This window comes from Megalops cyprinoides, chromosome 14 (genome assembly GCF_013368585.1).
Source record: "Megalops cyprinoides isolate fMegCyp1 chromosome 14, fMegCyp1.pri, whole genome shotgun sequence".
NCBI classification, from domain to species: domain Eukaryota; kingdom Metazoa; phylum Chordata; class Actinopteri; order Elopiformes; family Megalopidae; genus Megalops; species Megalops cyprinoides.
Window position 1 is genome coordinate 14,726,570 of NC_050596.1, and position 144,179 is coordinate 14,870,748.

The 144,179-nt window shown below is 38.6% G+C and overlaps 1 protein-coding gene across 2 annotated transcripts; it reads right to left on the reverse strand.

Moving 5' to 3' along the window:
* Nucleotides 1–38,820: 38,820 nt before the first annotated feature.
* LOC118788957 (neuroligin-4, X-linked-like) lies at nucleotides 38,821–92,107 on the reverse strand. 2 transcript variants are annotated; one of them, XM_036545182.1, is made up of 7 exons: nucleotides 91,752–92,107; nucleotides 84,213–84,937; nucleotides 77,228–77,287; nucleotides 72,523–72,675; nucleotides 48,772–48,957; nucleotides 45,328–46,117; nucleotides 38,821–39,736 (listed from the first exon to the last, which is right to left on the reverse strand). In XM_036545182.1, the coding sequence occupies exons 2-7, from the start codon at nucleotides 84,685–84,687 to the stop codon at nucleotides 38,887–38,889; spliced, it is 2,514 nt and encodes an 837-aa protein (XP_036401075.1). In that variant the 5' UTR covers nucleotides 84,688–84,937; nucleotides 91,752–92,107; the 3' UTR covers nucleotides 38,821–38,886. The 2 variants fall into 2 exon arrangements, with proteins under 2 accessions (XP_036401075.1, XP_036401076.1); XM_036545183.1 differs by lacking the exon at nucleotides 77,228–77,287.
* Between the last annotated feature and the right edge of the window lie 52,072 nt (nucleotides 92,108–144,179).

Sequence of the window (144,179 nt, forward strand, 5' to 3'; positions counted from 1 at the left end):
CCACTTATGTTATATGATAAGGTACATAAGTGTAGTGTAGCTGCATCTTTGCTGACTTGTTTTCTTGAGACAGAAGCTGGCTGGCAGGTGTGTTGAACAATCAAACTTTCTTAGGTGTATATACACACACACACACACACACACACACACACACACACGATGAGTCTGTAATATACCAAAATGAATGTACAACTGTCTGTGATAATGCACCTGATGAATTAATGTACCATGTCTCTTATAACATAACAAAAATAAATGATGCACCATGTCTGTCATAATGCAACAACATGCATTGTTTCATCCTGATGTGGAAATCACTGCATGTGGCAAACAGCAGGGCTCAATCACATACAGGGCATATAGCAGGGCATATGAATGTTTACTGTTAGTTCTTTTTACTTTCTTTCCCTGAAAAATCACACTTCCCTGCCCAGAGCTTGGTGGCCGATAGATTTCCAAACGGGGTTATTAGTCCTTCCTGCAGAATGCAACCGCAAACTGTAATTTTAAGAATAAGTGTCTTTGCTAACAGTAATGGCAAAGAGATTACTTGGGCTTCACACTTGTTGGCAGTGATGTGTGGAACAACTGCACCAAAACCTGTAATCAATCGGTAAGGAGCTATTTCTCCCCCAAATGCCTTTGAGAGTCAATCAAAGATGAGTGCAGAAGTTGTTTAGTCTTGGGCACATAACTGACAGATTAGTATACCCTGTTCCGTTTTATGCTTCTCACATGTAGATGGAATAGCAGGGAGCATTGAATGTAGCAAAGCCCGTGGGTAGTGGATCCTGTGTACAACCTTAAGTTGGATTGATGAGTGCTGATTGAGGAGAAATGTATTTTCTGATAAGCAGAACTTACACTAACCACTGAAATGTGTTTAAGGGAGTTACGGAATGTTCTCCATGTGGAGAAGACTCACCATACAATTGGCAACAGAATGAAATTTGATTAAAAGATTTGATCATCCATTCTTAGCATGTAGACTGATTGGAACTAACCTGCCAAAAAATTGCATACATCACATAATTACTGTGTATGTCTCTATGTACCCTCACATCGCAATGAACTGTAAATCATGTGGTTCTTTATTATAACTATCTGCTGTTTTTTTATTCTCTGTTGATATTCATTTACATCATGTACTGTTACTTCTTTACATTGACTTAATGGTACCACCGTTAATGTACCGTTCTGCAATTTGTAAAGAAAGCAGAATTATAGCTTTATTGAAAATTTTGTAATGTTATAATATGTACTATTATTTAAATATGAAGTGAATTTCCTCTGTGTATTTTCACAGCAGATTGCATTTCTAATTACCAAAATGTTTACATATGATTGCCACTTTTGTGCTCATATATATAGCTGAACTTTTTTCTTTTCTTTTTCAGACTTTTGTACATTTTCAAGGAGAGTGCATTCAATTTATTTAATGCATTTGTGTTATAATAGAGCCAAACATGACAAGGTGTTACCACCTTCCTAAATAAGGCCTCTCATTCTTATTTTGTTTAAAACAAAGGCTTTTGTCATTTTAAAATATGTCATTAAAATGTTTCTTTGCCTGAGCTGTACAGCTCTGTGTTTTTGTATTGCGAACAAATTTGTTATTCCGTTTGTATTTCAGACAACAAGGGCAACTCATGGGTTCACAAGTGTTGAATAAATGAATACTTCAGAAAAAATCAAAGCAAACTACAATCATGCTCCCTGTATTAGGCCCAGCCAGATGACCTTAAGCCATAACTGCAGTACTGAATACTTTCAATGCAGAGTTGTTTTTGAGGAAGGAAGCACAATTTCTAAAAAAAGTATCCACATAAATTTTTAGAAGAAACCTAAAACCGCCCATGCAAATATTGCTGCTTCATCTCCTCCCTCTGAAGGGCGTCATTTACATTTAAATTTAGTCATTTGGCCGATGCACTCATCCAGAGCCTCTTCCAAAACAAAATGCACAAAAGTGCTTATAATAAGGTCACATGAACAACACATAAAAACAGAGATAATTCTAATTCTCCTGATTTTAGGAATACGTTCCTTGTCTGTAAAGAGAATACATACCCTTTTGTGTTGATCCATTTATTTTCACACACTAATGGTGAAGGATACATATTAAAACAGCAAAGACATTTACACTGAGCGACAGTCTAATTCAAAGACTGTGGCCTCTTTGTATGGTAATGACTGAAGACACGAAGGCCTGCCATTAATTCATGCGATTCCAGTCACGGAACAAGGAGATATAGCCAAGGAATCGAGAAAGTCTGCGTCTAATGAGATCAAACGGCAGTGTTTTAAGAGCCATTCTCTTTCAAGGCAAGATAAGGACAGAGTCGACACTGATGTCGTCGATGAGCAGAATGAGTTTTGGCATCTTCTTGGCTGACATTCAGATCTAAGCACACACGTCATATGTCATAGCATGATCATGAAAAAGACAGAAGACACCAGATGTTAAATGCTTAAAGCATATGTGCTTAAAGGCCCACAGGAATGACACTTTGTCTGGACCATCTAATCACTGAATTATTTCAGTCACTTAATCAATATCTTACTTTGGATATACCAGCCATCAGATGGAAATCGAAATTTGCACATCTTTTTGCTATGTGTCCAATCTGAATGGCATTATACATGTTTGTGTTTCCACCTACGTTACACTGGAAGAAACCTGGAACAGATGACCTTCCATCAGTCAGTGTAAGGATGTAAAGCCTTGACTTATAAGTCAGAGTAAGACGAGTAGAATAGAGGCCAGTAATATTTTGATGTATAATTGCATATATTTTCAAAATAAACTCAAATGCATTTGACTGGTTTAGATCCGACACTGATGTTTGCCCTTTGAAAAGAAACTATTTTGCTGATGAAACAATAAAGATGGTGATCATCATTCAGACACCTTATTAAAAATAATGAGCTGGTGACATACACATCACCTGTTCTTTATTCTGAGTTCTGACAGTTTGGATCTTTCAGACATGTTTCCTAAAGGTTAAAGGGGATAATGACAATGAGTTTTAGGGGGGCCCTTTATTATCAGTGATGAAGGATTCCTCTTCTTGCTGACAGTAGAAATGAACAGATATGCTGATTTTTTTGACCACCAGGGAAAAAAAAATGTCCATCAAAAAATGAAGAATTGAGGCAATGGAGAGAATGGGATTATGTGGCCCGAGCTGTCATGTGATTTTTTTCATGGGCTTCTCAAAACTTTGAATTTGTGACAGGTAAGGTACAGCCTAATGGACTGGTATAGTTTGAAGTGGTACTGCAATGCCAACTCATGTGATCCTCTGTGATTGTCAAAGATAGTGCCTATCCTGTCAAGTCAGTGCAATTTTTTTCTTTTTTTTCTTTTTTACCTCTCACCTTATTTATTAAATCTGCCAAAACATTCTTTAATACTGTCAGACCATGCCTGAAGATTGTGTTTTTGTTTCATGTCCATGAAATGGTTATGCGCTGTACTTTGTACACTACTTAGGGGTAATTAATTGGAAAATAAAATAAGAATTGTTTGGAACAAAAGTGTCTTACCCACAGTCCTCGAGTGTATTGAGCCTTTGGGGGGATGTGTGAGTAATGTGAGTAGCCCCTGGGTCAGAGATAGTATTACAGAGACAGGAAGCAAGTGAATAAAAAGGCTCATTCCCCCACTAACTACAATCAGGTTCTGGGGACAAGCAAACACCTGTAGCAGTCTGAGTGTGGGGATTCCTTTCAGAAGAGCAGATATTCCAAATAAAGAAGGCCAGTGCCATTTATGGTTTTAAATATTACAAGTTCAAACTTCAACATTGTTTGTGATTTTATGGGCAGATTTTATGAGAAATGCCAAGAGGAAACTTCTACTTTTTAGTTGCAAGTTGTACCTGTTCAATAGGTTTTGTAGGAAATCTACCACACTGTAAATTGCACCAGGCCATCCTTGAGGAAATAAAAGCACAGACAAGCTTTCCTTTTTGGGTACGTCTAGGGATGGTTTTAACCTAGAAATGTTTTTTTTTTTTTCTTTTGAATGATTTATTGCAGATGGACCGTTTGTGTGCACTGAAGGATAGGGAAGGGTCAGACACACACCAAGGTTGGTTATCACAGAGGACAAGGGTATATCTTGTCCCTTCAAATGGTTACTGTTATTAATTTGGTGGGAAGTACCTATGGCTGCTGTTTTTTATTGCCTCTAGCTATTAAAGTACTCCTTTTACTTCAAACAGAGTTGCTTGTTGTTGAGCTGAACACAGTACTGCCTATCAGTTATCAAAATGCATTGATTATATGCTGATATGCTTTTACTAAAAGGCATACCTGGCAAACATTTTATGGTCTTTCAGGGTCAGATTTACAGAGGTACTAAAGTGCATGTGGACTGTGGGATGTAAAGGTCTACAACAATGTGGACAGCATTTAATTAACCAGTTGTAAGGGATGGAATTCACAAATAAGGACTTTTTGTCCACATTAGCAGACATAATAGCTTCAGTTTGGATGTCTAACATTACTGTTATGTGCTTTCTTTCAAGCTATCTATAAAAACATTAAAAACTCAAGTTATGTCATATTTCCCCCTGAGTAGTTACATTGCACCTGTAACAAAATGAAATGTGTCATCCCTGTACATTTTAATGAGTTAAACCATAGTCCACAAGTAGATGACAATATGTTTGACATGAATGTCAGTTGTTTTATTTGCATTACTGGTATTTGGACATTGCTTGAATTCAGCTACATCAGATAAGCAAGAAAGTCTTTATTATTTCAATTGACTCAATTCAATTCAATGGAACAATTTGCTTACATTGGAGCATTGCCTTTGCTGGCAAGCGAAGACAACTTGTAAATCAAACATAAAATGAAATATGGGATTAAAAGAGATAGAACCATCCTCTACTGCTGATTCACAGATGAGAAACATTCACTCACAATCCAATATGGGATAAGCATGCCTCTTTCTCTTCAGATGAGAAAGGTTGTATCTGTAGGTTACATCTGTTTCTCTACAGGGAGAAACAGATGCAGCCTACTGTATACCTATAGCCTCTCCCACGCTAACACCAATCTGCTCAATCCCTTGTATTAACTTCTTAACTCCACTAGTCTTGATTCCAATTTAAATGTGCTGAGCCTTTTTTCTTTTTTGTGCACTTCACATACCTTTTTCTCTTTTTTTTTTTTTTTTTTTTATTTAGGCTTGGGTGGTATACTGCTGTGTGGAGTGAATAAATAGAAATTGTCCTGGAAAACTACACCTCCCTCCCCAGAGCTTGCTGGCCAATAGATTTTCTCATAGAGCTTGTCAGATGAGCTATTGCAGAATGCAGCCACAAAACATTTATAACTTTACTTATGAATGCTGCGCTGATACTTCAGAGAAATTAAAGCATTTCTAGGACAGAGATGCCATTTCAATACATCTGCACAAAATGGCAAAACTACAAAAAAGTTAATATCAAATATTCTTTATTTTAAAAAGGAAAATAAACACCAAGCGTGCTTAGTTCAGAGTGTTTTCAATGTGTAAATGATAAACCAAAATGTTCGGTTTAAAAGTGAGTGTGGAGGAATTTTATGAAAGCATCTGTATGCCGTAGCATTCCATGCAGGAAGTGGGTGAAGCACCTGGACACTAATGGAAAGGAGGTGGTAACATACTGTAGTCTGTGATCTCAACTAGCTTGTGGCTCAGACTTTTAGCTAGCTACCAAAAGTGGTCCAATAGAAGGACTATTCTGGGACAACTGTATCAGTTCCTAACAGCCCTGTATGTTGTATGTAAATAAGTAAGTAAGTAAGCAAGTAAATAAATTAAATATAAATAAATAAGAAAACATTCCCATTATTCTCAGGGAAATGAGAATATTCCCCTCTGAGGAGCTACTGAGTTCTGGTGTTTCTGGCACCTACAGAGCATAGATTGTGGCTCTGTAGTACGCCATCCCAGCATCTATCTCTGTAACAGAGATAGATGCTATTCATGGAGTTCCATTGCAAGTGAGATGGATGCTGGCCATGGGGCTAGAGAACCTCTGAATTCTATCACAGGGAGGCTAAAGCTTTAGTTGTGGCACTTCCTGGGCACTGGCGTGCTTTATATAAATTAGTGAAAGAGCTGGTTACCACAGCACTACTGAAAAATGTGCTGTTAATACAGTATCAATAAGATACCCCATAGCATTGTCAGTACATTACATAATTGAGTGAAGAATACATGGGCTCAAACTCAAATGGGCCAGCTGATGAAGTGAAAATCGGGAGTTGTAAGTCACAATATGATGTCCATTATTACAAAAGTATATTAATATGACTTCCTTACGCAGATACATGGACAACACATACATGCCTTTAAAATTTGGTTTTCTACAAACAGGGAAAGAAAACGTTATTCTTTAACAGCCATTTAAAGCAGTACACTGTGCATGGTTTGCTTGCAGCAGCAGCACATAATCAAAGGCACTAAACTGTCCTGAAATCCAATTCCAAACTAAGCCAGCCTGTCCGATTTCACTGGAGGTGAAATGACAAGTTTCCTGCTAAATCACCCCACAGAGGCCCACTATGTGTTTTTAACATGAGAGATAGCTTCTTCTGAATCAATGCTTCCATTACTGAGCTAAAGTCATGCAGAAAGAAATAAATACTTAAAAAATACATTCAGGGGCAAAACAAAATTCCCCACAGCAGCTTGGCTTAGAGCGTGTGGCCACTGTTGCACAGATACTCAAAATGCTTACATAAATATCTCACCACTGGTATACATAGCAAATGAGAAACCTTTCTTTAAATCCCAGTTATATCCAAACACAAAACCCCCCCACACACATTTATAGATTTCCTATTTCTTTAAATGTCCAGTTCTTTAAAATGGTAGTTTGGATGATAGTATGTTTGCCTGTGTAATTGGATATGTACTTTAAGCCATGTACAAACATATCTGTAACAACAGTTAAATGGGTAAAGTGTTAGGAAGATCTATGACTACGCAAAACTGCAATACAGAACAGTTCCAGAGATGAGCGTAAAAATACTACAGAGTGCCCTGTGGACACAGTTGAACTCACACCACAGTCCAATAATTCAGAAAATTTCTTGCACTTATGAGGTCAAGCTGGAAATTTCTGTGCTTATCCTTTATCAAAAACAAATGATTCGCTCATAGAGGAGGGAGAAGGAGAACAGAGCAACATATGGCAGAAAGGAAGAAGACAATGAGAAGACAATATTGTAACTCATATATGATTCTGTGATCTTAAACAGAATCACAAGCATACATTTTTTGTTTTTGTGTTATCAACTATCAGCGACTTAAAATTAGATCATTTGCACTAACAAACATTTACTTTACTTTTTCACATAACAAGCACATCAGCAATTTCAAGAAATAACATGTAGGAAGATATATTTTTCTTTTTGTGCTTGGATGATGACAAGAAAATGGATTTGCTGCAGAGTGGATTCTCTTCTCATTTTGTGGTCACAATGCTCATGGCAAACTACCTAGTCTGTTGGTGACATAAATAACAATGTTGACTGTGTGACAAAACATTTGAATCCTTTAGCTTCATCTGTATGAAAAAAAAATGTTGTGTGTGGATCTAATAGTGGCAAGAAGCAGGGCTTGTAACCTAAAAGTTTCTGGTTTGATTCCCCGATCACTGGTATATGTGGGCAAGGTGTTTAACCCAAATGCTTAGCCTGCACCATCCAGCTGTACATACATGGATAACATTTAAAATGTAAGCCAAGTCCCTGTTGAGATGAGCATTTGCTAAACAAATGTAATGATTATACAACATAGAATGTGACCGCTAAAAGACAGCATTCTACAGAAAATGCAATCCGTGCTGTAATTGTAGCTGTGGAACATAATCGCTTTCTCTCCACCTTGCTGAGTGCTCAAGAGCACCATGGAGAGATGGCTGAATTAGGCGACTGAATGAAAGCTTGTTATCCATGCTGGGTAAATATGTGGCATGCACTGATCTCCCGTGGGGACCAATTTGCTGTTCCAGCATTTATAGATGTTGCTCCTCCAGATTACACACAACCAGCAGTGCAGAATCCGCCTACCTGGTCAGAGAAAATGCATAGCAACAAAGGGTGATTGATTCCTGTGCTGGTTGATGTGAGTTTTTCATTTTGACTCATCCATAATGCTTTGCAGATCATGGTAGCTGTTATTTTTAAGAGAATGTCACATTTAAAGTAATTGGAAATTTTAAGATGCAGCATACATCTTCGACATTTTGCTAATATCATGATTGCTGCATAATCATAGGATAGTTAGGTTAAAAAACAAACAAAAAAACCTTTTCAGATTATTTGCTAAAAGTTATTAAAGCTCTGATCCCTCTGAGATTTTTTTTTTTTATGGAAGGGAAACAATTACTGGTAGGGAAAGTGCCTTTCATAAGCATTCCACAGGAGTGACCAACCTTGAATTTAATTAAAGAGCTATCAGTATGCTACACCAATACTCCATACTGCTGAAACTCATGTCACAAAGGACAGTGGAAGATGACTGAGCACACCTTCCATAAATACATTTGGGATTTTTTGATCAACAGAGCTCTCACTGAGGGAGTTCCTTGCACTGAGGGAGTTCCTTGCACTGAGGGAGTTCCTTGCACAACACTATTGGGCACAGGGCCCAGCACCAATTTGGCCATGGTATGTCTTTAAAATATTTGTTAAGGGACTAAAAAAGCTAAATGGAACTCACCACTCTTTATCTGAAGATGACAGACATATCAGCTCTGGATGGAAATGGGTTACTGTCAGGGTAGGCTCTGTTTCTCAGGTGCATATTATGGGTTAGTCTGAAGAACATGACTGTTGGGCTCTAGAGATATATGAACCATATGAATCCTGCCCTATTTTTGACACTTTGGACTCCGCTCAGTTTCAAGCAGATTACTTTTAAGATGTGTAATAGTTACCTACATATGCCATATATAATTTTGTTCAGAACTCATTTGTCTAGATGAAACCCTGATCATGACATGAGGAATTTGATATTCCCTTTTATATGAGGCAAAAAAAAAAATTTATTGCTTGTTGAAATAAATGTGTTTACTTGAATGACCCTCCCAAAAGCGAATGTGTCAGCTCAGTTATCTCTGCAGAGACTGATAATATAGATTGGTGGCATTGTATACATATAAACCATGTCAGAAGGACATTTATCTGTAATGTGAAAATATATCAGGCAGAAATGTGTCCAAAAATTTGAATGCTAGATGCTATTGTTGTCTTATTTAAGACTGTAAACAATAAATAATTATTAATATAAATACTGATTAAAATGCAAACCAACTATAGATCACAATAGTAAGCAACTACTCCCACATACAGAACAAAAATACATGGCTACATACATTTTAAGTGTCTGTAATCACATAGATCTCATAATAAATAAGATCATATTTAGTAGTTATACTAGTAGTAGTTATACTACTGACAAAACGAAAAACCGCTTTCAAAAATCAACTGAATTTGGTCTTGTCGTCTGTGCGGTCAACAGACTGGAGAGCCAAGAGCATCTGAATACACTGCAGTTATTAGTAGGTAGAGATTATGTCTTTTTAGACATGCTATTTTGTTGAGATCTGATTGACCATCATGTAAGACCAACATTTCCAGTACATGACAAAAAAGAAGAAAATAATCTATATCCTCAAATGACCAAAATGTTGAACAGAGATGAAACTGAGTTATTTTTGAAGTAAATGAAAGAACTGTTGGTGTTGCAAAAATATAGGCAGACTTTTTACAGCAACTGAGGAGCAAATTTTAGATTTACTGATGATATATTCAACATATTACAAGTGACAAACCTCAGTACACAGCATAAACTGAATGTTTGAATGTGGAAAAATGACAAAGTCATTCAGCAGTGAATGAAGTAAGCTCATATTGCCACAGTATGCAGCTTTCAGGCTCTAGAGGGTAGCGCTGGACCTACTCTGTGAGTGCAAGGACCTAATCAGCCTTTTGTTAACGCTGGTCAATGTTAACGCACCTGTGAAAGGGATTCATGGCTCTAGAAACACAAGATGTGGAGCTGCACACAGAGCACACACGTAACACAACATAGTCCAAGATAGTGCAAACCTAACCTGAGACCAGCAACACAACACTTGGACACAGTCAAAAGAAACATTAGGAGTGGCTCAGTGAGGATACCTGAAAAGCCACCCAGGAGACAGGCAAAAGGATAACTTCTACAAGCCAAGTCTCTGACTGGAAAAGGGGCATCATTAGCACAATTCCAAAGAAGGGGGGCCTTGCCAACTGGTGTGGCATTACCTTGTTAGTGTCAAGCAAGGTTTTTGTAAAATCATAGTTGGAAGGATCTCATCTGCAATGGATAGAATCCTAAGAAATGAGCAAGCTGGGTTCAGGAAGGGAAAGAGTGCACCAACCATATTTATACTGTGGAACATCATTAGCCACTGAATGACAAAGGGAACTATATATAAACTTCATAAAGTATGGGAAAGCTTTCAATAGCATACATAGAAATAGACTATGGAGAAATTTACAAGTGTATGGAATCTTCAGTACAGTGGAGCTCATCATTATTCTGTGACGAATACTCATACAGCTAAGTAAAGCAGCACCAAAAACAGTTCGCCACTGCAGTTGTGAAGGAATCAACCCACAGCAGAAAACACAACCAAGGCCGTTACTGGAGGACTTCAGCATTATTGGTATGTATTTTTGAGATTTAATGTAGAGAGCAGCATCATGTAATTGAATCCATGAAGTTAGAGCCTGTAGAACCACCCCAGGTGTCTGTCCCTTGCCAGGCAATTAGTTGCTGACAATTATTATTACAGAGATCATAAAACCAACAGTCATTGAGTCTTCTGACAGCCTGAAGGCATCCTGCTATCTGAGCAGAATGGTGGATGGTAGCTCTATTTAAATTCTGAGAGTCAGTGAATAAAAAAAAAAAACCTTACCTACCATTCCCTATCTCAATGATACCTGTTATTGACTCATAAAAGTTGAGCTCACTTGACTTTTGGTGTGGGTATTAACAAGTGGAGTTCCTGGAAGACCACTTTTTTTTAGCTGGCTAGATGCCATGGTAATTTACACTAATGCTATTTGGGCTCTGAAATGCCCCAAATAAGTTCAAGCAATTAATGGTCTAAAAGCAGGATGGAGTGCCATCACTTTGGACTTGCCTACCTTGACAAACTGTTGGTACATGGAATGAGAAGTACTATTTTGCTCGTCTAGTGGATCCTCTCTCATTCCATGTACCTTTCCCTAAAAAAGGTTTTCTGTCCTCTCTTTTTCCCACTCCAGACCACCTGTCAGAGCTTCAGATACAATAAATGATCATACAGCCCACCTTAGCTCCCCTGGTCCCTCTTCAGATTCCTCACCTGCTTTCCTGCCTGACCGTGGCCAGCCACCTGGTCCAGCTAGCCAGTAGTCTCACCAACCTGACCATCCCCTCCTCCTCAGACTTCTCCCTCTTTACCATTCTCCTACTTCAATTACCTGATGCCAGCCAGAGGCAGATGGGTTCCCCCTTTTAGCTGTTTTTTTTTTTCTTTTGGTAAGGGAATTTTTCCTTGCCACTGTTGCCATAGGCTTACTCTTGGGTGCTCAGGCCCGGGATCTCTGTAAAATTGTTTTGTGACAAATGGTCTTGTGAAAAGTGCTATACAAATAAAATTGAACTGAATTTAAGTGCTTTATCGATTTGGCAGCTTTGGAGCCAGATGAACCAAAACCCTTTGTCTATAAATCCCACTGTCAATTGGTGAGAATCCACCACTGGGCTGAAAATCTATTTGTTTAGTATGTTCAGTGTACCATTGATTGATTTAAGATCATTTATTTCATCTGAACTCATTTTGCATCTATTTTTTCAAATGACTTCCTGTCATTTGATACTACTGTATGCATGTCTTAAGATAATGAACTTACAGCTACAGAGTCAAACAGAGCTGCACATGATATGCATATAGGTTGTTGTACATGAAGTATCATATCACACCAAGTGTATTGCTAAAGGGATAATAAAAGTAATACTCACATATTTTAGTCAATTATACCAGTGAAATAATGCTGTTGCACTGCCTGTAAACACCTAAGTCAATTATGTAGTACAAACCTTTAAAAATGACTAATGCAGAGATGGGTGAAATTGCCTTGATCATAAGTTGAGCTCTATAGGTTCGTTTTGATCCCAGCTGTGTGATCAGCCCACGGCAGCAGAACAAATTGGCTTTGTTGCTGGGGTTGCTCGTCTCACTGCTCTCAGGCACCCCGCAATTCATCATGTGCCTGAAAGTTACTATAATGAAGTGCTCTGCGTGACCTGCAGTGTGAAAAACATACAAGTGTATCAAGGGATGTATTGGCACTCTTGTGTGAATGCAGAGGTTGTTGTGATATGATGAGCCAAATATTTTATACAGGCAATTCCAAAATAGGGTCACAGAAAAGGCAAACATCAAAAAAAATATAGCTCAGGCTGCTACTTTTTCATTTGTGCTTGTCAGTACAGTAATGCAAATTAAGAAAGCAACATTAAAACATAAAAATACCCCACAGTCCCAAAACAGGGGGTAGAAAAGTCAGATAGTGATGACCTATTGCAAATTCCTGCTTGGACGAAACATTTTTTAGCTTTTGGATGAGTTTTCAGATTGCTACTGTGGCCAAAAGTTAAGATTCATTCTTCAATGCATAAAGGGTGTACATTATCACTAGTAGTACTTTTGTCTCTACATGATTTGATTATTTTTCAGCTGGACTAGAGAGTGATTGTTCTGTTTCGTTATGCACAGTTTCACAATCTGATTCAGTCTTTTTTTCCCCTTTGTTAGTTAGGTTTCCAGATAACTTTTTCATTGATCTGCTTAAGACCTAAAAAGACTCGCTAAGTGATTTTCAGATTTAGAATGGTTAAATTTCCCAATCATTGCCAACCCTTCATGTAAATGGAACCCAGACACTTGTAATTGTGTACTATTTTTCTGTCATCAACTGATCTCCAATCAAGATGGCTGGCAAGATGGCTAACTCAGCATAGGAGTGGCCTGAAATTATAATCTAGGATGTCAGCAAAAGCAGTGTTGACTGAAATTAGAGAGGTTGTAATGAAAATGGTTAGGTCACAGGTTTAGGGGCATGTTTTCACATCTGTGGGCATCATATGGATTACGACTGGGTAAGAGAGATCTCCCTCCATTATCTTTAATTGTATAATGATGATGCATACGTCTTATTCACAAGTAGAAATCACTTGACATTGCCAAATAAAAAAAACATGCAATGTCAAAACATCAACCAAAGGAATATAAAATTCTCTGAATACACCAAAGCATTTTTACAATGCTGAAGATATCTGTCCGTAATCTTTGCAAGACAGATTTTCACATTATGATTTGAGCATCCAGCAATATTATTATTATTTTGAAATTGCCTGAGGTCACTGGAAGATGCCTTTCTGTTTTTTCAAGATTATGAAAAAATACAATCCCAAGAGGCTTTTAAGCACAGAGATGCAACCACAAAAAAAATGTTCATGTTTTTTGTAATTTCAACATAATAGTAATAATAATATGAGTGTGTCTATATTTGGTTCAGTTCATGATAAAATGCATAACCTAGCATTCACAGGCAAACTAAGAGTTTTACACAGCCCAATCGATGAAAGGGCTGTTTGGTTTTCAGTGGAATACATCCAAGAGTGTAAGCGTATCCTGCAGCAGTTCACATTTATAAGCAAAACCACAGACGTGAGCTGTTTGCTACATTATATATTACCCTAATTCTCCACCCTTCACGGCAAACAACAACACACTGAAATTCAAGCCACACAAGGGGGGTTGGTCACAACATGTAGGCTGCGGGCACACATGATTTTCACTGCGCTTACAGCGTTACTGTTTGGATTGCGATTTCAGACCACAATTTTTTAACCACAGTGGCCTTAGAGACTAAGGTCTTGTCTTTCTCATTTAATTTTTACATTTAAATGGAAATTGTGATGCCAGTTTTTTCCCCCCATAGCCTTTTTACCTTACCTACTGTGTGAAATTTTCATTGAGAATTTCATTGTCTGTCCAGGAGTAGGCTTAATCTGGGTTTGGAAAATTAGTCCAGTATGTTTCTGTGTGGTGCCGCAAGACATTACTTTCTAGAAAGTAACAATTACACATAACTGATGAATTTCATGTAGCAGCTAATGTCCAAGTCCATACAGTAGGCAAATACTTATAGTGGATCAAGAAAATCCATACACCCTATCAAAAAATTTGAAATTTTCTTGTTCTGGTGTCTTAATGGCTGAAATGAAAACAAGTAAAGTCAGACTTTTTGGGTTCATTTAAACATTGCAGCCAGCAATATCTAAGTGAAAAGCAAATGCCCCAGTTTTTCATTAGAGTATTAAAAATCAAAAAACTTTGAATGTCTTGGTTGCAAAAGTCTGCACACTCTTAAACTAATACTTGGTGGAAGCACCTTTTGCTTCAATAACTGCAATGAGACTGTTTGAATAAGCCTCTATCAACTTCTCACATTTATATTTTGCAATTTTCTCCCATTCTTCTTTGCATTAGATTTGAGTTCACTTAAATTGCGAGGGGACAGCTTATGAATGGCTCACTTCAGGTCAGTCCAAAGAGTTTCAGTGAGTTTGAGGTCTGGGCCATTCCAGGACATTGATCTTCCTTTTTTTAGCCATTCACAGTGGATTTAGCTGTATGCTGTGGGTCATTGTCTTGCTGAAAGGTGAAATTCTTCCACATCTTCATCTTTTTTGCAGAGGGTAGCAGAATTTTCTCTGAAATCTTTTGCTATTTAGCACTATTCATTTTCCCCTCTGTCCTCACCAGAGCTCCTGTCCCTGCCGAAGAGAAACAGCTCAATATCGTGATGCTGCCAACGCCACCACAGTAGGGATTGTGTTCTTAGGCTGATGGGCTGTGTCGGCTTTGTGTCAAACATTATTTGGAACTAAGGCCAAACAGTTCTACCTTAGTCTTGTAAGGCCACAAGACCCTCTTCCACATGGCAACAGGAGATCCAGAGTTTCTTTTTGCCTCATTCAGACTGGATGCTCTTCTTTGTGAGAAATGGCTTCTGTCTTGCCACCCAACCCCCAGCTCAAAATTGTGCAGAACACATGAAATTGTTGCTATGTGCATACGGTTTAATGTTGTCTCTTGGTGGCCTCCCTGATAAGTTTTCCTCTCGCATGGCCATCCACCTTGGAGGCACAGCCTGATCTAGACAAGGTCCTGGTGTTGCAAAATTTAACACATGCAATATTTATTGTGTTCCATGACATATTTAAGGCCTTTGATAAAAGGTATAAAGGGTTAATAAAAGTTAACAGCTTCATCTTGTAGATGTTTTGGTAGCTCTTCATGGATGTGTCAATTATGCTAATAGGGGTAGTTTTGGAAAACCAATGTGTGTTTTTGTTTTGTTTTCCGCAAGTAGCCTAGCTTATGTTGTTTTAATTTATTATTAATTTTATTGTGCAAACCATTACGTATAACCTAAGCAATGTGTTCAATCTGGCAATACAACTACAACAGCATCTACTACTACTACTAATAATAATAATACAGTAGTCCCCCCTTATCCGTGGGGGATATGTTCCAAGACCCCCAGCGGATGCCTTAAACCACGGATAGTACCGAACCCTATATATACTATGTTTTTTCCTATACATAAGTGACTAACAGACGGGTAGCATATACAGCATGGATACGCTGGACAAAGGGATGATTCACGTTCTGGGCGGGACGGCTCAAGATTTCATCACTCTACTCAGAATGGCGTGCAATTTAAAACTTATGAATTGTTTATTACTGGAATTTTCCATTTACTATTTTTGACCGTGGTGGATTGCGGGTAACTGAAACCGCGGAAAGCAGACGACATGTTGGCGTTAATAGATTTCCGAATGCCTGCAGTACTCCAACATTGCCACAAGGAAATGTGCATACACAAGTTGGAACCTGATGTGGAGCTAAGTACTTTTCCATGTCAAAGACCGTTTTTATAAAATCTGAACTTTGGCGTGGATTTGAGCATACGCACATTCTAAGATCAAATCTATGCGTAAGAACATTTTATAAATGAGGCCCCTGGTCTACAACAAGGTTGAGGCTATTTAACATAATTAGAGGTGGGGAGTTTCACAAAATTTGCAAGCTTTATTGGCTCAAGCCAATCTCCCCAAAGCAGACTTGTTTTATGTCAGATAATGCCGATGAAAAATAAATTGCAAGTCAGACAGCTGTCATATTTTGCTGGCCAGCTAGCTAGCTCACTGTTAGTCAACATCTTCAGGAATTTAGGAATTCAGGAAGAGCAGCCACCCCTGAGCCTATTTTGTAGTGGAGAAGCATGTGTACCATGTGTGTTGTTGAGAGGAAGGAATTACATGCCGATAATATAATGCATTATCATTATAAAGTCATCGATTGATTTTACTTTCCCAACACATCTTTTTGCTAGCATGGACAGTTAGGCAACTCTATTGTTATCTTCATGCAATTTACAATGGATGAAGTTTATCAAAATTATTTTCATTGGAAACAAACTATAAGATCTGCCTACGGTATGGTGTAGTAATCCTTTTAGCTTAGTTATTTTCATGGTCTTTTTTGGTTATTAGTCACTATTAGTCACATTAGTCACATCATGTTTAGAAATCCCAGGCAATCAGAGTCATTTATTTCAGACTACAAAGTGGAACACAACATCATCCAAACCTCATTTTGGAGTTGTGTCAAGACAAAAGACAATGTCCCATATTGTTATTTTTATTGTGAATAAAACCAGGTGGATAGTATAAATGGAAGTAGCTTCCACTTCCATTCCTGTTCAGTTATATTCCTGCTTGCCAGTGGTGATGTCTATACCTGGTCATTTGTTTGATACTGCAGTGCCTCAGGCTGTTATCACGTCACTATATGAATGCATGTACAAGGGAGAGTAAATTGCACAGTTCATTGATTTGAATAAAATCTACACCCGCTACCAGTATTCAGTCCGGAAAATGCATGGGTACTTGTGTTATCTTTTTTTATGAAAACTACTGCATGAATTTTCTCCAGTGGTGGTTGCAATTTCTCGCTGGTCATGGTCAGAGTTGGTGTTTAAAATGTCGGCAGAACCGAAGGTGAAATGGTTGGGATATCTGATGTTGAATTTCACAGATCAAACGCAAAGCTGATTTGTAAACTATAACATGACAATTGTTGCACTGTAATAAATAGAGACTCTCAACCATTTCTTGTTTAAAGGCAATTTAAAAGATGTTTATTTATTACTCAGAGGAAACTGTCTACTAGTCTTAGATTTTTCATCAAGTACTTATTTTTCTATGTCATTTATGGTTTGTTTCACAGAAAATCCAGTGAGACTTCACTCTTGATTTACAATTCATGCATTCTCTAAAATTCCCTTACTTGCAAGTTAATATCCCAATGTTTTTGTTTGTTTTGGTATGTGTACCATGTCAACTATATTTAAATTACAAATGAATCTGACAAGACGGTACAAAAGAATGCAAATCAATTTGCTGAACTGAATTGATCGATGTGAAATCATGCTGAATCTAAACATAGAACCTGACCAGACTTATTATACACCGACAAAAAGGAAGCGATAAGGCAAAGAAATAAGACATTGTTAGTGTCTTGCCACTTCTAGACAACATCAGATTGTACTATGTGCATATGATGCTCAAGTACAAAGGAAATGCTAATGTAGAGAAAATAAGGATTTAATCACTATAGTTTGTCCCTAACACAGTTCACAGTTCATTACAGTACATACATAACACAATAACTTATCATATCTTCATTATTTTTTTAATGTCTGTGATATTTGCTGCTGTATAGACCGCAATGCCATAGTACAGTCAATCTTTATTTTGTCCAAAATGTTCAACTCTGCCTCAGTGTTTTGTTTCTTTTTTCCAGTCAAATCAAGATGGAATACTGAAAATACTTACATTGCAGATTCAAAGAAGACCAAAGGCAGAATGCTGTATTTTGACCAAAGACCGACTTGAATTGACATTTTAATTGGAACAGTACAATTTGTAACAAGCCAGTTAACATGTTGGGAGCAAGTCATGCATCAAGTCCTAGCAGCTGAAAGAAGCATCAGCTTGGTTCTCCCCCTGGACAGTGCCTGAATTTACGTCTTGGATTTCCAATGTCTCAGCTGCCAGTTTGACGTGACCTTCACAATAACCTCAATCCACACTCTAATAGATTCTGTGAACAGCTCTTTGCCTCCCTTTGCCAGTAAAGACTTGAACAGGCCTTTGACTATACAACTGATCTTTGTGTCAGACAGCATTCAGTGCCCCATGGCTGGATACCATGAAATTGTAATTTTATTGGAAATGCTCTCTTTAAATACTGGGGTATGACAAAGTAATGCTTTATGTGCAGTCAGGCAAGCATGCACCCTTCAAAGTAGTATGATGGTGTGATATGTTAAATTACTGAACCAGGTTTTTAGACCTTTTATTCAACTTTAGCTATACTATGTAGGCTGATGTTCTATCTGCTTTTAATTGATTTTATTGAGGCTTGATTGAGCTATTAAGTCAACATTGACTGGTTTTTAACATCTCTTGAGAGATAACATATTTCATAAATGATTTACAGCAGGTTAAGTTTGAGTTGTTTTTCCATGAATCTACCCATTTCTGTCCATTCAATGAATTTCTCAGAAGGAAAATGTGTTACTCTGTGCTCGATTTATTTCTCTCATTTATGAATCACAGAAAGATCTTCATTGTTTGAATATTTTCTCATAATTTTTAAGTGTTTATTTATACAATTGGCATAGATTTAGTTGGATATTAAATTTTAATTCCTATGCCAGACATGAATCTTGTCTGATGAATACTTCAAACACTTGAAACAACTCCCTGATAGGCCTACTCCCACATCAGACATTGATATGGTCATTTAAACCAGAAAACAAAGACTGGTGTTCTCATCAGTCACAGAAGAACAATCCATCTTTTGAAATTCACAACAATGTGGTCAATCCCATTGACAATATTCAGTTCTTTAGTTCTTCTGGAATTGATTGCAAATACAGCCAGGTTGCTGGTTCATCCCTGCTGCTGTTTTTGGTGTCACAGAAGAGACGCAGTTTGTGTTTTCCAAATGCGTAGTGGTAGGGCACTAGCCAGCTACTTCCTAAAAACTCAAATAAGCAAAAACTTCTAAGCAGCCAATTGTGTCATAATTACACTTCCAATATACGCAGTAAGCGGCCTGTAGAATCACACAAAGTGTGGCAGTGGTCAACCACATGAGTTTAGTATTAATCATGTACATGAAATATTAATTTATAGCCATGCTAGCCATATGCATTTATAGCCTTTTATAGGGGTAACTATAGCACAATGCACAATTTGCAAGTTAACAGGGGAAGTGAGTCCATACTTCAAGTGATATTACACAAGTATATAGCTGGGGAGGGAGGGGTAGGGTGTTAATTGGGAGTGCAGTACTAACTCACTCTTCTCCCATCATTCCAGGTCTGTGGTTCATGATAAAACAAGCGCAACTAATAATAGATGTGTCCCTACATACAGTAAATCTGTGGAAACAGCAGAAGTGGTAACATATGGAAGTCATGTCATCTTGGGATCATAACCCTAACATTCAATACAAGTCTGAAATGGTGTAATCGAAAATGCATGTTCTCCTTTGCAACAATCTTTCCTATTATTTCCCATTATTTTCCCAAATTAGAAATCTAAAATTGAGGGACAACACAAAGGTGAAACCAAAAGAATCTTATTGAAAAAAAGCTCTCATTAAGGGCATAATGCGCGACTTTACTTAAATATAAGACTTCAGCTCCCATTAATCTGCCAGTGTATGGAATTTAACATTGTATAATGTACAATTGATTTCAGCAGACTAACCACATTGCAGCCAAAGCAGTTGCTTGTAAATCCAGCTTTATAGCACAAAAGGCTGGTGATGGGTATGAAATGCTTTGTTTTGTTAACTTTTGGCAATTGCTGCTTGATAAATAAACAAATATCATGGACATTCACATTAGTTGGAGCCTTGAAATCCAGCCACAAACATTTTTTAAATTTCTCGGTAACAGCATCTACCAAACACATAAAGGTAAATGCAAATTTGTCACAGTTTCTGTTCACTCCTAATGAACATACAATGGAATCATTTGGTCCAGTGTTGCCACTGTTTCATGACAGTGTGTGCGAAACAATCATTCATACGGCAATATTCAGTACCATCTGTGGAAATTTTTTCAGTGTTTTTGTGGATGCACAGTAACTCCTCAAACTCCTTTACTCAAACGCATACCCTATAAGATGTAGAACAAAAGGGATCCTTGTATTTACACCAAAAGTGATGACTACAAGCATGAAGACTCACTGAAAGCGAGCAACCGATGGAAAGGAAAAATTCCTTTCACAGGCTGGAGTGCCCTCGGTCACGTGACTTTGTCCCATTTTGAGGGAAATTGAGTGAGCAGAAATGTGGATTGGTATGCTGCCAACCAGATAGTGAGCAGACTGTGGTGATCTCTGTGGGATCAATATGTGGTGATGCTAGGTGTGTGTTATAGTAATTTGCTCTCATTTAAGTGTCAATAATAATAATAATAAATAATAATAATAATAATAATGCATTAATATGATATGAACATGCAAAAAACACAAAGTCAATGTCAACATCTGTCCTAGTTTATTGGGAGCAGATGGGTAGTGTGTACCAACCCTTAAATCTCACAAGCTCCCATTCATAAGAGACAAACCTTCAGAGGAATGTTTGCCCCAGGGCTGAAACTGCCTTTTCCTTTCATTGGTGAAAGCCATACAATTTGCACTGAAAATCCTTACAATTGAGAGCAAGCATAGTGTAAACCACCGAAACCCATCTACATCACATTATTCATGCTTTAATTTACAGATTAGGCATTCTTCTTGTAGATGGCAGATGTCGAATGAGTTCATCTTAATCTATTCAGTCTCTGACAGCCACAGAGGGACTGTTTTAACGATTTAAATAATCCCTCACCCATTCAGCACAATGTTCAATAATGACATTATGCATTTCAAGCATCAAACACAGATTCCACATAAGGGATCTGTGGAGAAAGCACAATATTATCTACATTAAAGAACTAACATTTTCGATCAAAAAGATTGTGCTGTAATTCAACCGGGAAAAATGACAAATTTATATCAACGTTATGCCTATCTATTGTACAATGTTTGATGTGTAGGAGTTCTTTAGTTTTGGTTGGCCCTTTAAAGTACTGTGATACACCTTGGCATGTCATTTTCATTTACTCTCAGCCAGATAACTTTGTGTGGCCAGTAAGTGCACAGAACTGATCATGGCAATTGTTACCATTCCAGCAGGGTGGACCTTCATCAGTGCAAATAAACTGTATAAATAAAGTGTTGGCTAGTAGATTGTACATAGTACACTCACTTAATTCTATTCACACTTATACTCATAAATAAGAGTATCATGTATTTTGAATGGCCCATAATCACTGTTAAATCACAATCTTTTCCCCACTTTTCTGTGGCAGACTGATGGACTTTTTCTGATGTATGTTATGTTATGACTTAATGCTTATACAGCATATTACTGCATTTTCACTGTCAAAGTTCTGAACAGAGAACACTTTCTAGAGGCAAACAAAAACTAAAAAGATAAGAGTCAAAAACCGGAGAATAATTCCAAAAATACGTATCCAAAAGAATTCTGGAAACTCCAGAAGAACAGAGAAAAACTAATGCTTGGACACAGAGGTGCCCTCAAAAGTATCATAGAACTGAGCACATTCACCAAGTGAATGTGTTTGAGATGTCTCCAGGAATCATTTCAATGCAATGTGGCATGCTGTCAAAACCAAATCTAACCACCCTTGAAAAAAAAACAAACAAACAAAAAAAAAAATGCTCTCACTTTTGTACCATTCTATTGTATTGATTGCAATTACAGACACAGTAATTATACATCTATTAAGTAAGTCAATGTTGGATCTGAGAGCTACATGGAGATTTTGCCTCTTTACTTGCAATATTCAGGTAGCCTACAAAAATATACCACAATTAATGGCCTAGCTACGGTAAGTTAGTACTGGTTAGTTTGCAGCTTACTTTGTGTCAAGGCTCATGCAAGGACTCAGGCGCGGACCACGGCAGCTTCGGGTTCCAAGCGTCTTTAACGAAATCGTCAGGCAGATCGCTAATCAGAAACGGGCAGGGTCGAAAACCGGAAGGCAGTCCGTGGACAGAATGAGGATCGGAAACCGGAGCAGGCAGGGTCGGGAACCGGACAGGCAGGCAATCAGGCGAACGTGGCAAGGCGGCAGGCAAAAACGAGGTCAGGATACGAGCAGGGTCAAAAACGAGGAATAACGCAGACAGAAGCAAGAAGCAAAAAGCAAACGGCGGGGACGAAACAGGAGAAACACACTGTGACGATCTAGCAACAGGACAGGGAAAAGCAGGGAAGATATAGGGCAGGGCTGACGAGGGGATGGGAAGCAGGTGTGCAGGCATTCAGGCGGGCGGAGACCGGGCAGGGAGCGGGGCAGGACTAAAACACAAGGAAAACAAAAGCACATGGGCAAGGAAAACAAAAACACAACAGCTAAGGAGGCGGAGCACTGACACTTTGTGGCCAGGCATTTTTTCGTAGTAACCAATAAAAATATCAACTGATAAAGCTTTGATTGCTGATTCTGTCCACGTGTATAAGAAAACAATGCAAACCCAAGCATTTGCAATCGTGAAAGGCAATATGGTTAAGCTTTTCAATATGGTTTTGAGCACTACACAAGGTTTTTTGTACTACACAACTCTTGCCTTTGGGTTTAAATACAAAACTCAGTCACAGCATGTGATTCTCAAAACAACCTGGCTTTGGTTTTGGGAGAACAAAATTCGTTAATGAGAACAAAGTTTTCCAATAACGAAGGAATCAGCCCCAGTTTCTTCCATTATCTTTGCGATGCATGCTCCTGTGAATGTATACTGTTAATTTTGCAATGTAGCAAAAGTCTATTGATATCATTTAGATATGTTTGTTCATAAATTGCAGGGGCCTTGTTACAGTAGTCTATATGTAACCACAATAGTGCCTCATTGGGAAAACCCATTACCGTATCAGTACCATGGAGACAAATTTTAATGCTGCCATAATGTGGTGGTATTGCTGTTGTGCAAAATGTGTCAAATTAAACTGGGGCATCTGTAGCTATTATATATAACTAGCTAGTGTGACTAGCAAGCAACTAGTAAGGGAAGCATTTGTGTTTTCTAATTACTTACCAAACTTTCCAGCAATCTAACATTTTTTCATTGACATATTGATTGATTAACATATTGTAGTTGTACTGGTTGTATGCAGTATGCAGCCAAACAAACAAATTACTCCTGACATGTAGTGAGAGAATTTACTATAGACCTTGACAGAGTTGAGAGCTATTCATATCACATTAGGTGCTACAATTTTGACAGTCTGGCTCATCTGTGTTGCCTCCATACTGAAACATGCACACACGAAACACACTGAAACATGTTGCTGCATGCTGATCTTATGAGAATTTTTGTGGATGCTTGATATTTCCTGCCACCTAAAAGCGAAAATGGTATGGTGTTGGCCATGCTTGGGAATGAATACATCCATCAGTTGAATTGAGTGAATGGAGGATTTTAAGTCACTGGAGGGTAGTCTCCATCAGCAGCAAGGCCCAGCTTAAACAGGACAAGACCTACTATTAGTATCTGTCTGCAGGACAGATAGCTTTTAATACCTGGATAGTCCATGGCCACAATGTACCCGCTCTCTCAGCACCCATGCTGACTTTGAGACACACTAAGTAGATATAAGTCTCAGCTTACTGAGGTTCTGTCAGACTCCTGGACAAAACCTGGTAGGTTATTCTGTGGTGGTGATCACAGATGTAAGGTCTATGTAGAAACAGGGGTCTTAAATTTACTCTCGTTCACATGGTCTGCATTGGAGTTCCCCAGTATTGCTTTTTCTGTCCCTCTAACAGGTCTAGTGTCTCATATTGGTTTTCTTCGCAACTCTTAGCTGCTCAGCAGCAACACTTACAAATATGACTATAACTACAATAAGCACACAATAAGAGTTAAGTCACAGAGCAAACACGAGTTTCAATGATTTAGTCTGTTTTGTAATGAGGATAAAAAAAAAAAAATCTACCAGCAGCCTATATGCAGCTAATTTGTTATACATATACATGTAGTTCTCACATGGGAAATCATATTAATGTAAAAGGGTGAAAATAAACAAAGAAGTAATGCAAATATCCACTCATTATTGTGTGTTGCAGCACAGAAGTGTTGATTAAAATAACTCAGGTCTGCAGTGTTTCAATTAACACTTAATATGGTACACTAATTAGACATGTTCTTTTTGTTCTTTCTTTGTGTGGAATTGCCTTTATGTGGGAGCCAAGGCATGCCTTATAACCTCCCAATACATAACCTTATGGGAGCATGAACATACGTAATGAATACAAAGAGGGGGTTATTACATTTTTGCCTGTCACTGTGGTAGAAGGTAAATTGGTCTATTATGTGTGTTGTAATGAAGAAACATACATATGGAACAATACTGTGGTTACCTGCGCCACATTCTTTGAACAGCAACGGAATCAATATGCAATTAACATTGCCGTGAAATAAACTACCTGTTATTTTCCTTCTTACAATTAGCTTGATGTTGCACCCATTCTGTACTCCTTCTGTTTTCCCCTTATCCGTCTTTTGTGTCTTTTGCGGTTCCATACCCAGTGCTCACAAAATCCTTATGGTTAAGACCCCACCCTCAGAAAAGGGGTCTTATGGTTACGTATAATTGCAAATACCTGGGCATAAGTATTACATGTAATTGGTTTTGTAGAGTAACTGCATGTTAGTGTTTTTGTTTATCTGTAGCAAACTTAAAATCTCTCTCTGCTCACAGCTCATTCTTCTATCTATTTTATCTATTTTAAAATGTTGTATTCAAACTGTCATGTTCATAAGACACACAGATTTACTATCACAGAACTGCACTATCCTTGTATATTTTCTGTTATAATTTCTAAGGTACTTAAGAAACTATTTTTAATAATGAGGTAGCAGTCAACCACATCCTGACAGCTTAATGGCAACATTCAGCATCTTATACCACACCTCTAATGAGTTACTCCCCCAGTAGTGTGATGATGATGGAATTTTACACAAATCGCAAACATGCCTAAGGATTTCTTATTCGAGTCAGTGTGTGAAAGGCAGCCCTTCAGAATTCAGTTTTAAACTATCATTTATCTGCCCCTCTGTGGGCCTGTCTTTATTTATCTTTCAGCCGGTGATTCTGACATAAAATTGAGATCCTGGAAGATTTTTTTGAGTTTGCTCTTCTGAATGTGTGCACTGGCCTGCATTCCAATCAAGACTTTTCAAATCCTTTCCTCTAAAATAACCACCTGCAAGTGTGACATTTTCCAACAGTTTCCTTGTTACTGACAAAAATGGACAAAACAGAAAGCATAACATTTCAGTCATTTTGGTAGCAAGATTCATATTTCTAAGAAAGGAACCAGACAGAAAAGATTGTTTGCGCTATATGCGCAGAGAAGATGACAGAAGGTGATAATGGCACAAATATCCAGCATGAATTATGTTGCATTAGGGCCCATTTGCATTTAGGTAAGTAAATAATATGTGGGGGTTCATCAGCAAAAACCAACTAAATTATATGACCTGAAATGAGTGCCATTCACTCTTCACTGTGAAACATTGAGTATCTGCAATCCATCACCATCACCCACATTTTTGAGAGCTCTAAAATGGATGTGATTATGTATTTATTTATGTTTTTTTTATTTCAGTTTAATAGAGTTTCTAATTATGTCTGAAGTAAACAGAGCTTTATTTTGAGGGTTCCATGGTTGATATCCAATGTGCCAACTGTAATTATAGGTATTAAAAGTAAATCTCACTAGATTCTGCAGGTTTTTGTTGTCCTTAAAAGCTTTTCATAATTTAATGATTCTATCATCCCAACAGCTGACATTTGTGAAGTTCATTGATTCAGGTTTTCAGGACGCTTGGCCAGGCAGGAGTTAGAAAGAAACATAATGAACAATCCAGTTCAGAGACTGGCAGTGTCTCCACAGACAGCTTCGCTAGGGCAGGCAATGATAATAGGAGCAGCCTTTTCCCAAAGGAACGACCCAGGAGTCCATGCCTGTGTTTGTGACTCAGATCTAAGATACGGAGGAGTAGGACCATGTTTATTAGAAATCACAGATGTGGGGAATCAGGATGTCAGAGCTTCCTACTGGCAGAGAATAGTATTTGTTTAAAAGTGCAATTTCTTATTTACTGTGTGTAAATAGTCTTCTGTCAGTTGACATTATCGTTTATGTATGTGTGTATATGTATATTTATATACAGTGGATAGATAAAATAATAGAAATAGCAAATGAAAAAGGATTTCCATTGTGAAGTGATTAAGTCACAATAAAAAAAAGTCTAAACATATTTCATATTAATGTCAATGCATATTACCAATATGTGACCACAAAAGAGATTTAAATCCAGCACTTTAATATTTTAGTTTTTAAAGCAATATGAGAGCTTTGACACATTTTTAAAGACCTGATCCTGATCCTGATTATGTTGCCATGCTATATTACATTTACATTGCATGCATTTAGCAGACACTCTCATCCAGAGTGAATTTGCAGCACAATAGAACACAAGTGTATTCATTCAAGTTAAAAGAGCAACAGTATCAGATCAGGCTAAAGACATTCATAGACCAGTGAGTGTGAGCATAACGCCATTCGAGCCCTACCACAAGTTAACCTGTGCAAACTGACCAGGCAACGGAAGCCAAGTAAACTATGATACATCAGTCACTAGAACACTGACTCCAAAATACATCACAATACTACAAGTAAAAAAAACATCAATCCCAGATGTAATCGAGATGCAGTCTGAAGAGGTGGGTCTTCAGTCTGCGAAAGAGGATGGCCAGGTATTCCACTGTCTGAACCCCCGTGGGGAGTTCCTTCCACCACTGAAGGACCAGTACAGACAGGGATCATGGGAACTGATTGTCCCCACCCCATTGGGATGGGACAGTCAGTTACCCTGTAGATGCAGAGCGTCGTGATCTTGACAGAACAGAGGGTTAATTTAAACTAAGAGTGAGAAGAGCTGCTCTGCATATTGTCTCCAAGGCTGCAGAAAGAAAGACGTGGTTGCAAAACTACACTCATCATATTTTAAGTGTGTTGGTTCATTTTAGATTGTAGATGGGGCTTAACTGTACTGAAGACTGCTATTGTATTTCTCGACCCTTCAGATTAATTACTAAGCTACTCCTGGGGCCCCAGCCCAACTCTGTTTCAAACATAATTAGCTAATTAGAGGAAAAATAAATTGGTAACAGGAAGGGCGTTAAAATCTTGAGTCTGCCTCCAGGATATTTAAATAGCAACTACAAACCATTATATTCCTACACATTTAACATCCTCTCATTTATCCAAAAAGTCATATTACAATGATAGAAACAACTTTATGGGGTGGGCTGGGGAATCAGACTCACAATCCTCATTTGAGTTAGCAATTTTTTACCGTTAATGGCTAATTAATACTTCCCATTGTTGGACACACTGTTTATGAGGTTTAATGCAGGGCCTTATGTACACTAAATGCCTAATGGGGGTAGTGATTTGAAAAGCATTGTGGTCTCCTGCTGTCAGCATCCCCTTCAGCCTTGTTCCAATATGATATATGATCATATGAGGATGAATATGAATGAAGATTAATATCTTTAAAGCCCCTCCGCTGTGTCCCTTAGTATTAGTATTTTTAACTTCATTTAGAGGGATTTCAGGAAATTTAATATGACTCACGAAAGGCTCATTTTGAAAATCAATCATCAATTTTGAAAATCAATCTATTAACTTTCAATGTAGGATATGTGGACCCCAACCCATCTGGTAAAGATCTGGTTGTGCTCTACATGACTATTGTGCTTAACTTAAGAAAACGTAGACGTCCTGCTGCCCAGCCATCCATGTAAGATACTTACGGCCACTGTTGCTCCTGTTACTTCAATGGAAGTAACTCCAGCAATGGCCACCCAGAGCCTACTGGAAAGGGAGACATTCCCAAATAACTCATGCACCCCACATTCTGATCTTACTTTGTAGCGCGAAAAAAACTGTTGTGGTAAGCATCTCACCTTACCCTCCTACATGGGTTCGGTGATTGTCTTTTTGGTGGTGATACGCTCAAAATGCATAATTAACAACTTCTAAAGAGCGGGTGAAAAAAGAAAAAAAGATACAGTTAATAACAGTAATAACAAAGTAATATGGGCGCACTGGTGCCATTTTATGTTTGAAAGGAATGTATGTCAGCATATGGTCTTTTGCATTAGTTTGAAAATGAATTCTGGTCCATCATCTGAACCTCAACTTCAATCAGCATGTTTATAGGCACACTAAAATGCTGTAGTTAATCACAATCATATCATTTTACTTAACTTTTCCAAATATGTATTGTGTAAATGTCTTATTTGGACTGTGGTATCCAATTTTCTCTGGAAACAGTAACTTGCTAGCTAACTAGCAAATGCAAAAGGAAATAATTTCATTGCAGCACATTCTGATTGTCTGACATTGACTTGTTGATTCAGTGATCTATTTGAAAAGCTAGCTAGCTTCAGACAGGGCTGTGAAAGAGTTGGCACCCAATCTCTGGAACAGTTATAAGTGTCTCAGACCATTTTTTCTAGCCAGCTACCCACCTATCTAGCTAGAGGTCCAGAACGCAAAATATTAACTTCTCTCTGAGGCAATGGCAAAGGTGGTTGAGAGAAGACACAGCCCTCAGATAGCGAAGGTGAGTCATCAATGAATCCCAGGTCCTGACTTAGATGGTATGAGGTTCACCTTTTGGATGCACAAAACAGCAATTTATCATTTATGCTGACTGGTCACCAAAGTCAGAAAATTTTGTTTGCAATTATTTGTTTGCAATCATTACATATTATATTATTTAGTGTTGTGATTTTATGTCATTATTTTTGTTGTAATCAATGGAATATCCTTCTCACTATGAGCTGATACATTTGCTTTTGCATTTAAGTAAACACATTTTGAAAATTAGTTCTGAACAAAACAATATATAGCATTCATGGGTAACTATTAAAGATCCTCAGTAAAGTTGACAGGAGTCCAAAATGTCAAAAAAAAAAAAAACAGGGAAGAGTACATAGGGTTAAAATTGTGAATGTGCTGTAGCTGAAGTGCAATGCTCTGACAAAATCTGTCCCCACCATGCTCATGGTTTTCCAGGCCAATGTACTTTCATTGGAGCATGCAGCTTCATATGTTTTAAGAGATATATGTATGAATAAAGTCTGAACCCCGAAAACTGATAGACATGTAAGTGAGCTGCACAAAAAACGCTCAGTACTTGAAATAAGCTGGAATCACCCAGTATTTCCTGAGGATGTTAATCAAGTTGCATAATAAACTGAATATCCCAGAGGAAACAGAGGTCAGGTGACAGTTAGGCCTATTATTAGCAACTGTAGTAGTAGTCAAATTAATATATTTTCTATTATAATTATGTTTTAATTTATTGAGAATTGTACATTGCATATCATAAATGCATATTATAAATATAGATTGCGTATGATGAATTCAGGCAATACAAAAGTTAATTACCTGTCAGTTATTTTTCCCTAAACATTGCATTATTGATATTACTTGTGTAAAACACACTGAAATTATTTTTGCCCTTTTGGGGAGACACATCAGTCATGTTTTTCTTGATATAATTCCCCTCAATTTCGACATGAGATTATAAACAAGCTATGCTAAAATTACATTTAGTATTCCCAAAATAATAATATGAAGATTGCACTCCGTTTGGCAAGAGAGAGAGCCCTCTGTCATCCAGTGTTATGAGGATGACCTCCAGGGAAGGGATGACTGATAGAATTTGTATGCAGGAGACAGAACCTTGCATTTTGTGACTAACCCAATTTCCGTTGCATCTGTTCAGCCACAGAGATGCTTGCTGCATACTGTCAACCTGCGGCCTTCCATAAATCATGACTACTGTTTCATCCCACGGAGGAACGGATTAGGTAAAAAGAATGCAATAACTGTTGACCCTTTCTCCTACACGGTAAATTGTTAATATGATCTATTATGACTTTGATGTAAACATATAAATCCTTACATATATGTTTTATGTTTTGATTGCATATTCAAATGCATTTGAAGAGAAAGTAATATGGGGTGTTATTATTCAAAAGTGTCCATATTTCTATATGAAAATCAGTGTTTAAAATGTTACAATGCACTTGAGGGAAAGGTTAGGGGAACTGTGGATCTCACAACTATGGCTCTTAGTCTTTATCTGTGAGTATCCCCAAACCCATTCACAGCAGCTGCCAAAACAATAGGCTTGTCACACTCACAGATCTATGACAACAGCCCTCATGGTCATGCCCATAAAAGGTGGCAGCTTTACCTTTGAAACTCTTTCAAATACTGTCACAAAAAAGTTACAATTTCATTTATATGCCACTCAGTGAAAAGAAAATTATACAATGACACACTTTTAAATGTCAGGCGTAGTGGGGTGATTTAAGCAGAGCAAGCTGTGAAGGCATGCATTTCACCTGAATTTGGAAACATTTTAAGGGCATATTTGCATATGGTTTCCTCATTCCCTTTGTATTCTATCGATCTAATAGTTATTTTCAGTGAAGATGATATCTATTCTGACACTTTTTGTCTGTGAAGAGGAGTCAAGATGTAAAAGAGAAGTCTGAATGGAGGATTGGAGATAGCAGGCACCTCCCACCACTGTAGTTTTAGTGGACATGCAAGACATGGTCCATGGTACATGAAATACAGGCAACATACTGCAATTTCACGTAAGGGAAAAAACTACAGTATTGTTGGATTTGATATCATAAAGTGCAGAAGCAGTAAGCCACTGTTACTTAATTGAAATGTGTAGTGTTTTGCTATGCTTACATATTATCTCAGTGACTTTGAATGCATGCTATGCACACTGTTTATTCAGTGAGTCACTGAAAATGCAACATATGATTTTAACTTCACTACATTCCCAGGGGGTCTTTTCATAAAATCTATTAAAAAAAAACTTCATCCACGCAAAACAATAAATTACCCAACCTTGAAAATTGATTTTTTTTACATACAATATATAGCAGGATTATTTGCAGAACCGCACACGTGGTTGTGATCTTAGCAAGTACATGTATGCTGAAGTTGGAAAAGTGAGATGGGCAGACTTGACTGTGTAATTATGAATTATATGAAGCTACATTGTTTGAAGTCCCAAATCATTATCTTTCAATCATTATCATTATCATATACCTTTTGATAGTCTTCCAAGCATCCACAAACATAAATATGATAGTAACATAAAACAGGGCAGCAACAATAATATAATAAATTTCAATCCTACTATCATTTTTGTCATTTGATGACAGTTTCAGTAAACCATGAGGAAGCTAAGGAAATGCATTCACTTCTGAAAAAAAATGGTGGTCTTATCTGTATACCAAATCAGCACCATTATGAGACCACTGAGACTTGTATTCAACCCTTGCATCATAAGAAGAAGTTTGCAGGGTGAAAAATTTCTTAAATTACTTCTAATGATACCTCTAGTGTAATGGAGTAGTAATTATTCAGGGTTTTATGAATAAATGGAAATCCAATGGAATGTGAGGTTGTTTTTGCACTTGAGAAACTTTCACTTTCATTACTAATCAAAGTTATCCGATATGTATATCTGAAGACCTTAATAGGAAAAATATTGATAATAAATGTTATCAGATATGAATTCCTATTCATTTTGCTGATAGACAAAGCCAATACAAGCTGCAAGGTGACCTGACTTTGCATTCGTACAGACAACTACAAGCAGGAATTTACACACATTTTATGTTTGTCGCTGTACTGTTACGTAAAGCACGTAAATTCTGTCCATAATCTTTTCCCCATAGCAGCTTTCATTGATTACCCTATAGTGCATGGATTATAATTGTGGTTTTAATTATACTGTAACATGAATGTTGACTGAACTGCAGGGTGTGAACAAACCCTCATTCTGTCACATGAAATGCAAATCCATTATTCTACTAGCAACTTTGTGCTTTTCTGGCACGGAGGCTAAGGACTTCACTGCTCTTATTTTGATGGGGATAACATCCCATATTCATCCCCTTCCCTGTCTCATTTGTAAATAGAGACATCAATGGATAGGCTTCAATCCAAGGAAGGTCATGGCTTCTATCTGAGGGAGACTGATTAACGAGCCACCCAATGTCACACAGCAATAACTTGTCCATGATGTTGCTTGTGTTGTTGCCACCCCGTTTTAATGAAACGACATATAAACACTGGACTTGTGGTCTCATGCAACTGTGTGAGAGGATCTAACGTGTTGTTAAAAGATTTAATTTAATTACATTTAATTCAACATTTAATCTATTACACTTTCACAGATGCCCTGTGTTTTTGATGAGATGTACATAAGCGTGACAGAACTGAATCCAATTGCATATGCTTTTTCCTTTGAGTAACAAACACATTAATGATGCTTCTTATAGGCGCAAAACATTATGACGTAAGTTGTCACTGAAATTAGTGAAAAATAAATTTAAACACTGTACTACCTGTGTGCTCACATCACTACTTATTTTTGTTGATTAAGGGAAAAGAGCAATATTGTTAAACTGAGCCAGTGACTATGAAAATGTTACAATTATAATTATAAGCCACTCTACACACCTAAATGTAGTTGACAGTCTTGTGTCTGTCTAAAGAGTAATTATTTGACTAGTTTGTCCAGAAAATAAGATATTATGTTACTAATTAGGTTCTCTTTTGAAAGGAAAGGAAAATGCATTTGGGAAAAAAACAGGCATGGTTTTCTGGTAATGTAACTGTCCTGAGAACCTATTACTGGTGTGATTGTAGTAGCACACTTGTGAAGAATCTCTTTACCATGGGCAGTCTTCTTTCCTATTTGTATTTGTGCCTTACCTGTCTGGTTTAACCTGTCTTATTTATTTATAACAAATTATGCATCATTTTGGACAACTCCATTACTGTGTTTTTAAACAATTTTTTTTTTTTTATGTGGGAAGTATCAGTCAGCATCTTCACACCACTATGTGCTGGCATATTAAGTAACGTGACTTGGCACAAAATGCATCCTCTCTAGTCTCAAAATCACCTGATGGATAATTCTCAGCTTGGAAGACAGCGCTGAAACAGATGTGTTCCATTTAAGGCAGGAATGTATTTACGAGAAGATGGCAAGTGTGTTGCCCACCTCTAACTAGGGAGTAACATCGGATGTGATCCATAATAAAACCTGCTTCAGATGCAACATGGTGAAACAGCCACATGACCACTACATTCTAGTCTGCAAGTTAGACAAAAAGTTAAAATGTATCCAGTGTGCTTCAACTGAATATATATGTCCATGTAATAATGAATATTAAAAAACACTTTGAAAAGATCAGCTGATGACAGCTTAGTTCATTTTTTACACTCAGCAGTCCACCTGTGTTGTTATTTTTATCACTTTAAGTTGCAAATGCTTAACTTTATTGCGCTCAGCTAAACAATCAATGCAGTATCGATTCAGGAAAAATGAGATGTCAGGGATATTGTATTCACTATACTGTTACAATTGATTTTTTCATTCCGAGAGTGATTGCAAAAGACTTGTAAAACTCAAGAGACCAACACAAACTGGGTGAATTCAGTCCCAACCCGTTGCTATTAGCCAACTCTATATGACTCCATGTGCTTTGCTGAAATCACTGTGCACTTTTCAATGTGGAGGATCATTTTCCTGCTTTCTGTCACCACATCTTTCAATTTATGGACCAGTAGCTCACCTTACAGCCTGTGACAGCACCTTCTACCATGACAGTCTGGAAAAAAAAAAAAAAATCTGACAAGGTGTATTCCTGGAAACCCCATCATGAATCGCATTGTTGTGAACTGAATCTTACTCTCCTATAGACACAATATTACATTAGAACCAAGGGCCATTTCCTGAACATTGGTTATAAGTTAAGCCTTTCTCAAAAGGTTTAGATGGATGCAAGTTAAATTACAATAATGTATTAGTACTGTATAAATATTTGTAAATTTAAATGCACTTACATGTGTAAACTATGACTCTGCATTGGATTGAAATGGTATGACACAAAAACGGCAAGAAGGAAATGATACAGTGTATTCACAGGAATCTGCTTAGCTGTGCTTATCTACAGCATTATATGTCATATGGATGCTCTAATGTTGCCATCTGTGGCCACTATAAGCCCATACTGATGATATACAGACCCGTCTATCTGCACAGTGGCTGTTATGAGGTGTTGCTTGTGAACAAGCAGATGATTCCCCATACCAGCATTTACTCACATGGCAAGGGAATGAACACACACCTTAAGAAGAGAATAAATAAATCTTCAGCAATTTTGTACCTTTTCCGTTAGGAACTAATGTACCAACTACGGACCAGGATGTAAAGCAAATAACGTAAGCATAAAACCTGACGGGGGGGGGGGGGGGGGGGGGGACTTCTGACTAACAAGGAGACAAAGTGTAAGTGTGTTTCTAACTTGAATATAACAATAATTACATTGTCTTTCAGAATTCAGGTGCATTTAATGGCATTTATATCCAAATAGCCTAAAAACAACAGCACTGATGGATAAATAACCAGCCTATAAAACAAAAGCAGTGATACAGATATAATTAGCTAGTAGATAGCTACTTGACAAATAATCTCATTTTAGTTTTAATATCTCTGATGGGGTTTGACATGTACATGCTGCTTGTTGGTAATATGCCTGCCTTCAAGGATATTACCATTTTTTGCTAGGTAGTTTCTTTTCTAATTTAGCATGAATGACATTGTTCTGTCACTTGTTAGCTCATTCACCAATCCATCCTTCTGTAAATGAGTGTGGGTGTGCTCCAGAACCAGCAGATGGGAGAGGGCACAGCATCAGTGTACAAAGAGTTCTCCAAGTGGCTCCAAGACTTCACATTGTCAAAGAGCACTTTAAATACATCTGCCACATGGTAAAGTGCTGCACTAGAGCATGAAGACACCCTGTTTTGTATGGGGTGGCTATTGCACAGTGTAAGATGGTACCAACTTCAGAGAATAAACTGCTTCCTGTATGGCCTCAGTATATTGTCAACATGAGTTTTCAGCAAGGCAGTCATCCATTTGCTTCCTCCAGAGCTAATTGTGGCTCCTGACTGACAGAGGTCTGGAGAAATGGCTGACTGTTTTGAAGAGAACAGCGTGATGTCACAGTGAGTTTGAGATATAAATGGGTCCCATACTCCCATTTATCCATAGTACGGTCACCAGATTGATCACATCTGAAAAAAAAAAACTGGCACTCCATTATTCTACAAGCCATAATATACTGTATGCAATGGGTATGTTTTACAACTTGTGTGTACGGAGCCATGGCCGTGTACACAATGCAAGAATACAGTCTGGCTGATGGGAGTGATGAGGTTGAATGGCACATAATACACATCACTTCAAGGGTAGAGGATGCTGATGATCTGTATCATTTATTGCTGTGCAAAGTTGCTTAAGTCTTCAGTTTGGTCAGATACAGCAAGTTAGCTAAAACAATTTAATGTAGATGCTTCATGCTGGCATTTTATTTACTACTTGTGCTAATTGTTTCAGTTTTCTTTCTCCACTCAGCACATTTCCACCTTTTTCTGTCAACAGCTGAATAAAATTTAATACTAGATACTTGTATTATCTGAATGAAAAACCTAGCTAGCTATTGCATTTAGTAAATGAGCCAATGTGAATGCAATACAAGCTTGCCCAGTGACACATGTAGACAGTATCTGCATGATGAAACTGGATCGTGTGTCAGTGCTGTGCAACTTGGTTAGGTTGTTTCTATTTAGTTGTAGTGGTATTACATGATGCAATCGAGGTCAATAAAAGTTACTTTGTGTAACATAGCCTAAAGCCAAAGTAATATTTGTGAGAGAAGTGGGGTAACTGTTTTTGCATTGCTTGATTCTAAATTTACAAAATGCATTACCTTTAACTGCCTACAGACACATTTCCATATATGACTTGAGATTACACATAAGTTTTCTTCCCCCAATTCCTCTGACAATACTCACAGCTGCCTGCTAATGTATTGCATTATTTTTTGGAGCAATGTTATTTATTTATTATCTCACAGTTTGACATGGTAATTTAAAAAAAATCAGAAGCTGGAAGCCAGTACTTAGAAATGAAAAAGGATTTACATTTCATCTGAACATAAATAATGGTTCCTGTGTTCATTCAGATGTTATTTGCCAAATTAGAAGTGCTTCTTTTTGACACTTTTTATTCCTGAAGCTTGTTTACGAGATCTCAAAATGTTGCCTTTCTCTCCTGAACCACTTGCCTCGCAGCCGATGATGGAAAGGTAGACATACGTCCTCTTCCTGGCAGGGGTGCCACTGTACCAGCATCTTTAGATGTCTTCTTTCTTTTATACTCTTAGCCCTTGGATACCTCTATAGCTACCAGTGAAGTCCTGGTGTTGGTGTAGATTTGTTAGTGTTGATTTTTGGAGTAAAACTGTATTATTTGTGCACAATATGTATTTGCTATCTGAAATGCTATTAATATTGCTGCGTTCTTAGCTAATGTACTGGCATACACCAGTCTGGTGCATTAATGTAGTTCAGTGTCCCTCTGCCCCCCCTTGCAGTGAGGATGCCAATAAGGACTGGGGTGGTCTGGGGGGGTTGGGCAGCACACAAATTATGGGGTTCCTTTTCCATATCTCAAGGGGTGTGCGGTCGCTACTGGGCAGTTAAGGGTTAGAAGGCGGGGGCATCTAATTAAAGTGTTGTAACGTTGAAGTTTCGTCATTTGGCATCATGTTGTATGAGAGCAGGTCTGCCATGCCATTCTACAGGCAGCAGTATTTTTATCTCTATAACCCCAGTTAGCCTGTGACAGGGAGAGTCCCCTGTCCCGACTCTCTCTTCCATGTAGTGGCCGAAACAAAGGTTGGAGGCCGTGCATGCTAGAATATTAGAGTATGTGATTTTTTTTCTAACATCTGATACATGGAGAGGGAAGGGAATGAATATGAATATTAATTCTGAGGGCAGTTTATATACATGTTACTTATTGCTGATTGTCCATGTCATGTCTGAGACATACGCTAAGACACCCCGTGCTAAAACTGTAGGCCTACTACACTCATAGCAAGCACATATGTATGTGTATGTATAGACAGAGAGAAGTTTTTCTTCAGTATATACATAAAACTGTGTTAGAAAATATTTTAATATTTTTATTTAAAAAAGCAGCAGAAAAAGAAAAAAAAACTTTATACATGTGTCCAGCCAGAAATATCATCTATCACTTAAGGCAAAATCTGCAAACCATATAAGACAAACAGTATAATCTAATATCCTACATTATGACCCTAGATGACTTGAAGGGTCAATCATCAAGATGGGTACATTTGCTCAAATGTACAAGTCTAGCAGTACACTCCTTCATGATGACATTTTTTTTATATATACTCTGAAGTGGATGCATACTTAAAATAATCTGGACTGATGGTTATTTCTGTGTCCTTATTAATAATATTTCAGTTCATTAAAAGCAATTCCCTTGCTTTTTAATCCAAAATATCACAAGCTTGGCACAATACATATTGCTAGCATATGATGACTTGAATTATCAAACACATATTCATTTACGAATATATTAATCTAATACTGACAACAACATCCACTGCCTCTTTCTAAAATCATACAATGCTGGTCACGTTTGAAGCTGAGGCAGTGTTTAGGTTGCTAAAGAAAAAGACCCATCAAAAATACTATATGGAAAAATTGGAAAAAAAAGTGTGAGCAACTCTTTCCTGAAATGCAGCCTGCAAAGCTATGTTATGGAACACAAAAATAGATGATCTGTAGGATATAAGCTTTTAAATGAATATACAGCATTTACTTTTTTTTCTTTTCTTTCAAAATAATTCAGTAAACAAACAAAACAAAACAAAAAATTAAACACATCTCAAGTGAACGCACACACTTCTTAAAAGCCATATTAAAACTCAAAACAACAATATAAGCAATTCTCGATTTGATTTTGCTTTTTGTATTGGTTTTACTCACAAGTATTTACATGTTTTTCCTTTTTACAAAGTTTTATATATACAATTCAGGCTGGGAAATATGACTTTGTTCTGATACTCACAATTTTATTGTTTAATATCAGGTAGATTCAAATCCTCATATTTGTATTCTGATTCTGATTCTGATTCTTATGTTCACTAGAGTGGTTCTTCTGGGCAGACAATTTGTGGCACATAAAAAGCCTTGGGTTACCTTATAACTTGCTACAAACAAAAAATACACTTTATATTTACTGTCTGTAAGTTTGAAGTTGAAATCTTGTACAGTTATTGTTTCCTCATGTGAATATTTGTGTAATCCTTTTGGAAGCTGAGATCTGAAAGCAATATTACTATAATGACATTCATTTTTCACATTTCACAGGTCATGTCAAGTTCAGCTCTTGATATTTAATTTTTAAGAAGCCTTTGTAACAAAATAGCATCTTCTGTATTCAGTCTCAGTTGGAAAGAAGATCGGCTTTTCTTTTTTTTTTTTTACTAAATAAATCGTGTTCTGCCCAAGGCCAGAACAGCTGCTCGCACAGAGCTATACTCGCGTGGTAGAGTGTCCGTGGGGGAGGTTGGCATTGTTCTGACTGCCGGTGTAGGTGTTAAACGTGTGCATGGGCTGCATCCCAGGCAAGGAGTTGGGGATCATGGTGATGGTGTTGGGGGTCATCAGCGGGATGTCGTCTGGGGAGCGGCGCAGCGTGAGGGCGTAGTCTGGCGGGCAGGTGAGCCTCAGCGTGTCATGGGCCTGCAGGGACTCGCACTCGTGGTCATGCTCCATCTGCTTCATCTGCAGGGACATCATCTCCTCGTTCTGGATGTGGGTGATGTCGTTGGCGGCGTTCCGCTGCGGGCTCGGCCGGCGGTTGGACTCGTGGCGGCGTTTGTCCTTCTTGTAGTAAAGCGCCGCGAAGGCTAGGATGTTGAGGAAGAGCAACGAGGCGCCCACGGCGATCGTGACGCTGAGCTCCGTGGAGTAATCTCGTTTGTTCTCGATGATGACCGCAGTCTCGCCTGGGTCCACCGTCTTCTGCTGGTCGGTCATCTGTTTGGTGTTAGCGGGAGGGACGACAGGGTGGCGGGTGGTGGACGGCCACGACTTCCCTGGGAAACGCTTGGTGTATGAGAAAGGGGTGGTGTCCTGCGGAGGGATCTTGGTGGTTGTCGATACGTATTGGAACAGTTCGTTTATGTTGTGCAAGTGCGGCACCAGCTCCAGCCAGAAGGCAACCTTGGTGGCCCTGTAGTGGTCCCTGACCCTGGGCTTGAGGCCGATGTGCAGATACAGCTGGTCCTTAGGGTTGTATTTGGACCAGGCCACCTCTTCGAAGCGGTTTGGTTTCGTATGGATGAATTTTGTGTCCTGGGGAACTGGTTGGTTTGGATCTCTAAAATGTAAAATGACAGTAAAAGACTTTCAGTAGTATGTTCAATTAAACTTTACATTTCCTTTCCATTCTGTTTACACTCATTTTAACTTTGTTCCAGCTCTGCATTCAAACTGGAAAAAAAAACTTTACATGTAATATCTCAGCCATTTCATGATAATTTTTGCTGAACACCAAGTCTTACCACGACAAGCTACAAATTGCGACTACTGTGCAGTACTTTTCATAAATAAGACACACGTTTTAGCATTTTCATCAGAGCAAATTTTCCTTGCAAATACCAAGCAATTTGCTACGGTTTATTCTTAAAATACAAAATGATTTGTACTGTGAACAGTACCTAACTGCAAAATCACTGGTTGTTGATTTTATTAAAATGAACAGTGTTGATTTTACTCCCTCTTTTGACTTGGAAATTCTTAAAGCAACACAATAACATCTCACTGCCTGAGGCACTTCAGTATCAACCAAATAACCGGACGTAGCCAACAAACAACACCATTGAACTGGAATCAAAGAGGAAGCTGCACGGGTTAAAGCAGCTAGTAAGCTTTACCTTAGCATGAGCATGTCCAAAATGCTGAGCATTTCGTGTGAACACGAGACATTCTTACAACTGTCATTCAGATGTAGTCTGGCAAATTCAAGTTTCCTCCTTTCATGGCTTGCCTTCAAAAGATTCTTCTTCCTTGCAATCTGGCCATGACTGCAACATTCATGCATGCAAATTTCACTGGTTCTTTTTGATATTTTTTAAATTGAAGTTGTTAAGGGGATCTCCAGCTGATGCCTTTAGATTTACAGTTGCCTCCTGAACCACTTGTCAACCCAAGGTGGCAAGTATTTCTGTAACCAATCTGTTGATTAATTGACCCTCAGTCACAAGCGTGCCTGCTGACAGGAAAATCTAACCACTGACATTTGTTTTCAAAACTGTTTAAAATAAAAGAGGACTATTAAACATTACTAGGTCATATTGAATAATATTCTGTCAGGGTCTTTCTCTTTCCCATTCTAAGCTGTTTGGTTAAAGACATGGCACGCCTGTGCAGATGTGTTGTGTAGAACTTAAAAATTTAAACAAGGGCTGATTAAATGCAAATGCAGCACAATAGTGCAACACATATATATCATTAGCCTTTTCACAGAACACATCCATCATCTAAATGATGCTTAAGTCAGCTACAAGAAAAAATAGCATACGCTTACTACTTGGAGCTACCTAACTTGGCAGCCAGTGAAATAGCTAGAATATCTAGCTAGCTGCTAACATTAGCGAAGCATTGTACTAATTGCATTGTGGCAAAATATACATTGTGTTAATTATGAATACTTTCACACAGAAATACATCTGCCTTTTAAATAAGCCTATTTTTTGGAACACCTTATTTCATGAAATAAATGCAGCAGTGTTATTTTGGAATGCACCTGCAAAAATAAACACCTTATTTTGTTAAAAAATGCAGAGATCAAAACATAAAAAAATGAAATACCATTACCATATTTCATCCTCCATTAACAACAATTAATTGATGATAACCCGTGAGAAATGTGTCATTTACTTCCCTAGTGGCACGTTAGACATGCATCCTTTCCCTGGCAGGGCCGGCACTGTTACAGCAGCCTTACGCTTCTTAATAATGGACACTACAGTAGAAAGGTGTTGGGGTGTTTTTGTGAATTACTTTGTTTCCAAGTTCCAACTTGTGGAGGTCAATGACCATGTCCGTACAGTCTTCAGAAAGCTCTCTGACATAATAATACATGCTACTAATTAATCTCTTTTTGATATAATAAATTAATTATTTTTTTACAGTGCATAATGAAATATGCATATCCAAAGTCACAATGCATTTTATGAACTTTTGCATATAGGGACATTGGATCCACAATATGGAATTCTCTTCAAAGAAGGATTTATATATATTTTTGCTATATCACAAACTAAGAAAACTATCCCCTCCAGAGTCCATTAATTAAAGTTATTGTTATAATCAATTTACTTCACTGTGAATTAAAAGAGGTTTAACATTAATTAACGTTACCATTAAAGAAATTTTTGAATAATATTTTAATGAGAGACATTTTGCTGCCTAGTCAGAGATTAATGTTCAAAGAGTTTGAATCCCCAAGGTTAGAAGGCACATCTTACATAATCAGCTAATGTATAATGGTAATAATAAATGAGATTCCGTGTAGATGAAAAGAAAAAAAAAACATATTGTGTACTGTAATTTCAAAAAGCCTTTAGCAACAGCTATAAGACTTTTTCAAAAATATCATTAAAGTATGCAAAAGCAACAGGATGAAAGGACAAACTGACCATGAGTTTTTTCCAGTATAAGTCTACCCTATTCTTCATTTTTCTTTCTCCAAAAACAAAAATGAAATGATTCTCCAGGAACATACATCACTGCAAATAATGAAAAAAAAAAATCTTGGTCAAAAAGGGCCTCCATAACAGACAAATACTGCTCAGCATCTGAAGTCTGTCATCCCTAGTCTTGTAAGATCAAACAATATTTTTCCAACAACAGAGTTGCTGTGCCTACAGTGAAAACTTTCACTGACCATCAAAAGGAGAGACAAGTACAGCAGTGTACAACCCTGAAAACAAGTGAAGGTGGAAGAGCTGCTCTTAAACTGCAGCCATGTTACTCAAGATGAAACAGTTTGTGGGATTAACGTTTTTATATCACCCTTCCTTTGAAGGCTCAAGAATAAGAATAGCATCAATATCATCAACTGCAACTGGGTGAAGTGTCTGCTTTTCCAGTTGCATTTCAGGCTGACCGAGAATGAAGCTAGTTATTGCCCATAAAAAGCTGACCCACCAGTTTAGTATTTTCCATATCACAAATAGCCTGAGTGATTACATCACTCTTTTCCATTCTGCCTTTTTATGATTTGTTTACATTTATTGTACACTGTGTTGATATCATTTGTCTGCATGCAGAACAAAAACTGCTATTTTGTAACCGTACACACAGCCAGTGGGAGGCAGAGACTCTTTTCTCCTGCTGACAATATGGAAACATCAGGGGTTTCGGCACTGGAGGTTTTGGAGGGAGTGGAGGTAATAATGGAGCTATGTCTTTGTTCATAGTCAATGTGGAATAAGAGTATATTTATATAAATGCAGTAGGCTTACAGCCTGTTGAGATTGTCTGGGGGAGGAAACAAGGACCAAGCCTTACCGCGTTGCCCTCCACTAATATGGTAATTTTTCAGTACCACTACAATAACATTGTTACATCACTAAGTGATAACACCTGCATGTTAAATAAATAAATACAATTAATTTTTATGGAAAATGCAAATACAGTGCTAAATTTAATCCTGGCCTTCCCCACTCAGGAGGAAATGCATCAATACCAGCAAGCCTAAGTGACAGCAAGGAGGGTGGAGAAGCTGTCAGTTCTGTCAGGAGACATCAGAAAAGATTATGGAGGATGTGATTGGAAGGAGTTGCAAGTACAACATACTAGTTAAGTCAAGTAAGCTAGGTAGTCCACCATATGCAATTACTGAAATCAGCTGACAGTTATTACCAGTGCATATGTTTACTTCCTGACCTAGCTTTGCATTATTAGTGTAAGGGGGGCAAAGCATATTTACATGGTATGCAAACATGAAGCCATTGCTTCATCTGAACTGCTATAAAGATAGTACTCCTGATGCAATGATAAAAAGTGCTAAATACATAGTTCTTCAGATGAAACACAAACTATTATCAAAGAAAAACACCAGTATATACTGCATATGTTATTGCCATACCTTCAGCCAGTTTTGAATGACGATGGAACTAGATTCTGTCTAAAGGATTTCCTACATCTCCTGAAGCAATGTTGTTATCTTATGGAAGACACATGCAGGCTTTATGTCATAATCGATGAGTGCAATTCAACCCTTATAACAGTCTTTCCTCTACACTCCTTGTTGCCTGGAGCACATCTTTGTATGTTCAATTACTTTCTTTCTGTGTTTCTCAGTTTTTTTCTGATTCAAAGGCTCAGTACCACCTTAAAGTCCTAATTTAAATATACAGTACAATCCATTTGAACCACTCAAACTAAACACATGACTCAATTTACCCCAGTGTCTTACAGTAAGCCATACAGATGCCATTAAAATTATTAAGATCAACTTAATTAAATATGGTGTGTCATATTTGTTATATCTTATTTTCTTTCATTTTAGTTAATACATACATTCTAACAAATTCTTTTTCAGCATCAGTACAGGCATGGCTAAACTGAGTGAATGCAGATCTGCCTAAATTTGCCCTAAATCCTAACTGTCTGTTACTGCTCAATGCCAAATATCATATCTTCCCATCCTACTGTATTTCATGTGATTGCATTTTCCATTCTTGGTACTGCTATGCCAGAGCTATTATCTGAAATAAGTAGCGTGGCTATAACTGCAGTCCACAGCACATAACTAGACGGGTAGTACTTCCATAGCCTCTCCACATCAAACAGTTGAAACTTACACACAAGTACAGTATCTTGCCCAGCCATCTAAACAACCAAAACATGAAGGTAAATCTGAACAATGATTCAGACAAAGGCACAGTTGAAAATATTTGTTTTGTTTGTTTTGCTGTTTATCAGAATATTGGCTGTAAAGAAAATTAGTTCCAAAATTGGCATTTCTATCTGTTCTGTCTTGGAGTCAGTGAATCTGAAAAACAACAGTAATGAGAAACTTCTTTTAGAGTGACTCAAAGGGGCGAAAAAATAGATCAGATATGGTTGCAGCTATTCAGACAAATGACAGAGGGGCAACAGACATCGGACTCTACAGTAGAAGAACACAGAATTTTCTAGCAAAAGGAACAAGGAGGTCAAAAACTGTTAGTGTGTGAAATAGGCACTGTTTCTACACTTGAATTGACCAGAAAGGTGTTGAACATGACACTGAGGTGTCTGAATGCTTCTTGGGTCTGTTTGCTGCATCAAAGTATCATTCATTCACCTACGTATGTATTTTCATTGATAGTACGTTATAAAAGTAACATGTTGCTCTGTTACATATTTTTTCATTTCAGTTAGCCATGGCCCTGTGATTCTTTGTCGATTCTGAATGTATAAGCCTCTAAAATCATCCTCTGTACTGTCACAAGTTTGCTTGTTACTACAGATAATTCTCAACCATTTGCAGCAGACCATGAAATGCCTATGTAATCCACTGAGTAATGTTCAATGTCTAAAGTTGCCTACAAGTAGCAGTGACTTTCTTAAGTATTCAGGAACACTTTATCCCTGCTTACTTGTGCGTAATATCTTAAATTGACCTATTAAAGTGACTTTGCAGAATTATATGAGGAAACAATGCTGTCCTTTGTGAATAATGTATACATAACAAATTTAAAACAAAGCACAGCTACACTGTGTAAAAAAATTCTTTGTTTAACTCCATAAAAAACAAAACTAAACTGAAAAAAAAATCTTTAAGTGCCTCAATAATTCTGACTTTCTTGTAGACATTTTTTGGAGGGTGTTATTTATATATACTTTTGTTCTTCATCCCTGTACATTCTAACTTAACTTACATTTTTTATTAACAAACTTTTAAATCAAGCTTACCCAGTTTTGGCGAAGTTAGTCCAATAGGTCATGACCACAGCACTCAACATGACATCATTCTTGGAGAAGTTGCAGTTGAAGAGGTCTGTGGGCCCGATCATGGGGATCCCAAAGACATACGGAACCTCATCTCCATGTGCCGAGTCTGCCCAGCTGGGCTTCATGTCGCTTTGGCAGTGGTGGTAAAAGGCATAGAAGTATGTGGGCGAGCCATACTGGGCATGCAGGTCCGCCGTGGCCACGGCCGGCGCCACCCATTGGTGATCTGTGAAAAGCGCGACCAGTGTCTTTCTGCGGGTCTCCGGGTTCTCCTTGTCGGCCCAGTCCGTGTACATGAATTTAATGGTCTCTCGGAGAGTGTCCTTCCCCTCCGGGTACCCGTACAAGTGGTCGACAAAATCAGACACCGCAAAGTCGAAGTCGTTGGCCGACACGCCATCCTCACTGTCCACGATGCCGTCCACGAATTTAAATCCCTCCCCCTGGTTGACCCCCAGCATGATGTCGTAATTCAGGAACTCCCCTTGCTCCATCAGGATCTGTGGGTCATCTGGTATTACATCCCCATCAATGACAGGCCCGAAAGCAATGTGGTACTTTGCTGGAGTGATGTTCTGCTCTATGAGCTCCTTGTAGTTCTTGTTCTGGAGGCACTCCACCAGGTCACTGGTGTCCAGCATGTTGCAGCCAACCTTCTCCGCCAGCATCCTCGTGTACTTGGCCGGCTGGTAGTTAACCGCCCAGCTGGACAGTGCTGTTCCACTCTGGATGATAGCTTTCTGGAAAAGATCTGAGAGACAATGCTGTCATTAATTAACAAATCCAGATGATACAATTAAAACTGCAAATACATTTAAACACTACACTGTAACATGCTGTGTATTCACACAGACACTCATACATTTTACCGAGTCCTATGAACAAATTGTTATTTTGACGGTGTGTGGTGACTGGGTGTGGCTAAAATGCTGCCATCTATTGGTCACATACACTTTGCCTGTTCCTGGGGAAGGAAATTACTGCCATCTGTTGTCATTTGAAAAGCATAAAATGAGTTCTCTGTTTGCACTCAGCAGAGAGCATTATATTAATGTGAAACAAGTTGTAGTGAAGAAGTGGAAAACCTGTAAGGTTTATAACCAGCCATGGGAAAGAATCAGATCTGTGGTTAGTGTAGCTTTTGTGTGTAGATTTTGCTTTGCACTATTCCAAGTAATGCAGCCATTTTCAGCCATTCTCTTTGGTCTTCTCTTCCTAATCCTCCTCATGTTGTTGTTGTTGAGGGAATATTATCGGACTGGACTTCCTGCTTCCCCTTACTCCAAAAGTGTGGCATCTCTTTCTGACAGGCCCATACAGTCCCACACACAGTAATACAGAGAGTTAAAAAGAGACTTTTTAACTGTCTTTAACTGACTTTTTAAGAGACTTTTGTACCAGTTGTCAATGTCAGGTTATGACTGTTTCCTAGGTAAGTGTAAGAGAAAGCACTGAAGACCCAGATATGCCCATTTCAGGGCAAAGTACATCTCATCCCTTCAGTGTACACCACATTTAAAAAATACCTCATCTTCATGTCTCAGAGAGCCAACAACGCTATGCCAAATCAGTACAGCATTGAGGGGATTACTGCTTGAAAGCCTGTCTTTGGATTGAATGGACTGAAATTTACTTTTCATTCTGATAATTACAGTGTCAATTTTTAGCGAGTGGGTGTATTGTCACTGAAGTGGAGAGCTCTCAGAGGCAGCACAAAGCAGTGGAGTGAGAAGAGACCAAAAACAGATACTGTTATCTGTTTTCCAGTACTTAATAAAGCTCTTTTCTTTGAAAGTCACACTGGCGATACAGTGGCAGGAAGGGTATAAATTTGGCAGTGTACAGTTCACTCACGGCACACTCAGATCAGCAGTGTACCTGTTTGTTACATGAGAAACTGTGGGACCTCACAAAAAATAGAAAGGATTGAGACCTGCAAACATCCAGTGGAAGCTTGCTTTCAGACCACACTGTCTCTCATCAAACAGAAATGTCTTGGGGTAGGATCCCTAGATTTTCTCTTCAGCGCTGTGAGACTGCGCTCTGTCTTTTGCATATTTGCTTATTCAGGTCATATTCAGAATGAACAAAAACAAGGATAAAATATAGCTGCAAGCAGCAATGAAGGGGCCAAGAACCACAGGGCCACCGGCTAGACAACTAATCAGAACAACCCCTGAACAAGACACCAGTCTTGTGAACAGGGTGAACAGACACATTGAAACCCACTCTTACACTCACACCTATGGGCAATATGGCATGTCCAGTTGACATTACCTTAATGTGTTTGGACTGTGGTAGAAAAGCAGAATACCCAGAGGAAACCCACATGAACACAAGGTACAAACTGAACGCAGACGCACCCCAAACTTTAAACGTCCATATTGTTAGGCAGTAGTGCTACCCATTTGCACCACTGTACTGCCCCCCCCCCCCCAATTTGGACTGTTGGTATCACTACAGGAAATGATGGGTTGACCCCAAATTTGGTGCCTGGATACCTTGGACTGTGCTCTATGAGGGTGTCAGATTCCACCAAAATCCACCTAGGGCTTCTATGGCTTGCCAACCATTGAAAACCATTGAAAAAACGATAATACTAAGATGTCCAAAAAACAAATTGGCCGACACAGAGGGTTCATAATTTCCCAGCTAGGGTCCTTTACTGTGATGATGCACAAGAAATTTGGTTGAAACATCTGCTTTGGTTCCAAAGGGATAGGCATTTGATTTTTTTTCCCCATGTGGCCAAATTTCATGAAACTTGGTGAGTGCCCAATATTTCCTCTGGCAATAAAGTATACCAGGTATGGCGTGATTCCAACCAAGCATTGCTGACATATGGCTCACTTCCTGTTTTGGTGTCTTCACCACGGAATGTCATTGGACGATAGCTGCCATATCATTTACCATAGCAAAATTCTTTGAATAAATTTTTGTCAGAACCCTCTGTAGAAGACATGTACCAAATTCGGTGGTGTTAGGATCAACGATCTAGGACTAGTTCACAAAAGTAGGTTTTTCGAAAAATTCAAAATGGTGGAAAGTCCAATATGGCGGATTTTAATGGTGACGAGTGCATTCGAATCGAGATGACCCAAGGATTCAGGGGACAAAAGATCACAACCCTAGGACAAAAGGTTCAAAGGTTATAAGCAAATAATGTACCTTGAAATTTGGCCTGTTGGTGGTGCTACAGAGATACATGGATTGATCCCAAATTTGAGGCCTGGATACTTTGGACTATCCTCTACCAATGTGCCAAATTTCATCATAATCCACCAAGGGGTTCTATGGGCTGCCATAGACTCACATGGCAGAAAGTATAATAATAGTGAAAAATTCTAACAATTACAATAGGTGCCTTGCACCTTCGGTGCTTGATCCCTAATAAAACATACATACCTTCTGAATAGTGGGACAGTGTGAGCAAGCTTACACATGACGCTCCAGCACCAGACCCAAATATGGTGACCCTCTTAGGATCCCCTTTGAAAGCCTGGATGTTCTCCTTTATCCATCTCAGTGCTTGAATTTGGTCAAGCAGTCCGTAGTTTCCTTTTGCAGCCTGGTCCCCTGTGCTTAAAAACCCTGAGAGAGAATAATAAGAAAAGTACAAAACCTTTCATTAGAACCAGTAAAGCAAACAAAAGCCTTTATAACATCACATGAGAGAAAACCAGGGAAGCAAAAGATCAATATTTATGCAATTACATCAGTAGACTCTTATTGCTTAATTTTCTGCCATAATCACCTTGGCTCCATGATGTTGTGTGTATGATTCTTCCATGACATATTAAGTCAAACAAGGTGATTTTTAAGCTTGTTTAATCTCAGTGACAAATTGCTTGTAAATTTTATTTGCCGTGATACACGAATCCATGCAATCTGGATTCAGGGGAGTTTCAGCAAATTACGTCTTCTTTTACACACAGAGACATGCTGAAGGGAAGAATTCTTACCCAGCAATAGACCTACAGTCTACTGTATTTAATATGTTTCAGACATAATGGATTTGGATCTTTATTAGTCATGGAATTCTCAGAGGGAATTATATGAAGTGCCTGTCAGCTTCATAAGTTTGCATTTTTTGATGTAGTTGAAATAATAACACTGCCGGCAAGCGTAGCAGCTGCTTTGGTCGAAGCTGGTTGAAACGTTCAGAAGACCACTGAAAATCTACCTACAGCATTTTTTCAACATTGCTGGCATAACTGTCATTTCCCACTCCCCTCCTGAACACCCTCCCGCAACCTGTATATAACTGTGCTTCCACCAAATATGCCATTTAATGAGCACGGCCACAGCGAAATACACATCATTCCACTATCACAACAATTGTCACGGACTTGTTAATATCTCTTTCAGACCATTTATTCACAGCTCGATGAGCCCAACTTGCTTAGTGTCTTAATGTTTTGTTTCACTGACCTCTTCTGCGCGCAATGCAACAAATGCTTTGCTGTAGCATCGACTTTATTTCATAAACAAAACAAGCCATCAAAGCAATACTGCGTTCGTGGTAATATGACCCGTAATTGTTTGAGATTCCATTAACTACCGTTCCACCCTTTACTTACAGAAATGCATTTGGTTCTCTTCAAGAAGTCATTGCCCTCTTGAAAGGATCAGTCACTGATTTTATCAGAGATTAAACTAATCCCAGCAGAGAAAGAACATTCAAATCCTAAACAACAATGTGCTGTGTGCTGAAGAGGGGCACATGTTGTCATTTACAAAGGCACAGCATTAAGTTCATCAAATCTGAAGTGCTCGTTTAACCACTGCTACAGCTGCTGATGATCTTAGGCTCCAGCCACACTCATCCACAGCCAGGATTTAGCACGCAGACATCAACAACTTGTAAAAAATTTGAAGATTGTCTGAATATATTAATGTTGTAATATGGTGACCAAAGAGCCACTTTTTGTGGTCGCCAAGCCCTGGATCTTGATACCTGCTGCTGGTACCTCAGCTGGCTCTCCCTACATGAGGAAAAAGTGGATGAAGAAGAACATGTCCCCTGGCATTATTGGCTCACAGATCTAGTTTGTCATGGAGGGATAGAGGAGACAGCTGGGCGGGAGATTGCGGGTCCCCTGCAGCACGCTGCCAGACGCTGGAGTCGGAGAGACAGACCCCAGGCCTGTGCGGTGTCCTTACAGGACACTGAGTGGAAGCAGTCTAAGGGGCTGGGGAGCCACTTTCACATAATCAGCAATGAAAAGAATATAGAGTTGGTGATGGAATAGAGCTGGAGCTAAAGAAAACAGCAATAATGAAGAGGCAACAGACTTAATGACTACTTTTCAAAATCTCTGATGGAGCATGTCCAAAAATTATAGTTCACACTTATGTATGTATGTTCAACCATTACCCATGTGTTACAAGCCACAGAGATGAGCATCGACACTAAAGGATATTTGCTTTGTCAAATACAATGGAAGCCAGTATGGAGTGAGTGTGTCAGTATGTATCCACTAATAAAGAACAGACCTTACTGACAGCATATCTTTATTGCCTGAATAATGTTTTGTTGATTGGTCTGAGCATCTTTTGAGTGTTAACTGGCTTTAACATTAGAGCTTACTCTTTCACTTATGGAAACTGTCACTAAATGGACTATGCTTCATAATATTGTTCTCTTCTTACACACTATGTCATATTTAAACAGCAATCAATCTGATAGCACAAGAGGACTTCAAAGGCTTTAACTGATAAAATTTTAGACATGACTTTAATTCCATATCTTGAGTGGTTGGTTAAGATGCTGTTTCCTACAACATATGACATTGGAAGTCTTAGTGTGGGTTATACACTTAGCAGATGGTAGCTTGGAGTTCACAGTGGTGGAACATAACTGGATCAATTACTCTGGAGTCAGGCAGGGCCAGTTCCCCCTCGTTACACCTTTCAAAAACACCCTCCATCAACTCATCAGGTGCCTTTGAGTTCCTTGTATGATGTCAGTGGGGGGTTGCACCTATCCTCTATTCAAAGTTTGTCCTCCTATGGTGCACTGTGGGGCTTGTAGTTTGAAAAATAGCAACTGGCTGTAAGCAAGTGTATCAGAGGATTGCATTTGTTGTTCACAGCTCTTGTGTGAGTGCAGAGTAGGTTGACTGAGGGGCTTGTGTACAATTGTGTACAAATGGTGAATCCAAAGTAAGAGTGAAAAGGGGGAAAAAAGAAAAATTGGTCATCTTGGATTTTCACTATTACAGGCTAAAAATCTGATATTTTTTCATTAAACTGCAGTAAATGCTAGTCCTGAGAGAATCAACATTTGTGCTTACATACAATGTCCAATCCATGCACATGAATGGCAAATGTTTACATTACATTACATTCCTTTGCTCTTTTCCAGATTTCCAGTACAAAATAACAGAAATATATCCATTAAAGGTGAATGAGCAACAGTGTCAGACCAGGCTAACAAAATTCCCAGAGCAGTGAGTGTGAGCATAACACTATTCAAGCCCCACCACAAGTTCACTTGTGCTAACATCACTAGAGACATAACACAGTGCACATACTGACATGATTACAATGGCTAAATCACTGTATTCACTCAATTCAGGGCAGCAGTGTAGTATAGTGGTTAAGGAGCAGGACGGGGGCACTGCTGCTGTACCCTTGGGCAAGATACTTAACCCACAATTGCCTCTGTAAATATCCAGCTGTATGAATGGATAACACTGTAAAAACCTGTTTTTCAAAAGCAGATCGAAATAGAAGCTCCATGTGTTATATTTTAGTAACTCAACCTCACCAGGACCTCATTTATGTGGGGTTTAATCATAGCACATTTGCATTTATCACTGGCACAATATCAGATTGGATTTAAAAATAACACAGTTGTCAGCTATGCAAAAACAGCCCATGCTTGCTAAAAGGAAGTCAATCACACCCCACTTAAACAGGAAGCAGGAAATACTGCAACTGAGTCCACATGAATGCCAGGTCAACCAGTTCTTGGCAGAAACAAATGTGGCTAAAAATTAAATACATTTGTGACAACACAGAGGCCCTTGGTAATTGAAGTCACACACTAAACACACCCCTAAAGGTACATACTGTACCATATACAGGGGGAAATCACTTGGATTTTATACAGTGCATATAAAATGTACAGAACTCCTAATTTAATCATGGTTATAAATCATGAAATAGTTAAAATCTTGTGGAGCAAAGCAAGGAAAAAATGTAAACAGAAAAAACTCCTTTGGGTACTAATAGCCATAATACCCAGTTGTGCTTGTTATCAGTAAGATAAGACAGATCATTCTCATAAGAAATGTTAATTATCAGAGGAACGAATGTAAGAGGAACATCAAGGATTAGCTGAATGAGGTCAGGTTACTGGTTTAGAGGAAGTGAGCACTGACAATGTTAAGCTTCTGACAGAGGAATGAATTCATCCATGGATAGCACTGAAAGCCAATCCTTCATCTCTGACACTCATTTGTCATGGTTCTGGCTACATCTGCAGCAATTTGAGATATGAGAATTCATAAAAATATGCAGATGCTTTCTGTAAACCATATTAAATCACTGAATCATTTGTAAATCAACATACTATTTATATATTTTCCACATGTACGTATTTTAGGTATAAAAATGTTTTTTCTACAACCTTGATTATTCAAATAACTTGCTACTTCTCTATTTTTAACATATTACTCACTGATGAGCATTTATTAAAAAAAAATAGTAGATGTCAAATTGCATCTAATATTTTTGACACATTTGAATGTATTATGTGTGGGGAATTTAAAATGACTGTGAAGTGATTACTCACACTCCAAATGGCAGCATAATTACATGTGAAAAAGTTAAACTGACATTCCTTTTGTGTTCTGTTTACATATTCAGGAAACAGCTAATTAAAGAACTGCAGTGCATTTTCTGTCACAAGCACAAACAGAATCCTTCTGATTATTCCAAATGACCAGTCTGCAATGAAGAGGCACATTACACTGTGGGTCACAATGCAGGAATTTTGTGAACTAAGCCAAAACATGGGCAGTAAATGTAAAACTTAGCACACATTACTGTAATTTCATTTTCTTTTTTAAGTCTCTATGCCTCATAGCCAAATAGCTCAGATTTACAGTTGAATTAAGAACACATTCATTGCTGCTGAACGATCTCTTCGTTGCTTTATTTGATCCTTTGTATATCCCTGCTACTGAAATTCAATATTTTCTTTGGTAAAAAGCAAAGCACTCACAATTATTCTGTCTCTGCAATTTATATGTAGAGTCATGGAGAGTATTTTGAGTATTTTTGAATGAAAATACAAGAAAATAAATTTCTTTCCAAAATCTGCACATAAATATATGAATATGGAACTGATTCACTGCAAATCACTAAGCCAGACGGATTCATTTGGAAAGGTAAAGTGATAGATCCATGCTCCCTTAAAACTGTACAAGTACAGTGCCAATAAAAACAAAGTTGATAAAAGACTAAATTAACCATTTTGACCCAAGTTAACATTCACATTACAGGTTTATTTTGTAGGGTATATCCGATGAATACTCATTCATATAAACATATGCACTGACAAGCATTTATATTAATATCCAGTAACTTTATAGGGTATTGTGTCTGTATAGATATACAGGACCAGCGTTGCCTCTCCCATGTGGGTCAATTGCTCATACATTCATAGGAAACTTTACCATTTATTCTGCCAAAAAAGTACAAATGTGTCAAATGAAGGGACATCAGCTTCCTGTGGTACATTTTCATGTGTTAATACATTTTTTCGAGTGATATATTTTAAAATACTTTTGCAATGCTAGCAGAACTCCAAGATATTATCATTCTCAAACACTTTGACTGTTGGACACATATTAAGCAATGGTCTGACTGCTGACAATGAGGCAGAATTGTATCCATCAATTTCAGTAATAAAAATGTCTATTATAACAGTATAGATGATTTTTTCGTCTCCCTTTATGCACCCTATTTTGGAATTGGCAATTGTCTCTTAGGCTCATCTCACAGTGAAAACCACTGCATTCTCTCAGGAGCACTGAGGCAAGACAAATGCAGTACTCCAACACACTTCCACGCAGCCACCGGCTATTCTTCATATCACAAGTCACACAATCCACAACAGTAGAGTGGGAGCTCAATGGAGGACAGGCCCTACTAAGCTGATCCATGGAATTAACAGGTGCCTGAGAGTGGTCAGATGCCGGTTATTCTTGGCAAATGACATGGCTGGGACTGAACCCGAGCTTCAGTGCGCATTTGCAGCAAACAGCTTAACCACTGAGTTACTCAAGAGCCCAGCCTCCAGAATTACAAGTAGGTTCTATGTGTGTGTGTGTGTGAGAGAGATAGAGAGAGAGAGAGAGAGAGAGAGAGAGAGAATCAAATTAAATGACCCAGAGGAATATTATGCATTAGGCATTACACAAATAATATTAAACTATATGTGTAAATGATAGTCAGTTCCAAAATTTTGCAGAATGTTGGAATTGAATTTGTGTGTGAATTGTGAAGTTCACTGTGTTGACGCTGTTTCAATTTAAAGTGATTATAAATTTAAAGCCCAATGGATGCAGCAGCACCACAGGCCCATGGTCATTCACTTGCCACTTGCAGAGTGCAGCGCCCAAGATGCAGCATGCGCTTCCAAGCATATGCTGCAGGCTCCTCTCACTCTACACTGCTTCCTGTCCAGTGAGGATGGAGCTGTGCTGTTCACGCTCTCTACGGGTATGAAATAATAACCCTATGAGTCATTACTGTGCAGAGTTGAGAACTGATAGTTTAACAAACAACGTCCATCTGACATCCAGCTAAAACTGGGGGTCTAGTGTAATGTAATGCATATCAAGCTATGGCAGTATGGTTTCTGCAATGCAAATGTCTATAGGCTTGAAGAGGTCTGTTGAAGGAAGCCAACATGGCTGTGGAGGGTGTGAGGTAAGTTTGCACAAACACAAGGGCTAAAGTAAAACTGGATCACCAGCAAACAGAGTTGAAGCACAATTTCTCCATTTCTGACTTAGGGCACAGTTTACTTGTAAATCTGCCAACACCAGAAACACAGTGAAGATAGTGAGCAAAAGACAAAAAAAATATATACTTCACTTCACTTGTTATCTAACCTAACCCACACAGCAGGGTACCAGAGCTTCTACACACACATTTGTTGGGGTACTCTACCTCCGGTAGACCTAACATGCCACTGGCCACTAACAATATTAATTAAATATAAGCCATCATTCCTTTTTTTCTCAAGAAGAAAGCAATGTGAGGTGGTTTGGGCTGCAGAAAGACAGTGGGTGCCTTAGATCAATTCTATTTGCAACTAGCCTGCTGTTAATCATCCTAAAAATATACTTCACTATTTTTAAAAGTGCATTGACTCACGGTCTGGAAATGACCGTGAGTCAATGCACCGCATGAGAGAGAGTGTGATCCAAATAAAAGACCTCTGAAGTCATGTTTAATATAGTAACCATACTGCACCACAACTCAACGCATGATGCTGCAAGGTGAGCTATGTCTGCATATGCAAAAACACATGACAAATTTAATTAAGGGATAAATTCCACTGTTACATGGAAAGTGCAAAGCTACACTGGCAAGGTGCACTGGGATGGGAAGATTAAAGTTACTGTTCATATTATGATAAATATTCCTAAAAGAACTCTGTACCATTAACAGCCTAGTATTTTCATAGCATACAGTATTCAGAAGCAAGAGAGTGCTTGTTTTAAATTCTGTGCATGGAGCTGACAGTGTTGATAAAGACCGCATACAACTGTATCTCACTAAATTATCTTCTATTAATAACTACAGATGCATTGCAGGAAACAATGCCGGTTTATTAAAGCAAAATAAATTTGCATATCAGCAATAACTCCTTAAACTCATCTTGGTAATGTATGGAACATTGTTTTGCAGCATTTCATGATTCTGGCGGGTATGTGCTTTGATTTTGATGCAGGTTGTCCTTTTGTAGAGATCCTGCGGGCTTTTGCAGTGACCCTGGTCTTAAAGATCCAGCAAAGTGTATGATCCATTGCACCTGACACTTGCTTCACCAGATGGTGTCTCTGCACTGTGTCTGTGGAAGATAGAAGCTCTTTTTTTCACATGCTCCTTGATATAAAGCCTCCATTATATCAGCCGATGGAGAGGGTGATGGGGAGGAATAGCCCACAGTCTGCAAGAAAAGGGCCGGTTTCAAAGACAGGCCAGGATATGGGATTCTCTGTGACGGCTCAGTGTTATTCAGTGTTATTTTTTTGTGTAATTGAAGTTGACGACATAAGGTGTGTGTGTGATACATTTAAATGTGGTACATGCTATACATACATGACTGATAGGAATTCTGGCAAGGGGACTTACAAAGGCATATTTTTCCATGTACCTTATACATATTGCAGAACGAATGAAGAAATTCAAGAAAAGCAGCGTGTTCAGGCACACAAAGGCAAAGTTAATCCTGAAATTTTATCCCACAACCTCCAAGCATTATCCTATGTCTACAGGCAGTGTGGTTATGACCTATGGAAGCCAGTTTAGTGAATACATGACATACAGCATCGCAGAGCTGACAGTGGTAGGCAGCTTCTGTCATCACAGAGGGCGTGACAAACTGGGTGGCTTCAGATCTTTACGGAAATGACAGGCTGTCCAGGTAGAGACAGACGTGTGACCATGATGGAGAGAGGGTATCCATGGCAGCCCATTCAACACTGTCATGAATTACAGTGTCGCCACACAGGAAGAACTATGTTTTGCAATGAACGATTTGCACGTTTTTTTTTCCACAGATCATTGGAATCATAGTTCTTTCCACTTCATATCCTGGACCCACAGTGATGCTCTTGGAAGGTTACAATGTTGAATGTTATCCTCTGGAAGGCACTAACATGTAATGTATGTTGGATTTATAAAAATAATGTCATTGAATCCATTGGCATCCTCATTTCTGAGATAATATGCTACAGGTTACAAACATTACAGCCCTTTGGGGGAAAAAAGGGTGCCCTTTTCATCAGAAAAGTTGTATTTGTGTTGTAATGTAGCAGTATTATATTATAATAGATTATACATTTAAATATGTATAATATGCCTTTGTATAATTTATGTCATTAACCATTATAACAGTATTATGCATCCATCTGTAACATAAAAAATCTGTTTCTGGGTGACAGCAAGGTGTGTATTTTAGAGCTGGACCCGAATATTTGACTATTCAGATATTCGTTCGTTGGGTAGGTATTCGGTTTTCAATTTTGGGATTCAGATATTCGTTTTTTTTTTTTTTTTTTTTTGTTAAATGTAGGCTATCAATAAAGGCGAACTGCAAAATACATTTTGTCAGCACATTCTTGTACTATATTTATACTTTTTAATTGCACAGTTAAAACATGGAAATATATACCATCTCAGCTTGGGCGCCTGACATCCCTCTCACTCACAGCAGTGAACATCACGCTTCAGTTCACCTTTGCCATTAAAGGGAAGACAAAATACCAAAGACCTCAGCTGTGTGGGAACTCTTTAAATTGAGCAATGACAAGACAAAGGCAGTGTGCCAAATATGCAATTTGAAACTGGCCTACCACGGTGGCACAATAAGCATGAAAAATCACCTGAATGTTGTAAGTAGTAGCCTATTGTTTGATGGTGTAAAAAACGGAGACCATATTAGCTAACTTAGCTTAGCTAGTATTTGCGCTACATACCTTGTTCTATTTATTATGGTTCGTTTTATTCTATATAAGGCCATTTGTTTATTTTTATTTAAATTGTTTGTGTATTGCAATGTGTGCTTCTGTTATTATAATTGCACTACCTTGTTCTATTTATTAGTTCATTCATTTATTTAAATATCCTTTACTGTGTCAGTAATTGGTAAAAATAATAATTGTATTTCTGAGTGATTTGTCATTTCTTTGTCAGAAAAATGTCAGAGTATTAACACTGTTACAGCGGCTATCTTATTAAAAGTGTTGTTATAACAGAAATATGTGTGTTTTGTATCTTTGACTCTTGTTAGGTTCAGGTTGTAAAACGTTATAGACTTAGGCTAATAGCTGACGGAATTTGGAACTGGATTTGGTCCCCAGGTGCTGTACTGTGGCTGCCCACTGCTCTTAGTGTATAGGATGGGTTAAATGCAGAGGACACGTTTCGTTTCAATGTTTTCATATGTGAATACTGAAAAATGACAATAAAGAAATTATAAATAAATATAAATCTTATAAATATAAATCTGAAATCTTAAATTTGTTGGAGCTAGTATGCTGTTTCTGCGCTTCTGCACTTAGGTTTCACAGTGTTGTGTCAGGCGTTGTCTTGGATTCGGAACCTATTATTATGAGTATTTATGTAGGTCTATAATTTATCCATGATAAGAAAAATTGTCACAAGCTGTTATGTCACAAAGAGTGCACAGATAGGACCTTGTTGAACCAAACCCCTTGGGATTACAAACATGCATAAAACACACCAAACCTTTTGGAAAATGTTTTTTATTAACAAATAACAATACAAACAATACTGTAGAATAACACAATCCTTAAAAATTAATGCCTTTAATTAAACTGAAAGACACGTGTTGCAGTGCTATGCCGTCCATCTCAGCCGGGAACGGAGAAATGTCTGGCTGAGTCCTTCCTGAGTCATGCTCAGCAGTCCCCCCATCTGAAGCTTCGAATATTCACTGTTGATTACTACCTAAGCTCCGGAGCCCAAAAAATGGTATTTGGGACAGCCCTAGTGTATTTTCTTTCAACGCAACCCAGCTTGAGGGTCACCTTCACAAGTGTATCTCAGCAAAATGAGCATAACACAACATTAAACCTCTCTGAAGATCATCCCATTCACTGGCATTATCACAAGGGCCTCCAGGGTGGCTAATGCTAGATCAGTTGACAAAGTGTGCCTATGAAATCCATTAGTGTATACATAAATCAGTCCACTTAGTGCCAGCACTATCTACTGTCTGCCATGGTGATGAAACAAGAGGAAACCCTAGCACTGAAGTGTCAACCCCCGTCAAAAAAAAAAAAAAACAGGTTACATCACTTAATGTTGCACATTTGATCAATTAACATGTGACATTAAATATTATAGTGCAAACAGCACATTCCGTTCAAGAAACTAGGACCCTGATTCTTCTTCCCTTCAATATATTGGCCTAATATTCTTGTAAAATATAGCACTGATGCAATTTCAAAATGTGTTCTATGACCAATGTCTGCCACTTCAGCATGTTTCAAAAGCTCATCTTGCACTGGGAAATTTCCTGGCAATGTAAGTACCTGCCAGTGCAAACTATTCTGAGAGATTTGCAGGCATAATTTCCATCTTTCCCCAGTTCATCACACTTCCTGAATTCGTATAATCTTTGATTTTTACACCAATCCCTACAGTAGGTACTGTATCTTAGGTACAAATGGCATCTTAGGTACAAATGGCTATGACCACAGGGTGGATCTGTGTCTCTGCACTTTTCTGCCATTGAATTCAGGGATGAAATTACTATTTATTATGACCAGGGCCAAACAGGTGTATAAAGTAGATGCCCATGATTAAAAATTAGTGGTAATCTTGGTTACTGCCCCGTCATTAATACCATTTTCCTTTCAAGAGGTGCGGATGTCATTAACAGGGGTACCTGATCTAAAACAGAGATGAGCAAGCTCAACAATGACAATGATACCATGAGCCTCAGACAAGGTCATTGGTCTAAAATAAAGAGTGCAGTATCTTCCCTTAAGGTGCCCCTGTGTTGTTTTGTGTGTCATAGTTTCAGTGTGGTCATTTGTCTCTTATTGCATCATATTTCAACATTAAATCACATCTATATTGCTCACGAGCATGGAACTCTGATTTTCTTCCCTTTTTTCCTTTCCTTCCCTTCATGAAGCCAAATATTTTATATACACATATTTGATTTTTTGTGTACTTTATTTATTTTAATTTCTACTATCCCTTGGAAACACTATCAACAGGGGCTCAGTGTTGACTTGGCACATTCAGGCTACCTCCTCCCTGGACCTAGACTAGCTACAGCCCTTAAAACAAGCTTAACACTTGTAACACTTCTGAACTATTGAAAGCTTGCTGGTTTTTCAATTGACAGCTAATAATTGTGTTTATATACCGGTAGTACAGGTAAAAGTTGCATTGCTTTGGGAACAAAACATTTTCTCATAATACACATCATCAGCCTACTGTCAGGCAGCACAGGGTAGGACACAGTCGCAGACCCCAAAAGACGCGAGGGCAGAGAAAAAACACACGGCAGAATCAAAAAACCAGAATACAGGCAGGGTCAAAAACCAGGGAAGCAGTCCGTGGGCAAATCCAAAGCGGGATAGTCAGAACGGGCAGGGTCAGACAACAGGAAGGCACGATCAAGCAAACTAAGCAAAAGCGGCAGGCAAACAACGGAGTCAAAAACGGGCAGGTCGAAAATCACAAGAATAGCGAGTAAAGAAAACGCGGGGACGAAACAGGCAAAAAACACTGAGACGAACTAGCAATGACTGCACAGCGAGCAGGGTATAAATAAGGACAGACCGACGAGGGGATGAGATGCAGGTGCGCAGGTAATAAGGCGGAGACAGGGCGGAGAGAAGGGCCGGGCAGAAACACAAGGAGAAAAAAAGGAAAAAAAACCAAAAGCGCAGGGCTAGGAGGCGGGAGTACTGACACCTACAATCATATACAAGGTTTGCACGTTATTTTCCTGGTAACTGGAATTCCCTCATTCTATTTCTACATCATAAATTTGACATTTCTCTTCAGACAGTCAAGACTTTGGTCCACAAAATGATTTCTATTGAGAGCTATCATTCAAATGACATTCTGCTGAAGGCACATTCTCTCCACTGGCATTGTGTTGGTCAAAGGTGGTACCTTTTGCCACTGAGCATTTGAGATATCACATTTGACTTGACTGTGAATGTAGGGTAAGCTGAATTATTAAATATAATGTGGAAAAAAAACACCTTATACCTTGGCCAATTGTAGAGACTCTTCCACTCTGATCTGAAGGATAACAGGATTTAGACCTCTGTGGTCTGAAGCAAGTCTGGGGAGTTTTTTATTTATTTATTTATTTACATCAGTAAAGCATGAGTAGAACATTCAATGCTCTCATCCATATCCACTCCCACCACACACGAAAAGGCTTTTCACGCTGATCTTTGCTGAATTTGTGTTTGGGCAACCAAAGCACAGACAGCTTTACAAGCTTCCAGCGAGCTACTGATTGATATTTGCGACAGCACCAATCGTGTCAATAAGACCTCCATTCCAGCATACACCGATATGCAATGAAATGCAACAGTGTTGAGCGCCCAGACAAAATGAGGTCTCTGTGACCTTCAACCATGGAGGGTGAATCACTTCACTGCAACCAGGCCCACAATAAAGGTTAATTGAAATCAGCTTCCATGATATAGGACTGTCACTATGCAATTTATTCCAGACAGACATAAACATACTTTTGCTTTTCTTTAATGAGGCATTGACACATACAGATACTGGCCTTGATAAATGAAATATGACCAGCTGAAAGATGTTATACATAATATGTGGTTTCAAAAAAGAAAAAAAAAAGTGCATAAATTTGCCTCCATCCATCACAACTCAGGTGACAGATTATGTTAGACCTTCATTAAATTCATTAAATTCCTTCATTTGAGCAACAACTGTAAGTGGTCATTTGCGCAATAGTTAAACATAGCCAGAGAATTAAATAGACGGACTCTGACATAGCCTAACTGTCGTATTAAAGGCAATTACTAGTCCCACCCCATTAGATGTTGCTCTCTTGTTTAACTTTTAACGTTTTAATGACCTGCGAACGCATAGAGGAAAACCTGTAACATCATTTTTTTTTACTGTGATGCAACCTCTCAGTGTTCACCATAGCTAATGCAAGCTCCCTACTATTGCCCTCCCGCATGAAAGCTGATGTGTGGAACCACTTTGGATTTTGTAAACTTGACACTGGCATTGCAGATAACAGCAATGCAATATGTAAGATTTGCAACGCCGAGGTGAGATACAGTTTGCAGTAATACAACAAACCTACGTAACCATTTAACAAGACATCATCCAGATGTGCTGGTGCTAACCCCACAACCAGACAGGCAGCAGACAATTGAGATGGCATTTTCCAACAAAATTCCTCACAACTCACCTTGTGCACAAAATTTCACTGAATCAATTGCGATTTTCATTTGCAAAGACATACGGCCCTATAGCATTGTGGAAAACGAAGGATTCTGTAACATGCTCAATGTGCTGGAGCCACGCTATGCCATCCCAGGCCGCAAACAGATGAGTGAAGTCATAATCCCGCGGCTGCATGGGGAGCTAAAGAAAAGCGTTGCCCTGTCCCTACAATCAGCTGATAGGGTGGCTCTCACATGTGATGGGTGGACTTCATGGAGCCAAGACTCCTATATCACAATTACCTGTCACTACATAGGTAATGACTGGATTCCCATGTCTAACGTGCTGTAGACCAGGGCCATACATGCCAGCCACACAGGGGCAAACATATCCCAGTTGCTGTCAGAGGCCTTGGATGAATGGAACCTCACTAATAAGGATTCGGTCATTGTGACTGATAACACTGCGAACATGGTCCGTGCAGTGGAGATGATGGAGCTGCTCCGTGTCAGGTGTTTCGCTCATACCCTGAGCCTGGCTGGCCTCACAAGCTGCGCTGAAGCTTCCAGCCATCTCGCGCTTGGCCAGGCGTATTGTCATGTTCTTTCACAGGAGCACCAAGGCCAGTTATGTTTTGAAATGAAACAAGCGTTGCTGAACCTGGCCTGCCACAAACTGAAAATGGACGTAGTGACCATGCTGGAAAGACTCCTAGAGCAACAACCAGCTATCTCAGCTGTGCTGCTTCCACCCGAGGTCTGCTGGAGGGAAAAGGAAGGCACTCTCACAGAGGCAGACATAACAGTGGCAGAGCACATCGCTAAAGCTCTATGTCCAGTGAAATCAGCTACACTGGTGATTAGGGCTGGGTATTGGCAGAGATTCCCCGATCCGATTCGATTCCGATTCACAAACTAACGATTCAATTCAATCCGATTCGATAGGAATGAGATATCACATACTGTAGCAGCTTTCCATATTTGGACAGATGTTTAAAAAGCTCTAAAGGAACACAAATTTACAAATGCAGAGTCACTGGAAACAAATTATGAAAATCACTAAAGAAAAGGCCCAAAGGTTTGTACAGTCATGCGCCGCTTAACGTCCATTTGGACAACATCCGTTCGCATATAGTCCCATAAGGTTATAATAAAGTTTAAAAATCCAGATCGCAGAACGGGACGTAGCAGACGTAGTCGGACATAGTGAAGGCAATGCTTCCCGCACGCAACACGTGTATCACGTCTCTTGGAAATAAAGTGATTGCGCTGCCAGGCGTATAATGGTACAGTACATAGTATACCATATAATATGTCTTAATAATCAACGCCTACGCTAATGTCTTATGTATGTACTGTACTTTCTATCAGTGTTTTAATGTGAACTTTGCATACCTACAATTAAAAAGTTCACCATATAACAGTGTATGCTTCGACTCGTAAACAGCAGCATCCAATCTCGTGCCTATTCCATGGTTTGCTAAGTATACAGTATGGTGTTTGCACAACCTCCACATCACATAACGTCCTATTTCACAGAACGTATTGTGGACGCTAAGCGACGCATAGCTGTGTATCAAAATCTTTTTATTTGAGGAACACATGGGTATAGTTCCTTAAAAAACGAAACCAACCTGTATCATTGCCTACTTATTAATGACACGAAGCAGCAATGTGTTTGCATTAGTTAGCTCAGGGAAAGCTGGTTTGTACGGTAGCTACAATGACTGACAAAACGTAGCTGACTGCCAGTAGCAACTCTGCAATTGTGAATGTTTTCTTGCTAGCCTAATATGAACAACTAGCTAGCTACCTAGCAAACAAACATGAACAACTACATTTCTCTTGAATTGCGCTAAATTACATTGCATTTGTGAGCAGGTTTTGCTGTTCAGTTTAGCTAGCTAGCTAGTTAGGTAGCTAGGTAGTGGTTGTGCACTGTATTAAAGTTAAAGCTAAATATGTATACCAGGCATCAGATTTTGGACAACCTGCTCCACGCATCATTTTTTTTATGTCTCTGTACGTATCAAGAGACAAATTGTAGAGTATGGGGAAACCCCGCACTGCCACGATAAGCTTTTCCTCCATGTTTGACTGGAACCAAAATGTTGGATCATTTGTGTCAGCAACGTGTGTCACGCTGCCTTTGCCGTGTCGCATCGCTCAGTATTTGCATAAAACAGACCTTGAATCTAGTCTATTTTAGCCCCACCTAGTTGGCTTTGCAGCTGCCACTTGTCTCTTGAAGCTGTAAATCGTGAACTCTCAATGAAAATTAATGGCAGCCGGTCGCTTTGTCTCTCTCCTGTGTCATCCGTGTGACCGTAGGGTTAGCCACGGTGAACACTGAGAGGTTGCATCACAGTTAAAAAAAAAAAATGATGTAACAGGTTTTCCTCTATGCGTTCGCAGGTCGTTAACCGTTAAAAGTTAAGCGAGAGAGCGACATCTAATGGGGGGGTCTAGTCATTGCCTTTAATACGACAGTTAGGCTATGTCAGAGCCCGTCTATTTAATTCTCTGGCTATGTTTAACCGTTTCGGAAATGAACCTAGAAAACGGGAAAAAAATGCATATTCGCCTAAAAAATCGATCCATAAATTTTACAGATCGATATGGAATCGGATGAATTTTTTAAAAAACAATTGATCGAAAAAAAAAAACCGATATTTTTGCACACTCCTACTGGTGATGTCCGAGGAGAGTTCCCCTACTTTATCTGTAATTGCCCCTTTGCACTCACAGCTGCTTGAAGAGATGCGCCACGGCAAAGGTGATTCCACTGTTATTAAGGATCTCAAATCTGCCATGCACGATGACTTGAGGTTCAGGTTTTAAAAAACAACTATCATCTATTAAATTTATCTTCTGAGTGACAGCAGTATAGGACACATTATGATTAAAATGTGTGTGTGTGTGTGGTGTGTTGATGATGCTGTAAAATGATTCCAATGTGCTTGTCTAATCTTTGAAGATACTCAAACTTGAAGGAAAAGCTGTATGTTGTGTCTGCCCTGGACCCTCATTTCAAGACCCTTCCTTTCGCCTCTGTTGAGGACCATGAGGACACATTTACCAAGTTGATCAGTGAGACTGCCTCTCTTGAAATTGATTTGAAACAGATATTCATACAGTGTCAACTACAGAAAGTGCAGCACATAAATATGGTAAATTAAAACAGAATGGAGGACAAAAATGCGTGTACACTACCCCTACGCAGCCAACTGTTTACAATTCCTAACTCTTTACAAATGTGAGTGACTTGAAACATTTTACAATTCATGCCTGTTTTTCCTAAATGCATTACATGTTTTTAAATCAAATACTTTGTGGCATCACCATGGATGACCTGATTTTTAAGTGCAGCAGATTCAAACAAAACAAAAACAGATGTCTTCAGCTCAAATGGGCACTTCTTTTTTTTTTTGCATTACCCTTTGAGTTTCAAAAACAAGAAGGAATCCTGTTTATCCCTGTATTCACACAGAGAGCATAAAAAAATCTGGGCCAATGTGCCTGTTGTGACCTGATACCTATCTTGCAGTACCATAAATAATGTTGTGTAGAGTGCCCCTTTCTACATTGTTAAATTTAGCTGCCATTTTGAGGGACTACATGTAGAGTCCTTAAACTGATAAGGTAATACTTTAGCAACAGCTACAGGAAGTTAGGTTGTGCTTGCTTTTGTATATCAATAGCACTTATGTTTGAGTGCTAGAGTTACCGATAAGTGTGTTCAGAAATATTTGCTGATAAAAGCTCAAGAGTCTACACTGGTAACATAAAGTGTTTGCTGTGAGTTGAGAGACAACCACTTGAAGAAGAAAAAAAAAAAAAAAACTGTTGTATCCAGCTGTATGAAGTTTTGTGGGAAATGGTCCCCCTTCATGAATGAGAGAAAATACTGTTGAAATGTTTTTAAATAGTGGTATTACAATCTATAATTGATTCCTTTGCTTGTATGTATTCCAGTAAAAAAAATATCTCTATACAGCTGCCAAAACATGGTATATGTAAATACACAAACTGGTGAATAATGTTTATGTCAAAAGTGAACATTCAACCGAGGCAAAAAAATCAAGGCAATCTAAAGATTTTACAGACTCATGATATTGCATTCCCAGACAACAACATGGGAAAACACTAAAGCACCATTAAAATGTAATGAGTTCAAGCAAGGTTAGTCACATATGGGTGCACATTTATTTAATAGCATTTGTCATGTGCCGCAGGCTACTGTAATAAGGATCTCATATTTTCTACTTAACGTAAACAACCTGCGGACAACATGCTGGAAACAAACAATATTCTGCAGACAACACAGTATTCATTTATAATAACATTACGTTTTGTATAATTACTTGTAATAACATATCTGGTATATGCCAATACTCTTTCCAGATACCTTGTCAACATTTCTGGCATAAAGTATACTAAATATCTTTGGTCACAATAAACCACATAAAATGATAGATCAACGTGTTCCTCTAAAATAATTCAGACATGTAGAGTGCAAAGGCACTTCACTGCAGTTCATGACAATAAGCAACAACACAGCTGTGTGGGAGAAAGGTTCTGACCAGAAAAATATACATGGCAGTGTATATACTACTATTATACTACTATTCACTTTCAGGTTACTTACTATTATTCTGTTTTGTATCCATCGAATCTGATCTCAACAGACCTACAAATACTTTTACAACAACTTCAGAAATGGATGGGCACCAATACAGACAGAATTTTAAAGTAAAGCAATAATCAATGACTGAGAGAACAATAAGAACACATAAAAAGTTCTTAGTGGTTCACGTATTTTATATGATATCAGCCATAAATAGGACAATCTGTTGCTTTAGTATTCAGAAATGTACTGGTAAGACCGAATTTTAAAAATCCCATTTCAATCCATTCATATGTAATGAATTACATATATTTCTCAGTGAGTCGTCTGTTCTCATCTCAAAGCACCTGTTTTTGTGTGCATCTGGTGTTACTCATCCTGTTACTCACCTCATTTATCTTACATATATTCCCATATCTGTTTTTTTTTCCTAACACAACTTTAATTTGACTCAATCTGACTAAACTACAGAGCATAATGCTAGATGGACAAACATTAATATATTAATACAGTACTTGCTGCAGCATTCATTAAAACATGAGGATTGATGAAACAGCCCATTGTGTACTCCAAATCTAATGCTGTGAATAAATTAAAAAGCCTTTATAGATATCAGTGTTAAACAACATTGGTTGAGTGCATAAAAACACCCAGTTATGAGCAAATAGCATGTGAGAGTAGGAAACGGAGTAACATCTTTTAACTCTCTGCTGCAAAAAGAGACAGCCTTCAAGGACACTTATCTCAGTAACATTAATTGCACTATGAAGGAATATGCAGAAATGAATGCTTACCACAAAGACAAGAGTTCTTTTAGTAAGCCAGCATTATACTCTCTAACATTAACATGAAAAACACAATGATGTCTCCAGAGCCTGCTTCTCAAACTAGATAGGTCATTCACTAGCTAGCAAATCCAGCAGTACCATTAGATAATGTCTGCAATGCTACTGTAGCAACAATAGTGTAAAGATCTTAAAGCTACTTTTATTTTATGAAAGCAATATGGCAAGAGAACCCGTGGCACATCATGAAAATGATTTGCAGCAGTAGGCTATCAATTACAAGTCACTATATTAAGCAGTTGGAAACTGTTTCATTTAAAGAGAAAAAGTAGTGTGTGTATATGTGTGTGTGTTTGTGTGTACATGCACACACACACACACAGAGGGTGTGCAAGATGAGGCTGGTCTGTCTGCTGTGTCCTCCACAATGGCCATGAAACAAGGCCTTGACTCGCCACCAGATGAACGGCAATGAGAGGACCCTATTTCCTAATCGCGCCAAAGGACAGGGTTATGATTCAGATTTGCATAGAATTGATGGTATGGTATGAATTACATGTTGAAATTTGATAACAGAGTCTTGTCAAAGTCGTGCTTATTTTGACAAGTGATGTACTGATGTTCCAGACACACCACTGCTCACACTATGAAATATACATATATGTATTTTTTGCATCCACCTCCATCAGGATTGTTTACATCTCTGAATCAGAAAGAAATATCTTACTTTTTTCCCTTTTAGCAGCATTGGCTATACCTATGACTTGGTGGTCAGAATTCCCTTATATGGGATTTTGGGGGGATTTACTTGTGGTAATTTAATTGTGTGTTTCAGCATGTTTCATGAATCCCCCTAGACTTTTTCATACACACTTTTCCCAATAACAAAATATGATGTTTCTACAAACATTTTGATGAATGGGGCTGATTTTACTGATTGCTTTCATTTTAAACAGATTGTAAGATCAACTGCTTGCAACTCTCTTTGATAAATGATAACATTGTTTTTAGTCATCGGTGACTGAAATATAATGTATCCTAACAGGTTCTGTTGGATCTATTTTGGCAATTATCCATTCTGAATATCCAGCTCACTTTTCTGTGCTTGGGTTCAAATCACATATACTGTACTTGTGTAACCCGACAAATCTCACTTAATTTCTGAGATAGATGTCGAGTGTGTGTGTGCGTGTGTGTGCGTGCATGTGTGTTTTTATTTCTTCAAGAAAAGGAGAAACATCTACCACATGGATTATACCATGGACTATACACAAAACTGTCTATAGCATTAGAGCAAAAGGTTTGTTGATGTGGGTGTTATTCTTCTGTACAGTTACATATAGGTTGAGTCCACTGGATGCAGTGGAACACACTGCCCTGGAAGGGAACCCTTGGGTTGAATCCCATCCAGGGGAAAATCCGGTCAAAAGTAAAGAGAATCAGCCATGCATATGGGATAGACAAAAGCTATTACTGCCAGAACAGTGGTCAATTAATCTGTCTCAAAATTAGCCTAATCTAGAGTCAAAGCCTATTTCTTTATTAGGCTGTATTGTGGTATTTGTTTTTCAGTTCCCAGTGCCATACGAAATTGATCAAATCAACAGACAAGTAATTTATATTGTCAAGCGTTTAAGAGCTGCTTCATTATGTCAGTGGGCTGTTTTGTTTCCTCTGCATCAGTGTAATTGTAAAGCGTCTGCAATCTGCAATTACGTCCACCATTCTGGCATCTGCAGTAGGCTGCTAAAAGCAAGTGTTATGGTGTAAGCATCGAATTAGGGAGGGAAGGGTAATGACAACATTCACACAACTCCTGAGAGTATTTTCATACAACTCTTTAGAGGTCATCTCCTTTGGCTGTGCAGTTATTGAGTAAATGCAGTGGAGTATTTGATTTGTGAAAGAAGAGAGAGACACCCTGTATGGCCCCACCTGTGTCCAGCATTTCAGCTTATTATGGGCTATTCCCATCAGTGCTGTTCACCGGGAGCAATCCGCTCTGCTCAGTGTGCCACAGGCCCCCTGGTTTCCACTTTTCCCAGGTATGAATGTCTGATTTCTGCCATTGTGTAGACTGCATACACATACTGTAAATGCAAGCCTTTCCAGTTATATGGCAACACACTCTATATTACCTATAGTGCATAACTGGTACGATGTAACTGCAGCAAGTGTGCAGTCAGTGTAAGCATCACACTCTTACTGGCTGTATGAAACTGGCACACAACATTTGGATTGCAACACCTAGAAGTATAACACAATGTGCTAACTTCACCAGTTTTAAATTCCAGTTACAATCATGCCCAATCATGTGACCACTAATCAACTGCAAAATGAAATAGATATAATGTCCAGTGTCTTTGCCTTTTTTCCCATTCCTTTTCCTACATCACATTGCTTTAGTTATTTGCTAGGCATTCACCTTTATCCAGGACACAGCACCATTTCAGAATTTATCAGTTTACAAAGCACTGCTGTGTATTTCCAGATGCCTTGGTCAAGGGGACTATGGTAACCCTGCACTGGTGATTCAGACCTTCTGGCTACAAGCAGAGCCCCTAAACCACTACGCCACACTGCTGCTCTGCTGTGTAGAAAAGTGGTTGTGATGATGCTGCCCTGATGTATTTTGCTCCCTGGGACTAATTTGCCTTTCCGCTTCCATTAGCTAGATGAAATCAATGCTAAAGCTTTGAACTAGAAGCTCATCAAAACAACAACTAGATATGTACTGTATCCTTCCGATTGAAATATAATATAATATAACACAGAGTATTCACCTTGCCATTTTATTTATTTATTTTTCACAGATTACAGATTCCACGTATCTTATTGTTCTGCAACACTGCCACACATGAATGACAGAGCACAGGAGGCATTTAAAGGCTGCTCTCCTGAATGTAAAAAAAAAATGTAACTGAATGCTTGATTCTTTATACTCAGCAAATTCCATACAGAAACTGGCTGAGAAGAATTCCATGTTATTACACCTTCCCACTGTTCCATAAATCCATGTTCAAAAGTGGTCTGTTTGTTTCTTACAATGTAACTGGCAATTGGTATTGGTGCATGTTTGAAATGTTTAAAGAACTGTCCAAGTATGCATTCTCTGTGGTGACAATTAAATTCCAAGGCAGGTCCAGACTTGTATCAAACTCTAACTACTTGGAGGATTGACTCCCCATGCGTATTACAAAACAAGGTTACTCTCCAAAAGAACCAATCTATAACTAAGCATTGAAGATAACTACATTACACACATATCTTACTGTATCCTGTGTACACAGATTAAAATTAGGTACATAAAATTCGAAGAGATTAAAAAAAACGCAAGAGCCTTGCAGTCCTTCTGCTTCTGCACTAATAGAAGCAGGAGAAGGAGTGTTTATTGCATCCCAATTGCTAGGCAGCTCATGTCTTGTTATAACTTGAAGCCACAGATGAGCACCATGTGTCTGTGACATGTCACACAAATTAATGAAGCTCAAGGCAACAGCCTCTGCTAGAGCAGCAGCAGCATATGCGCCATCCCAGCACACACCCAGAAATAATAAATGCAATGTTGAGGCTAAATCATCTTCACTGTTTATTCTACTGAGGCACGGGCTGAAGTGCCGTTATCCGTCATGTCTGTTTGTTGCCATTAATTAGATGGAAAAAATAAAATCCTTTCTCTGTGCCGAAGGATACATTTGTTACATGAAAGAAGAGTGACTCTGAATTGTTTCTCATAGGAAACTATTTTGTAATTTCTGAGGTGTCGTCCAGACAAGGAAATACAGTAATACAGAGCCCAGACCTCAGTTAAATGACTGTATTGCTACACAGGCGTCCTATGGAGCTGTAGCTAGAAAAGTGTTCCACTGAAGGGGTAGGTACACGCTTTATAGCAGGTCTTCTACATGCCATTTCCTCTATCGCACTGCAAGTAGTCAGTGAGCTGAAATATAGCACATTTAGCAGTGCTTTTCTTTCTGCAGTGCATACTTTTCCAGAATGCCTTTTCCCCCTTGGCAGTTGACACTAAATATAGACAATGCTGAAGACAGCTCCAACCGACACTAAATGGTCAGTGGTAGAACACTATCTGTGTGAATACAAACTGACTTTTCTTTACAGCTACTGACTGCATTTTTGGGTATGCAATTATTGAAGCAATCAAAACAAATGGTTCAAAGAGTCAGAGAATGAACACATACTCATAACATATTAAGCAGAGGGCGGAAGGAAAGTACCATAGTAATTGCACTGCTGTTTTGAAAAATACATCGTATTCATTCGCTGATAATTTGGGGAGACTTTCACAAATGTACACAAAGAGCTGAGTAGACTTGTGTTTCTCTATTAAGTGCAGCACCTTATATATGCATTACAATCAAAGTATCCAGTTGCTACACATTGTCAATGTTCAAATTACAATTCACGTATTAGCTTGTGCAGAGCAGGACTGTCGAATTTCATCCCAGTTCACTTGGTAGAAATGCAAATCGAAGCTTCTCAAGGACAAAAGATCTCAAAGCAGTGTTTCAAGCGTATGTTGTTTTAAGAAGAAAAGCAGCAAACTCACCTAGAATTCCTAGTCTGTAATTGATGGTCACCACAATGACGTTGCCGTAGCTGGCCAGGACGCTGCCATCGACCATGTTCCCTGTACCTTCCATATATGATCCACCGTGAATGTACACCATGACCGGCTTCAAGCCATTCTCATCATGAATGTCTGGAAAGAAAAACACAGACTCAACACAACAGAGCCCCCAAAATAAACATACATCTGTTCATATTGTTCCTAATCATAGATATTTTCGCATTCTCATGCTCTGTTCACACAAATGAGCATCATCCTTACTATTTGTTTTTATAGAGAATTTGTACAAAGGTTTGTTGCACGTCACTTTAAGCTAAATTGCAGGCCAGTTAAATCATTGAAATAAAAAGGCTGTCTCCTCGTCTTACCAGAATAATCCAGAAAACCTTTCTTAACCTTTCATTCAAACGACTGAATCAATGTTAAAAAGTACACTGTACATTAAGAAAAGAAAAAAAAACTTTTAAAATAAAGTGGTAACATGTTCAGTTATTTGTCTGGAAATTCGGTGAAGACTTTTACCACTGCAGATAAAGCAGGCTATGATGATCAGCAGTAATTATCAAAAAAGCTTTCAAAGCTAGAGTGGTGGTCAAGCACAAACATATCTCAAAAGGTGCCACTATATTGCTTTATGATTCTAACTGAAATACACTGAATACAATTAAACTTTTCAAGCTGCCAACACTGTTGGCCACTCTAGCTCTGAATTAGTTTGCTGATTAGTACATGTATACAAGATGATTTGAAATTAAGAGGGGCACATTAGCATGAGAGAGCAACAAAGATATTATTCAGCATTCAACCTGAATCCTCCATAAATCAATACACTGCTAAATGATACTCTGCAAAATGCCAGTATCAACTGTAACTTGATATCTATGCAAACAGGATACATCAAAACATCATAATTGAGGGCAATGAAAGCAGTGTATTGTTATTGTTCAAATGTCACTCTTTATGGATTTAATTTCAGAATATATCACTTCTACTACATTTCTGTGCATGCCTTCATTGCTGTATTAATGCAGCATAGTAAATGGTCAAAAAACCATTAAAATGTCAATTACAATGACTTCATCAGCTAAAGAAACAGATTACAGTATCCTTCAGACTTGTTTGCTTGTTTGATTCAGTCACCCTCTGGATGCAGTTCTGAGCAGCCTGGGGCTGGTGCATTAGCAGCTGAATAGCAGCAGGTGACCAGTGTAGCTTGCCCAGGGTTCCGTGTAATTGTAATGGCGTGGAAACCCCACTGCACTCTGATTATTGGTTTCTGTTGCATCTGCTGGTAGCCGTTTCGAGGGAGCGGACCTGGGTTCATTCCGGTCATGCAACTGGAGAGTCTGCAGTGGACGGACAGCCCTAAAGGCATTACTCACTGAATCAAGCCCTAGCTGTTAATGCTCTCTGCAAAAACTACTGAGGCAGGTTATCAATCTCTGCCCCTGTTCCAGTGGGTGCCTGGGCCTGCTGGTGTAAATACATATATTTCACAGTTGCTGTGGTGCCACAAATCTTTATGGGGTTTGTGTACGGGCTAGAAGGCCACCTTTCTTCTTTCAAGCACGACCCCGATAGCACAACACGCTTTCCTCTCACACTTCTCAAGGACTGACTGAGCACCTTTTCGAGCTCAACCTTATGTGTCTTGTTAAGGTGAAATGAATATATGGCCCGCTCATTGGTGATGACGCTCTCTCCATGCTAAGATGCCATTTTAATTTATCATCAGCATCTGAACACAGTGGAAAATTCCGGAAGTGCAACCGGGAACAGTATGCAAGTGTTAAGTTGCTGGAACCCCTTACAAAATAGCGATCTTGGCTGCAAAGACCGGGTGTCATATGGCTGTGAAGGGATTACACAATTTACTGTCAAACAGCGAGAGCAAATTAACAGACATTATTTAGTGATTCTCCAAATCATGTCTGCCAGAAACACATGGAACAGTGCTGATGAGTTAATCTTGACTACCCCACACAGAATAAACTACAGAGGGGAGGGGGGGGGACACTGTTGTCCACTGTCTGGTCTTATTAGTGGATAATTGTTGGAATAATTAAAAAAAAAACTGTTTCGTGCTCTCTATTACATTGGAGCCACTGCCTCTGTGTTATTGCAGCAAATGTATCTGAGATATTCATCAGTGCCACTGTGTGTTAGAGGACAGTACATTTTACTGCACAAGACACTGTACAAGGCAGGATACAGCACACAGCACATACTGTACAGGGGGACCAGCAACTCAATTTTCCATTTGTTTCAGGGTTAAATATTAGTTTCAGTGATGCAGATGACAGTTAGTGTACATGCAGCATACGACGTCCCATACACCAAACTCATTGTGCTTTCTGTTCACCGTAACGCTCGACTGCAAGTCACAGATGAAGCTGCAACTTTTTTTTTTTTTTGAGTAAATTGACAGCTGGAATAACAGATCCATTTCCAGTCACAACGATGTTCACACATACACACAGTTGTACCGGAAGGTTAATAAAATCCCATTTCACAAAATGAAATAGCCTGTGCAAGTGCTGCCGATATTGCATTCTGTTTCTTAGTTTAAACTCGAGGGAGTCGAGTCATTCATTGCCTCTGCAGATGTTCAGTCAGTCTGCATTGATTGAACAGCACTTCATTCCTACAACAGAGGTGTTTAGCACAGTGAAATCATTCCAGTACATTATGGATTTCCTATACTTACTGTATACACTGGCATTTGCATTTATTTTTGTTTCCAATCATGAAAAATGGGCTTCATCCAGGAATTTTAATTTTTACACCGTATTGAAATGAGTGCAGTTTTGTATGTAGAAGACTTGTAAAGACTACATATGCCACAATACATTTACAAGGTATGAACATTTCCTTTTACCACACTGTTCACACAGTTCTGCAGTTTGTCTATTTTTTTTTCTCTTGAAAAATTAATAAATAAATATTAAACCACTCTCTATTCCACTGTAACTACAGAGAGAGTGCTGTAGTTATCCAGGAATGACTGAATGTGACACAACAACATAAAAAAGAACACACAATCATACAACAGTTTGACATTATAAGAGTATACTCTAATGGTGTATATTTAAACAATTTAAAAGAGTGACATCCTTTATAGAAATGACAACATATTAAAATGCATTGTACTGTTGTTTCTTTGTAACTATTGAGACTATTGTATGCAACAGTTATGAAAACAGCGAGACTACTCTAAAATTGAGTGAATCTTCCATAAATCATGTCACTAATGCCACATTTAGCTTTGCCAAAATATCACAATCATTACCAAGGTTTTTCAAAACTGTAAACATTTCATTGTCTAATATAAGGCAATCCAACTTTATACTGTCATTCAGAAGTAGTGCCTGGATAAAGCCCTGTAAATTTGTCAAATGTAAATGGATAAGTCATCTTTGACTCTGAGCAGCAGAACATCTGCATAATACATATATAATGGTGTTTCTCAAACAGTTCTATTGCTCTAATCAGTAACATTTTTGTGGTTTTAATATTTTCTCAGAGAATATTTTGCATGGAAAAACAACCTAACTGCCCTTTGTTCTTAACTTTGAATATTAATATTAAAAATAAGCACGTAACTGTTTATTCCTCACAAAAAGTAAGTTTGGACTCTGTTCAAATTTGGTTGTTTAAAAAAGAAGAGAAAAACATTGCCTAAAATTCACTACTTAAACGTACCATACACATTGCAGTTTGATTAGAAATGTGACAGACAAAAGCTTTTTTCTGTGCCTAAACTATTACAACTACTATTTGTCAATAGCATTTGCAATTTGCAATATAATATTAAACATCCATGAGATTACTTCCCAATGTGATAGAAACACAATTTCAAAGAACCATTTAATGATTTTCCCCTACTGTGGGACATTAAATCAGTGTGAATTTGCGTGGTTGTGGCTGTAAGGCAATTTTCAGTTACAAAATACAGTGAACAAACATATCGTACTGTCCCATACATCAATGCTTTGGACTCTCATTTTACTAAGGATCATTATGTATTTTTTGGTTTGGTTTCTCGGGTATGTAAGTATGGGAACCTGTCCTATACTACCTTCAGAGTCATTCAAATGCCTACTTAAATAGAATACAATGACATCATAATCTGGCTACTACATTAAGATAGCTATTCCCATGCAAAAAGAAGCAAGGTGTTCATATCACAGAAGTATACAGAATATGTTGTACATCTTGACAGTTGAACAGATGAACAGATTTGTCCTTTGAAAACAAGGGTTAGTGTTCATGCTTCATCAAGCAATGTACAAAAGGGCACCGTAACTAAAGAACTTTAGTTAGGTAAGACAATTTTAGGTAAGACAACATGCAGCTTCACGTTCCAGTTTCCCTTTGTGTGAAAGGGAAGCAAGAGCATTGAGCCATTAAAAATATATAAATAAACTAATAAATAATTCATATGTGTATTTCTTATACATTTTGTTCTCACACTTTACACACCTGCATTGGAATTGTTTATGTATAATTTCTCGAGAAGAAAGAAGACTGAAAAATAAGGTACCCAGGAGGTGCATGCGAGTGTGCCCTTCAAGGGGAGGGGAACAAATGAAAAAGTAAACTCACAAAAAAAAATCTATAGCTTTCTCATGCACCACCGTCAAGCTTTTTGATTTTCTTAACGACAACAAAATAAGAAAAATACCTTCATGTCCGTCATCATCATTACTGGTTATATCAGCGCCTTGATTCTTTGAATTGGCTCCTAAGGTCAATGGGAGAAAGGTAGAGGGGGAGGTACAGATTTCAAAAAAACAGCAGCTTTGTAAAAAAATGCATTAAAAAGTCCTTTTGATCATCAAAAAGCCATCACAGATATAAATCTTGAAACAGACACATCCAGTTCAAAGTCGGTGGAACACTTTTTGGGGGTTTTACAAAGCATGAGAACACTCTATGTGGACTAAATTCACAAAGTAGTACTTTAGCACTAAGGCCAAATCAATATTGTATTTTGGAGGCTGACATGCTTTTTAGATGAAACCAACTGATAAACAGTAAAGGATGTTGTTTTCTTTTCAGAGGTGCACATTTCAAATACCAAGTCCAGCACAAATGAATTGGCCAAATACTGAGGCAAAGAGCATAGCCTTCAAAACCTTACATGATCTGTGATGTGCTGTATTGTATGCTTCCCAGGCAATAGCCTGACATTGCAAAACTGCATTGCTGTGATTGTAATAATTACAAATGCATAGTGCAATTACTTATGGCACAGCATTTTACCAAGCTTGCTTCTTTTCAATTGTTGCCCATAGGTCTTTATGTCAGAAATTATTTTCAAGCGAGAGAATGTGTAAAATTATATAGTATAACAAACCAAATCTTAAATGCAAATGCATGAAAAGATCCTGTGGCATTTGTGTAAAGGCCAGTGGAATTATCTTTACTGCTATCAGTCAATTCAGTGTGTCTTCCAGTGGGCCAGTAAGACAATTCTACACTGATTAACCGTACGTTTTACATTAATAAAGAAGAGAAGTGGTACAAAACACTGCTACTGTTAAATACATGAGTCTGAAGTATCTGTGCTGCCATTGCAGGGCCCATTGAAATGACTGATAGCAGTGGAAATAATTCCATTGGCCTCTGTCACTGACAAATATTTACATGCTGGACTCTAAAAATTAAGACATTTGGTTTAACCTTCAAACCACATTTTCCATTTGCAGCATCCATTGTTCTTTTAATTGACATTAACTCTAATTAACCTATTTGAGAGTGAGGAGGTTAACACATGGCTTTAATATAATGGTTAGCCAGTTGTCAGGGGCAGCCAAGTTTCACCAATCAAGAGGTTTTGGCCAACCTTTACAATATTACCTTGAGAGAAAAACCAACAACGCAGAAACCCGACAACAAAATATGATCTCCTCCTCCATATGACAAAATATACAGTAAACGTAATATATAAGAAATACTTTTCAAACATTAGCCCCATGAAGACTCATTTAAAAACTCTTTAAAACCTGCTTATGTATAAAATGTTCTTCAGTCAGTACTTTGCACACAGTTTTGGCTGTTGACAGTGCTAGCATTAACTGACTGTCTGCTATACTGTAATATGTGATATATCTAAAGAGAATTTCTGTGCCATGAAGAAATACCATACCTACACAATCAGTATTCAGTCTACACATTCATATGTACTTATTCATTTCTATTTGAAACTTATATTCAGTTTCTGTTGCAAGAAAGCCAAATGAAAATAATCAACTTATAAATAAACACTTCCACTATGTTCTGACACCCTTAGTGGAACCCTTTAAAGACAATAAAAAATTAATAAGTTACTACTGCTGCCACTACTATTACTAATAATAATAATAATAATCATAATCATAACAACAACTGTTAACCCTGGATGCACAAAGTGAGGCTGGAGTACATTGTAAAACTGAGGAGAAAAGGAGACAGGTTCTATTAATTGAAATGTCAATGTATGGCACTTATATCTTTGATTACTTTCCCATGACTCAATACTACTGTCTGCCCCCTGACATTTCCCATGAAGGTAAATTATTATTTACCTTAAACCATTTGACTTTGAAACATTTCTAATTTGTTAACATTTACAACCCTTGCCAGGCAGCTAAATGAAATGGAGTGGAGTGGAAATCAGACTTCCCTCACGTACTAATAAATTTAAAAATCTTTTTTATATAAGCCAAATGAGACCCTGCTAGCTTTATTTTCATGGCAAGAAAAGGTTAATTAGCTAAGAGTTGCTCTTTCCTGTAGTCAAATTTTTATGTTGCTACTAAAACTGTGCTTTTTGTTTAGTTAAGGAAGCCTTGGATTTCATAAGATGAGCCATGGCTGCCATCTCTGTAATTAGTCCAGAACTGGTCGTAATTGGTCAGTCTTGCAAAGAAATATCTCTTTAACAGCACATAGTACTGACACAGAGGGATAACATCAAATGGAGAGAGATGGAGAGTCTCACGGGAAGAAAGAAGCTTGTGTCAGCATCTGACAGCCCTGTGGGGGTGTTTCCCCTGGATGAGGCTACGGAAACCCTTAACATCTGCAATGTCTCAAGATTACAATGTGATCTGTGTCCTCCTACAGCACGATTTCACGTACTCCTCTGAATGTAGGACCACCTGTCAAAAAAAAAATTGATTCGGTAGAAACTAGGGACTGACAGTTAATCATTTCTGCATCACGCATGGTGTGTGTCAACACTCTTTGTCTGTATGAGGGTTGAGCAGGAGACTGTAGATATGGTAGTCTTTTAACAATGCTTTGATGGTGAACCAAAATAATTCACAGGATCGCTGACATAAAACTGGCATCTAACTCAATGTGAAGCTGTAATAGTAAATCTTTAACAAATGAAAATATCATCATGCCTATCAAAGCCAGTTTGATGCTTCAGTAAGTGCATTCATAGACCTGCACCAAATGCATTTTTTAAATGAGGAGAAAGATACAAATGTTTAACCCTCTGAAATAAGAGTGCAATTGAGTCCTATTAAAAGTATACAGTACAGTCTAGTATATGTATCATTTCTTTTGAATTTGCTGTGAAGTTAGGAACTCTTTAACAGCTTATCTGTGACCAGAGGCATTGACTTACAATTCACCTCTAATAACCCTGTAAACCTGTGTTAGTGTGTAAGACATACATATAGAAGAGGATACCATCATTTTACTTATTTGGGCAGTATGGTAAGATGTTTAAATCCTGACCTCCCTCTTTATAGAACAGATCAAAACATAAATAATGCACATAGACTGTCTGTGTGTGTGTGTGTGTACGTGCATGCCTGCATGTGTGCATGTATGTGCATCAGCAGTTCATACTTCAGAGCACATGTGTGATTTATATATGACTGCATTCCACAGCCAGTGTTAATCATATAAGTCATATATAATCTCCAGATCCCTTTCACAACATGATCCAGAAAAAATGCATTGCCATTGAGAAGTCACAGATGAATTTCACAGTGCAGGGACATGCATCTTGTATGATGTATGATTTATGAGTTATACATTAAGGTTCATGCTTATAAACTCCGTAACTGCACTGTACTTGTATTTTAAGATGTCCTTTCATGGTGCGGATCAATTAAAATCCATCAATACTTCTTTTGCAGTATTCAGTGGCTCTACCTTCCCAGCCTATTACAACTTGTATTTCACATAATAAGAATTTAGGACATAAGCATGACTGATATATACACTGATATAACTGAAATATCTTGAAAATCTTTAAATATCTGGTCTGCTAGTTTCCTTGGATAAGAAGGGCTACTATTGTTCATTTTTATCAAGTATATCAATTTGCAATATCCTGTTCTTCGTCTTATATAACAAGAATAAGGAACTGCACAAAGACGAACATAACTCTGCAACACTGCAAAGGAAACAACACGGCAGTAATGATATGTAACCACACAACAGAACACAAGATAAATTATTATTAAGATAAAATACATCAAGAGAACTTTACTTTTTGCAAATGGAGTGCAAAGCACAAATAGGACTACATACAGTATGTACATACATACATGTATGCACATAATACATACTGTATGATAGGTTAGAAGTCAATAGCTGATAAAATCAGACACTGCAATTCTTGAAGGTCATGGCATGGTGTTAATAATAATGATATAACCAGTGATTTAAAAAATAACTTTTTTTATCAAAGTAAACAATGTTCTGTGATCAGCGTGTGTACTAGCTGCAAGATGAAACTGAGCTAGTGTTAAAAAATTGTTGCTTTTATTTATCCACCTGCATGAACCATTCTAAAAGCAGCAAGTTTTCTGACACGGTATTCATCTTGTTAGCCAAGTACTGTACACAGAAACACCACTGTTTATTGCCAAATGTAACCAAGAGTTGGTTTCCGATTGAACCACAATTGTTTTCTACTTAGTCTGTAAATGTCCCTAACAAAGAAAAAAACAAACAAAGAAAATGAGAAAAAAATGTGCTGGTTCGATCTTGTAAATGATGCTTGAAGCACACTGTACCCTATGCAAATAAATGTGGTGGTGTCAGTGATATGCAAATTAAGGTATGACATCATCTAGTGACTTCTAGTGACTTACGAACAGCCAATAACTTTTATTTGAAAAGAATTGACAACACTGGTAGAGTCAAAGCAACCAATACAAGAATTAAGTGAACTGCTAAATGAATCACCCTGTGGCAACCTTTGCAATTACACTCCCCTAGCCTCCACCCCCAAACAACACCAAGGACAATAATACTGCATATCAAGATGTTTTCTCAGGACAGCATGAAGATGGGAGAATTTTGATATCACCCATCCTTAACATATAATCCACTTGTAGGGCACCTCCTTTCATGATGTGATGTCAACAGCAGTCCTTGGCTGTACTGTAACTTGGCCTGTTTTATTGCACACAGACATCTATGTGTGTATCTAACCAAATCACACTCACAATAATCACAAGTTCTAAAAGAAGAGATTGCTCTACTTCTACTGTCTACTCCTCTAATGTAGACAATACAGTAAATGTTGAATGACAATGTTGAACTTGAAGTTCACCATGGATTAAATATTGTTAGGTGGCAAATCTGGTTTCATAGGTGAGTACACAAAAAACACATATGTAACATGTATGCAAAATGTAGCATCTAATGACCAAACATACAAACCATAATGGTTTGATATATTAATATACTGAAAAATACAAGGCTATTATCAATGGGGAAGGGGGAGGGGGAGGGGGAATTAAGGTAACTGGTTTTGATTTATTATCTCTATTTTCTTTCAGTCCTTTGTTGAATATTGAGGAAAATTAATGGAGGCTGTTTACCATTCAAAATGGAAGACTGCTGGCTGTGTTATTTTCTCCTCACCATGAATGTCCCCCTAGGCCATGCATTTCTCTGATTAATTCACAATAAAGGAAATTGCCATTTCTCCACTTAGCAGGCACTGAAAAATACAGATAGAGACAGCTTCTGGGAACCTATTGTGTCCTATTCTCTAGCAAAGATATAACTAAAAAAATTAAGTGACTATAAATTAACCATTGTAGTGGATTTATCCTTTCATAATAGCATTTACAATGTGTCAGAAATTTACATACTGGATAAAAGACAAAGCAAATTAAGAAGCCACTTAACCTCTTTTCTATTTTGTGAAGAATACACATGCACACACACAAATCAGGTACATTATTATTGCCGGAAATAATACAAATGTACACATCCAAGATTAAGGTTTCTGTAGCTCATTTTACTTGTGGTCATGCAATATTTCATCAGTTGCATTTTGCATTTTGACTTTGACTATACAGTGCTTGTATTGCTTTGATGAGTTGGCCATGGCCAGTTAAGAATAGTTACATAGTTACAAGAATAGGGGAAGAGTATATGAGGGGAAAATGGAAGGAGAGCCCATCACTGCTGTTCTTAACTGTGAACATAGGTTCTTAGGTGCTAGCCCAGTCATCTGCTTTCCAAACATGATCTCATTCATCATTCTTCTGTTTTGGATGGCACTCAACAGCACAAAACAATGGTTGTCCACCCTGTCACCTGTAAAGCATCTTTACCAAACAAAGCATTAACGGCAGGTCGGTTGTGAGACTGTTTTAACAATTTCAATTGTGTGGAGTATTCACAGCCAGTACATTCCTTTCACTGACTTAATTGTTGTCCTTCATTGTTCTTAAGCAAGCCACAACAGTCCACAAACCAATGACTGAGTGGTGAAAATGTTCTCTGGAAAAAAAAATCAGCATTGTCATTGTTATCTGTTGAACTGATGGCATATAAAATTTCTTATTCATCTACCTCTTCAGAAATGCAGTCATACACAATAGAGGAATGGTTAAACCTACACCACATTCATATTAGTTTTCTAATCAATTGATGTGCATATCAATTCCCTCACAAAATCTAGAAACCATCTGGTGGAATGCCAGATGTTTTAAGGATCTGACAAGAGAAGAATACTTTGTTGGTTGAACAAGATATACAATGATTACAGAGGCACATTTTTTAAAGGAGAGGAATGGCTCAGAATTACTGTAGAATAATGGTTATGTACAAATGAAGCAATGCATTGATAAACATCACATGCAACATAAAGGGTTTTAGGGGTCTGATCAGAATTTTTCATTTTTCAGTTTTACATTTCTTTCTGGGTTCGTGTTTAAACATTCTGCAAGGTGACCACATCTCACTGCTTCAGCAGTCAAGACTCAAGTTGTGACCCAAGTGTGCTCAATCAGTCAAACAGGGATTCTAGACTGCAGAAAATCAATAGGCAATTCAACTTTTTTTTCACTTCAAATGTCTGCAGATCATGCCCCTTTGAACACAAGCCAGTGGAAAGTCTGTTAACTGCTCTGTCTTATTTTGCTGTGCTTGTTTCAGCTAAGCTGCTCCTACAGGTTGATGTCAAAAGAGCAATGTGCATGCTTTATAAATGTACCAAATGATGCAGTTGCAGTAATTTGCATACCTGAAAATGTAAAAAAAAAACACTTAAATGTCAACATTTGGAAATAAGACATTCTGAGAGACAGAATGGCACACCTCCAAAGAGCAGTGAACCTAGGAAGATACCTACGAAAGGGAAGAGACATTGGCAGACAGGGAAAGGGATATACTTTAGTGTTAATCTCAGGACCTACCGTCTTCTGTGGGAACATAGATGTTTAAGTAAAGGCAGTCCTCCTTCTGGTCCTGCACATAGGTTACCACCGTATCCAGGTTGGCGGTAAACCAGACTGGCAGCATGTCATTGAGTAAAAACCTGTCCTCAAGGTACTGGGGGCAAACAGCTGCAAACTGGGTGGCATTTCGGATACCAGGCCAAGAGGAGGGCGGCTCAGGGGGCTGAAACCTCCTTTCACCGGTGGGCGGAGAGGCGTACGGGATCCCCAGATACTGCTCCACAGGCCCGAGGATCTCATTAGGCAGCGGCATTTTTAATCCCCGTAATTTCCCATAGTTTGTGGTGACGACGGTGTATTGTGCTTGTTGAGAGATGATGGGCGTAAATCGTGCGGCCAGGGCAGCCATCCAGAAAAACAGATTCACATTCAGCCTCACGCAGACGGGGCTGGAGATGACTGGTGGCCATACAATTCCCCTGGGCCTGGACATGGTCCACTGTGGAGCGAGCGGTGCAATGTATGGTTCTCCCACAGCCCGATCACCTCGTCTCAGGCTTTGACGCTGGACAGACAGACAGAACGCCCAACAATCCGACAGGACCTCTCAGCACTCTCCATCCCAGGCTGTCAGCCTTGTCTTGATGGAAGCCCCTCTTGTCGGCCGGATGAAGGACAGCCTTGTTCTCTGTCTTTGCTGGTGTGCTTACTTCCCCGATCTGACTCTTGCTTGACTGATCAGCCTGTGGGCAATGGAGAATGGACAATTTGCATTAAATGGTGCCCTGTTTGTGTTGCAGTATATGAATTATTCCTCATGTGTATATATTACGACAGCATCTAAGGACACTAGAATCTGAATAAGACACAGCATAAAAAAACTCTCATTATGGCACTGAATATTTCTTAAAAATCGAAGTCTTTTTTGATTTACAGAAGACCAGAGAATGACCTTCACTGTCGATATCATTAACAGGAAAATCCTTGGCATGCACCAATGAAATCAACAATTCCTTGTGCTCCTGTCTGCCACAGATTTCAATACAGACAGAAAAGGAGAGGTGAACTGGGCTGCCATGGTCCTGGACATCAGTGGGCCATGACACGGGAGCTTGCCATTTTTTTAGATGTTAAAAAGAATGATTTTCCAAAGGGTTGCATCTGCCCATAATATAAGAGGCCTGTATAAATCAGAGGGAATCGTTCAGCAGTCATTTATTAATGCTTTCTTCCATTAACAGAGCTGTCAAAAAGGCTTCGAGAGAGGAAGGCTGTTAGTGGGATCTCATCTGCGGCTATTGATTTATAAAACTCCAGCCCTCTGTACTATATTTCAGTGGGATAATGGTGTGAATTATGCAACCCGAACCAAACTCTGGTGCAGTGGCAAAACCTTTCAGACCTTACTGTTGAAAACAGTGCTATATTTAATTGCTCACAGAAATCTGCTTCTGGAAAAGGCAGTTAAGATTTAACTTCCATTACAAAGCATTTTACAATGTTTCTATTACTGGTGTTCTATTCATTATAAATGTACCTTGGTATATCAAGGTATATATATTACAATTGTGTTCCCAACATCACTTATACATATATACTTTTAGTTACTTGTAGTATCCATATTAATAATGGCAGTTTCTGTGCTTCTGTACCTCAGCTCTCATGAGCTTCTCTTTAGCAGCTTTTCCTTTTTTGTTATGTCATGTCTGACACATTACTTTACTCATAATAAATATCACTACCACTAATAATAAGACACTATATACAGTTCTCAGTTCCTTATTCATAACACTAAATTAATCATATGGGCTCTGGCTCATTTTCACTGAGATCATAGGGTCTTTTATGAATATTGAATCTTGAAGTTAGGAACCTGTTCACATACCAAAAATGTCAAAAAGCATAGTTAGTCATCCTGGAGGTAATTTCATTTCCAAGGAAAATGCGCTCTTCCCTTCTCTGCCTCAGCCAACTGTTGAGTGGTCAGCAGGATTACTCCCATTATTTATATCTGAAAAGCTGATTAATTAAAGTTTTCACATTTGCACTATTACTGGTCATGACAGCTCTCACATCCAAGCAAATTCTTAATCTGTTCTGTCCTGTAAAATCCGCCTGACACTCCATGAAACCAGAGTGTTAGTGTCATTTTAATTCAGTTACTTCTTAGCTCATAGGAATCTCTCTGTGTACTCAGAAACTGACAAATGAAATAATTCACTTGTTTCCACAGTAAAGGACTACATAATTTTTGTCCATAAACAGTAAACATTCAATAATGCATTTTACTAATGGGTGCAGGTTCAGCAACCTCTCTTAAAATACAGCATGGCTCCTCGCCAGAGCACTTTTTTTCCTCCATATCTAACTAGTAGCATGTCAACAGTGTGATAGTTCAGCACGTAGCTAAAATTTGACACATTTTAAAAGTTAAGAAAATGACTCATCTAGTCAGTAAATCACGCTGTTTTTAATGTGTGTCCAAGTGTTCTGTGTTCGATTCGTCCCTGTCTACAGCCTAAATACATCCTGCAAGATTTATATCCAGTGATTACCAAGGGCAGACTGGCATTGCTGCACTCTTTCTTATCACTGAGGGAGAAAGACGTACAGTGCCACATAACATTATCTGTGATGTATGATTACAGGTGATAATTCATGTGCATTTTAATGAAGATAGGATTCATGATTTGCATTGTAATTATTATAAGAGATCCGGTCGATGGAGTTCTCATCACTGTGCACCGAATATCACACCAAACAGGTGAAAGTATCTATAAAACATTAAATGGATTTAAAAATTTCATGCGAGCTTCAAATGATACTTGTAGCTCAGATTCATTTCTCATCCGTGCCGTGACTTTTACCAAACACAGCAAGCACTCGGTGACGTTGAACGTTTTCCCACAATGGCACTGATGTTCCAATGACGCTCACTCAATATGGTCAGGGGTACTTCTGGGTAAATAGTGGCAGTTTCTATGGAAAGCAGACAGGACTGAGTACACAATCCCTGACACACATGGGGATCACATGGTCAGAGTGTTACCATTTGGCAAACAGTGCCTCAGTGTGTATGAGCTCAACTGTGCTTCTCAACCACTGCAGTCTTGATCATGAAGAATGTATGTGCCCAGGAGGCAGTTGTGAGAGTTCTTCATTCTTTTATTCACGCTGACCCTCTGGCTTTCGGTAGGTGTTAAAAGAGAGTCCTGTGTTTGACAGCTGTATTCATATAATCAAGACACATTTTCTGTGAAACTGCTTAGGATTATATAGCCTAGAAGCACTTATGCTGTTACAAGCACATCAAAAACTGCTGAAACTCAATAAGCCTCAATGACATGTTTTACATAACTATTAATATCATAACTACAAAAGACATTATTCATAATTAAACAAATACTTAGCATTAACTGTCCATGTTTAAGTATTCATGAAAGAGTTAAGAATGAAAGTAAATGGCACAGCACATATTCTACACTTTAATTAGAGTTATATGAGGGAGTAGCACTTGCAATGTACCAATGCTTTGCTTGCAATGTACCAAAACATGTTATACCCAATGACATACTACTTCCTATTATAGTATAACTGACAACTACCATCTGGACACTCTTTATCACCCTACTTTTAACCCTATTTAACCTCCCTGCCCCTCAATTCCCCCATATCTGTGCTGGTCCCATGCATTTCAATGTTTCAGAGAATATGCTTTAGCTCAATCAATGAATTCAAAACATGTAAATTATAATAATCACATTTCTGTTTTGCCTTCATATAATTTAAATGAATATATTTAAATGTATTTTTTGGCTTAGCAACTTTTCTCAATTGATTGCAATTTATTTCATTTTGTATAGGTCAAGGAGTCTCAGTGCGCCATAAAGCTGAACCACTCTCTCTTACACCAGTTTTGTATCTACACATTAAGTCCCAATTAAGAAAGTCTTGCTTCCCTGGGCTAGCACGTGGTAATGGCAGAATTTCAAGGAGGACAACCACAGAGGTTCTGCTCGTAATCCTTGCTGCTAGATAAACAAATCTGTCCTTCAGAACCTCAAATCTACCTATGTTATTCATTTCACTATGAGCCATGATCACTGGAACCACAATGGTCCATCATCTCCGGGAGGTCTCCAACCTGGGCACCAGGTAGGCAAACTAATCATTTGAGGCTCCTTTTCACATGTGCAGAATGTGCTATCTATACTTCTAATGGCTGAGTCCCCCACTTTCACCTACTCACTTCCCTTGCAGAATATGGCCTCCTGCTGTCTCTGAGGTGCATCAGTCCCCCACAGCCCAGATCCCTGCAACGGCTGGAAATGGTTGGAAATTGCAAATTCTAGAGTTTTTTCCCCCTTACAGTCTGCATGCTGTTTCCTATAATTATGATCTAATCTTCACCAATCTATCTTGTCCCAACTACCTGAAAGCACCCCCTCCATTTATGACACCCCGTGTAATTCTCCCCAAAAGACATACTAACCAGTTTCTACAACTCTTAAAACTTCCATATGACAGTGGAGTCCAGCAAGTTGGACCTCAGTATCAAGAATCTTGCTTTCTAGTTGCTCAGCTAGCTACAATAAACACACAACGAACACTTGCCACATTTAGAGATTTAAGATTCAGTCTTGAGAGGGAAACAAAAAAAAAACACTAAAAATCTGACTGTTGAGGCAACTATTTAGCTAAACCCTACATGTCAATTTCAAGAGCAAATCCTTACAAGCCCCAACATTAAACAAGTAGATCAAATGATACTGATCTACTGCAGTTTCTCTGCAGCGCAGAGTGGTAGCTGGCTAGCTAACTAGCTAGCTACAATAAACACACTACTAACACTTGCCAAATTTAGAGATTTAAGATTCAATCCTGGGGGCAAAAAACACTAAAAACCTCTGACAACTGAGGCAACTATTTAGCTAAACTTGAGGAAATTATTCCCTCCTTGTCCCCTACATGGCAATATCCTGCTTACCTTTCTGTAGATTTCAAACCCAGACTTCTCTAAACAATACTGAAGATTTCAGAACAGGAAATAAACAGAAACACATTTTCTGTCAGAGCAGTGTGTCGATCAGGTAACAATCAAGTTTCAAGCTACCTGGTGGTCCACACAACTGACTAACTGGCCTGGGCCACATGCCACAGAATGTTACAAACTCCTCTCCAGTGTCCAAGTGCTTCAGCCAGTTCCTGAACAAAATGCTCCCACACACATATGCCTTCAAATTCTTCCACAATCAGACATTTAAATTGATTGTTTTGTATAAAAAATTCAACAATACCTTAAAATTTCATAATTCGTATGGTTAGTATATGTCTACAAACTTCCTTCTACAATGTCTGTTGCTGTGTGTAAACTATCTACCTGATAGTTAATATGATAGAAGACTTTGAACCAACTAGGCCCTTTTGTTTTTCTTTTAGTAATTAAAGTATTTCACATTGATATTTTTAGCTTTTACCATTTTATGCAGAAACATCTGAAAGGTGTAGCTTGCTTCCACAACTACTTTAATTTCTTGGATGTATCTGCTCAGCTTTCATATTTAAGGTGTGAGTGTCTTGTGGATGGGTTCTGCAGTGAGGGCAAGTGGCTGTAATAGAACTTTCTGTGTATATGTATCGGCCATCCCACTCTCAAGCGTGGTTGTCAAAGGTACAATGAATTTAATCTGACTACGCAACTTTGTAACATCCCCTTTGACAGATATGAACCTGTATAAATTAAATATAGATTCCAAAAACTAAAATCTACATAGTGATGACACTTCAGAGCTCCTAAATCAGTCTAGGCCCCTTAAGAAACAGAAAACAATCTAAACCAACAATATGTATTTTCATAACTTTTTGATGTGTGCACAGAGCCACTGTAATGTGATTTTATTTTCTTAATTTTATTTCCTTGCAAATGTTAATACATTGCAGCATGCACACCAAATCTGATATATTTTGGCAGTAACTATGCTTGCAACCTGCTGACGTGGTTACCATTACAGCTTAATATGAGAGGGAGTGAGTCGACAGAGGTCTATACAACATACACAAAGGTCATTACAGAGGATGCATCCAAGGGATGCATTTATTATCTTAAACACAGGATTAGCTGATAGAAGAAAAGACAATTCAATATGCATCACACAACCCCTATTTCCCCCACAGAACCAAGTTAAACAGTGCTTTCTGTGGTCACTTTCAGGAAGAGCCCCACTGCTGCGTACGATCTGCACAGGTGAATTTTCTAGAGATCCTCTCAGATTTTAACCATTTCATACTTTCCAAAGCCATTAAAGCTGTCCACAGTACCACCTTGTGGCTCACTGTTGAACTAGTGCTGAGTGAACAGAAAGTGACTTTGTGGATTTGGTTATACCTTGGATTCAAGACAACCCCCCAATCAGAAGAAAGGGCAGCGTACAGCCCTCACCCTTCCCTGATGGGGTGATCACAGAAACCCTGTTTAACAGCATGATGTAACAGCTTCCAGATCAGGTCAGGTTCTGCTTCTCATCAAAATCATCTGTGACTTGAGCGTGTTTCATTTACCAGGTAACAGACACATTCCTTACTTGCATTCACATTTTCAGCCTTTGTGACTGCACCAGCTTTCATGAGACTGTTGCTACTACGAGCTGTAGTGACTGCCTCCTGGGCAGTGAAATACGGAGGCTCTCCTCTCTACATCACTTGAAGGGGGGTCATACATTAAGTACAACTGTATTCATGAAATACAAATAAATGTAAAGACTTTTGTTTTTAAAAAGTAATATTGTCTTTAAAAATATGCTTTGTCCTTCATGCCTCTAGAGGACTAAGGCCACGACAATCTGCTACCCCCAAAACTAAAACAACATAATCAGAGCAACTACTGTACTACTACTCCTCCAACAACATATCACACGGCCATTAGGTCTGCTACTTATTATTATTATTATTATTAATATTATTAGTATAAGAATAACCAATCCCGTTTTCATATATGTCTGAGGTCTCGAATACTAAGACTGTTTGGCCGGCAGTTGTGAAAAAATTCTAATGGTCTACCCTGATGATAGTATGCATGGCTGTTATTCAAGATAAACGTCTACAATTTACAGCTAACTGTAATTCTAAATTAATTACTTACTTACTAAATTAGTTCTTACTGCCAGAACTAAGTCAAAAGGGTCAACACAAAATTTATTAGTTTATGACCTCGAACGGTACGTAAAATTATAATCACTGCATGATCCACAAATGTCAAGATCAAACGGCATAGACATATTAAAAAACGACTGAGAATGCGTTACTTCGTGCAGCTCGGTCATGACAATCCATCTTTCTGGAAGAACAGGTTGCACGTACACTTTCCGCGCATTACGGAATTAATCCCTGTGGAGATTAAATGTTCACAGCAAAATGTCCGCAGCACACGTCTGCGCTGAGCAACACTTACAGGGAATACTGCCGGTAAATAAATAATAATAATCGGAAATGCCATTCCAGCAGCAGACACTATCCGAGCCTCGGATTAAATGCGAAACAAAATGAAATCACGCAATTTACCTTTGCTGTGTCTGCACCATCTGGTGCCCTCTTCCTTGATTTGGACTTCAAGAGGGAGGCAAAAAATATCGGTATCAGGAGAAAAAATCTAAAACTTCGCGTACTGTCCAGTGAAAAAGAAAATTCCCAAACGCGAACTCACGGTCCAAATAAGCAGAATTACACCAAAATTTTGTTCTGGAGGAATAAAGCTCGTTGTTGTCGCAAATGACCTACATATATTAAGGAATTCATCAGATTCACCGCGGAGCAACGGCAAATTATAGGGACTCTGAATGCCTTCATAGAGAGAAACGGAGATCCAACCGCAAAAAAAGGATTAAGGAGAGAAAGACCGAGGCTGTACCAGCCGCTCGCCCTCGCCACTCTCTCTCTCCCCCCAGCACCCCCCAGTCGCGATTGGACTGCGCTGGATGAAATTTACAAAGCTAACAGCCAATGGATTGCTGCATTCTCGCCATCACTGTTTAACAGCGTGCAGACCACTTTGAACACAAAAAAGGCTTTCCCACACGTATGCAAAGACAGCATTCGTCCTTTGAAGTGGTGCCCTTTTATTATTAGACATCTCTGGATTTATTTGTACTTCATCAATATCCTTGTCGAAAAAGCATTTTTGTTCTCGATGAAACTTTATGTCAAATTATTTTCTACTTCGTGTCGTTGGCAACATTATGGACAGAATACCTCTAGCTGCCGGTAAATCATCCAAAAAAATATGCCTCGCTGTAATACACCACAGAATGTGCGTTAGACTTTTCCCCGCAATGTATTACTGCTTTTGTTCTCTTAATTTTACATGGCTGGATCAAAATATGAAGTTATTTCTTTGGGAAAACATTTGCTTTAACATCTGCTCTCAATAGTACAATTGTAAAGCCTGTCATTTGCGGACTCTCACAGTACCGTCGACGCATGCTCATATATATATATATATATATATATATATATATATATATATATATATATATATATATATATATATATATATATTGGACATGAGTATGATGTCGCCGAACCAAGGTGCGTAGTGTTAATAAAAGTGTTGATATGCTTACATGTGAACCTGACAGAGTAATAATATGTTAACTGATCATGCTTAGCACATGAGGTATAAGGCAGAAATCACAAACATACCCCCTAACATCTTCTTGATGCTGCGTTCAGTGCACGCAAATAGATAAATGTGTGCATTGTGTAAACCACACCAAGCTCTCTGTTAGCATACAGATGAAGCTCACCTCAAATGATGATTTAGCCTGAGGTGAAGACCATTTTAAGAGAAATAAAAGCACAGAAGTCTCCAGATTACTTCTTTAAGTGAACTTCAAATCTGCAGTAAACCAGTTTAAGTTTTGTCTGTAAAGGCTTACAGAGTAGCTCAGAGAAGCTCTCAGTACAGTGCTCAGAGGACACTATTCTCAGACACATACTTGCTGGTTGAGCATTTTAGTGATGGTCTGTGAGACTATGAGCTAACTCATGCTGTTGAGATTGTTCCCAAAATGAATCATGTGGGTCATAATTACAAATGAGGAAATAATAGCATACAATCCAACATTAAAATAAATTTTAAGAGGTTTCCTAGCTCAGACTTGCACAGCCAGATGAGAAAAGTGTGTCAGAAACACAGAATGCATGGTCTACACATGAAGCATGCTGCCTTAGGCAGCAAGTGCATGAATACGGATGATGGTTACGGAGGTATGATAGGGTAGCAGCGGCAGTTGGATATACTGACAAGGTGTGTTACACCAATGGTATTGTACATCCTGTTATGATGTTCATATCAAAATTACAATATAAAACATGTTGCAAATTGATAACTTAAATTCCAATAGCACAACATATATCTTGCTTTTTTAGTTATTGACTGCTTACTTGATCCAAGAGTGTTTTAGTGTAATGCTTTTTTTTTTTTTTTTTTAAGAGAAGACACATGTCTGCTTATGTAGAGTTCTGGAAAGATTAAAAAAAAATTATAATAAAATTATAATAAAATTAATAATATATTCAGTGAAACCTACTGTCCTAAAATCTATGAAGTGCATTTGTGTAAAGTTGGTTAATGTCAATAAAAATGACTGGCTGTGAAGGAGAGCCTTCACCACCTCTCCCTATGGACTAAATGCTCATTGTAAATTGAGCCACTCATTGCCAGTTGTGTGTCAATAATTGGTTAATTATGTGCACCTGTTGGCAATTTGTAAGGGAACCAGCTGACTGGACAACGAGCCACATTGGACTGATTGAGGCCTAAATACAGGTGTGGCTGGGGAGCAGGAAGAGGCTCATTTTTGTCCCTGATACTGCTTTGAATAGGCTGGTTTCTTTGTTTGGATTTTACAATAAATTGCTGGTTTTAAAACTTTTGTTCTTTTGGGGCTTGTTTATTGGAGAAGTAACGGCCAGCTTCTTCACATTGCTTTGGCGTTGCGGTCAAGCTGCAGGTTTGGCACCCTGTAGACCCAAGTTTGAGGCAGGGTGGGGTGACTGCTCTCGCCCTTCGCTACACTGGCATTCTGCAAACACACTATTTATTTAAAAGAAGGACTAAAGCCCTAAAATATTTGCAACTTACAATTTGAAACATGTCACCACAGTTTATTTTTTGTTTTAGTGCTGCTGAATATTATCAACAAGACATGTCCATTTACAACCTTTCAAAATAGAAATCTACAACATAACTTTATAAATGATAAATTCACAGTAGTGCTGGACATTAAATCATCTTGATTACATATCCTTAAGAAGCATTAACTATTAAATGTTGTAAAACCTTGGAAGTGAACAGTGGGTATAAAATGGGGTAGCATAGTCAACAGATAAGTTACTGAAGTTCACTTTGATAAGATTGTGGTGCAGATAATTTGAGCAATTTCATATTTACATCAGCCTCAGGGGCTCTAAAGTCACATTTGCATAGTAAGGACATGATTCATAGCACATAACGCCCTTTAAGATCAAGGTTAACACATCAGGATTCAGGTTGTCACTATTTCACCACTACTCTGCTAACAGCAAAGACGACTAGCGCACATTGTCAAAAATAGTTAAATTACAATATAAAGGCTGTGTCCAACCCATTACCCACCCCATGATATGATAGGCCAAATAATGTTAGGTCTGACAAGGGGTGCTCTGCCTCTTTTAGATGATTTTGGATATAGGGCCTTTCATCCTGTCATGTAGCAGTGCTCCTGTGTTCAATAATTCTTGTTTGCAGTATTTGCCAATGTAGAAAGGGGGCAGGTACGACAGATGTCAGAATGCAGCAATGGCCAGCACAACTCATTTGTCTTAACTCAGCATGTAATAGCCGTAATCAGACCCTTACAATTAACAGCTGTGTAAAGAGTGATTAAGTCTCACCAGTGACTCCTGTGTATTGCTTGTTGCTCACATTCTCATTTGCTGCTTGCCTCCTCCTCCCCTGCCACCACCTGCTTTTCTTGGCTTAGCCTCCTGCAGACAGCACATTCTCTGCCCCTGCGTTTAGCTTACCATTGGGCAGGCCTTCATGCTATGGAGTGGTGGATTCTCCGCCTCTGCCCATAACTCGCCACAGACAGGTGTGCTGAGTCAAGTGCCTTTATCTTGATGGAGCCACTCCAGGGCTGAAGGCGAAGGCCAGCTTGCTTTCATTGTCACTTCATCATGTTAGTCAAAAAGTGAATTATTTTCAAAGTTGTCCTGATTGAAATAAATTATATGATCTGAGTGTCCAGGATTCAATTGCCTGATGGGGTATCCTTTAGTTGTTCCTAAATGTAAGATTGTTTATGTTTGAAATTATGAACATTGAACAACATGTGATTATTACTGTGTGTGTGTATATATATAAATAATGACAAATGTGACAATAATAACAACAACAATCATCATCATCATCATCATGTTTTTTTTATGATAAAATGTGTTCCTGCAGAAATTATGAATGGGATCTCAGTGAATTGAATCCAGATATAATAGGACTATTATATTCTAGAACATGGGCTACTACTTTGTGGATAAAGCTGTTTAGTCTAATCTTGCATTATAATCTCACAAGTATGCTTGTTTGAAACTTCCTAATATGGTGGTCAAATTATACAAATCTAGTGAAAACATAAGAGCAAATTTACAAGAATAGTTTTTTTTACCTTTTCTTTTTTTTTTTTGGTCATACTGTGTTGCAGTATGAGGTAGTGGATTGTGCTACGTATGAGGAACTGTATGAAATCCAGTGCATGGCCAGACACTACCACATAAATTCAAACCTGTGAAATGCACACTGGACCATGTTCTTATAGTACTGTGAAAACACAGAGACAGACATAGGTGTTACAGGTTTATGAGTGTTGATGCCAAGGGAACCATCTTTGGTTTGGAGAACTCTGAATGTTTGAGCAGCGAAGGGAAACTTTCACCACCAGTGTGTCAACACAATACATTCAATTAATTAAACTCGTTTTTCTGTTGTCTGGACGTAGCAAGAGTGGCTCTGTGTTTTCCTAATTTCTGCGAAGTATGTTTTTGTTCCACTGAAAGGATATTATTTTTGGAGTACTTACATGTAACATGAACGACATGGACAGTATAGATCAGAGATTATTTCCATTACAGCAGAAATTTATTCTCTTTGAATGTTATTAGCCATGGGGGCCTCCTCCTTGTGAGCCAGTGCAATGCAGTTGTCATCTATAGCCCAAATATAGTTTTTGATTAAAACCACAAATGGCAGTTGCCAGTCATATTTTCCACACGAGTATGAGGAAAACATTTCTTTAGGCTTTTAGAAGTCCATCAACCAGCACAGCATTATATTCAGTAAATGTGTTGATCATTCGGCCCCAAAGGCCAAAGAAACATTTAAGTTTATTATTATTTCTCTGTTTTTCATCAGCATCTAAGAACATCTATAGAACATGGTTAGGCTCAGCTTGATTATTTTTTTTATTTATTTTTATTTTTTTAATTAATTTGATTATTATTTTGTATGTTCATTTAGTATCATTGTCTCCTTTTTCATACCCCAGCCATTACAGGGATATACAGTATTTCCATGATATTGCTCAACCACCTGAAAATTGTAAACTAAAAATGTCTGGTTTATTGATGTCACGGGCATTAACTTTCAGTATTTAGTGATTGCTGTTTTTAAATCATGTAATGGAGTTTTTTTTTTTTTTTTTTTGCAAAATTTTCATTTCAAATCTCAGTGCAAGTTTGTTGGAAATCAGAATCTAAATGTGAATGCTGGTGGATCTATGCTGTCACAAGGGCACAGATCTGTAAGGACCCATGAGCTAAAATGCATGTTGTCTGGTGAAAAGAAAATTGTCTAGAATAGACACACTTTATGGACTTTAACATGCAAGGGGATCAGTAAAATGCCCCTCAGTGTATGTTTTCTTGATAAAGATTTTGCATACTTAAGTGTTTTTATATGATTAATTAACAGTTGCAAATAGACAAGAGTTACTTTCTTGTATAATGTAAAGACCTTCATGGTCACTGCAGTTTATGAAATATACTGTGAAAGAAATGCAAAAAGTAACCCACAGGCAGAGAGCACTCCTCCTGTCTCAGTGGAATAATCTTTTCGCTCTGCTGTCTCTCCTCAGAGCTAGACTTATAGTGTGCACTTGCTCTCAGTGTCTCCCTCACATTCTTACACTTGAGCTACTAATTGCCTAATGGAACTTGTTATGCACATAATTCAACCCATTACACACCTATGGCATAATCCCAAGCAATGGACGATTTCAAGATGCCTGCAAACCTACAAGATAAGAAACATTATGGAGGATTCTTGCTGTTCTGTTGGGTATGGCTGCAAATGTGGCCATTGATGCAAGCTGCCATTTTAAGACAATTTCCTTTTTTAGTGTTTAACTGAAAGTTCTTATGAGTCCCCAAACCTAGCACTGAAAGTAGGTTTATATGAGTTGATCAATAGCAGAAACTTTAAATGCTATTTATATTTTCCTCTGGCCTGGAATTTCTGCAGTGTGGTATAGCAATGAGTAGCTCAGCTGAAAAGTTCTTTCTTCAATGATAAGGTGGGGCATTACTGTCATACCCTTGGGAAAGGTGCTTAACTCAAATTTCCTCAGTAAATGTTCCCCCAAGATCACTGCACTCTGCAACCATAGGAGAACTGACTGTCCCATCCCGCCAGGGTCACTCCTTTCAGACACAAGCCCTGTCTGTACTGGTTATTCAGTGGAATGAACTCTCCATGGGTGCCAGGACAGCGGAATCAGTGGCCATCTTCCAACGCAGACTGAAGACCCACCTCTTCAGGCTGCATCTTGGTTCCACCTCAATCCTCACCCCCAAACACCTGCTACTTGTAGTGCTTGCTATTCATATTATGTGTAGCATCACAATGTGTTTTGGATTTTGTAATCTAGTGACTGTGATGTATGGTAGTATAGTTGGCTTCCCATGCCTAGTCAGGTTGCACAACATGAAATAGTCACTGCTGTGGGAGTGTTGTTAGCCTTGTCCAACACTGTTGCTCATTCAGCTTGAAGGGCTACACTGCTGTTCTTTTGTGCTGGAAGTTGGTCTGGGTGAGAGCATCTTCTAAATGAACATAATGTAAATGTAAAAACCTATAGATAGATAACGTATACAAGTATGTTATGTAATATCCTCTTTAAAAGATCAACTAAACATAAGTAATGGATTAAAAGTATAATACTTGTCAATAATACCATTCCTCTCCCCATCAGTCAAATGCCTCTTGTTTTGATACACAAGGCAAAATGAAAAATAGATTGATATAATATTTAACTTGACAAGGAAGAGTGGTGAAATGGCTGGATAAAAAGCTGGATATTTTACTGAGAGAGTGACAATTTCCATTTGAGTCATTGCAGCAGAGGGGTTAAATATGTAGAGTAACTCAAAGGTAAGGATATACAAATAGTCAATCTGTAAAAACATAAAATGCAGTAAATTGTCTGGGATAACAATGTATGCAAGGCTATGTCATTAGCCTGTGATGTTTTCTGCCTCAAGACGCGCTGCACTTTTTTTCTCTGTTATTTCAGCCTGTTTTTACTTGACCTTGAACTGTTTGTTCACATTTGCTTTGGCGCCAGTGATGTGCCTTATGTCCTTAACTGATGAATCCTGGTGAATCCTGTCAGATTTCACCTCAGGAGCCAACCTTGGGTACATTCATAAAGATTAGCATATCCACAAGCCTCAATTAATAAACATATTTCCACAAAACTGAAAACCATGGAACTGATGTGTGTAGAGGAGGGAGGCCTCTCTCCCTTCCTGAAATTTACAAGATACACTTCATTTATGTTAAAATTCCATCTAATTACCATACAACAGCCATATGAATTCATTTCCATCACTTAACACGGAGAAATAACCCGTAATAAAAAGTGACATACCTTAATAAAACGGCCTCTCTTTGTGGATAACAGAACCAGCAAGGAAAGATCACTTTTGGTCACTTTGTTGGAAATTGTTAACCAGGTTGAACCGTTACTGGAAGGAATGTGATTCTATAGTAACAAATTAAAAGGCACAGCTGTAAGTGGCTTTAAAAAGAGGAAGTGAATAAAAGTTTAATGAATGTTCTGGCAAAGGAGTCAAGCATTGTGGTTTGTGACACTTGGGCTGTTGATTCTTGGCAGCAGCTCTGTCACCCGAGAAAGTGAACAGTGCTGTTGCAGACCTCCTGTGGCACGTCCCCAATTTGATGCAGCAGAAGCCGAATGCTCCCTTACTTGTAAGTTTGGCCTCTGACACTAACAGCCTGCCCTCAGCAGACTGAAAAAAACATGTGAGTGTTGGGTAAATTACAGTGCTCTACAGGCCACATTGGACCTACACCAGAGAGCTAAAGGAAATATCAAAGATGGTGCATTTGTTCAGTCGTCAGTATTAAGTTTGATACATGCCAAAATGTTGTGGCATGCAAGGAACATTGTAATATGAAATATAAGAAAGCACTGTAGTTTTCATCTCCAAACTCAAGGAAGAGCAAGGATGACAATGAGCAAGGGAGCAAGTTTGATCGAAAAGAAACTTTTTTTACATTTGAAAAAGTATTGCAAACATACTGTTCAGTATATGTTAAATTCATGTGGGCCACTTGTCATTGGTCTTAATGCAGCTGGAAAACTGCATTTTCCTTACTCTAAAACATATGGGTGGGAACCTCACAAAAATGCAATTACCAAGACAGAAATACAAGTGTGAAAGTCAGAAATGGGTTGTACAATGCTAAAAAGAAGATGATGTGATAGCACCTCGTGCAGCAACATTGACTCCAAGTTTTAATATGAGTTAAATCATTAACAAAGCACATGGTATAAACCTTGTTTAATCCTCACTTCTCAAAAAATAAATAAAATATTATTACATCATTTGAAATGCAGGTTCAGTACCTGAAAGCAACAGACAGATTAAAACATGTGTTGTAGCATCATTATTCAATAAATTGAATGCAAATTAACTTGAAAGTGACAGAATTTGAATGAAAATAACTAATGTAGTCTGCATTAGGTGAATCGCATAAATATTAATTTTAAGCCACCTCCAGCTTGGGTGCAGATAAATGTGTTTTATATCATTCATAGTTACTGCATAGAAGGCAAAAAATGTGGCCAAAGAACAAAATATGCACAGCATCCCAAGAATGTTGTAGAGTTGTAGCTGATTAAAACATTTAAGACTTTAAAAACATTTGCAAATACAAACAAATATTTAGGTATGCAAAGGCATATTCAATATTCAATGTCTTTCTGGAAGCTGAAGCTCTAGGAGATAAATGTTTACTGCGTCTTTTAATGGAGAAGTTTTTCCACATAAACTCCCAAGACTGAGTTGACACATGGCCAGTCATTGAGCCAGTATCACAGTAGCAGCCTAAGCAAATTAGCAAAATATGCAACTGCATATCCCTAGCTGGTGGAGGTTTAGATCCAAAGCAAAGCGTAAACATTAACTAGATTTTCAGCTTATTTAATTGTGTGTGTACTGTTGACTGGTTCATTGCGTGTGCTGATATATTTGATGCAGAAATGACAAGTTCAGTACTGCTAGTCTAGGTGATAATGTCCCTTACTGTTACATTGCAACACTGTCCTACAGACTTTGGCTGACTGTTTAGAGGTAGGAACATTTTGTATTTGATATTTTGGAATATATTTGCTACTATTTGTAAAAGAAAAGAAAAATTACTCACTTAAAAGGGAAAAAGACTATAATTTACTACTCCAAAGGTGACAATAAACATGTACAGTACACACAGTTGGCCACTCCACAAGGTTATGCCCAGAAAAAGCAAAGAGACCAACAAGAAAGAAGTATGTCAGGGACAACATTCTACTTAGACTCTCATTTAACACGGCTTCTAAATCATTTGTAAAGAAGTCATTTCATACCTGTTTGAATAGTCCCAAAATACATGCCCTAGATTTTATGTGTTGACAGTCTTGTTCCTTGTTATCAACATATTTTCCTGCCAGCAACCTGTCAATCATACAGATTTAGATGCTCTGGGAATACCAGCATCCAACCTCTTTATTTGCTAAATGCCAACATTGCTGCTGTCATTGTGTGAGAGATGCCTGACCACCTACTTTGTTCTGCATATCTCCAGTACAAAATATATTCCCCATCACAGTATCAACAGATTGTGTGTGTATGTGTGAGTGCCTGTGTGTGTTCAACATCTATATTAATGGGGTATCAGTGTAGTTTCACATTTTGATTTTCGACCGCAAATAGTCTTCAGTTCTTATGACACATACATTTAAATAAATGATGAACATATGGACATAATAATTGCTTTGATCTTAGTAGGAGAGCTTAGTGTCATTATACTCTGGGTATGGACCCTTCCACCATAACACTAATATGACTAGTGATTTATTTCTTTTTTTTTTCCTGTTAGTCTACTAATGCATGCATGTATCTGCCTTCAAAAACAACTCTTTCAGATTTAAAATTAAATTAATGACGGAAATAAATGTGTAGAGAGAGATACTTGAGTTTGTGTAGATTACATTTCAATATGTTTGTAGTTGCAACGATTTGGAAATAATTCATGTGTGTTTTCTTGAGCGTTTTTAATGTAAATCGGCTGAGTTTTATTTTTAGCGTCTCAACGGAATTGCAAACCGTTGCAAATGTTAAAAGCAATGTATTCTTTCTTTCCTTCTTCATCGCTAGGTGAAAAAAGATGAGGCTGAACAAGACAATTTCACTTCTAATTGTGCCGAACAACCCAATTTGCCCCCCGCTGCTTCCCCGTTATAGCTCTGTATGAATTGGTTCAAATGAAGCCTTGCTTCTAAATTTGTTCACACAGAAGCGAGAGAAAGTCGGAAGAAGACAGAAGGAGAAGACGGAAGTGTGCTGAAGTGTATGGGAGGTGGTCAAGGGAGCTGGGCTTGTAACTAGAGGGTGGCAGGTTCAATTCTGTGGTAAAGAACTGAGGCGGTGTCCTTGACTAAGGTTCTTAATCTGAATTGCTTCAGTAATTTTGCAGCTTTATAATTGGATATTATAAAATATGTGGAATGTTGTAAGTCACCCAGGACAAAGGCAATGGAAAATACTGTCAATTACCACTTACAAAAGGAATAAGCTAAAAATAGTAAAAAGAAAAAAAGTCCATCCAAGTAGGGATTCTTCAGGGAATATGAGAAGCAGTGCTGCCAGTTTTGTGGTGGAGCCAAGCCCCAACACCTCAGATGATTTGACAATATAAATTATCCACAGAAATAAAATAAAAATTAAAATTCACAGTTATTCAAACAAAATTAATTTGTAAACGTTTTCTTACTTCATGCCTTTTGTCAAATGTTTTCATCTGTTGTAAGAAACCAAATAAGCTAATTTACATGTCGTTTGCTATAAGTGGCCACTCTGAGTCTCCTCAGCATTGTTTTCAAAAATAATACGGTCCACAGAGGCGCATCCCTTTATCAGCGACACCCTGAATGATTCTTCTTCTTCTTTTGTGTCTGATGTTTTCTGTGTTGTCCAGACATACACAGCAGACGGCACATTTCCATAATGAATTTAAAAAGACCGGGATCTTTGATGCCATGAGAAGTGTCCAGACTCTGTGAATATTACATCTAGAGAAGCTAACTACAGTAACATGGGTGGATTGAAAACATGATGATGCAAGATGTGCCGATATGAGGAGACCAGTAATTTCTTAACTAGCTTTGATAACTTTGGTTACAAGTTACATTGTTTGTCTTCCCTCTGCTGTTTAATGTTAGCTAGCTGATAAGCATTAGTTATCAATTTATCAGTTTCACATAGATATTCCACTCACAATGTGTCACATGTAGTTAGACATGTTCTGTTAAGAGATCAACGCTCTCCACTATGAATAAGTAGCCAACAGCAGACTATAGTGCACACAATAAACATGATGTACTGTATACTACTCTAGGTAGGATACATGACATCATGTTTATTGTGTGCACTATAAATTCCCATTTAAAACCCATGGTGTGTATGGTACATCCCTATTATTCAGTCATAGTAGCATACCACACATTTTGAAGCAGTTTTACAGAAAGAGGTCTGGGACCTTGCCGCTTTATGGATTTTAAAGTTGTCAATGTCTTTTGTTTGACAAAACTGCATGTATCTGTTTTTCCTGTGTTTCACCAGAGTGCATGATCCAGTATACCACAAAATACAGGCATATCTCATATTCATCACATTTAAAACTAGCTGTGCTCCCTGACAGTAAATAAACAAAGAAGCTTTTGACCTTTTCATTCTGTTGTGCTTTCACAGTTCTCTGCAAGCTGTGGGCTTGACCACTATTGTCACTGCTATTTCAGTTTAACAGGCTTTAGCTGTGGGCTGGATTTCATACCTCCACTCTACTCGTGAGCACAGGAACAGTCAGGTAAACAATCTCTGTCATGATGCTACGGTGTCAAGGTCACCCCATTTACTCATTGTGCAGTGAATTGAATCACCTGTCTCTCCACTGAGCCTGTGACTGCTTCTTGTTGTCACACTACTGTTACATGATATTAGGGCATGCATTACTGGTCTATGTTACTTTTTGCATACTTTACTGTTGCATGCCTTTAGGGTGATTTGTTTGCTGTTTTGTATCTTGTACTTGAATCCATCTCATTTCCCTCATGGACATTCTCTAGTGACTTGACAACTATAGTTCCCTTACAACTACAGTGACATTAGCAGAGTATTATTTTCACAGAGCCTGTAGGTTCTCAGGAAAGGCTGACAATCCCATCCACAAAAAAATGGCTGAAGAAGGGAAGACAAGTGTAGGTGGTTCATTTCAACACAGTCACTAATACCCCACATTAGATGTGCACACGCCCTAATCTCATGTCCTCAGAGGCATTCAGCTCAGTCTGGGGCCATTTCATCTGAATTTTGAGAAACATTTCCAATAAAGTGGTCTATTTTCCATAATATTACATTGACTAACATTGACTACAGTGTGTTCCTTGGGTGCTCTATATGGATCGAAGCATTGACTAGTTGCAACCACTCACACCAGCAAACTGGGATTTGATTTTTTTTAGTCATAAATGATAAAGTTATCCATAACCGTACCTAATGTTGACTATGTAATTTTTTTTTTATCTGTTTAATGATTAAAAAGGTGCTTCCTCCAGTTGTGACCAGTTGTTTGGAAGGGCAGAATTTGATGGCCAGTTCTTGCAACATTTACAAGACTGGTGTTATGACCATGGTCGCTTATGTTTGTGTAGTCATTCGTTTTCCTGATGTATGTGTTTTTGCTCCGGCTGCGTGCGTTGCGTCGTTTGACTTTTTTTTTTTCACGTTTTAACATTTTTCGGTTTTGGGAGGTTAAATGCAGTTCCGCTGTAAGTAGGTGAAAATGCAGTGGAGGTCCAGGCCCTTCTGCTGTTCTCTGAGACACAATTAGCTATTTTCGCAGTTTTTGTTGCAGATGGCAGTGTCTGACTGTACTCCTTTCTGAAACTGTGTTCCCATTCCCTTCAAAGTTAAAAGTTCTATCAAGGTCTACACGACTGCCCAAAACTGCTTTAGACTAGCTTGCAGATTGAACCTGCGTGGCATCTGCCATAAACTGAAGGGGATTACACATACATTCTAATCGTTATTGACACCTTCACTCAATAATCCTGTGTATCCTTTAAGAGCAAAAATAAAAGCATTGCAATGTCATCCTTGATGAAAATGGGCCATTATCTATGCTACTAAATGCAAGGTAATCATTGAACACTGATACTAAATCAGCTTGAAGGAATGAATGCCATTTTGATTAAAATGAGCGAGCCCTTTCATGCTGGAGGAAGTCATCATACTTGGATTATGTGGCATTTGCAGAGAATTTCTGCACAATAGCAGTCTGTTCCAAAATAAGGGCTCAAGTGAACCAGGTAACCAACTGCCCAGCATTACTGATCGGCTGTTGGCAGCGTGTTGATCCAAAAATGTCATCAATTTTTTCCTAAAACAAAAAATATCCCATGGATTCTACATGTCAAACATTGTCCCAAAATCTATTCCCCTCTCAGATTGCATTCACCAGCTCAGAGGACTGCAAGGCCTGTTTTTCATTCAAGCTTTAAGAGCAAATTCTTCTTTTTTCACATGCAGAAGTTTACAGTTGCCATTTCTTTCAAGGCAATAAAGCAGGTTTGCTACCTGAGACAATGTGTCAGAGTAAAAAAACCCTCTATCGTTCCTTTGGCGTATGAAGGGACTGCATGCATGTTCTGTGTCCCAGCTGAACCCAGACGTATATTGTTCCAGTATCTGGATAAACTATTGGACTCCTAAACTGTGTAAATCATGGGATTACTTGTTCCTTAAACTTCAAGAAGACATTGGGTTGCTGGCTGTTTGGACTTCTACCATTGGAAGATGTGGCTGACATGGATGGTTCTTTCTATAAGACATAACAAGGGAAAGTTCAGATTTCTCCAAGAGCTCCAATAAGTGTGCTAATGTTTTGATTTGGGGCTACACTTTATGTCTGAACTTTCTAGTCAAATCTCAAAAGTGTTTGTGTTATTTATTCATCTGTAACATTTTAATTGTACTTAAACTGCAAAAATTCTGTCATAGTGTGAAAATGTTCTTATGTTTGGTGATTGTCAAGTTTTCTTAGAAACATCCTAACAAGGGTATGTTTTTTTTAGGGCAGGGGCACATGGTATATGTTATTGATCCACATATACTCACATCACTCCACAGTAATAGCAAATATCACCATTTATGAGCTAAATTCTGGACCTCTTGTGTCCCTAGCGAGTCAGCTACATACATTATTCTTTGAGTGTATGCCTCGCTCTTCTTACCAGTCACAGTTTATTAGAATGCTATCTGCTGTTAGACTCCACTTTGCTGGTAGAGTGGCCTGAGTGGGGTTACACATTTAGTACAGCTCATTCTAGACTCCTGGACACAAGCATTCTGTATAAAGTTTACATTTTGACAATGATACTCTGAAAGGCGTGTGTCTAGTTTTAGTGCCACTGAGTTTAGCTAAAGGTTAGTGCTGTCCTGCTACTTATTTATAAGGCATTTGGCATCAGCCTGGTGTTTATTAAGTGAGTTTGTATAATGTCAAAGAACACAATCAATCTCTCAATGTCTCACAAGGGTGCATGAGGCAAATATTTACTAGTCTGAAACCAGTTACATGGGTTTTTTTTGTTAAATGGAGCACAGCAGGAGTAAAGAGCAGGGAGAGTGTTGTTCCAGAGGACAGGCCCAATGGGGGGGGGGGGGGGGGGGGGGGAAAGAGAGACACAGTCCCATTTACCTCATGGGCATGAAATGACTCTCCAGGAGACTGATTAGGTAGGTAGGTCGCTTGTCACATCTGGCTTATACACCACAACATGCCCTGTGAGATGACAACAGCCAGTGTGCCTGACAGTGGCCCTGGAGCCATTAGAACTTCTGAAAACCTTATCAGGAAAAGGTGGAGAAGTCAATACCTTTGCTTGTCATGTCAAAGGCCTGTTCAAACATATGTCCTATTCACAAAGAACAGTCAAAATGAAACCATTGAAGTAGGTGTCTTTGCCATGAAAGGAATAGAGTTGGAGACACTATAGCTATGTTGTAACATTCATTTTTATTCAGATGAAGAAAAATACTTGCTTCAGGCTCTTATTTACTGATCTTTAAGATGAGTATAAACAGAGGGCTAGCTAATAACAGACACAACTTAGCCTACCATACAATAATTTTACCATTTCATGATGCTCAGCTTATTTTTTCCTTAAAATTAAATACCATACGCAACAAAACACTTAAGCACCACAAATAATTCAGTGTTTTTGGCTGTAAGAGAATGTATTTTTGAAACATATTGATGCTATTACAGCTGACATATGTTTTACTGAAAAACAGTGGGGAAAAAAAAGGTGTCATTGAACCCATTGATGTTAGCAATGAACTCTTTAACCATTTTAACTTAAATTTACAAAACAGGTATCTGTAATGGTTTAACGAATCATAGTCCTAATGCTGAATATGTATTTTTAAGAACACACAGAAAAACCTCAAAAATACTCTCTTAGCAAAGGAGGGTGCTATGGGCAAGAACATGAAGTTTCAAACTGTCTCTGGTCCATAGGTCACAGAACTTGCATGAGCTTAGCATATATATGGCTAGTTGAAGGTGAACATACACAGCACAGTTTAGTGTATAATTACAGTGACTTCAGAAAGTATTTAGATCCCTTGGCTTTTTGTACACTTGGTTGTGTTGTAGACTTCCAATCAATTCAATTTGCCACAGGCGGACTCCAGTCAAGTTCTAGAGACATCTCAAGTATAATCAAAGCAAACAGGATGCACCTGAGCTCCATTTTGAATGCCACAGCAAAGAGTCTGAATACTTATGTAAATTAGATATTTTTTGATTTTTAATAAATTTGTAAAAATTTATAACAAAATGTTTTTGCTTTGTCATTATGGATCATTGTGTGTAGATTGAAAGCCATTACAGATTAGTTTAAGTCTATAACACAACAAAAAGTGGAGGGGTCAGAACACTTTCTGAAGCCACTATATAACATAAAAGCTATTAGTGACACCTTGAATCATCATGATAACTCAGAGGGACAAGATTTGTGCCAGCCAATATGACCAGCAAGACTCTGATTTACTTGTCAAATGGAGACTTTGCTAGCCATATAAAAATGTTCTTAGATTGTGTAGACCTACATATAGCTACGTATGCCTATATATCAGAATCAAAGCAGCATGTGTTGTAAGGCCTTGTCAGTATAAAATATACAAAATATATATAACATGCTTGTAATGTGTTTAGCAATAATCCTGCTAAATTATTTCTAAATGATTATGCTTTCAAACATGTAGGCTACACTTCTCAATGGCAGGTCTGTAATTCTGATAAATGATAGGAACTGTTGTTGAATTCACGCTTGTGTCATGGGATTTACTCTTAAAGTAGATCAACCTGATATTGAAGTAAAAATTTTTCCATCTTTTCCCAAGGGAAGCAAAAATCTAGAAAATTGCAATGGGAACTAGAGATTAAATAAGATGCAGCTGCATATTAAACATTTTTTAGCAGACTGAAAAAAAGTAAAACATTCATTGCAGTTCTGCTCATATACTACTCATCCATACTCACGACAGCAGGGGAACAAATTGACTTCATTCCTTTAGGGATTGGGGTAGTAGGTTGGCCAGGGCTTCCTTATTGCAGTGAGTGGCATGCGTGTGTATCAGAGGATTGCATTTCCTAGGCCCTGTGCTTCTGGGCAGAGGTTGCTACAGTGACACAAACCTAAAGTCGTTATTGATTATTATTTTATTTGGTATTTCAAACAGTTAGGTGAAAAGCGGGAAAAATAAATACGATAAATATTAAATACATAACTATATGCATTGCAGCAAATACACTGTGTATATACAACATATGCCCAATCACTGACTTATTTCCCATAACAACAAACTGAGGGGCCTCTTGAAAACTTGTGGATTAGTTGTCTGACAGCAAAGTGAATGCATGGACCCAAGGATTTGATTGATATATCATCGCAGGCATTAGGTTTGAGGTTAAATTAGTTATTGAACTGCTCTTAGGCTGATATCATCCATTTCAACAGGCGCTAGACAGCAAGAGAGACAATTGCATAAATCATGATATCAAGCTTGTTTTGGTTCAGTACGTCCAACATATGTGCTCCATTTACTCAGGAGCTGGATCAAAAAAAAAAAAAAACTAAAACTAATCCTAAATTCTTAATCTAAAGTCTCCATTTGTGCTGCAGTGCAGTAAGGCTGTCTGTGTGATAATTTATTTCTATTTAATTGATCTCAAAAAGCAGAGAGAGAGACAGATACACGAAATCCTCTCAAGATCATGTCTTTTTTGCCAGGCATGATTTGGTTCAAAGCTAAAATATCTTTATCATTGTTTTCGTTGTTTAAAAAAAAGCTAAGAATCAGGGTAACCAATTATAGCTTTTGGCTTTTTAGTTGCAAAGGTGAGATAATAGATTTATCTGATAATACCATGCTTATATTTGGAAACATTGTGAGCAGCCAAGAGAAATCATGGGACAGTGTGGTGAAGGGATTTAATCAGCTAAGCTAACACTGCTTAGTGAGCTTGTCCTAACAGTGATGAAAATGTCTACACATCCAATTCACACAAAGCAAAACTTCACAGCAAGTGATATTACTAACCTTATACCACACTATGACTGTTCTGATGACTTTAATGCTGTCTGTGTCAGTGGTCCTAGAGTCTCAAGAGAAGACATGGAAAAATAGTGTGCTAAGCTTGACAGAAAAAAGTATAATTCCATGTTACATCATCATCACCTCGGAGAATTCACACAAATTCTCTCAGTAATTTTTGGTTGCGTGTATGAATAGTTCTATCTCATGGTGACAGAAGATGACAAATGGCGAAATGATTTTCATTATTGGTCTTTCTAAATGCATAACCCTGAACTTAGCTGAGTACAACCATGAATCATCCATGAATGCATGATGGGTAATTGTACCTAGCTAGCTACAGTATCTTACAACACTTTTTTTTGCCAAATTCACTCACCTTCACCTCTCTTCCAAAAACTGATAAAATAAAATATTTATTACTGATTTGTTTAATTATATTTTTAGCTTGTTTGTGCAAATGTATGAGCAGCTTGTGAACAGCTTGAAATTGTAACATTTTGTAACTTTAACTGTCTGACTGATGGCAAGCTGTTGGTTAATGAGCCACACTTGCCTTAATCATCAGCTGTTAAAAATGATGTGTGGCTGTTGCTGATAGTGAGCTTGGGTTTAGCTGTTTGTTGAGGGTGTGTCAATGCTGTTTTTGTTGGACTTGAGTTATTTATTTTTAAAAAAATAATAAATCACTGGGCAGCTCTTGAGTGGTTCAACTGGTAAAAGTAATGGCTGTCACAAGCTCAAGGTTGAGCACTACTGCCCGGCCCAGTTGTGTCCTCAGTAAACAATGACCAAGGAGCCCACAACAGTGGAACAAAGTGGCTTGCACTGCCAGAGAGAGAGGGTAGGTAGGCTGGGGGCGTGTCTCATAGCTAATTAGTGGGCCCCTTTGGTCGGTCTGGGTAGCGGCGTAAGGCAGCACAACTCTCAGAGGATAATGTGCTAGCCTTACCGCTTGCTTGATACGGGGTGTTGTGGCTACGAGGTATATATACGCAATATAAGTGGGCATTCCAAACAATAAAACTGTTTACTGGTGGTCTGAGCTGGCCACAAAATTTTGACATGTCAAAAACCTGTAAGCAAGTAATGATAATAATGCACATTTTGCAGGGGGTTGACCGTGGCAGATACAGGACATTGTTTACATCAGTTCTTGCTGTGCATGTTTGTGTGACGAGCTGGGAAGTGGCCATGTTGGCGAAAGGGCTGTTTGACAGATAAAATCTACGGGTGGCAGGTGGGGTAGTGGTGTTTGTTTAGGTAGTTCCTAAGATGAGAGAGATAACACATTATTCAGAAGCACAAATATTTCTATTTATATGCACTTCTTTCTTTACCTTTTTAAAAGTAGGGATGTGAATCAACTCAGGCCGTTTCTGCTGTTCTCACAGCATAAATATGCATCATGTTGTGGCAACCTTATTGAGCACAAATTTTTTACCTTCCTGTCTATTTTACTTCGTAATGAGTATAGTGTTAGCCAGTTAGTAGCAAACAATTCTTTTTGAAAATGCCTGTTGCAATTAGGCCTGTGTCTTGAGCTGTGATGAAATTTGGGGCTGGAGTGAATCTTTGCTATTTTGAAACTTTGCAATTGATGGACTTCAACATCTCTGAGAATTTGGCTCTTTTAATTCCGAATTTTTTACTTTCAAAGATGCACAATTGCACATAGTGCACACAAAATATATGTATAATAACAGCTTGCATGAAATGGCACATAAGATGCTTGTATTATTAGTATAAACTCTTTGTATTTCATATGTTTATACTTTATTATACATTCAAGTCATAAATCACTCATACCATGTTTCCATTGAAGTGACATATGAACATTTAATCATTCTCCACCTAGGAAACAAACTTGGTGTTGACAATGTGGGGGCATGTTATCATCAGAGTTTGGCAAAATAGGAAGCATGCTATGCCAGTTAACCGAGAACTGTGTTTATGCAGAAGATGTGATAATCTGTGTGAGAAGGCAAGGAGGGAATTGAGAGTGGGATTGCATTACTGTATAGTCAAGCTTGAGTTACACAGCAGGGTGATGTTTCAGCAGGCTGCACTGTGTTCAGCTATCCCTTAAGGAGTGTTTAGTCCTGGGTCAAGAGTCTGCCTGAGGCTCTTAGTTCCTCCTTGTGAGTGTAGTCAATTTAGATTTTTGTCACACTGGAGATGATGGCTCTGTCCAAAGTGACTGTTATTTTTCTTTCTTCAGCTGAATGATTGGAAAACTGTCTTTATAAAAAGTGAAAAGTGAAATTGTTTTGATATTTCTGAACACGTTGCCACATCTTCTGATGACTGCTGGTCAGTTAACATGCCCATGATGGGTGTATTCCATCTCCTCTGACAGTATCTGGCTTTAGGCCAATTAGCGGTCTGCCATGTTTTATGATTACATGTGATCTAAATCTGATTTAACATTTTAACTGGTTGTAAATAACGGGAAATACCATGCTTCAAATCTGTGGTAGAATATTAAGTGACCCAAAGAATGTGATTATTCACCCACAATGCTGCTGGCTGTTTCTGGTCAGTACAGGGCTCTGGGAGAAAGAGCAGATCTATGTGTCATTCCCTCTAAGGTCCAGATTCAATCGGTGATCTCCACGAGGAGAAAAAAGGACTTACCTGCCTATAAAATACTAATTATCTAAACTTGCTTTAGGTTGGTTTTCATGACAGCCTTGCTGAGTATAGTACTCATAGCATTGTGATGCACTTATTTGGAAGTCACTCTGGGTGAGAGCAACTGATAAATGACGTAATGTAATGCGGTAAGAAATATGCATTGGCAGCTGATTCATCTTGTTTAATTGTGTCTTCTGTGTGTGGACAATGAGCAGAAAAAAAAATCTTTACATCTTTAAAAAAAAAAAAAAAAAATCTATTTTTTCTTCGAAATGGTACCCTAAAGTGTACTTTTATTTTTACCTTGTATTAATTCGTTGGATTACTCCATTTGTTTTTTACCCACCCATTTACAGTTTTAGAAGCACCCTGTGAAGGGATCACCAACAAAATTAAAATTAGAATTTAAAAATAAAATTAGATGAATAAACAATCTGTCTGTAGACACGCATTGAACACAACAAAAATATATATTAAGGCTTTAATAAAGCTATGACGAGAAGCAAAAAATCTAAAAAGGTAGTGACAGGTTTGAACCAGTTCTATTCTATTTAAATTTCCTTTTGTTTTAACTATATTTTGGATTTACATTCCTACACACACACTCTGCAATAGCCATCTGACTGTTAGAGACAGCTGGCCACATATAGGGTTCAAGGGGATGTCCCTGGTAGCTGACCAAATGGGTTTCACCAAGACAATTTGGAGCCTTGACCCCTCATTTAGGTCAGACAGTATGTGGGACTAATTACTAAAGGAGGGACAGGCACACTGATCATATTACTTCTCAAGCCACTGTGACTATAAATTGAGGAAGAGAGGAAGAGGTCAATTCCCAGGTGAAAAAGATACAAATCCCACATATGACTCCCTAACTCTTGCAGATCTACACAGTTAACTTTTGTTAATTATTGATAATAAAACATTGACTGTGGTCATAATTACAGTTAGCAAAGGAATACTGGGTAAAAACAAACAAAAATATTGTGGTGTGATTGTAACTGAACCTTTGTGTGTAAGCTGTTGTTGTTGCATACTGAGGTAATCCTGAAGTCAAGTCTACCTCTACTTCACCTGTCCTAATCATGCCAATATACCGCCTTTAAATGGCAATAACCATGCATGTACAGCATTCTGTAATATACAGTCCAGGGAAAAAAACCCCATTTTGTTTATTTATTGGGGGGGGGGGGGGCTATTTAGTCTCGCAGCTTATATGCTCTGCAAGCTTTAATGGGGTATTGATTTACTCATTTCTCTGCTCAGTTATTTTAATTGAAATTGCAGTTTGTAAATGACCTGTGTTTCACTGTGTCCATAAGCAGATGTACTGATGGGTGATTAGCTGGGTAGACATCAAGATACAGGCCAGCACTGTTTGCATTGTATATCTAATTTTCACAATCCTCATTCAACACCAGTGTCTTATGCTAACTGGGTGTTAAACATTCACCATTCTATATTTATTATCAGCATATTTCTCTAACAGCTCCATCCACCACCTACTTCCATATCTGTGAAAACAGTTTCCTCACTCTGCAATTATCTGTGGCACTGTGGAGCGACACAGGGCTTTTCTTCCTCTAGTGCTTTAAAGTAAAATGCAGCCAATACAAGTGAAATCCATCCCACAAATGATATTGCCTTGTGTGGCTTAAATGCAATAATCAAGGCTGAGTATGGGGCATAGTGCTGAGCTCGGGGGTTCTAAAGTTACGGTGCATTGAAATAAAGCTCTTTCTATCTTACTGTGAGAAATAAGCCTCAGTGAATCGCAGAGCTGGTTTTATCTGTCAGATGTTCAATCTCATGTATACTTTATGACAGACGTATATGCTGGTGCCAATTCTTCGTGTGCTGCTCAAAAGGGATCTGTAGGTTTGTAGCTGATCCACTCCACTCTTGACCATAGTGCCCCAAATGCAGAGCTCTGTGAAGCACATTTTCATTTAGGACATGTTCCATGATTTTTTTTTTTTAACTATCTCACTCTGTGTGTTCATATGTAACAAATTACATATAGCAGCAGCAGAACATGTGACACTGTAATCCCCATAAAGAGACAGCCCTTGAAGTGTGGGAGGGACACTGGACGATTGGCTGTAGTGTTGACAAAGCTGAGAATGGTAAATAAAGAATTTGCAAGTAGTGGAGACCTGAAAAAATAAATGCAGTAATACAAGGCTTGAACTCAGAAAAACTGAGCTTCCCAACATGACACTAGCATTGCTGAATGAAGTAAAAAAGCTGTAACACCAACTCCCAGATTTGTCATTCTGGAAATCTGTCTCCATTTCACAACTCACAAATTGCATGAGCTAAGAGAACCTCTGATGACAAGCATATTCATTCAAAGAAGCCCTCTGAAAAACTGAGGAAGATATTTGCAGCTGAGGTGGATGGTTATATGCACTTTCTCATATATGTAATGTGATCATACCCTATTGGCTAAGAAATTAAATGGTCCCATTGGATTCTGCATGACAATCCATCTCCATGGGCAGCAGTGTGGCGTAGTGATAAAGAGCAGGACTGGTAACCAAAAGGGTGCTGGTTCGATTCCCTGCTGGGGCACTGCTGTTGTACCCCTGGGACAAGGTGCTTAATCCAAAACTGCCTCAGTAAATATCCAGCTGTATAAATGGATACAAATGTAATCTATATAGGTCACTCTGGATAAGTGTATTTACTAAATGACAATAATATAATGTAATGTTCAAAGTACAAATGCTCCTGCAATCTTCATAAACATCTGGAATGTGTTTCTTGAGCCCTGCTTTAAAAAGAAGCACTCACATGAAACCCTGACACTATTGAGTAAACCAGGTATTTTCCCCCATTATGCCATGAAAGCATTAGCCAGTTGAGGCATATAAACCCCTCCCTCTCAAGCTCTTGTGCTCCCCCGAATGACAGAGACAATGCCATCTTCTACATTTGATTTCACACAAGACACTTCTTGGGTGCAGCATTTCCTGGCATACCTGTGGAGATAAACAGATCCGTTTCTTCAGTCTTCAGATCGGTCTAAAGGTCATGATATTCCATCACAGGTTATTGGATAATAAGCCCTTAATCTCAGTCTGACATGGCTGTGCTGTTCCTCAGTCTCATGGATTCAAGGACTGCCAGTGATTCCCTTACAGGATGGGGAAACAAACACATATACTTTAAGGACACTTGGTTATTTAGAGACTACAAGAACACAAAGATTTCCCGATGCATCTTTTTAATGAGCCAGTTATGCACATGGGTGCGAGCAGCACACTCTGCACCTCTAATTTTCTAAACGGCACTGTAAATGCTCTCATCATGGGCTCAGAAGAGCAGATCTGGGAAAGTAATTCATTAATAATTTCTGGCCCATTTGTGAAAGACCTAGCTTCTCAAATTCCTTCATCACTTCAAGCTAAGAGGCATCATTAATGAAACACAATGTTCCCTTTTTAAGAGCTCCACAACATTTTCAGAGATGGTTCATGTCTTAGTGCTTGTCAAAAAACAATTGCATTTGCCAGCTATGTCTGCAAATAAATAATATGTGGAAACAGTAATACCTTCATCTATCTTTCAAACCTTTTTTCGGATATGGTTTACTGAGTTACGCTTGTTCTGTGCTGTCATTAGCACACAACTACAACCAGAATGGACAGGTAGCTTGCTAATGATTGAATTGGAAAATTAGGCTACTGTTATACTTTTTAATTTAAAATGAAAGTGTGGAAAGTTGGTTAAGCCAACAGCATTGTGTCCACATCATCGTGTTGATTAATTAGGTTAGTCTGCAATGCAGTGTATATGAAACTACTGAAATGAACATTGAATTATTGATTTCCTTATTAATTTTTCTGAGTACAGTTAAGACACATTTAGCAGTACTACCTTGGTAGCATTTGGAGAGGTAGCCATGTCCATGATTATACACTTTTCAGGCTACTGGACATCCTCTACTATGCACTATAAAGGCACAGCACCTGTGCTTTAACTGGAGCTGTGAATGTCTTCTCAATGTGCAACATTGTTTCCCTTTTGAGTGATGAACAGGCAAAATAAACCAGTTGTCAGCACTGTGTCTGTGAAATAATAATGTGTTCATTTGAAAGTACTGCAGTGGTTTTAGTTGACACCACAGCACTGCCTGAAGAGAGCAACAGATTTATTACTTAACTGTCACATCTTGTTAGGGTCCTGACTCCAGCACTGTAAATAATTCATTTTCACACAGCGAAAAGTGTCATAGGGTTACAAATGGTTATGGTACGCAGTACATTGCATGAAGCCTCTGCTGCAACGAACTGAGACTAATTATGACTGCTGAGCTCGCTGTAATCTGCCCCGCTAGTGAGATTCTTTATTTGCCTTCAGCTGAAGTATGACCGCAAGCGGCTTCTACCCGCTAGTCTCAAGAGAACCACAGTTCAGGGAAAAACTGTTGTTTTTGTGATGAATTTCACCTAGAAAACACTACCTTGTAGGAAGTAAGGACGGTTCCAAATGACACATTGAAACAACATAGGAACAAAGGCCTCTCAAACATACTGCAGCAATTGAAGTACCCTTTTATGCAGCAAGTAGCCCCCTCTGCAGAATTCCCTTTTTTGAGTGAAGTTGCTCCCATCAAGGAAGTTTGTGTTTTGCTTCCTGTGCATACAAAAGGAAAGTCACTCAAGGATGACTTTGTTCCTCTTTGCTGCCTGTCTACACAAAAGCTTACTATGGTTTGACTGAGGTCTAAACACTTTTCCTGCCACCCAGCAGGTCCCTGTTGAAATGACATGGAAAATTACATCTAAAATCACACACACACACACACACACACACACACACACACAGAGAAACAGACGTACCTTTCTGTGGCTCTGAGGACTATTGTTGCCCCCATTATTCCCCACTGTAACAAAAACGTCTGTGAGCTCTATAGCGGCAGCGTGCTACTATGTTTCTCAAGATCATGAACTTAAGGGATGAAAGCAGCTCCAAACATTTATTTTACTGAAACTTACATATTTTTTCGGCTATTTTGCTCTCATAAAATGACTAGTGTAATCAATCCAATGGACATCATCATATCAGCCAAGTAGATTGTATAATGTACTTCAAATGAGTTATATATTGTATAACATGTATTTGTAGAATATCCAAGGGCTGAACACTTTGCTTCTTTGCTATATTAAACAACCTCTGTCCCCTCATTTTTCCTTGCATGCACATGGACTGATTTGTAGTCAGGGTGTCAGTCCAAGGTGACCTCCCCCTACCTCAGCATCTCTGTCATGGGCTGATCATCTGCTCTGCCAACCTGAGGGAATAGAGAGACATTTTGTGCAATGAAGTTTGAAAGTTTGTCTATATGTCTCCATTCACATAGCCTCATTTTTTCTCTTCTCAATCTTTTTGCAGTTCAAAATGATATTTTTTATAGGTCTGTTAAAATGATGTTAAATTGTTGCGTAACAAAAGATTGATCTAATGCACTTGCTGAAAGAAACATTTAAATACATAATGCCAGGCATAAGTACGCTGATGGAGCTTCTGACAATGTCCTCTCAACGACTCTTTTCTTGCAAAGCATCCTTATGGCAAGACTTGATTATGAGTTTGTGGAGTTCCAAAATGGCTGAATTTAATTTAAGGCTATTTATTAGTGGAAAGGTACAGCATTCAGTTAATGGGAAGCAGATAAGCTGAGATCTTTGGCTTCAGTCCAGTCCTTCAGGGAGGCAAGCACATCAATGTGGCCGTAGGACAGCATTGGGCCCCGTTGGTCCCCTTGGACCTTCTAGACCAAAAGGGGCCGGTCCTAGCTATAAGGCAAGGACAGTGGGACTTTGAATTAAACTGAAAGAGGGTCATAGCCAGACACACACCCTGGAGTACAACCTGGGACAGAGACCAGCAGGTTGGAGCAAAATGTTTGGGGGCAGATATGCAAGCTGCTGATGCAACAGGAAGGAGGTTAGTATGCAGTTCATATACATCATTTACTGGTTTGGATTGATTTGGAGGATTCGGAGGAGAGAAGGTGTGGATAATGGAATTTCTTGTCTTCCTTAACTTTAGTTGTTAAACTCTTATGCATACAGAATATTCTATAACTTATAATACATTTCTCCTGTACACTACGTGTCTTGTTTCATGTTTCCTGTATGTACTGTGCTCTCACAACACCATTAATGAAACTTGTCAGGTGTGTTTTCTCACTTTTATCCACCCTAGAAATTGCCCTTAAAGTATGTTTATCTGTATAGACAGTCACATTTGAACTGTATTTCAACATATTCATGTACTTTGACACCATACTTCACAAGAATTTGTGATGCTCCATTGAAAATAAGAATTGCGAGAGTGTTTACGTGGCAAAGACAGCTATTGAAGTGTGCACAACATGTTTTAATTCTTTCTTATCTGTTATGATAAAGGAGAGTCTTTCAGGCATTTATTCTTGATTCATTTCAGCTCGCTCACCCACTGCTCAAGTCTGTCTGCTCAGACCTTCCTACATTAATATTACAGTGGCTTTCATCTATTTCAGACAGCAAGCCTTTGTTTATAGGGTCTCAAGAACTGAAGAAGTGTTTTTTGGGGGGATTTTTTTCTTACAGCCTCTCCACCATTTAGAATTGAAAGGAAATTGCTTTTGTACCTGAGCAAGAAAGTGAGGTTCATTTTCTAAAAACTTGAACTCACATCCCATTATACCTTGTGACTTGTCCTGAATTCCCCTGACTATATATAATAGGTGGTAATACTCAGTATTATAAGGTCCCAGCTAATAAGTGTCTGCCTTGCAAAAAGAAATGTGTGGAATCTGGAGGATGAATCCCTGGCCTGTATAAATGACACAGATAACACAGCATGTGAAACAAGTGCTCCCTCACTATACTTTGCTTGTTCACTTGGATTGACATGCAGGGACAATCCCACAGCCTGTGAGTCCACTAATAAACCATAATGCTGATTCCAGAGGCTCTGAGTGATAAATGCTGTACGTACCACACTGTATACTTGCGTATACTACCTCTACTACTACAGTTACTACTACTAATAATAATTTTTATTATTGTTTTTACTCATTTTTTAAATGTATTAATTGATGTTTTTAATGATGGTCCCCTGACTGTCATTCTTAGGAGCCTCTGCCTGGAGGCCATTGATGTGGACTGTAAACATTAGTGCACATGTTGGCTAGAGTCACCACTTAGCTCTGTCACATGGGGTTGAGTGACTGAACTGTGTGGGCGGGCGATGTGCGTCATGCTGCAATATCTGGCAGCAGAATGGAGAACGGATAAAGTTGCGGCTTCGGTTAATAAACCTCAGAATTCTGATCAATAGTACAAAAAGGATTGGAGTTATGCATGCAAAATGTAAAATAAGATGCAAATTACCCCCAATTTCTGTGATAATACCGAAAACAAACAAACAAAAATGGGTGACTGAATTAATAAAGCATGAACGCTTTTGGTACTTTGAATATTTCTGATGAGCTCTGATGGAACATGCCAAGAAACTCTCCCTTGTGAGTACATGAGTAGCCCAATATGGCCCACATAATACAAACATTTCAGACTCACGCTTATTATGGGGAATGGGTTTGCACTTTACTTTTGAGTTCCGTGGTAACAGGACTGAATATTTCCATCAAACATTAGATTAAAATATACAGTAAGAAGGGCATGTTATGTATCTGAGGGCTGAATTAAACCGAACACTTCTGGATGTCCCATTTTCAACACATACTCATGTTATAGAAACTTATGTTCAAAGTTCCAGTCATCAGCGTCCTGTGTTATTGAAGCCTTTTTTTTGCCAATAGGGAATGGCTTGAAGGCTCAAGCTCTATGCCTTCGAACGCTATTTCCCTTTCTGTTGCAGTTCCCACAGAGATGGGACTCCTGGTATTTCTTTGATGAATGCCGTTTCCTTCTAATTAATGAGGGGAAATTAGGGGATATGTTTTTTTTATCCTTCATAATTTGTCTGATAGCTCATTAAAAACCATTCCGAACTTATCCTCTCCAATACTAGGCCCCACTGGGAGGGTAAGGGAAGGGGGTGGCGGTAAGATCGCCCATCATTTCCAACTCCCCAAATGTTTGTGTTTCTGACTCAGTGGGAGGAAACCTGCTGGCTGAGGACTCCCCCACAGCTGGAAGAAGTCCTCCAAAATACGGGTGTCATCAAACATGCCAGAGGGGATGTTGGACTAATTAATCCTTCTGATAATTCCACACCGACCACATCCTGACCAGCTTTGGAGTGAAAATGTGGCTGTAATGGCTTGCTTAAATAACTGCATGTCTAGAAAAATGTATATACGGTGTTGTGCCTACCCCCGATGGCAGAGAACAAAGCTTTTTTAAGGATGCGCTTGTATCAGTTATGGTACATTGATTATTTACCAAATATTCAGGCCCAGTGTGTCAGTAACCCTCCCACTATAATATCCTGCACAGTGGTGGGTTTTCAGACATTTTTGGACACTACTGTGTGGTTGTAAAGAGAGCTACTGTACATATGTTTATTAGCTAGTGGCTAGCTATGTTGGGGTAATATGCTAATTAAATCGTACATTAACATAATAACAATATTAATACATTTGTCAGTATCTCTGTAATATAGTATGTCAGGCTTTCAACTGAACCAACTAATCCCATTATACAGTCTTCTCTCTCTCTATATATATATATTATATGTTATATGTTGTGTTCCTTGGCAGGGTACCCAGCTCAATAATTCCTCAGAAAATTCTTGGCTGTATAAATTGATAACATGTAAAAACTTTGGCATAAAAAAAAGACTTTGGCATAAAAAACACATTGTGTAAGTTGCTCTGGATAAGGGCATCAACCAAGAAAATAACCTTTATTAAATATATATTTTTACATTGCTTATCATTTTGTCAGACCTGAAATTGTACATTTTAATGTTCCCCCCTTTTCTCAACAGCTTCTGTTCCAGTTAATTTCTCTAGGGGTCTCCTGGGGTGACCGACTGAGCCATAGTGGAGGTGCCTTGGGCTCAAGGAGCACTCTTTCCTGATTCTCTGCATCCATCACACTCCACGTCCTTTTGATGACATATCGCTCTCACGGAAATGTCCTCCTATCTTGATTGAATGGGTGATGTGCATCTTTCAGCAGTTCCCACTTAATTGTATGTTCTTAGCTCTTGTGATGCTTCATTCCTGTCTCCAGGTCTCCCCTGAGGAGAAAGAAGCACCGCTTTTCTTTCCAGTCAGTAGCACATTAAAGCACATCACACCGAAGCACATTTTAAAATCATGCTGGAATGTAATGAGTATGCAACAACCATATTCAACTTGACATACAATATTAAAGATGAAAAAAAGCTGAGTCCTCAGTATGATTTTGGCTGCTCCATTTTTCAACTTTATAATTAATCTGCCTTCAATGAGCTGCTTGCCTCAAAGAAAAAAAGTAATTTCACATAGGATTTACGTGATTTTGAACTGCATATTTGCATGTAAGGAGCTGTAGTTCAGAAGGAAAACTGTCATGTGGGCAGGAAATGGACAGCATCTAAACAATGTGGATTTCACACTTTGCATCACACCTAAATGCAGTACCAGAAGGTGGTAGGATGGAAATAGTGCGCTGAATGTGAAAAGTGATATGTGTAAATGAGCCTCTCACAAAGTAACTACTTTTATGTTTTTGCACATTAAATATTTAAGAACAAATGTTTGTGCATGTTTCTGTATACACACACACACAGACACACACACACACGTAAATGCATTTATTTGTTGGAAATACTCATTGCCCATACTCATTGCCCATAATTGTCCTTACTCAGCTTTTATCATCATGTGGAGTGCAAGCACAATGTGACTGCCTTTCCCACTATAAGCAATTGTGTTTATTGCCAATATCTATAAATTTGCAAGCTTGTTTATTGCATTCCTATCTTAACCATTACTTAGTATGGCTTTGTAATTATCACTAAATTTAGCATGATATCTAAACAGCATCTAGAATAACATGGCTCTACAAAGGAGGTGTTTTGCAGCTTAAAGATATAAAGAAAATAAGCCATGGGCATAATAGCAGGAATTTTCAGGAAAGTGTGAAAACCTCTTGCTTGATATTGCCTCACCTGTGTTTGAATGCAAGAAATGAGAAGTACTTAATAAGGTATATTCATGAGTTTGGTTCATCAAACAGTGCCAGGTGGATTTGCTTGCTTTCCCATTTTCCTATGATTGATTTTCCAGAAAATGTTTGTAATTTGAAATATCCTTATGCTGCCAATGTGGTCAACAAAAATTCAGAAATTATTATTGCAATTATTTTTCAGCTGCTTCAAGCAGTTCAATTTTTTTATGTATCTTCTGTTGATGCATGATGTTCCCCTTGAAGCAGGTATACAGGTGTCAGAACAAAACAAGGACGTGCATTGAACTTCCTTGAGCATCTTCAGCTTTTTGACAGAAGCCAGCAGGTTTTGTGCCAAAATATCTTGATGTTTGGAGCTATTCATTATCCCATCTATCTTGACAAGAGCCCCTGACCCGGCTGAAGAGAAGCAGCCCCAAAGCATGATGCTACCACCACCATGCTTCAAATTCGGTATGGTGTTCCTAGGATGATGAGCTTTATTGGCTTTGTGCCAAACATATCTTTTACAATTTATGCTGAAAAGTTCAACCTTTGTCTCGTCAGACAATAGCACATTTTCCCATGTGTTTTGGGGTGACTGAATAAATCTTTTGGCATAATTTAGACGGGCTTGGATGTTCCTTTTTGTAAGAAAGGGTTTCCATCTTGCCACCCTACTCCATAGCCCAGACATGTGCAGAATATGAGAGATGGTGGTCACATGCAAGGGGTGACCGGTCCCTGCCAGAAATTCCTGTATTCTTTTATATCCCTCTCCTGATTGGTAATTTCTGACAATTAGCTCTCGCAGTTTCTTTGGCCACTCTTTGTGGACCATGGCTCTCCCAGTAGGATGCAACCCCAAACGTTCAAGCAAATCCTACAACAGCAGTTGACTTTAATCTGGGTTTAATCAGAATCACTTTCGTTGATGGCAAGTGTATGCTGTTTACCTACAGGCATGATTTCGAATGTGATTGGTTAACTTTGAGCACAGCTAGAGCCCCCATTCTGAAAGGGTGTGCAAACCTATGCAAGCAGGGTGATGTAGTTTTCTTCATTTAGAATGTTCCTAATAATTAACTATTTGCTTTTTATCTGGATTTTTGTTTGTTGGAAGATCACATTAAAGATGGAAAAAGTCTGACATTTACATTGTTATTTCTGTCTTTACATTTCAAAAACCTGCAATTTCATAAGGGTGTGTAGACTTTTTATATCCACTGTAACAGCAGCACTATCACTTATATTATCACAATGAACTAAATTCACCAATGTGAAGAGGGTTTTACAATAATGATGGAATTGGCCCTAGTTGTTTTCTTTCATTATTTTCAATGTTATCCATCTAAATTGCGTGGGCTGTGCTACAGTAGCCTGTGTTTAAAGAAACTACGTGGCAGTCATTTTGTACAATGACAGCAGCTCACAGGGAAAGCTTGTTATTATATCATTACCACCGAGCCTAATTGGAAAGCCACCACAGAATGGTGCTGCTGTTATTCAACAAGTTAAACTGGTGCATCGATACATAATTACTTTCTATGTATATAAAGGAAGGTGCAAGTTACTTTGATGTAAAAGTGACCCTTCTGGCTTCATGCTATTGATCCACAGCACAATATCAGACAAAAAATTAAGAATAAAAATCTCACAATGTGTAGATGAGATAAGGGAAGCATCAGACAGTGAGCGATGAGTTCTTCCACAGCCTGTTGCTAAGGGTGATACTGAGAAACCATATTAGTTAATGATCTTGGCCAAAGGGAAGCAGTGCATAGTCCCTTCAGAATGTTCCTTTTAAAGTCTAACAACTTCACATCTTATAATACCTTTCACAATAATTAAATTAAAGAAACATGTCCCGAATTTGATTCTGCCTGTTTTGGCAAAAAAGACGCATAAGGTTAAATATGCATAAAACTAAAATGGCAAGAGGAGCAGATGGACAGTTGCATATCAAAGCATGAAATCGAACACTTGAGCTGAAGGAGTGAAAATAAGATGCCATTAGGATGATGGGGAATACTACACAGCTTTCATGTGTTTTAATAATAAAATGAAGGACCTAGTATTAAGACATATTGGCAATGATGTACACCCAATGAAGTACACCCAACAATTATACACTGAGTTTTTCCTCATGATTAAGGTGGTATTTCCTGCAGTGCATAGGCAGATGAATCTAACTGTATGACTTGGCTATTGACCCAGCAGTGGTTATCACCTAAAATTAAATTGAAACAAAAAGCTCAAGGTGTCTTGCTTATAGGTACCTGCCCTAGATAAGCCTCTCTCCTGGTAGGGAAAAAGCTGAACCTTTAGCCACTCCTCCACATATCTGTCACATCCATTTCAGAAGAAGTATAAAGTCTCATGAGAGGAATTTAACATCAAACACCAGTGTACATCTTTTAGGGGAAAATAATATCGCCCTGACCAGTTATTGCATGCTGGTTAATGTAAGACTTTTTGGCACTTCCCCACGTGTTCGACACTACATTCCTGGCTGCTAGGAGATGTTTTACCTGTCACTGAGCCTGAAATATGGAGTTTCGAAGGACCATCAAGAGCCAAAGAACATCCAAGTCCTCAGGTCCTTCTTCAAATATAAGTATAAATATTTAAAGAAATGAATGCATCCTTCACAATGCACAATTTTCAGATCTTCTCTGGAATTCTTTAATTCAACATCCTTACCAGTGATTGGTTACATGCCCACATTCTTGTTGCATACCTTTGAGAATACATCTGTGCCACCAAGTCTGTAGAACTTTTTGTAAATTTGCTTGACATGGCAGTGAAATTCATATATGCAGCTGGCTTGTATTTTTTCTATGACAAAAAAGTGATCTGTTAAAAATACAATACAGGTTCTCTCTCCAGTTCTGATGGTTGTCTTTGTTAGTGGCTTAATGAAGATAACAAGCAACACCTCAGCTGATTTTCAATCAGCCTCAGCTGTGCAGGTGCCTGTAGATGAGGCTGCTGCTGTCTCAGGTCCTAAAATGTCCCTGGGTGCAGGAGACAGCCGAGAGGGTTAATAGCAGCCAAAATTAAAAAAAAAAAAAAAAAGACAGGGAGCAGCCCTCTGTACTTCCACATCACAGTTGCCCAAAGATACAGCTAGAATGCCACACTAAGGCTTGACCTTGCAATTTTCATTATTCCTCTGGTCCATACTACTTACCTGAAAGGAAATCTAAATATACCAATTATTCCCCACTAGGGCACTGCTGCTGTACCCTTAGGTAAGGTACTTAACCAACCTGCAATTGCCTCAGAAAATATCCAGCTGTATAAATGGATAACATTGGAAAAAAAAAAAAAAAAAAAAAAAACTGTAACCTATGTAAGTGGCTCTGGATAAGTGTGTCTGCGAAATGCCAATAATGAAATAAGCCTTTTCCATTTAAGAGGGACAGCAATGTCAGAACTGTATCAGGTAAAGCAAAAACTGGCAATGAGGACAAACAGAATAATGTTACCTGTCTAACAATGTAAAGATAAATGTCAAGCCTGTGAAATAATTTGCTGTCTGTATTTCTATGCAAATTCGGATTTGAAAAGTCTCAAGGATACAACTTCCAAACAAGAGGTATTAACAGAAATGGAGATCAACTCACTGGAGACAAAGCCTTATTTAAAGAGATATTCATAAATAAAGCTTTCCCTCAAGCTACCAAGTGTTGCACATTCAGGTATGTATACCCTTTTGCTAGTATAAAGGTTATGCTTTGTTTTAGAGGCCAGTACTGAAGCTGTCCACCTGGACAAGTGGTCACTCTCTGATCCTGGAGTAGATGTGGCCATTAGGCAGCCTGAGGCTAATCCCCACCCTGCCCTTGCCTTCTGGCAGGTAGGAAACTTAGGGAAGAGGAAGAACTCTTGACAGTGGAAAGTGGCACTCAAGTTCACTGTTTGTACCCGTGCTTCACTCATCTCTACGCTTCTGTTCCTTCTCATTTTAAAAGCTGTTGTTGGTAATATAAATGGCAACTCTAAAGCATACATTGCATATTTCCAGAAATCTGGGAATATGTATAAACTAATAAGGCGTTGGGTCACCCTTTGCCTTCAAAACAGCTTCAGTGCTTCTTGGGGCTGGGCTATCTTGATGAATCATTTTTTGCATCCTAAGGTGCACCTGGCTGCCTAAAATGGCTTTGCTCTCCATGGCTGTAATTCCACCATGCAGAATAACAAATTGGACCCAATGGCTTTCAAGAGACAGCTGCCCATTCCATGACAGATCCTTCACCATGTTTTACAGTTGGGAGTAGGCAATGTGGTTGCCACATCCTCCTTGTCCATCCTCTCTTTAGACTTTTGGCCAGCTTACTGTTACGGCCCAGATATCTGACCAACATAAGCCATCCCAAAAAAGAGCAAATGAATTGTTTCACTGGTAGAAAAAAAAACAAGGAAATTTGTTAAACAAAATAAAGGTACAAACATATGGGCTTCCCTGATTGGAGGGCCAAGATGTGAGAGCTAGATTAGGCTGGTCTAAATATCTTGTGAATCTTTACCTCTCTCCCGTTCACAAAAGTCAGTGTCTTCCGGTCCACTTCCTTGCCTACTCTTTCTATCTACACTATTCTAGACAGGAGGATCTCTCACATCTTGCAGGGAAGCCCAAAACATAAAAATAAAGACGAACTGGGAAGGAAAAAAGCCAACAAACCAAAACCGTTGACCACTTGCTGGGGAGCAACCATCTCTGTTTATCTCTCCTAGGTGCCTCTCTCTTCAGGCAAAAGTTGCTCCATTTGAACCAGGATGGCACAGGTGTGACCAATTGGCTCGTTAGCGCTGATCAGCAGCACAGCTCGTTAGCGCTGATCAGCAGCACCTTGACTCCAACTGCACTCAGGCCATCTCACCTCCGCAGTTGATACAGAACGTGGCTGCAAGTCTGGTTTTAAACCAACCAAAAAGGGCTCATGTTACACTTCTCTTGGTCTCACTCCGCTGGCCTTCATGCTGTCATGCAGGGTGACCAACAAAATTGCACCTAAGTACCTGAACTCATTGCTGCAACCCTATGTTCCCTCCTGACTGCTATGCTCTGCCACTGAATGGCGCCTGGTGGTCCCGTCACATTGTGGCGTTAAATCACTATCCAGGACTTTCTCCGCCGTTGTCCCCCAGTGGTGGAATGAACTTCCACACATCAACCGTTCTGCTGAGTCCCTCTCTGTCTTCAAGAAACATCTGAAGACACAGCTCTTCCGCTCTCACCTGAGCACCTGAAATACTTCCCTCCCATCTCCTACTAAACTATAAAAAAATGTAATGGTTTGGTTGCAATGGTTTAACACACTTGTTACCTTTATCTGCTAGTTTGTACCTTGCCTGGCCAACCTTTGGAACTTTGTCATGCAGTACTTCTAATATCGTTGACTCTATGGTTTTTTGCTTGTGTTGTATTGTACCTCATGTTGTATTGTATTGTGTTGTGTTGTATCGTACCTCGTGTAAGTCGCCTTGGATAAAAGCATCTGCCAAATGAATAAACGTAAATGTAAATGTAAGTGTAAATTTGAATATAATGAATAAAATGTTGAATAAAAATAACATTTTCAAATAAAACTATTATTTTACACTCCTATGCTCCTTATATTTTGCCACTGTATTGTGATAAGGAGTATGGAGGTCAGTACCCAGCAGTACCCGTTCACTGGGATGAAATTACAGCTTCTACTCCTCAAGATTACTGTTGAGCTGCCTCTTGCTGAAAGCACTGTAGAGCATCACCTATAGCTGCACTGAGCTTTTTCATGCCATGTTCCAAGAGCATGAGTCGGTCTCAGAAAATCATGAGGTAGAAGACTCTGCTTGTATGGCCGATCATTGTTATTCTTCAGAAATAGGGTCTCTGTCCTCCCTGTCTTCCCTATCCCTTCCCCTGTTCCTTGCTTTCTCTGTTTGATGTCTCCAGCATGATTTTTAAAGTCTGAAGGCACAGTTCTCAGCATCAGGTTAACTAGTTCTGCCAAACCAAATTGGTGGAAAATCACAGCCCATTTCAGTTCCTTGGGTGTAACAGAATGTTATAGGTAAAGTAAACACAGAGGCTCGGTCTACTCAGGATCACACTTGAACCATCTAACTGCACCGCATTGTGTCTTTAAAGTTATGGAACAAATTTAAGTGTTGTACTGTTTCTTACACCATTTATCTGTATTTAAATTTCACTGCCTGCCAAACTGTTTTAAAATAACTGAAAAAAGTAACACTTAAACTTGGGTAAAGTTGCATGTTGGGGTGCGACTGAGGTCTGGGCCTTACAAAATAAGAATGTAAAATGGAGAGTTACTTTTGCTGCCAAGTCTATTCGATCAGGGTCTCTGTAGGTACAAACATCGCTGGGTAGGACAAAGTTACCTAGACTCCTGAGGACACAGTGGCTTTAAACCAAACAGTATTCAGATAATGATTAAAATCCTTCCCATGTTTGTCTTTTGGAAGAAACACCTCCATCTGCACTGGATTAATCTCAGGAAACTGCATGTAAAACTACACACTAAATAAAAGGCCTGTCATCACTGACCTTGGCCTGGTACACAGACAGATGAAAAGGAATATTAAATATATTCTGTCACACTCCATTTAAGTATTCACAATATCTACATCTTTTATCTCAGATTTTTTTCCACTGTGCTCTTGTGATCCTGTCTTGGAATCACATACAGATGCAAATATTAGTATGTTCTTAACAATTCCTTTTGTTGCACATTCTCCTTCTCTGAGAGAGTGGTATGGCAGAAACCAATCTACAATCTCCTGTCTTTTTTTTTTCCAAGTTTGTCATTAAAAATGTGAGATATGTGAAAACCTTGACACACTGGTATTATAAAATCTTTTCAGAAACCTTTTTAAAATCCTGACTGAAGAAAGAAAGAAAACTACTTTCTTAACATAAAAGGCATAATTGACTTCTGTGATGTCACGAAGCCGGCTGTCTGAGAGTAGAAGATGATTGTGGGAAATGATGTGCATAATGGAGAGACTTAACTAATTCCCTTGAACTGGGAACAATTAAAACTTCCAATTACTCAAGAAGCCAGAGCAGTGACCCCCTGATTGTAGCAGTTGCATTATAAGTGATAATAAATGCGTAAGGCTCATATGTGCTGAGTTATTGACACCCAGATCTCAAAGCCTCAGGTCTCCAGTGATTAAGGATGATTGGGAAAGCAAAAACGAGAGAGATATTTAACATTCACTGACAACACAACACAGGACACGCTAGAAAAATGACTTCATTGATATGTAAATAAAGGATGCCAGCCTCTTTTGAAGTAAATACATTAATTAATTATCAACCTCTTACATGAATTTATCTTTCACTAAAACAAACAATGATGACCATACATCACCTGTCCAAATCTTGAATCACTGTGGTTCCCTCATTAAATTCTGAGCAGACTTTAAAATTCTACCCCTTTCCAAGAAAGCACTGACTGGACTTATTCAGTCTGAACACAACCTGAGAAATCTTATTACTCAATGTAATCCAGCTAAAGCCCTACTACCTCATGCAGCAGGCTACCTAATTGTCATCAAATTTCCAAACAGGCATAGCTCACCATAATAACAATGGCTAACATTATTAGCTAGTGAGAAGCGGATATTTTGAAATCTCCAGAAAAGCAAACTGTGTCTGACAATGAACGCTAAACACTATAGAAAATAATGCACTGAAACAACACATAAGACTGAATAAGAGAAATGTATTCCCATAAAAGTAGATCATTACATAACTGACTAGAAAGAGAAATCATTTGCACATATTAGATAATATTAGATAAAAACACAAAACCAAATAAAAGGAGAAAAGGGCTGAAGAACGCTAAATGTTTTTTGATTTGTGTAAGAATGTGTGTTAGAATTACAGAGCGTAATATTGCATGTTCAAAAGTACTTTATAATGCAGTTACTCATACTAGAAATTTAAGCCACTTTACATAAACAGCATCTTTCCTAAGCCTCCTGTAATCCAAATTCACTATAGCTAATGGTAACCTGCTTCACTGATATCATCTGTCATGACACCTCCATATGTCTTGAAATGCATGTGCTGGCATGCTTGGTCTTCTGCACTAAGACCTTCACTCCATGCATTGTGTGTGGCTGGTTGTTGTGCTGTTAGTCACACATGACTCTGGACATGGGCAGGGCAAGGCTGCAAGAAAGAAGTGCACCTTGTGACAATGGCAGACATATTTATCTCAGAACAGCTGACACTGACCCCACAATGGTGGAACAACCCGGCTTCGTCCCACTGGGGTAGGAGTGGGTTTGACGGGCAGGATTTCCTCATCAGCCCAGCTGCAGGCGGCCTGCGGCTTGCCAGGCATCTCTGAGCTGCTAACCTCTGCACTAACCCCACTGTAACTGATGGTTGGATGCAAGAGTTCAGAGGAATGCATTCATATGGCTTCAGATGTCAAGTATGCATCAAGCTGGCTAAGAGAATGAACAGGAATGGTTTTAACAGAAGTGCTTCTGAGTCCATGAAAGGAGGTGGTAGGGTGAATCATTGCATATCAGCAATTTTTTTCAGAAATGTATTTATTTATTTATTTCTGAAAAAGGTGGCAAAAAATCTATTTTCAATGTATGCCCAAAACCATCAAAAGACATGTAGAACAAAAACAGATCATGCAGACAAACTCAGTGAATTCTTTAATGGACAAGCATCAGATCTGGCTGAACAAGCAGGTAGTTTAAAACAGCAATTTAGGCATTTTTAGCATTGCATCACTAAACTATCCTTGCTAAAGGCATTTTTAGCGTCACATCACATTTCCTGGGCAAGAACCCACATATTATTGGAGAACACTTGCTGTTACCTTTACCCAAGGATATTATTCAAGGAATGCTAGGCAAGGGTGTTGCCTAGAAAATCAATCCGTGTTACAGCTGGATGAAAGTACATACGTAGCTGATGCAGACCAGATCTTAGGCAGACTCTTCAAATTCCAAAAAGATGAGTACAGTACTCACCTTGTGTCCTCAAGTACTGTAACTTAATCACAATTTTTTTCTTAACAGGTATGGACGTCTGGTACCCCACCAGGACATTTGTTCAGCTGCAAGCACATCGCATTCTAGCAACACATTCAACAAAAAAATACGTTAAGCAGTGTATGCAATTCACAGATACTGTCTTTGACCAACTTTCATGTTGCCAAACAAAGCATAAATTTAAGACACTGCCTCCATGTTTGTTTATGTTAAAGTCTTGCATTTGTAGCTCAAGTGATACTATGAAATGTGAGAGTTCTGTTCTTTGTAGTATCTCCGATTACTACAGCTCACAATGAAATGTGAAAGTAAATCCTTTTCCTCATTCACTCGGTCAGCATCTTTGCATCTCACCAGCCTTTGTGTGCCAACAGGCATAGAAGTATTAAGTAAAGTCTGTTATGGTTGTCAACACACAATGTGTGGATCTGTAATGCACAAATCTTATTATTTCTTAGAACCTCTCCTGTTCATTCTACCCAAGTTGATATACCCCCGCTATTACTAAGAAATTTACCCCTATTACCCACAAAAAATAAGGCCACTAGATGCCATATGTTCTAGATGTGTGAGCCTCTGAAAGTGAATTCTATATGCAAAAATCAAAAAAAATAAATAAATAAAAATAAACCTTAGCAAAACCAAAATTACCTAGATGTCTCACTGTGTTTGTTTTCTGCCAATGGTGGATACAATGTGATCAAGACGTACAATGATGGGACATGTCACCTCTGTTTCAGCAAGAATAGACTGCTAGTGTCAGGGCACAGGCACGGGCTCAGACGCAGACCAGGCATATTCAGGTTCCAAGTGGTTTATTCAGAATCGCAGGGCAAGCTCGTGGTAGCAGAACAGGCAGGGTCAAAAACCGGGAAGGCAGTCCGAGGCAGAGCAAACAAGGAGCAGGGATCAAAACAGGAACAGGCTGGGTCAAAACTGGGCAGGCAGGCAGATCAGGCAACCAAGGCAGGACGGCAGGCAGGGATGAGGTAGGCAGTCAGGCAGGAGTCAGCACGGGATCAACAACACAAGTAATCAGGTGGGTATGCAACAGAGAAAACACTGAGATGAACTGGCAACAAGACAGACAAGCAGGGTATATCAAGGGCTGGGCTGACGAGGAGATAGGATGCAGGTGGGCAGACAGGCAGGTGGAGGTGATCAGGAAATCAGGTGGGCGGGGACAGGGCGGAGAGCGAGGCAGGGCCGGAACACAAGGGAACTGTAAACAAAAGCACATGGACGACACTGACAGACAGGGAGAAACACAAAAACAACAGTTAGGGGGCCGAAGTACTGACAGCTAGACAGATTGGCCCCTCTCCCCTATTCTCTTTTGATTGTCTCTCAACCATTGGTTGGAAAGTGTATTGATGGCCAAATAATGATGTAAACATCTGGCTCACCAACTTATCCATTTAAAGGTTACCCACAGAGCCTAAGGAACTCCAGAGAAGATATCAGATGAAGCTGTCATTGTCATATCAGTCATTATTGGCTTATCGGTAAGAATAACATGCCTAATACATTTGTTCTTTGGATGTGTTTTCATATGTTTTTGGGATTTCCTCCAAGAGAGAATGATAGGTGCAAAAGTAGTCTTCTTTTCGGGTGCACTCTTTTTATGGTGTCTGAGTTTTAGTTCTGTCTGTTGCCATGTGTCTGTGTTGTTAGCGGGGTAGGACCAAGGGGACAGTGACCAGTCAGACCGTGCAGCGAGGAGTCAGGAGGGAAATAAGAAACAGACGCGGATTCCCTTGCCCACCTGGGAAGAAGGCGATGGTACCAGATGGGCTGGAGAGCAAATGAATTTGCAATAGCATCACCCTACAACCAGTTAAGGAAGATGTCGGTTGTTGGTTGTGTGCCAGTGCGTGACAAGGGGTGGATCGGATCAGCTGCAGAAGGAGGGAGACTGCAGCCTGCAGAGCAGCCACCCTCATCACTGGTGGAGCTGCAGTTGCATCTGTTTTCTTTGGTGACTTTAGCTCCAGGAGCAGTGAACCTAAACAGCATCCGTTTATTGATTTTTCTGTTGTATGTGTGTCATTTGGGCGTGGAGTGCTCCCAGACTGTTCACCCTATCTAGTCTAGCATAGCAGAGACAGACATTACTCCTCTGGGGAGGGGTGAGGGCCCTGGGGTGAGGTATTACAGTGGGGTTACAGTGTATGTTGACTGCCATTTGTGTGTTTTCTTAGCCGTGGGGGTGTCCAGGGGAGGCCGTGGTAGCAGTGGTGGAGCTGGAAGGAGAGAGAGAAAGGAGGGGGGGGGGGGGGGGGGGGGGGTTTACTCCAGTGAATCCCAGAATGTCAACTCTGTGTTCATGAATTGCAGCATATTGATTTTTTTAAACAAAGAATAAATATTAAAATACAGCTACTTTTAACTGCTACCTGTGATTGCATCTTGGTTTGCTGATGGATGGGGATCCTGTGGTGGGGAGGGTAGGGGCTGCTACACGTTCCCCACCACAGCTCAGCTGGATTCACATTTACTAAGATGGCCTTTGTGTTACTCTGGAATACACAGTATCTTCTATTTAACAAGTACCGGATTTGTGCCCTTTAGAAAATAGTTGATCAGTAATGCACTACAGCAAGACTACAGAAAGCACTGCCATGTAGACATGGATAGGGTTAGCTTCTGATATGACAATTTATAGTAGTATAGTAGTATTTTAATTTTTAGATATTTTCCAGATTGTTTACAATTTTTATGAACTGCTAAGGAAATGGCAGGATACAGATGACAGCAAAATGCAAATCATGGTTTTTAAGAATGGCATTTTACAGGGTGAGCAAGATAGATAGGACTAACACAAAGGACATAAATAAATCATCTTCAGCTTCACTTTACAAGTTCACTCAATGAAAACCACACTCTAATGTAAGAAAGACAGGCCAAACAAACACAAAGATTTTGTCCCAGCAGGACAAAAAACAAAACTTTGACTATCACCTCACCCACTTTCTGATCCAATTCTGGTGTCATGAAACTAATAATAAGCCATGTGAGTCCTAGGGCAGTCAGAGCACAGCAATCAGGAGACCCTGTCCAACTTGCCCATGCCTTTTCCCATTGGAACAAACCCAGACTGTTTCACCAGTGTGAGCTCCTGGTTAATGTCAGAAAATGACATGCTTGATTTTTGATGCCCAGGCTATAGGGCTCAGGCTGGTGAACTGTTCACTCTTGACCCATGTATTCAGAGTATGAATACATAATTATAATAAAAGTGTGATAAAAAATAATTGTCTTAACCAGAGGAGGGTACTCCTCTATTTAGGTCTAATCTGCTATGAGAAAGGAAGATGTTGTAAAAAATACACCACAGAAAGTGAAGAGCAAACACAGAAAGGACAATGACAATGCAGAGGTGTTTAAAGGAAGAAAAGAAGAAATCCTCAACCAGATCTAGAGAAGAGAAGAGACACCTACTAAATAAAATATATTGACATATCAGGCTAAAAACTTTTTTTTTTTTTCATAACACAGCAATAAAAAAGCCACACTTGCATTGTTATTAAAACCGTATGTTGTGCTTCATGATCAGGCTGCAAATGGAAAGTGTGCTTCCTTTGCCTTCTTGGTGTCTCCAAACAGTGAGTGGACAAAGGATCTAAGGTACATGCATAGAACACGGCATTACACACAGACTGCAAAAATAGACAAATACAAGTGACCCCATCCAGGTAGTAATCAATTAATCATTTGACATGCACTTCAACAACCATAGGAGTTAATGTTCCTCGAACACATTCAGAGGCAGAATGTTACATAAGTAATGTTTACAAAAGCATGAACACCAGGTAATATAAATAGAAAACTAACAGTATTTCACTTGCATCCACACAGGCTTCAGGAGAAGATTCCAGGTGGCCAGTGGAAGTGGCTGCAAGTGTTGCTGCCTCTGATACCTCCTGCTCACATACACCTACACCTACACTTCCAACACCCACAGACGTTCATAGTATACCATTAACAAACTCAGGGATTGCACTTTCCATTGAATAGCCCAAGAAACAAAAAATGAATAAATAAATAAATAAATAATAAACTGTGCACCACATTAATGAGCAAGTCCTCATTTTTCACATACACAATTCCTGGGACGTCTCATGTTATGTTGACCTTGCCTTAATAGGATGCACGACATGACCTGAATCAGAACACTCTGTACAAATGGTCCGTTGTGGGCTGAACGCTAGCAGAAAATGTTCGGAGGGGAAGTTATTATTCCATACCCTGCAAGAATGTGACTAATGTTCCGACATCACTTCAAAGAGCATAAAAATACCATGAGCGATGCTGGAGCAGCGCTATAGTAAATCTCATTAAATTACCTATTTCTGTCACTACGGCACAGGGCATGCCTTTGAAACTATCAGAGGTCCACAAACGAAAGCCTTAGCATACAACTTCACAAAGGTTTCACTGACAGCACACAGACAATAGGACTTCTGCATGGCATTTTTCGTATACTGAAAAATAGCACCAGATGTTGACATCTGTGCATGTGGTTGGGATCTACTCAGACAATGACTCTATCTGACTCCAATTAATACTAATTGCTTAGACTCTCAACAGTTACTTAGAGAATGTTATAGCATGCAGATGAGAGATTTTAACTACTTTTATTGTGTGTCTGTATATACTGTATGTTGATGTGGGAGATGTGGATGTGCCTTTATCCTGCATTTAGCCTACAGATAATGCACTTGTGCATTTCATGATGGCACTATTGTGTAGGCGAGTAAGTACAATGTGCATATCAGAAAATCTATGTGTGCATACTGTTAACATTAACCTTAAACCCACAATGCAAATCTACAATTTATAAGCCAAAGGTATAAAATGGACAATTAACATGAAAAAAGATGGCTGTACATAAGTGGTATGCACAACAATAAATGTACAATCTGCATGTGTTAGTGTGATACACCACACCAGATGGGTGCTGGTGAGTAAGAAATGCAAAGGTAATTTGCATTCGCCACTGTTCACTTTTTAAGATTGTCCCAAGATGCTTATTAACCACCCACTGTACCAAATTACCAATGAAACCAGCTTGCTGCTCATGAAATTAGATTTTCAACAACACCAAATATGCCTCTGCCTTAATAACAATGTAACAAATCAGTAACTGCTGATTTGTAATTGATCAGTAATTGTTGTTATGGAGTATGTCAGTATTCAATTTGGTAATGTCTTAGCAATCTTAACTAAGACATTATACGGGTAATGTAATTAGCATCACTGATTGTTTCTGTGAAACAATGTAGTAATTCTCTATACCAACAATAAGGTTGCACTTTACAGCTCAGACAGAAGAGAATTAATACGGTAAAAATGTGGTAACACTGCCAATAGAAACAAAGTGATTATGATTACACTGAAAGTGGCAGGAACCCTTCTTTGACTGCTCTGCTGGAACCCTGCACACTGACCCGGGTATGGTTCTGTTCAGCTCTTTTTTTTTCAGTGTATGATTGCTTGAGACAGATCACTATCAACTCTGAAACTCTTGTGAAATAACGTGTTTAGTGTTGGCATTGCTAAAAGAAGGCCAGGAGTGAGATGAATGAACTGCCTCAGTGGCAAAGCTGTTGGGTAGATGGAATAGTTAAAAGAAGGCTAGGTCAGTATCATACCCAATGTATCTAGCAATTCATATTTATGAAATATTGCACACTTAAACAGCCTTCCAACATTTTTTTATGAGTGAGACAAAAGCACAACAACTCAAAACTTACATGTTTTTCTTCTTTGACATTATATACCTCTCCTTCCCTTCCTTTCAAATTTGTACATCATATTACAGCCCCATGAGCTACAATGGAATATAAATAAAAACTTATCTGCCAGGTCTGAGTGGGGCCCAGGAGGATTTGGCTTAGTTATGCCAGTTGATAAGGGGAATCAAAAGCACATCTTTGTGATTTTTATTTATTTTGACAACAAACATGCACCCATAGTCATATTTCCCAACTCCTACCCCTGTCACACTCTTTGCACTTCACAGAAACACAAACATACACACATGTTGGGAGAATACACTGACCCTCAACCCTTTGTGAGTTCCTACATTATTCACATAGTATGTCCCATTATGACAGGTTCTGTTGCACGATACACACGCAAGGCATTCCTGGCAGATCAATTAAGGAGATGCAACACAGTGGAGATAAACTGGTTTTGTTGATGAAAGCCGGTCCCAGCAGAGACCCTCTTCACAGACTGGATTACACAAAGAGAGCTCTGCTGCTAATGTTGGGAGGGAAAAGGTACAATGCAGAGACGCAGCATAAGGGAGAGATCAGGCTAAGCACCACAGAGCTTGCTAAGATTAAACAGGAGAAACTCAGCAGGAAAGCAGTGACAGTGATGGATTGTGCGCTGTATCATTTAAATGATCAGTGGGCCTGAGGCAGGCTGAAGGGAACGTCTAGCCTTTTATCATAGGTATTACTGAGAAAAAATGGTGTACTTCAGATGAAAAACTTAATTTGCACAGGAAACGCTTGTTTTATGTGAATCATGAGGAACTTTCAGAAGCTCTGCAAGTGATTTTGTGCATGTCTTCTCAACTCTGTTGTTGGCCCTTAAAAGGCAAGGTTCTGCTTGTAGTGACTGCTTCACTGCATTGAATAATGCTACCGGGTATGAATGCAACAAGGTTTGTTAAACCCGCAGACGTACAATGCCAGATGGTTGCTGCCTCCCTATCACTTGAAGATAAATTGAGGAGTTCATGGGTATCTCTGCCTTAAGGAAATTCATCCATGCTTTCATTCAGCAATGAATAAAGGCAGATAAAAAAGAGGGGATGGGAGGTGGGCAGAGAGAGAGAGAGCATATGCATATATGGATAACAACTGGTCTCTGGTCTCTCTGTAGTAGGACATAGTCAAATGAAGGTTCAAGGAAAAATATGTAACTGGGAATTATAACAGTGAGTAAAAACAGTATCAAAGCAGTAATTTGATTTATTTTCTAAATCTTTACTCTCACATGTATTTTTCAATGTTTGTGTTGAATTTCAGGCACAATAAATAAGCAATCAATATTCTAAAACTTAAGTTCGTGGCTCCTTAGGAAAAAAAAAAGAAAAGAAAAAAAAAAAACCTACTTGCAATATATTCTGCTTGGTGGGGCTAGATGCATACTCTGCAGCTGTAAGTTTCCAGTCTGTGTATGTTGATAAACAGCTCAGCTTCAGTAAATTTCAATGAGATGCAAATTTCTAAACTGACAGCCAGAAAATCAGACTGCAGCATTGCCCTCACATAAGTTACACCATAAAGCCACTTTCCAGAGAAAACTCAACATTTTTCAGTAACTTTACCATATTGTCATACTTTTGATATGATTTGTCCTTATCTTTTCGTGATAATGTAACAATGGATAATTAAAGAACTCTTATTGTAATTATTCGACACAGCTCATTGTAATATAAGTGCAGTTATTTTTGATCTGCTTGATTCTTGGAACTACATTGAGAAAACACGTTGCATGTCTTCATGCTAGATTTTGTCTCTGAAGCAGCTTCACATTTTGTTGCCCTCAGTTCACTAGTGTGTGTCGAGGGAGAATACTGCCTCTGTTTGCCTTTTGTAATAGCTTCAGAATATATGTCTTAACTGTTATTTTTTTCTGTTTCTTTCTCTCAGTTAAATTCAGCTTTAAAGGTCTGCATTGTGCACTGGCTTTCTAACAAAATCCTGTATCTTGTAAGACTGTTGGCAGAGCATAAATACAGAACCCATGCAACACTGTGCTTGCTTCCACTTGATTGAAACAGATTATGATATTTTCCTCTCATTTTAGAATTTAGAAAGTCATCATGCTTAATTTGTGTTTTTCAGCTATTATAACAGATTAACCCAATGAAACTGCAGTCTTCAGTGTGTATTTCTCTTGGTACAATGAAAATCTAAACTGCCACTATGATTTCTTGGAACCCTTCTTTCACTTTGGTTGAAGCAGTGTATTTTGGTGGAGGGGGTGACCTTAGGAGCAGAGGGCCTATTTGGCCCCGCAAAACAGGACGTGACATTCATAAACCATCTCCCGGCAACATGAATCATTCATAATCACTCCAATGTCACCTCCACAACACATACATCCCAGAATACCTAAATTCAGTCTATGACCACACAAAAAATGAACAAAGAAAATGCAAGTTGGCAAAGAGATTTTAGTCACTTTACCAAAGGAAATTAATGACAGGAGAGAATAAATATTAATTACTGTGAAAACAGGAGAAAAGCAGCTTCAGGGTGTCACCATCAATTTTACATTCTCTTTTTTTTTCACCAGTCCCCAAATCACCCACAGGGTATGCTAACCAGTTTGAGAATAAAAGGATTCTCATCAAGCTGGGCCCACAGTAATTTATTCCTTGTGAACTCTTAGAGGGAATGCAGTCAGTATATGAGGAGGACAGAATGGAAGGGGGCCTGCTGCATTCCAGAATCCAGGTCTGTTCCCCTTCCAGTTGCTACATTGTGATTAATAATGATTAGACTCATTGTGAATTTATAACAACAGCTGCTGATCTACCGCTGGAAAGATGCAAATGTGAGTGATGGCATTCTATAAGAGGGCCGCCATTGGTGGTTAGAAACATGTCACGTCAGAGGGCCGGGGCGGGGGAGAGTCATTTGTTATGCCACTACATATTTTGTCAAGCCCCTTCATGCTTTATCAAGACAAATGTAAGTCCAACTTTATGCTCACAGACGTCTAAGGGAAGAATAAATTGTGATCCAAGCCTTTCAACTGGATATTTTTAGATTTAGAGCTACTGAACAGTGTTGATCCAGTGTTTTTACAAAGTATTTTGTCTAGTTTTTCTTTGGATGTATTCTGATTTCATTACAGTAGCTGTGTGCTACCTAAGAAATCACACATTTGCTTTAGAAAAGTCTTACACAGAATAACTATGGTAAGACTTGAGACATTTAGAAGAAATGCTTGCTTCTCAGAAATGAAAGAAAACAGTGAGCCTATTGCCAATCTGCTGTGTGGTTGAGGACCCCTGTAGGAACATCCTTTTGTGAATATTGCCTGGCATTGCAACTGAAGGGAAGTTTTGACCCATTGTTTTTCAACACATCTCCTCAGGTAGCAATTGGATGTACAACTTGCTCACCAGAGCAACTGGAGAAATTTAAATTGTAAAAACATGAGAAAAGTAAACGCTGAAAACACCAGCTTCCAGCTGGGGATTTCAACCCACAATGCTCAGCCCAGCTGCCACGCCACACTATCTCAGGCAGACATGACCTGAAAACATCAACATCTACAGTGCGATTACTAGAAAGGTTTTTCCTCAGATTAGGTTTATGATACAACAAAACCTTTCATTATCTTCTTTTTAAATATATGAATACCTTTTACTGTAATCTAATCTATTGTAGTTTCAAACTTTTACAGTGACAGTTTTCATTCACTGACCATTAATGTGTTCTCCATTACATATAATTCCATTACAATATTATGATAAAACACAAACCAACAAACATAAACCCACTATTTAGAGTCACTCTGTCTCCCACAGACAAAGTCCTAAAATTGAAACTCACATACTGGCACCTCAGCGGGATTTTTTTTTTCTTTTTTTTTTCCACTATTACCTATGATGAAAATAAATTAATGAAATATTGACAGTCAGGTGCTGGCTGTCTGTGAAAACACACATAATTGTGCTGAATTAATGCACTACAACACATACCTGTATGTTTCAGATTCATCTTGCACATTTGGGCTGCCTGTTAAATTGTTGCCACTGAAGCTGTATAGAACAGATTTTAAATGACAAAGATTGGACTCCGGTGTGACATTATCCTATTGCACATCTTAATGTAAGGGACATGAGTCCTGTTAGGACAAAACGGATATCAAAAGCTTCTGTCTGAACCAGTGCTAGAAAATAACACCATAGATTGCACTTTAATTGGGAGAGGTTGCAATAAGCTGTGATTCTTGCACAATTGCGCTGTTTTCCACTGTGCTTTGTGCCTGGGGGGAGGTCATAAACTGGAAGCACAATCTTCAACTGTTGGGAACAGAGGAGAGAGAATGAGAGCCAGAAGACTGCAGTGGGACCTCTCTCAACCTTGTGAGCTTTAGAGAAAACAAAATGTACTTACAAGTAAAAATGAGCTAAAATGCAATATAGAAACTGCTTTGCCCAGACTTCTATCTTGATTGCGAAGATTCAAGAGAGCATCACAAATTTTGTTATCTCAAATATTTAAAATTGAAACCAATGAGCAGAAATGCTTTTTGATATCCTCTGACTGATACTTTGCACTGAAGGAATTCTCATGATAGTATGACTGAAAATTTTAGGTTAATATCTTGTCTTGTCATATAATTATCTCTTGCTGTTCATATTGTATGGTATTTTTAAAGGGACCAAGCAGACAGTCCCTGAAACCTTGAATGACCTTAGCATTTGGAAATGAAGGCTGTCCTAGGACAGCACATTGGCCCAAAAATGAATAAATCCAAAGTCAAAAATCAGAGCAACTACATGTGCTTAAATACGTTACTGTGCTAGAGTGCAGTGAGATTTATGAAATATATTATTCCCACAAGTATGTCACATTACAAATAGCTGTGTTGCTACTATTTCACAAAGTTATTATAATTCTTTAAGAGCAAATCTGCTTTGTCTTTTTATGGAGAATTAAGTTACCTTTAAAGAGACTAAGCACCAACACATGCAGTATTATGAATAGCTAACAGTTGAAGAGCAATGCAGGCACAGGTGTTGGAATAATTCAGGGCACCTGTGCTGACATTTTGGTGGTAATAATGGAGGTGGACATGGGATCCCATTGGAATCCTGCAATGGGGAACAATGACATTGTCAGAATAAAAGGAGGCACCTAACCTTAAAATAGGTGCCACATATTTCATTTGAAACACAAGCTGTTTAATTAAAAATCAGTGTTCCTTTTAGTGTGTTTGTGCATCACATGTACATATAGAGGGCCATCTCACACACTTTATATAATCTTAAGTAGTACAAACAGTATGAAGCCAAAGGTAATGACCAGCTACCCTATACAACACTAAATGGGTCCCCAGGTGGCACTCGAAATAGGTATCTGTTTACAATGTTTAAGTCTTAACAACATACAATTTGTTGCTACCTAGCTACATGTACATAGTCCTTGGATGAGACTAGTATTGCCAGAGGATTTAAGGTAATATCATTTTTACTGGAGCAAATCCATCTTTTTAGCAGACGGTTTGCATGGCATCTCTATTAACTCCTTGTTCTGACTGTGGAATACTATGTGTGACTGGAACTCCTTGTTCTGACTGTGGGATACCATGTGTGACTGGAAAACAGCATATATCATCCCTTTAATGCTGCTAATATGAAATCTCATTTAAAGTTCATGTTGTCACGGTATTATGCTGTTAGTGTCTGCAACAGTAGGCTAATTAATACAGTTAAAGATGTTAACACAGTAATAGAAGCAGACTTCACATATGTTCAAATGTATTAATAATGGCAGTGTCCAGGCGCAAAACAAGAATATTAAGTACATATAATAGGCTCTATGAACAACAATACAATTACTGAAAGGTCAGCCTAATAGAAATAAACAGCCAGAGGATAGTGCAGTGGTGCAGTAAGTGTAGGGACATACACTATACATGCACTTGTCTGTTATTGCTCATTTTGAGTGGTGAAGTAGGAATCTCCTTAGTAGTAAAACGGCTGTATAACTCATTTGAATAACACTCAAGTGATTTTCCAAGCATCAGTCCTATCAGAATATATTGAAACAGCCCCCACATAAATAGCCTTAAAGTTTATGTACTCTGCACAAGAGACCACCTCTTATTGTAATGAATTACATGAATCAAACATAAAGAATATAAAAACCTTCAACTGTTCCTGAACTTTCCACCATGCTATTATTAGGGTGCACTTATTGCATAGTTTACTCTTTAAATTTCACATATACACAGCTGGCTGTGAGGCGACCAGGAAGTGTCTGAGTGCCCCCAGCACACTGTGGACCTGAGCAGAATCAAAGGAAACATGATTGTGAAATCATCAAACAAAAGACAATGAAATATTAATGCTTTTACTCCGTCATCTTAATGATGAAAAGACCTTAAGGAATCTATACTATAGGTATTTTATATTAGTATAGTTGGCATGCATTGTATGCATTTTTTAAACACTTGTTAAACAGTTAACAGATTGCACATGTCCAATCATCTAAATTGTTGACTTCATTACCACCCTTTAAACACAAATGACAGTGATGTTAATATTGGACAAGATCACATATTGAATTCAGTCTATTTAGAACCATGGACATCGCAGACATGAGTGAAATGTTGTGCAGGGGCCTATTGGAAACAAGCCTCAGAGGATGTCATTATATGCCTTCAACATATAGTTCTTATTGCCAGACACAAATACAGTTACATCACTGAAGCCATCTGCAATCGAGGAGTGATTCACAGTGGTAAGATACATTGTGTCAGCAAGGATGACTTTCAAATTATGAGCAATGGATTTTCCTTGAAGAGCAAATAAAACATGTGAAACATACTGGTTATTCCTATACTGTCAGTTGTTTTGATCAGTTCTTATAATTTGTTTTTATGCAAGTTGGCTGTTCACGAAAAATGATGTTGGCTGTTGAAGTTGGCTGGCTGATCGAAGTGCTCTCTGGTTTATTACCTGCTTGTTCAAAAGCGCAGGCAGTTTGAGATTATTCAAGTTTTAATGAGGAATCAAAGTTTCCTCTAGGCTATATTTTCATCTACCACAATGACAGACAGGGTTGAAAATTTTCTATCTTTATGTTTTGTTCGGCATCATTTTCACAGGTAAGCAACTCATCTTTCCACTAGTATCAAATAAAGTTTCACCGAAAAGACAGTTCAGCAAGCA

Bases quoted from the DNA above. Each gene is read 5' to 3' on its own strand.
- LOC118788957 (XM_036545182.1), bottom strand. From the start codon at position 84,687: ATGTCCAGGCCCAGGGGAATTGTATGGCCACCAGTCATCTCCAGCCCC. The intron at 72,676-77,227 runs GTATTTTTCTTA...TTTTCTTTCCAG, and splicing joins TGATGATGACGGACATGAAG to ACATTCATGATGAGAATGGC. The intron at 48,958-72,522 runs GTGAGTTTGCTG...ATTCTCTCTCAG, and splicing joins TTACAGACTAGGAATTCTAG to GGTTTTTAAGCACAGGGGAC.